Source organism: Pleurodeles waltl, chromosome 4_1 (assembly GCF_031143425.1).
Source record: "Pleurodeles waltl isolate 20211129_DDA chromosome 4_1, aPleWal1.hap1.20221129, whole genome shotgun sequence".
Classification (NCBI taxonomy): Eukaryota; Metazoa; Chordata; class Amphibia; order Caudata; family Salamandridae; genus Pleurodeles; species Pleurodeles waltl.
This window is the reverse complement of record NC_090442.1, coordinates 493,360,445-493,504,623: the sequence shown is the minus strand read 5'-3', so window position 1 is coordinate 493,504,623 and position 144,179 is coordinate 493,360,445. Positions and strand designations below refer to the sequence as shown.

General features: G+C 45.5%; 1 long non-coding RNA gene across 1 annotated transcript; it reads left to right on the top strand.

The window, feature by feature from the left end:
* Positions 1–76,750: 76,750 nt before the first annotated feature.
* Positions 76,751–131,010, top strand: LOC138288529 (uncharacterized). Its single transcript, XR_011202440.1, has 4 exons — positions 76,751–76,843; positions 77,969–78,064; positions 130,183–130,335; positions 130,865–131,010. It is a non-coding gene; the product is annotated as an uncharacterized lncRNA (long non-coding RNA).
* Positions 131,011–144,179: the final 13,169 nt, after the last annotated feature.

Genomic DNA, 144,179 nt, shown 5'->3' with positions numbered 1-144,179 from the left:
GTGCACCTAATTCTTCGGGATTTAAATTATTTGTGAACTGTCTATAATTGTTCTTTGCTAGATATTTATCATAGTCTTGACAAACCAACTCAAAAAACCTATCAAAGCAATTCAGACTCCAAGATCTCGGAATCCAACATGATTTCTTCTTTAATCCACTAGGAGTACTTTTGTTGGATTCAACTTCTAAGTCTTGTAGCACTCTTGATAGAATATCTGGGTCTTGGTCTTTTTCAGCTAAAGACAGAATCAGTGCTGTGTCATGTACTTCTTCAATGGACAAAGTACTTAATAAGATGTGGCCAGAACTGGTATGGAGCTCTCTACTTGGTGCTGGTGAAAATGATTTTTTAATTTAAGCTTACGAATAAATTTAAATAAATCAATATTAGATCTACAAGGGTCTCCAAAAGACCTAGGACAGAAATTAAGTCCTCTAGCCAGAGGACTCCTGGCTCCTGCAGTTAACTCAAATTGGGAAAGATTAATGACATTAATGGATGATGATTCATCCAAACTTATGTTCTCTTGTCCCGGGACCTCGTTGTGACTCCATCTCAATCTTTTGCTTTTACCTCCTGTTCCTCTGCTACCCCTCCTTGTTTTCTTGTGCCTTTGTTTTGGACAAATTTGCCTCGTTTCATCCTCATCAATTCTTGTAAAAAAGTATTGCCCCTTGTAGTATCCTGTCCTTGAGCAGACATACTTGCCACACCATCTGCCTCGCTATCACTCATAATTGGAGTACTAATAGAAGTTGAATCTGAAACATTAGACATGCTAGACCTTCTAGGAGTCAGATTAGTATGGACCAGATGGTCATATTTACTGGAGAAGGTAAACACCCTGCCTGTCAAGTAATCTTTTTCATCACGTTTTAGTTTTCGTGCTTTCCTTTGTGTCACTTCTTCCTGGAATTTCAAAAGGACACTTTCTAGAATTTTATAATTCTTGTCAGTTGCTTCCTTTAAATTCAAATCCACAATTTCTTTTTCCAATGCCTCAATCTCAGCCTGCAGTTTAGCTACTTTCCTTTCAGCGTTAGTGATTAATATTTCCATGAGTTTCATTGAGCTGGCTGTAAGCTCTTTGTCCCAAAGAGCTAGTAGGTCTGCGTCTAGGTCATCATACGTGGGGAAAATCTGGGATCTCAACCCACGAGGGATGCGGTTTAGTTTCAAATATTGTTTTAGTGTTGCCCCATCCCACCACTTGGATAGTTCACTTTTCTTCAATCTCTCTAATCTAATAAATTTGCTTCTTAGACCTTCATTTTGTACATACAAACTATTACGGAACGTGTTTTGGAATGTGACCCCTTTGGCTATGCTATCAAATAACTCTTCCGCTAGTTTTGTTCTATCCATGACAGTATCTAAAAATTAAGGTTCGGAGCCAAGCAGCCCTCCATGAAAAAACTATAATCTAACTAGTGGGGTGTAATGTTAGGGTTTGGATAGGCGCTCAGGATCCTATATCACACCAATTAAGATAAGAAATGAAGGGTGCCTACACAGGGTAAAACAACCATCTCCTCAAGGTTTGAAAAACCCAACAAACAGATAAAGCAATGTGTGGCACTCCAATCATAAAAATGTAAATACTTATAAGTAATATTGGAGAAACACAAAATCTGTTTTAATATAAGTTTAAATTGTCCAAGCTAGATCAAACATAAAATAAGAATCCACAGCAATTCGAAATCCATCCGTAGTAATATAATTTCAGCCTGGTAATACAATTTCAGCCGGTAATACAATTTCAGCCAACACATGTTTCGTCATGGGAAATTTCCTTTTTTAAATCCCGAACGACTTCTTCAGGGCTACAAATTGTAAACATATTAACAAAAATTAGGAACCAAAATGCTCCAACTGAATGGTTGAATAATGTAACAAAAGAACACAAATTCAGACCCATGTGGAGGTCTCATCTAAAAGAGACCATAATGTGATGACTCATGTAGCATTTGTAAAACCACAAGGTGAGAGAACCAGATAGGATTCAACTAGAGTGCTCCCCACAAACAAATTGAGATCTTATTTCCTATCAACCTCCATCAAACTATTTCAACAAGTGACATCATGCACCTCCAATTCTGTGCCAAAACACCCTTGTGCCAACACATTTCATTAAGAACCTCTTAAAAAGAACCTATTTAAATACCTCTTTATTTAGACAATTCTTGGATAATTCATTATTTTATATCCGTTATTGGATCTAATGGTGTGCATGCTTCTCATTACATGGCGGACTATCTTGATCTAATATAAGACCAAAAAAAAAAAAAAAAAAAAAAAAACAAAGGAAAGCATGATATAATTGGATTTCATCCATTATAATAAGAAATTGCCAACAAGCGATCAACACTCGTTACCAAATGTGACTTTCACCGTGCCTCCGTGTAAGGTACCTGACGTCCAGCATCCAGAAGTGGTAATGTATGTTCAATTTAGTTGTACACTCATCCTCTATATTAGACTGTGAAAAAATTCAGAAAGTGCGCTCTAAATAACAAATATACACAGAAACAGAGCTCTGATTCATGCTCCTGGGTGCACATAATTTTCGAAAGCACCCGAATCGAACCCCCAATGCTCACCTCATACTTGTAATATCTTTGCAAACCGGCGTTGCCCAGCACGCGAAAACGCCGTAACGCGAGTACGCGTCTCTGCTCTGTCCCGCGACCTGACCCGGAAGTTAAATACACATCCGGGGCAGCCGTCAAAACGCAACTAAACACAATAGAGAAAGGACTCTTCTCTATGCGAGTGCGCGTCTACTTTGTCACGTGATCCAACAGGATTATGAAACGCTCCCGGGGCCAACATACAGAGCTCCCTATTAGAAAAAGAAAAATGAAAACAGACTACTCTCCATTGCTATTAGATCGAACTATATCGTGCTAAATTTCATTCCATGTGAATATCCGTGTACTTGAATACGGACCCAATTGAAAAAACAGATAGGCTTCAATCGACAGTGTAAGGGAGAAACCTCACACATCAAACACTCACAAAAAACCATGTAACTATATCGCAAGACAACAGTACAATCGGAAAGACACCACCCGAGACCAACGAGTGGAAAACGTTAGTCTAAATTAGTATGGGTTTGAGTTGACACCAAAACCAACGGTTTGATATACATCTGTCCCTTGTGATCACATGTTGGAGAATTTTGGTTCATAATTATGTAGCAAAGCTTCACATAAATGAAGATGATTTTACATACAATCAAAGTATATAAAAAACAATACAACAGTATTGACAGACAGGTAATGATTAGAGAAAATTACAGATATTAATCACCCAAAAAGAACTCCAATTCCCTATCGGAATTGAGGCCTGCTTCAACAGCCCTCAATCTCATGATCCAAAGAGCCTCTTTTACAAATGCTACATGAGTCATCACATTATGGTCTCTTTTAGATGAGACCTCCACATGGGTCTGAATTTGGGTTCTTTTGTTTCATTATTCAACCATTCAGTTGGAGCATTTTGGTTCCTAATTTTTGTTAATATGTTTACAATTTGTAGCCCTGAAGAAGTCGTTCGGGATTTAAAAAAGGAAATTTTCCACGACAAAACACGTGTTGGCTGAAATTGTATTACCGGCTGAAATTGTATTACCAGGCTGAAATTATATTACTACGGATGGATTTCGAATTTCTGTGGATTCTTATTTTATGTTTGATCTAGCTTGGACAATTTAAACTTATATTAAAATTGATTTTGTGTTTCTCCAATATTACTTATAAGTATTTAAATTTTTATGAGTGGAGTGCCACACATTGCTTTATCTAGTATTAGATACAGATAGGAGTTAGCCAGCTTTAGTAACAACATGGTTGAATTGTTTATATTGTTTACCATTCTAATAATGCTGATAACATGGTTTATCTTGCTAATAATTACAGCTTATGCTTTTAGTGCAAGATTGCAATGATTTGAATAAATGTTTTGGAAATGCATTTTGGTATCTTTCTTGAGTTCACCTTGGGCATTTAAGAGTGACCAAATGAAACGGTTGGATCTGTTTCCACAGATTCCTTGGGAATCAGAGTGCCATAATCGAGGTGGCCGATAAAATATGTTTAACCTGGTCAGTTTGGGGTTGCCTGTGGTACTTTGAACTAGCGAAAAACAAACCAACAGTTATTGATTACATGGATAGTCTAAGTCTGTATATTCAGAAGTTCTTGTTATTATATCCACAGTCCTACTAAGCTCGTAGAAACCGTATAACAAATCTTTTTAACAATCTAAATCATGCCCTAAATCAAGTAAATGGATCCAATTGAACCTAATCTTCAATTTATTTGGGAAAAGAACAAAAGGATGCCCCAACAACCACCTTCTATGATAGTTAATTACACAGAGAGAAACTGCTCCTCCATTCTTCGAAGCTAAAATTGAGAAGAAACTGAAATCCATCCAGAAACTGCACTTTGTTCCCCATACGGTTATTCAAGTAAATTATAATGCCTATCAATGGGTAAACGTAGCACAACCACCTGTAATATATCATTTTCTCAACTGATCATATTGACCTTCTCAAGCATGCACCCGAGAGGAGTTGTTCCCTAGATCTGCTACTTCACAAACATGCTGAATGCATTACTTCAAAAGGAAGTTGTGCCTAAAGCCTATAATTGACAACATTCACACAGTTGCACAAAAAGTAACACAGGCACGCTCAGTCCAAATGCCGGGGTGCTGGGCAATGCAGAATCAGACTCCCTCTGGTTTGGATGGTCTGCACTGCTTGGATGCCAGATTTCTGGAATAACTACAAATAAAGGAAACACTGTGTCTTTTTTGTGTTCATTCCACTGTTTCTTCTCAAATAAAATAGTCAAATGAACGACATTCAAGCTTTCTCTGATATATAAAATGTTACAACGTTTGCAAGCAGTAATATACTCTAATTGACAGGAGCACCTTTAATGCTGGGAGAACAGTCCACTCCAAACATGCCCTTAACACAAGTTCAGTGCACTTTGCCCCTTGCATAATGCTAATTGGAAAAAAGGTTCTCCTGGCTCACCCACGTAACTATCTTTGCATTATGTATCACAGAGACCTGTGACCACCAAAGGTGTACCGACTATGTCAATTAAAGATCAAATGGTAAAAGCACATGGTGGGTCCCTTGAGGAACAAGGCTCAGTTCATTGAACTACAAGACCTTTGCAAATCGTATTGCACTAATTGGCTCAGGAAGACTTTAAATAATGGGGCTTGTTAGACCTAAAATCCTTGGTGTGGTCTTTACCTTCACCCCTCCTGAGTTCTGAAATTGTTTTTATTAGAAGTAGGACTCTGCACTTTACCACTGCTATCCAGTGCTAAAGTGCCCTCTCCTTTAAAAATTGTTAAATTGGTCTACAACTGATTGCCCTTCACTAAAGTAGCACTTTAAAACATGCCCCAGTCTTGACATTTCAGCCTGTAGTACAGTTTCAAACGTCAAAATCGACCAAAATACAAATTTTGCCAGACCTAAGCCTTCCTTTTTATTACATATGTCACCCCTAAAGTAGGCCCTAAAGGCCCAAGGGGCATGCTGCATTGAAAGTAGGGAATGGTGTCAGAGTCACCAGATGCTCGGGGTCTGTGCACGTTCCCAACACGTCCACCACTGAACATCTCCAAGACTCTGATAGATAAATCACAGAGACTGAGAGAGTTCAAGAGGGGAAGAGGTGGTTAGGAAGGGAACAGCTGGGAAGGAGACCTGTAGTGAGAAAAAGGTTAGAACACACGATATGAAAATTATATCACCTGAAATCAATACTCAAACCTTTATGAAACAAATTGCGTGACATGCCTATTTGTAAACTACCATATAAATGTCAAGAAATGGTAGCGTGCAAGTAATCTGTTACTCATTTAAGAATTTAACCAAGAATATGAAAATTCTCAATAACGGTGTCAGAACAGTCCAACTACGGTCTTACCGCCTAGAACAATGATCACCAATGAAGGATGAAGGGCAGAAGACTGGAAGATCGAAATAGGCAGCCGGGACAGGAGCTCAGGAAGAAGCTGCTGCTCTGCACCGGGACCTCTGAATAGTGAGCACTGGGAGTTGGGCTGGCTCTCTTTTATAGAGTCTTGGCCCAGCCCAGAACCACGCCCAGGTATGCTGCAGGGAAAGTCTCTGGAAAGGCCCTGGAAAGGGGCCACACCCTAACACACTCTGAAAACCTGCAATAATATATTGCAAAGGAACAGTATTTGTAAGCATGTTAAAAATAAGTTTTCAGGATTGAACTCTGCAATGCAAAAGGTTAAACCACAACATATCAGCACAATGCATAAATTACGTTGTTTTGAGAGTGCTGGGTTTTTGCAGTTTTATCGCCAGTAGAGCGCTTACTGCTCTGGTGTTGACAAATGGGGCTTAAGTTTTACATGTCCTGCTAGTGAAAAACTCCTAAATTTGTTTTCCACTATTGTAACGTCTATCTCTCTCATTGAATAACATTGGGGTACCTTTGACACTTAATAGACCCCACCTTTCCATTAGGCATAGGTAGAAATACCATGTTTGTACTTCTATAAATTGTATTTTTAAAACCCCTTTATTGGTGAAGTTGGATTTTAAGTCAAGTTTTCAAGTTTATTTTTATTTCATACATTGGAAATCCTGAGAAGTCCACATGCATACCTGATACAAAAGTGACATAAAACATAAAGATACATTTTTCTAAAATAAAATTAAATACTATTAATTATACAATCACATTAAAATCCCTAAAAAAAAAACCTATCAGAATTTATCACAGTGAGCGATTTAAAACATATACCAATACAGCAATATATCCCAATTTAAAATATATACCAATACAGCAGATTTAGGCATGGAATTTACTTCTGTATGTAAAACACTAAGACTCAACCCCTTATCTTCTTTAACAAATAACATAAAAAACATCAAGCAGTGCAAATCAGTACCCTAAAAGAAACCACACTTGAAGAAAACCCTAAGAGACATTATTATTTTCTTCAGTAAGGACAATTTGTGCAGAGTATGCATCTATTGTAAAATGGAAGGTGATTGTTTAGATCCAAAAAGCCAAGCCGCCACACATCAGGGAGGCATTATAGGACATGTTCTGCTACACAATAAAAAAAAAACACTCCCTTGGTGCACAAAATAACAACTAATAGTAATTCTCAAAGCTGCCTTGATCGATCACTTACAATCATCTTGAGTTACCACCATTACACGAAGACTCAAAAAAGGTTTAAAAAAGACTGGCAAAAATAAAAAATCCGAAAACAAAATAATTCACTTGGAGGATTACATGAGGCATCCAAGGCCTCTCTGGCAGAACAAATATTAAAATGTAGGAAGAGAGGTTTCAACCATTTTTTCCTAAGTGTGGCTAGAGCCGAACAAACAAATAATACATGCTTAAAGTTCTGTACACCCAATTGACACAGATCACAATTATTATTGGATCCATCCCATTTAGGAGTTAGTTCTCTGAGTGGTAATTTATCAAATCTCATAAAAATAAATATACGCCTCACCCCATGTTGGAGATTCCAGGACAGGTACGGCTGAGACTGTTTAAAGGTTTCTGTTTTAGTAAGCGTGGCTAGTCGCCTCTTTAGATGACAAGATCCTAAGTCTAAAGAGAAGCTTTTGGACCAAGTTGCTTCTTTCAGAATTTTTTTAAGAACAGGCGGAGGTAATTATGTGATCAGGCCCAGATCAAGCTCCAGCAATTGTATAGCCAGATTGTAATTTCTAAAAAAACGTAGATATTTATTTTAATCTGCCGAAGATTTCTATATAAGATAAGTTTCTTAGAGTGAATTCCCTGCTACGAGCAAGGCTTTAAGCCGTACGGACCACCACCGCTAGACCCATAACAAAAGTGTTCTTAATACCAAATTCAAGCCTGAGAGCAGCCACTGAGGCTGAGTTGTTACAAAAGGCTAGACGTCTTAGAATCTGCCCCTCCATCCTATCAAGGAAATTCCATTTAGAAATCTCGGTACACTCCACAGCCTACAAGAGAGTGGCAGGGATCTTTGTTTGATAAGCAATTAATAAATGGATGAAATAACGCCGGCCGACTGCATTAAAAAAGGCCACTAAACCCTGTGCTTGAGACAGGGCCTTAGTAGCATTATTACACCTATGATCTTGGTCATTAAGTGAAGAGGATAACATTTTCCCCAAAAAGCAGTAAGATTTTACCCGCTCTAATTTTTGTTGACCCAGGAAAATTTTATTTTCTTTCCCAATCTTTTCCATAGGAAACATACTACTTGGAACTTCGATCTATTCATCTGCAAATGGTGTTGTGTGGAGTAGTGATTTAACGCAGTGAGATGCCGATTTAAACCTTTCAGAGTGAGGTCAATCACTACTATGTCATCAGCATATAAAAGGCAGAAGAGTAAATGACCTCCATTTCTGGGAGCAAACTCATCTGCATTCTGCAAGGAACAGGACAGATCAGAGATGTATAAAGAGAATAATAGGGGTGCCAATAAGCAGCCTTGTTTCGAACCATTATTTGTGGGGAATTTAGATGACAGGCCCTGTTCCCCTTGTAACAAAACTTTGCACCAGGTAGAAGAGACCAAAGCTATAACCAAACGTAACAAGTTTGGGAGTACTCCCAACTTATATACATTTTTTCAGCAACATTTTCCTGTCTACCCTATCAAAAGCTGTGGAGAAGTCTATAAAAGCAGCATATAATGTTCCACCTCTAATCTGAACATATTTTTGATATATAATATGCACCAATAAAATATTGTCCAATGTACTATGTTCCTTACTAAAGCCTGCTTGTTCCAGAGGGAGTATCTCAGTCTCCTCGACCCATGAGGTTAAATACGTTAATATACTTTTCGCAAATATCTTGCCAGTTGCATCCAGCAATGCAATTTGGCAATAGTTTATGGGTAAAGATTTATCTCTCTTTTTATACAGTGGTACTATGACATTTTGAGTCCAGGATTCAGGGACTTTACTGTGTGAATAGCAGGTGCTGAAAACCGGGTGGAACATTTTTGCCCAGAGCAGCGGTTTCTGTTTAATTAATGACATCGGAGCCTCGTCAGGCCCCATTGCTCCTGATGCCCGCATCGACCCAATAAGCCCCTTGATCTCCAACACAGACGGGGGACCCCAGCAATCCACTTCAGTTCTAGCCCTTGTGTTCAAAACCAATTTCCCGGGCTCCCTCTCCAAGTTTTCTGCATGCAGGTTGAGTATGTACTTTCTCCAGTCGACCTCGGATATTGGAGGGGTGCTAGACGACTTACGCTTTCCACAACCTAATAGCCCAGAATTTGCGGGAGTTTTTTGTCACTGTGGCTTCCCTCAGTGCCACCCACATCTGCTCTGCCTCTTCCTTCCTTATGCCTAACTTAACCCGTGCTCTTCTTTTTAATAAAGCTATTCTCCTACTCCTATCCTTGGCCTCCCATTTATACTGGCTCCTTACCAATTGATTAATTTCTCTATTCAACCATAGGATGGATTTCTTTACTTTCTTTTGTAGAGGCTTGCACCATGGATGTGGAACCCTTTGGGTTATAGATTCAATGACTTTGGCAAAGTAGTTTATGGGATCCACATTCCATCCATCATCATCTCTCACTGAGCAGTCAAGTGTTTTTGTTTACAGCTGACATTTTGGCAGGGGTCCAAAAACTTCAGCCCATTTTCCCACAGAAACTAATGTCCTTGCCCCTAAAATTCTAGGGTTCTATAGAGAAAAGCTGCATTTTTAATGAGAGGATCAGCATCTTATGGTCACTTAAAGATGTATCCTTAACTATAATATACTCTACTGATTGAGCAATAACATAGGAACCCAAAATATAATCAATAATGGAACTGCTCAGTGGGGATTTGTGTGTAAAAGCTGCAGGAGAGTCGGAGCGAAAACGTACATTTAAGATGATGCAACAAAGGTCCCTCAGACCTTTCAAAGGGGTGAGGCCCATTTTTTCTGACCTGATTCTCAGGGGAAATAGGATGGAAGAGATATTTAGAGCCATTTCCCTCTCTAGTTCTCAAAAGGTGGAAAGAGATAAATTCAAAACTTTACAGTTTAAATCCCCCATTATCAATAACAAATCTGCTCTTTTGTGTGGATTGGAACAGATTGCAGAAATATGACTACACATGCAAAAGAGCTCCATCACAGTCCTTATCTGGTGGAATATACACATTTACTATTAGCATGGGGTTTTTCATGCCATTCCCAATTATTGGATACAATCTCACTATCTGAAAAAGATTTGAGGAGATTGGCAGGCTAACATATTCCTATTTATGTTTGTTACTTAATAGCCTAGCCATACCCCCTTTTGCATGCCCTTTCTTTGAGGGCTGTGCCTTTATACTGAGGACAGAATACCCGGGACAAGTGAAATCAGATACACTCCAGGTCTCTTGGATGCAAAGTAAGTCCGCTTGAAGAGAGCAAATAAGATCTAATTTTTCAGAATGATTCCCAATTCCTGCAGCATTCCAAGAGACCATGAAGAGACTCTGGTTAATGACTGGGTTGTGAGTATACTCCCTTCCCCCGAGTGCTATTTAGAGCCCCGCTAACCAGCTCTATTTTCCCTCATTGGGACCCGAGAGATGTGAGGGGCCAGCCTCCATGAGCTTCACCACTCTTTCACCATGGAGAAGGGAAACTTTTACATTTCCCAAGGGGGACGTAATATGAATGGGCGTTTGGTGGGAGTTAGTACCATTTAAAAAGAAAACGCGGGAACTGCTGCTGATTTAGCGATTCTTCCTTACCCCGTATTGGGGACACATCTATACCTCTATACTGTAATTGTTCACAGTTAAGTAAAATCAGGTTTATAAGAGTTTTGGAGAAAAAACAAACTTTTGTCTTTAACACTCCTGTACTCTGATCAAGAAAAACCTGAGCAGTATCAATACTATCATTACAGGTAAAAAAAGCATGAGGATTTGGATCAGATAGCATGCTCACAGAGACTGGTGGAACACACTGTTGCACATCCCGATAAGGTGTTGAGTCTTGTTCTCCCCAAAAGGTAGGGAATCCAACCGATCTCACACCCTTGTGCCCCTCCTTCCTCAGCACCAATCCATGTTCATGTTCTTCCCGCTGAGGAGAGGTTCCACTAGGGTCCTTGTCCTTGAACTTAACCTTTCTTGGATTTTTTGGGGAAATTCTCAGTTTTCTCTGTTTCTCCATTTTTTCTCAATTTTCTTCTCTTTGAAAGTTTTTATAACTAAAATCCCCTTATGCTCTGCCATCAGTAAGTCATTGTATACTTTGGGTAGAAAAATGGGAAAGGGGGCAACTGGATGATTTGACTCATTTTTTGGAAAAGCAATTTTGGGAACAATAGGGGCCGTATTACTCAAAGAGAGTGAGCGGGAGAAAAGATTTTCTAGGGAATAGACAGCACTCTCTTGATTAGAAGGATCCTGTGTGTTTGAAGAATCCCACTGAACTTGAGGCTTTCCTGTCCGGGTACCCTGGTCAGAATGACATGGCAGAGAAGATGGAATCATGGGCATGAGGGTGAATAATGTCAGTTAAATCACACTAGAATCTTGGTGCCCCCCCTTCTGGGAAGCTGCCTTAGTGACCTCAGTGGCCCTAAGAGATTTCCCATCACAGCTTAATTTGGCGTCCCTTCCTCTAACAAAGGCTTTCAATATAGAAAATAATATGTCTTGAATATGATCAGAATTGTTAACTGATTTTTCTAGGCGAACCAGGATTGAAGATGGACTTCTCTCAAGACATATAAAGGACTCTAAAAATACTAGATTTTGATCTGGAGGGACACTCGGGAGATTCGGAGATCACATGAATTCTGGCATCAAGGAAGTTATTGAAGGAAAGAGAGAGAGAGAGAGAGTGGTCAGTAGGCGTACTGCTGAACAGCCTTAGACTGGGGGTACTGAGTTTAAGATTACTTCCTACCAGAGATTTTGAACAATCAATAGAGAGGTTCCTTGCTCCATATACACAGTTCAGGTCAATGTCAGGAAGGGTAAAATCCTCTACTCCAACACCAATGCCAGCACCCCTTCCAGAGATATCATCCCTGTTTGCCAAGGGAGGGATTTGGTTCCCCAGGACACCCCTACCAGGGATTAAATCAGCCATACACTCTGGGATGACAAAATGGCAGGATACAAAATCGTTGTCACCCTTAAGGACTGGTTCTCCAGAGTACTCATTTTGGACAAAAGGAAGAATTTAATGTATATTTTTTATGTTCAAGTGGGGGATTCCCTTATTTTATATGGGATTAGACTTGGGACCTCATTACAACCCTGGCGGTCGGTGTTAAAGCGCCGGTAAGGCCGGCAACAGGGCAGTGGTAAAAAAAATAGAATCACAACCATGGCGGAAACCGACAACATAGACAGCCAATTTAACACTCCGACCGCCACGGCGGTACAAACAAACACAGCGGCGGTCACCACCAACAGACAGGCGGAACACAATGTACCGCCCACACTATTATGACAGGCCAATCCGCCACCTTTTCCGGGGTGGATTGAACGCGAATAAAAACACGGCGGAAACAGGACTTGAAAGGGAAAACACTCACATCTACACAACCCACGAGGAACCAGGACGCCATGGAGCCTGAACTCCAAATACTCCCTGCGGTAGTATTCCTGCTTCTCTACCAGGAGCACGAAAGATGGTGGCGATGACCACGGTGAGTACTGCACCTACAACACAGGGGGGGGGAGGGAAAAGAGAGTGACACACTCACGCAACACGCAACACCCCCACCCTCACCCAGATCAACATACACACCAATACATGCTGCAATATTACATTAACAGCCCCCACCCCCCTTTCAAGAACGCAAGGACAAAAGGAAATGAGTTGAACGATTGTGATCAATAAAAAAACATTGGTCAGAACTTTATATACAGTATAAACAATTATGTACACCAACCAATCAAGTCCGGATAGTGCACCATTCATACTCCGTGGACCACTGTGGCCCAAAATGCATGGGCGAGGCCCACACTCAATACCAGACTCAAAAGAGAGGGAACACTGCTGGGGCATCAGATCGAAATGAAACAGGCACCTCAGGGGAAAGGGAAGGGGGGCACCTCAGTCAGATGAGTGCACGACACCAGCTCCACAATGGGGCTCCATGCCCATTGATGTATCCTGGGGAGTGCAAAGCCACAGTCTCTCAAGTCTCTCCAGTGGGTGGGTTGCCAACTGCTTTATCCTGGGAAGTGCGAAGCCACAGTCACTCAAGTCTCTCCAGTGGGTGGGTTGCCCACTGCTTTATCCTGGGGAGTGCAAAGCCACAGTCTCTCAAGTGGATAACAGTCTCCACTGGGCCTGGAGGGGGCTTTGTGCCCAGAGTGCTTCATCCTGCCAAGGACAGAGGTGGTGGATGCCTTTCTCAACTGGTTCTGGAGGGGGCTTTGTGCCCAGAGTGCTTCATCCTGCCAAGTATTAAGGTAGTGGATGTGAATTTCCACTGACGGTGGTGCAACATGCAAGCTGCCCAGGCCCCTGGAACTGACCACCAGACTCGTACGAATGACCACTGGGGATGGCAGCCATGTCTGCGGTGGTGCCACTGGCTCAGGATGTTGCGGGGCCGCTGCGGTGCTGGCGGCGGGGTCAGTAGTGGCGGTGCTTGCGGCGGGTTCTGTGGCATCGGTGCTGCCAGCGGTCATTGTGGCGGCGGTGCTGGTGGCGGGCTCACTGACTGCGGTGCTGGCGGCGGTGTCAGTAGCGGCGGTGCTGGTGGTGGGCTCACTGACTGCGGTGCTGACGGCGGTGTCAGTAGCGTTTGTGCTGGTGGCGGGCTCACTGACTGCGGTGCTGGCGGCAGTGTCAGTAGCAGCGGTGCTGGTGGCGGGCTCACTGACTGCAGTGCTGGTGAAAATCACAGTGTCTGCGGTGCTGGTGAAGGGCTCAGTGTCTGGAGTGCTGGCAGCAGTGCAGGTGGTGGTGCCAGTGGTGGTCTTGTCCGCCGTGCAGGTTGGCGTCAACGTGGACTTGCCTTTCATTTTCAGGCCCTTCCAAACCTTGGATCGTGGCGCAGCTGTCTTGCCACTTTCAACTTTTGTCTCTCCTGCGCCCTTGGTGGCAGGTGTTTTCACCTTCTCCCTCTGGGATGTGGGCAACTTTTTCTGTTTTGGTGGTGGCGGAATGTCCTTGCCCTTGCTCCTTGGGACACTGGCAGCCCTGTTGCTTGGCGCACTCCAAAATCCTGCTATTGCTGGCACCACTGTGCCCTGTGATGTGGTGGCTGAGGTGCTGGGTTGGGACCTGGAAAGGCAGACCCTAGGGGAAGGACGGGGGAAGGTGTAGTGAAAAGGTCAAAATTTAAAAGGAAAAGCTTTTTAGACACACTGGGACGGGTAGATAGAGAGGGTTTAGGAGTGGAGGAAGAGGTAGTGGTTGTAGGAGGTGTTCGTTTGGTGAATTTAAGTGAAGGTGCATGGGCTGTAGGCTGTCGTGAGGTGGATAGCTGTTGGGTGGGTGTGTGAATGTGTTTGTGTAGTTTGGGAGGAGGGCTCACAGACACATTGGGAGAGGACACAGAGGATGTGTGAATGGCAGTGGGGTGGTGATTGCACGTGAGCGGTGTGTGGTGATGGGCGTGCTGGTGATGGAGGTAGTGGCTGAGGATGTAGTGCATGCAGGTGTGAGTGGAGACATGACAGGGAGGGAGGAGGGAGACGTGGAGGAGGGGGACAGAGTGGAGGAAGTGGATGTTGGTATGTGTTAATGGATATGTGTGAGTGCCTGTGGGATGTGTGGTGCTTATGTTTGCCAGAGCTACCCTTGTGTGTTGAGGTGTGTGCATGCTGGTCTGATGGTGTGCTTGGGATAGGATGAGGTACTGGGGATTGGGTCTGGGTGGAGGAAGTTGGAGGGGGGAGGCTGAACAAAGGGACAATGGCTGCCATCAGTGCTGAGGCCAGAGCCTGAAATGCTCACCTCCAGATATGCATTTGTTTGTTGCAACTGCCTCTCTACACCCTGGATGGCATTCAGAATGGTAGATTGCCCAACAGTGAGGGATCTCAGGAGGTCAATGGCCTCCTCACTGAGGGCAGCACGGCTGACTGGGGCAGGGCCTGAGGTGCCTGGGGCGAAGGAAATGCCAACCCTCCTGGGTGAGCCGCCATGGGACATACGCTGAGGGGCTGCTGGGAGGGCGGTGCTGGTGGGGGGGTGGCGGCTGTACCTGTAGATGCGGTGGGCACAGAGGGGCCTGCTACCGCAAGGGAGCTCCCATCAGAGGAGGAGTCGGTGTCGCTGGTCTCAGCTCCTGTTCCTGCCGTGGAGCTCCCCTCGCCCTCCGTCCCACTGGTGACTTCAGACTCCGTTGTCTCGCCCTCCATGGCCATGTGGGCTGCAGCTCCCTCCTGCTCCGGTGGCAATGCTCCTCCGCCTGATGATGCTAATGCACACAAGAACAGGAAGACCACAAAAAGGGGGGGGAAGAAAGAATAAAGACATGTTCAGTGCATGCAATACCGCTACCATTGGCGGACACTACAGACACAGCAGCCCTCTGCACTACGCCATGCACTTAGAGTTCCCTAATTAATCACAGGGTCATGGGGTACATGGCCTATGCCTGATTGCTGCACACATGGAAGTCACAGGAGCCTGACTAGGTGTAGATGGCTCTTACCACTGGTGGGGTTTGGGCCTGCCTCACAAAGGGTCCTTGCCTACAAAGCTCGCCCTAGCCTAGGGGAACCCACTGCCCACCTCCCCCAACCAGACACCTCCTAATGCGCGCAGAGTCAGATGGATGTGATGGTACTCACCCCCTTGTGGCTGCTGTGATGCCCTCAAGCGCCCATCCAACTCCGGATATGCAACCGCCAGGATCCGGAACATCAGGGGGACATGGTGCAATGGGAACCCCTCCCACATTGGGAGGCCATCCCCAGCTGGGCCTTCGCCGTCTTCTTGCTTCAGCGGCGAATGTCCTCCCACCTTTTACGGCAGTGGGTGCTCCGTCTGTGGTGGACCCCCAGGGTCTGGACGTCCTTGGCGAAGGCACGCCAAATATCCTTCTTCTGGTGGGCGCTGACCTACAGGAATAGTACAGAGGAAATGGAAAAACTTTAACCGTCCGGACTGTCACAGTAATTGTCCCACGTTCACACCCTTGCCCTGATGCACATACACTCAGCGTCCGCTCATGCAGGCCTCACCCCCCGTATCTTCCATCCACAGCACTCCAAACAGGCATTGCCCATACAGCATGCTCACAGTGTACTCACCTGTTTGTCTAGAGGACCGTAGAGTAGCGTGTACTGGGGGAGGACCCCATCCACTAGTTTCTCCAACTCCTCCGATGTGAAGGCAGGGGCCCTTTCCCCAGACACATGAGCCATCATCGCTTCCAGACTGAGGTCACAGTAGCACTTGCAGTGTAGGTCCTCTCCTGTTGAAGGTCAGGTATCAAGTGAGTGAACAGACAGAAAATGATGGTCACGTCCGCGGCGGTGTGTACCATCACCGCTGGCGTACATCGTCATTGGCTCATGGGACCCATAGGGCCCAATGTTAACCAATGCAGGATTGCGCCACGGTCTTCAACCGCCTACTGCAACAGTGTACAACGCCAGCGCCGTTACCTCATATTCCCTTGTCCCACATTACAGATCAGGCAGCCGCCATTTCAGTGGGCCACATGGCATTATTTTTCAATGCGTCACACATATCTAGGCCTTGTATACACACAAAGACAGGCACATAGCGAATTGACAAATGTGTGCAATAAATTATTTTTTCACAACATCAGTGTTGGCTGACTCTGTGCTCGCTGTTCTTGTCCATAGGGCATGTCCTGCCATAGGGCAGGTGAGGAGATGGCAGCATCCTCCGTTGTACAGACCGCTGGTGGACATGTCGACAATGGAAGAGAGACATGTAATAGTCACCTACAGACTTGATCCTGCCACAATCCATGAACTGTGTGCCCTGTGGCAGCTGTGGAGCCTGTGGACAGTGAAGAAGAGGAGGCACAAGAAGAGGATATCGACAACAGAAACAAGGTGATCCAGCAATACTTCCAGTGAGACACAGGTAAGAAGACATCACTGCCTCCTACATCTCATACAATTGTTAGACCTATCATATGTCTGTCACTTTCACCCAGTGTATGGACCTTGACCTGTCACTTTGCCTTTCCATTTCACAGATGTGGGTCCCACTGTGTGACCTTTGCTATATTACCTCATGGACTAGAGCTGTGTGACATAGGTATGTTGACAATACAATGGACATTTGTCAACACCAGGGCAGTGCGCGCTCTATTGGAGACTAGAATGCAAAAACCCAGCACTCTCAAAACAACATAATTTATGCAATGTGCTGATATGTTGTTGTTTAACCTTTTGCATTGCAGAGTTCAATCCTGAAGACTTATTTGTAATGTGCTTACAAATGCTGTTCATTTGCACAGAAGATCAGAGTGTCTAGATGCAATATTGTATGGTCCTAGTATGCATTCTCAAAAAAGGATTTATATGACTGGTTTAAAATTTAGTCAGAATGTGTTTTTGATTCTCATGTAAAGGAAAATACTTGAATAAGAAAGTTTTCATTTAATCCATCTTGATTCCCTTACAGGTATCTGGCCATCTTGAAACTTAGTCATTTTAAACTTAATTATTAGATTGTTCATGTTTTCAGAATGACTATGCTTAGAGTCATAGGGCCTCATTCCGACCCGGACGGGCGGCGGATGCCGCCCGCCGGGCGGAAACCGCCCAAACACCGCCCCGCGGTCAGAAGACCGCGGGGGGCATTTCAACTTTCCCGCTGGGCCGGCGGGCGATCTGCAAAAGATCGCCCGCCGGCCCAGCGGGAAAGCGCCTTCCACGAGGATGCCGGCTCCGAATGGAGCTGGCGGAGTGGAAGGTGTGCGATGGGTGCTGTGGCACCCGTCGCGCTTTTCAGTGTCTGCTAAGCAGACACTGAAAAGCAATGTGGGGCCCTGTTAGGGGGCCCCTGCAGTGCCCATGCCATTGGCATGGGCACTGCAGGGGCCCCCAGGGGCCCCACGACACCTGTTCCCGCCAGCCAGGTTCTGGCGGTGTAAACCGCCAGAACCAGGCTGGCGGGAAGGGGGTCGGAATCCCCATGGCGGCGCAGCTTGCTGCGCCGCCATGGAGGATTCCCATGGGCAGCGGGAAACCGGCGGGAGACCGCTGGTTTCCCGTTTCTGACCGCGGCGTTACCGCCGCGGTCAGAATGCCCATGAATGCACCGCCAGCCTGTTGGCGGTGCATTCGCTGCCCTCGGCCCTCAGAATGAGGGCCATAGTCTAGTATTGATTTCAGGAGATATAATTTTCATATTGTGTGTTCTAACCTTTTTCTTACTACAGGTCTCCTTCCCAGCTGTTTCCCTTCCTAATCCCCTCTTCCCCTCTTGAACTCTCTTAGCCTCTGTGATTTATCTATCAGAGTCTTGGTGCTGTTCACTGGTGGACGTGTTGGGAACATGTGCAGACCCTGAGGATCAGGTGACTCTGAAAGAATAGTGAGCCCACAAATTATTATCCTCCTGGTTTGTGTATGTTCTCAGAATGGCCACGCTGGACGAGTTAGTCAAGGCTATCACCCAGCTCCAGGCAGAGGTGGTATCATCCAAAGAATTGACAACTAGCTTAGCTGAGAGAGTGAGTCAGTTGCAAGATAAGGTAGAGAAGAAGGAACAAAGTCCCACAGGTGTGTCCTGGCCAGGTACTTCTTCTCAGGCTTCTGGAAGTAATCCAACAAACATTTCCCTAAATGCTCCTTCCGCAATTCCTTTAGCTCCCCCAGAACGTTTCTCAGATCACCCTTTGAAAGCGCAATCTTTCCTGGTTCAAGTGGGACTACACTTCACCTGCAGACCACATACTTTCCCCGCGATGCCCAGTCCAAAGTAGCTTTCTTGTTATCATATTTGGCTGAAGATGCAGCTACTTGGGCAATTCCTCTTGTGCGTAAAAATAGTCCCTTGTTGTACAACTGGAGAAATTTTGTTCGTGAGTTTGAGAGAGTTTTTGATCGTAGAACTGTAACACAGTCAGCAGATCGTGAATTATTAGATTTACGCCAAGGGAATCAAGACCTAGTTTCGTATTTAGCCAACTTTAACCGGCTGGTTGCCGAGACATCCTGGCCTGAAGAAAAACAAGCGGTCTTGTTTTACAAGGGACCCAAAGAGGAACTAAAAGATATCTTAGCGCAAATCGACCCACAACCTACAGACTGTCAAGAATTAATAAACCTTGTCTTGAGGCTTGATCATTGTTTAGCAGAACGTAAAGGAACATGCAACAAGATTGAAAAATATTCATGGCGTGTTCATGATAACAGAGACTCAAGAACTCCGAAAGAGAGAACGCCGGAACCAATGGAAATTGGAACCATCAGAAGACCTTTGACCAAAGATGAAAAGGACCTACGCAGAAAAAATGGGCAATGTCTTTATTGTGGGCGGAAGGGTCATTTTGCCAAAGATTGTCCAATCAAACCAAAGAACAAGCAAGGTCCAGTTCAGAAAGTAGCAGCCAATGCACCAGTCGAGTTGGAAAACTAAAAAACCCAAGATGCAGAGAAGGGTTGCTCTTATGTGTCACAGTGGACCCTTCACAATCTAGACATCTTAAACTATAAATAAGAGTTCAGGTCAAGAAAAAGATCTATTTCAAAAAAGCTCTAGTCGATTCTGGGGCTACTGGGAACTTTGTTGATGTCCAATTGGTTCGTGCATGGGGGATCCCATGTATTGAAAAGAAGACCCCAGAAATCATCCATGCAGTCGATGGAAAACTCTTGACTGGAGGTCCAGTAACTCTTCAGACTATCCCCTTGTCGATTATTTGTGAAGATAAGAATCAAAGAAATAAACATAAAGAGAAAATCATTCTTGACGTGATCCATACTCCCCAATATGGGATTATCCTCGGCTTGCCATGGTTAACTCATCACAATCCAGAGATCAATTGGGCAGAACGAAAAATCGTGTTCTCATCTGTGCTATGTAACGAACAATGGGGGTCATTACGACCCTGGCTGCCGGCGGGAAGGTGGCGGTAACACCGCCAACAGGCTGGCGGTGTTCCACCAGCAATTATGACCATGGCGCAATAGCCACGGCCATACCACCGGCCCCTCCAATTTACCGCCAGGTTTCCGCCTGGCGGTCATAATCCCCAGGGCAGCGGTGCAAGCACCGCTGCCCTGGGGATTATGAGTCCCCGACCACCAGCCTGTCCATGGCGGTAAACACCGCCATGGAAAGACTGGCGGTAATAGGACTTGGGGTGCCCCTGGGGGCCCCTGCACTGACCATGCACTTGGCATGGGCAGTGCAGGGGCCCCCAGGCATAGCCCCGTCGCGCATTTCACTGCCCGAATTTCGGGCAGTGAAATGCACGACAGGTGCTACTGCACCCGCTGCACATCAGCATTGCCGCCGGCTCTATTACGAGCCGGCAGCAATGTTCATGTGACATTTCCGCTGGGCCAGTGGATGGTAACACTGTTACCGTCCGCTGGCCCAGTGGAAATGTCATAATAGGGAGCCAGGAATACCGCCGGCAATGGCGATATTCTGTCTCCCGCGGCCTCAGCGGTCTTCTTGCAAGACCGCCGAGGTCGTAATGACCCCTAATGTCTCCAAAAGATTCAAGTACCAAAAGTTTGTAACTCTTACATAGCTACTGCTGCGGAGAAAGAAATTCAGCTGCCCAAACAGTATTCATCTTACAAAGATGTATTTGATGAGAAAGGAGCAGAGACTCTACCTCCTCATAGATCTTATGACTGTCAAATTGATTTAGCCCCAGGTGCGATACTTCCCAACTGTCATGTATATGCCCTGTCAGAACATGAAAATCAACATTTACGAAAATACCTAGATCAATTTTGGGAGAATGGCTTCATTCGCCCCTCTAAGTCTCCTGCAGCTTTGCCTTTGTTTTTTGTTCCAAAAGCTAATGGAGAACTTCGAACTTGCATCGACTATAGGGATTTGAACAAAGTCACCATCAAGAATAAATATCCTTTAGCCCTAATTCCGGTATTATTGGAACAAGTAAAGAGAGCAAAAATCTACAGGAAGCTTGACCTTCGAGGTGCTTATCATTTGGTCAGAATGAGAGAGGGGGACGAATGGAAAACAGCGTTCAAGACAAGAGATGGCCTTTTGAATACACCGTCATGCATTTTGGTCTGTGTAATGCTCCAGCAGCATTTCAAATTTTCTTGAATGACGTTCTTAGAGAGTACCTCAACATATTTTCCATAGTCTACATCAATGACATTTTGATCTACTCTGACAATGAAAACGAACATGTGCTACATGTCAAGAAAATTCTTGCAGCCCTTCGAAAGCACCATTTATATTGCAAACTAACCAAGTGTGAGTTTCATGTTACCACAGTTGAGTTTTTAGGGGTTATTCTTACCCCTCAAGGAATGGTAATGGCAGAAAAGAAAGTAAAAGCCGTATCTGATTGGCCCACCCCAAAGACTGTTCGTGATGTACAATGTTTCCTGGGGTTTGCAAATTTTTACCGGAGATTCCTTAATCATTTCTCCCAGACAGTGGCTCCAATCACTAAGCCACTAAGAAAGAAAGAAAAGTTTGTATAGTCCCCAGAAGCTAATCAAGCCTACTCGACTTTGAAGAAAGCTTTCTCCACTGCCCCAGTCTTGACTCATCCTGATGTGAATCGACCTTTCATAGTGGAAGCTGATGCTTCAGATGTAGCAATAGGAGCCGTCTTATCACAACGAAATAAAGACACTGGTCAACTTCATCCTGTAGCTATATGTCTCGGAAGTTGAACGAAGCCGAACAGAACTATGTCATTGCTGAAAAAGAGCTTCTGGCGATTCGTGACGCCTTTAAAGAATGGAGACATCATTTGTTGGTGCCAAATACACTGTCACAGTATATACTGATCATCGTAATCTTCAATTCATGCGTTCCGCCAGACTTTTGACCCCTCGACAATTACGCTGGATGCTGTTTTTTGCTAAATTTGATTTTGTAGTAACCTTCAGGCCTGGTAAAGATAATCGCAAAGCTGACGCCTTGTCCCATCAAGAGTCTACCACGTTGCCTGCATTTCAAGCCTCCAGAGGTATCATTGCTCCTGACAAGGTTCTATGTATCATAAAAACTGAAGATTTCTTTGAAGAAATTTGCAACACTTTTACTGTTGAAAAATGGCAAACATGGGCCCAAGCAGATCCCAAAAGGTCAATCAAGCAAGGACTACCCTTACATGACGCTCGTTTGTTCGTACCCACTACCAAACTTCTCAAGATAGTGTTTCATTGGTTGCATGTTATACCGACGGCAGGTCACCCAGGTACTCCTAAAACTCTTGAACTGATCAACGCTATTTTTGGTGGCCTACCCTAACAAAAGATGTAAAAGCAATGGTAAACAACTGCGAAGTTTGTGCTCGCATTAAAACAGGTCATTCAAAACCAAAAGTGTTGTTACATCCACTTCCAACCCCAAGTCGTCCATGGGAGCACATTTCTTTAGACTTTATTACAGATCTGCCAGTGGTTCAACAACATTCAGTAATTCTGGTGGTAGTAGATAGTCTCACAAAATATGAACATTTCATTGCCTGTAAAAAATTGCCCACTTCTAGTGAACTGGCAACTATTTTACTGAACAGAGTGGTTCATTATCATGGACTGCCAAAAGTTATCCTCTCCGATCGGGGGTCGCAATTTGCCTCCAATTTCTGGAAGACATGGTGTAAAACACTCCAAGTGACATCTACGCTATCTACTAGTCACCATCCTCAAACAGATGGTCAAACGGAGAGACTAAATCAGACTTTGAAACAATATCTACGTACCTACGCTGAAAAGGCACTTCATTCTTGGACATCTATGTTCTGGTTAGCTGAGTTAGCTTACAATAACTCATTCCACACTTCTAGTGGCGTTACACCCTTTTTTGGTTTATTTGACTATCATCCTGACACCCTGCCCATCACAATTCCTCAAGAAAGTTATCTTACTCCAGCTGTGTCAGAAACCATTTAGCATTTGCATCAAACCCAGAAACTGATTTAACAGCATTTAGAAAAAGCCAAACAAAAATACAAAAGGCATTATGACAAGAAACATTGTGAGGGACCGCAATATCAACCAGGTGACAAAGTGTGGCTTTCCACAAAATATATAGACTTCAAGAAGAAGCACATGTTTAATCCCAAATTTATAGGTCCTTACACAGTCCTTCAGCAAATCAATCCGGAACCTATAAACTACAATTGCCCAGATCCTTACGGATTCATCCAGTGTTCCACACTTCCCTATTGAAAAGGGCAGTTCAAAAGGTCCGCCCTCATCCAGCTCCTGTTCTAGTACAGGGAGAAGAAGAATATGAAGTTAAGAAAGTGTTGGATTCTAAACTATGAGGGCGTAATCTATGGTACTTAATCTCATGGAAAGGTTATGGTCCTGAAAGTAACTCATGGGTTTCCGCTTCTGATGTTCATGCTCTAGTACTTGTGAGACGCTTTCATCGTCTTAATCCAGGCAAACCAGGCCCTAAAGCACGTCTGGGAGAAGGGAGTACTGTCAACACGAGGGCAGTGTGCGCTCTATTGGCGACTAGAATGCAAAAACCCAGCACTCTCAAAACAACGTAATTCATGCATTGTGCTGATATGTTGTTGTTTAACCTTTTGCGTTGCAGAGTTCAATCCTGAAGACTTATTTTTTATGTGCTTACCAATACTGTTCATTTGCAATGTATTGCTGCAGGCTTTCAGAGTGTATTAGAGTGTGTCCCTTTCCAGGGCCTCTAGAGACTTTCCCTGCAACATGCCTGGGTGCGGGTTGTGGGCTGGGCCAAGACTCTATAAAAAGCAACCAGCCCAGCTCCAAGTGCTCACTATTCAGAGGTCCTGGTGCAGAGCAGCAGCTACTTCCTGAGCTCCTGTCCCGGTGGCCTATTTGATCTTCCAGCCATCTGACTTTCATTCTTCATTTGGAGATCCTTGTCATGGCGGTAAGATGGTGGTGGGGCTGGCCTCCCGACGCCGTTATCGAGAACTCTCATGTTCTTGGGCCTAATTCTTTTATGATTTGACAGAGTACTTTGCGCGTGTGAAATATGCGTTTGAGTGTTTGTGACATTTGCAGGGTGACTTGCGAATCGGCAAGACGCGCGATTCGTTTCATGATAATTTAATCTTGTTATTCATTGCACGCTACCATTTCTTGACAGTTGCATGGTGGCTTAAAAATCGGCAAGACGCGCAATTTGTTTTATGGTGTTTTAACTTTGTTGTTCATGGCGCGCTACCATTTCTTGACATTTACATGGTGGCTTAAGAATCGGCAAGACACGCGATTCATTTCATTGTACTTTGATCTTGTTATTCATTGTGAGCTGTTATTTCTTGGCATTTACATTGTGGTTTACGAATAGGCAAGATGCCCAATAGTTTAATGATGATTTGACTTTATATATTCATTGCGTACTACCATTTCTTGGCTTTTTACATGGTGACACTCGAATCGGCAAGACGCACGATTCTCTCCTCGAGTTTAATTCATGTTGTTTATTGTATGCCACTATTCTAAGATATTTATCATGTAATATTCGAGTTGACAAGTTATGTGATTTGTTTTTCCTGAATCCATATTGTGTTATTCATGGTGCACAATCCTTTTATGGTGTTTACTATATATATATATATATATATATATATATAAAAATCTACAATATGTGCAATTTGTGTTGAAACATTTTAAGAGTACACAGAAGATCAGAGTGTCTAGATGCAATATTGTATGGTCCTAGTAAGCATTCTCAAAAAAAGGATTTATATGACTGGAATGCAAAAAACCAGCACTCTCAAAACAACATCATTTATGCAATGTGCTGATATGTTGTTGTTTAACCTTTTGCATTGCAGAGTTCAATCCTGAACACTTATTTTTAATGTGCTTACAAATGCTGTTAATTTGCACAGAAGATCAGAGTGTCTAGATGCAATATTGTATGGTCCTAGTATGCATTCTCAAAAAAGGATTTATATCACTGGTTTAAAATTTTGTCAGAATGTTTTTTCTGATTCTCATGTAAAGGAAAGTACTTGAATAAGAAAGTTTTCATTTAATTCATCTTGATTCCCTTACAGGTATCCGGCCAGCTTGAAACTTAGTCATTTTAAACTTAACTCTTAGATTGTTCATGTTTTCAGAGTGACTAGGCTTAGAATCATAGTCTAGTATTGATTTCAGGAGATATGATTTTCATATTGTGTGTTCTAACCTTTTTCTTACTACAGGTCTCCTTCCCAGCTGTGCCCTTCCTAATCCCCTCTTCCCCTCTTGAACTCTCTCAGCCTCTGTGATTTATCTATCAGAGTCTTGGAGCTGTTCAGTGGTGGACGTGTTGGGAACGTGCGCAGACCCCGAGGATCTGGTGACTCTGACAACATTGCTATTTTCCTCAGTTATTGGAAATACACATTTGTGAAAGCACAGACTGACTCCAGATTGTTTTGTGATTCAAGGGTGTTTATTTAAGTGCAAAATAGTGGAGGGGGTTGTAGAATGGTCAGGGGTGATGGTGGAGGAATGTCCATGGCAGAGTCCAGTTATTTGTCTCACAAGTGCATTGTTCAAAGGGGCATAGGGAGTGGAGCTAGGGCAGTTTAAGGATGGACAGGGTGATGAAGTGGGACAGAAGGATGACATTTAGGGTGGTCTCATTTCTTAGCGGGGGTCTTGGCACTGTTCTCTGTCATTGTCCTGGATCTCAGGGACCGCTTGTGGGGTGGTTCTCCATCTGCAGGGGGTGGGGTGCTGGTGTTGTGGTCCTGTGGCGGTGCCTCCTGTCCACTAGCGCCGGCCCAGGTGGTGGGCAGTTCATTGTCCAGGCTAGTGTCAGGTGCCCCTTGTTGTGCCACAGTGTCCCTCCTGGTGTGCACAAGGTCCTTCAGCACCCCTACAATGTTGACCAGGGTGGTGTTGATGGACTTGAGTTCCTCCCTGATCCCCAAATACTGTTCCTCCTGCTGCCGCTGGGTCTCCTGAAACTTGGCCAGTACCGTTGCCATCGTCTCCTGGTAATGATGGCACGCTCCCATGATGATGGAGAGCGCCTCGTGGAGACTGGGTTCCCTGGGCCTGTCCTCCCCCTGTCGCACAGCAGTCCTCCCAGTTCCCTGGTTTTCCTGTTCCTCTGTCCCCTGAACCGTGTGCCCACTGCCACTGCCCCCAGGTCCCTGCTGTTCTTGGGTTTGAGGGTTTGCCTGGGTTCCTTGTAGTGGTGGACACACTGCTGCTTGACGTGTCCTGGGGACAGAGGGATGGGCCCGCTGGGTGGGTGCTGTGCTGGTGTTTCCTGAGGGGGAGGCTCTGTGGTGGCATGTGCCAGTGTGTGGGGAACCGACTGTCCCGAGGTCCCAGATGGGCCGTGCTGGTCATCTTGATCCTGTTGGACAGAGCTGCTGTCATCACTGTGGGCCTCTTCTGTGGGGGGGGGTGGACATGTCTGGAACCTCCTGTCCGGTGACGTTGGGTAGGGGTCCTGCAGGGGTGTAAAGGCTTGATTATTGCATCTGTGTGTGCCATTGTGTGCAATGGGTGGGTGACCCTGTACCCCAGTACTTACATTCTTGTGTAGGACCTTGTGTGATAATTGTTTTGGGGTCTGTGTGGGTATCTGTAGTGGAAATGCTTTTGTGATGGGTGTCCATGCTTTGTTGTTGCATGCAGGGCTTGGTGTTGGGATTGATGGTTTGTGATAGTGGGACATATGTGAGGTATTGGAGTGATGGGGTGAGGGTGAGGGTGGGGGTATGTGATAGCATGCAGGTAGGGTGGGGGATATGGTAGTAAAGAGTTGACTTACCAGAGTCCATTCCTCCTGCTACTCCAGCGAGGCCCTCAGGATGCAGTATAGCCAATACCTGCTCCTCCAATGTTGTTAGTTGTGGGGAGGAGGTGGGGGTCTGCCGCCAGTCCTCTGAACTGCAATCTGGTGTCTTGAGACCATGGAACACACCTTCCCCCGTAGGTCGTTCCACCTCTTCCTGATGTCATCCCTAGTTCTTGGGTGCTGTCCCACTCTGTTGACCCTGTCAACGATTTTGTGCCACAGCTCCATCTTCCTAGCTATGGAGGTGTGCTGCACCTGTGAACCGAATAGCTGTGGGTCTACCCAGATGATTTCCTCCACCATGACCCTGAGCTCCTCCTCAGAGAACCTGGGGTGTCTTTGCGGTGCCATGGGCTGGTGTGGGTAATGTGTGAGGTGGTGTGTGTTGTGATGTGTGAGGGCATGTGTTTGTGTGTGTTGTGTGAGGTGCGTGGATGTTGTGTGAGTAATGGTGTTGTGTGCATGTGGATGCTATTTTGTTGATGATGGTGTCTCTCTCTGGCCTTCTTTAGCAATTCTAGTCGTAAGGGTTTGTGGGTGATGTGGGTGTGTATTTTATATTGGATTGGGTGTGTGGGAGTGGTGTGTGTATGTGTATCAGGTGTGTGTATTTGGAATTGTCCAATGTGGTAGTGTTTTGTAAATGTGTGTGTATTTACCACCAATGTTGTAATGAGGGCCTTTGTCTTTTTACATGCACTACTACGAAAAGTCCTACACCTCCTGGGGCATTTAGTGGTCATCCTTGCACGGAAGTTTTTTTTTTGCCCGCTACCAAAACCAGTACCACTGGTGCTGCTACTTTGGAGCTACTTCTGAGCTACTGATTGACAAATATAAATGCCTTCACTGCCTTATGCGCAGACTTGGCCACAACTCTGTGTCACCTCTGTGATGCCCGGTACTGGCCTGCGCTGTCCTGTACTCGATGAGTTGTCCTGCACCCTACCTCCACCTCAAGCTGTCAGTGGGGGGCGGTCTGCATGCAGTGGCCAGGCTCCTAGATTCGCTCCTTTGTAGGAGCAGTGCAGAAAGTGTCCAAGAGGCTGGTGGGGCCAAAAATAGCAGTCAGGCAGCCTTTGCTATGCGGGAATGGCACGAAGGAGCAGACGGGTGGCCAACAACCAAGCCTCCCAGCCTCTTGGATTGAATTACCATGACACCGACCGGCTCTGCTTCAGGCTGCTTCGGGTGCAGTGTAGATGTCGAGTGAGCCGTGAGGCTGGTGATTCCGATGAAGCCAACGGACGGCCGCATCTGAGCCTCCTCCTCAGCCACTCAGGTCAGGATTACTGCGGCTCCGTCCGGCTCTCCTTCTGGCCGGCAATGCTTCAGGCCAGCAGCTCCCGGCAGGTCCCGTCTTCACTGCGGCTCCCCCCGGTTCTTGCGGCTCTCTCGTGACTTCCACTGCCAGAGGTCAGCCTCCTGCTCAGCCGCAAGGGTCATGATTATTGCGGCTCCGGACGGCTCTCCTTCCGGCTGGCAATACTCAAGCTCCCGGCATCACAGTGGCTCTTGCGGTTCTCGAGGCCCTCTTGCGGCCCACGGCTGTGTGTGACGCCAAATCTTGCTGCGGCGGTGCAGCATAACTGCGTGGCATTGCGTTATGATGTCGTCGTCTCATGCACAGATATCAGCTACAATGACCGATTTCCCCAAACTCCTAGCACCTACAGATATGCTTTCAATTGAATACCTGTTTCCAAAAGTTAAGTCACAATTCTAAACATATCACTTTTAGAAAGTCAGCAGTTTCTTGTCCTAACCGTTGGTGCCTGCTGCCAATGTCCTGGGCCACATGACTGTGAATGGCTCTGCTTTTGGGATTTGTGTATCCTTTCCAGACAGGGGAAAAAAAAGGGCAGGGAGTAGGTAGGGTAGGCCATCCTGCCAGGATTGCTGGGTGCAGAAATGTTGCCTGCACACTTACATTTTAAACAGGCTTGCCTCAAGCACACACAAAGGAACCTGGCACTAGTCTTTTGACACCCCATACTTCTTGGAGGCTTGACACAGTAAGAGAAGTGCTTTCAAGAACCTAATGTGGGGGTAGTATAGGGAAACACACCACTTCAAAGGCTGGCACTAAGCATAAATATTGAACCTTCAGAACAGATTTTCAGTATACTCCTGGACCTGTGAAAGGCTTCAGAAGGACTGCCTAGACACCAGAGGACTGACTTGCTGCTACCAAAGTTCTGCCCTGCTGCTTGAAAGCCTGCCTTGTTGCTTGAAGGAGAATTGGACCATCTCCTGGAACCTAGGACCACCAAAAGTGACTCCAAGGGCTAGTTGGACGGCCCCTTGTGTGAACTACTGAGATGTAACAAGCTCCTGAGACCTTCATATCTGAACTTGGGAACAGACAGAATACCATGACCTACCTGCTAGTTGATCTCATAGTCAGTCAGCCTGAGTTTGTGGTAGCTCCTGTGACCTTCATCTCCACAATAAAAAATTCTGCTCAACGATACATCTCAGTGAAAGTATCCAAACTTGTAGGGCTCTTGTTGGGTACAGCCTGCTGCTTGGCCCCGCTGGAGATTTTCAACTATTAAAAACATGACAAAGTCTGAATGCAAAACTCTTCACCAAGCTTAACAATCTCCTTGTGATGGAAATCCAGCTTTTCCCACTTCAAGCTTTTTCCCACCATCATTGACAGCTTTAAAGAGATTTCATCCAGCGGCCTCCATGATGACTTCTCCTCCTCAGACACAGCCTGCTGCCTTCTCAGGAAGTTTTCATCAGACTTTTGTCTAGGTCTTTAAATAAGCCAAGTCCAGGCCTGATCTACCTTATTTATCTCACCTACACTCCACCAAAGTCAGCCTTAACCTTTGACTTTGACCTGATTTTCCTGCCCACAGTGGGCACTTTCATCTTTTAGGCTCTATTATACACTAAAAAATTTACAAATTCAGAACTCTGGATCTACTGATTGGATTTATTTTGGTGTCATTGTATTAATTAAATTATACACTACTTTTGAGATTTTTCTTGTGTTCTTGTTTTTTACTTTATTACTGTTTGTGTGCTGCAAGAATACTTCACACACTGTCACTAAGTAAAGCCTGACTGCTTTTGTGCCAATCTATCAGAGGGTTAAGCACAGGTTAATTTACTTTTGTGGTTCACTCTCACAAGGATTGTGGTTTTGTCTAAGTGAGGTTTCAACCTCCTCAATCAATCCCCCAACTTCTTACAGGGTTCAAGAGTACACCCACCCTCATTCAGCTCATCTGAATACTTTTGCAGAGAAGTACAACAGACTCACTCCCTGAACAGTTATCTCCAAATGCTCTCTGCCACCCCCAAACTTCCCAATAAATATAAAGAGACATCGATCAGCCAATGAGTAATGGCTAAAATAGTAGGGAGCTAGACACTCCCAGCTAGGTATATAGATTTAGGAAGGACCACCTTCTATTAGATCCATGCACACGCATTTAACATCTAACAGTACCCATATCTGAGGCAACTAAAATAATAACCATCTCTAATTAGCATATTTAACTTTATAAATAAACAGTAATTTCTAATATGTTGCACAGACTTGTATTATAACTAAACGAGATAACTAGGTCTGCATGGTGTTGCTATGAACATTTCTGGAAAATAATAAAATTTCTTGCTCTCATTTCACTGCCCTCAAAATAGCTTTGAGATACAAATTTGTAAATGTGTGTCTTCTCGATAAGGGCTGGAAACAAAAAGCAATCCTCACAACAAAATGAGGGAGACATCATATGGCCGCAGTAACTTGTTAAGTGAAACTGCACAAACCTTGTCAAATTTGTTTTTTTATTTTACTTATTGCTTCAGGCCAAACTCATGTGAGCTAGAAAAAATACATCTAAATGTGTTTACTTTTATCCAGAGGCTACACGTTTTACCAAACATTTGCATACAGCTACCTTGTTAGGCCTGCTTCATTGTCATTCTTATATGCATGCAGAGACAAATAAAAAATCTGCCAGTAGTACTGAGAATAGACTGCCTGCTATTTCTAGGAGACAATAATGAAACAACCTCTTTCCTCTGCAGGACTTCACTAAAAAATCCAAAGGTTAAAGGGATATTATAATTAGATAAAAATGTATGTTAAAACACACGATTTTAAAGGAACAAAACCACTGAAATTCATGAGTTATAGTTTCTCAAGTGACCATAACTTGCTCCAAACCATGCACAATGTAGTCATCAATTATTTCATTCTAGATATTGCAGTGATGTTTTAAATGATGTCTTCAAACATGTCACGAGTGATGTAATATAATAGATAATTAGTAGCGCATGACTAAAAAGATATTTATGTATACAACATTTTAAGAAATAAAACAAGGTTTAGACTGAATAGAAATAGAGAATGCAGAAATGTAATATACATATAAAAGCTTAAATGAGCTTTAATGACTCTTGCAATTTGATAATACTGCTACTCAAAGAGTCTCACTGCAGTGACTCCTGATTCAGCAACTGTTAATGTGTCACAACATTGAAAAACAAAAGTTGTTCTTCATGGTTCTAAAGGGGAAAGCTTGCTTCCAAAGTCTTTCTGAACTCTGTCCGTATCCCCAAAGCTGTGAGCCAAGCCCCAGAAAGCCGATGACAGTGGATCTTCTCTTGTGCTGCCAACAGGTTTCTACTGTCAGCCATGGGTCTGTGTTGCCCCATACCCATGGCTGATAAGACAACATCAATCCTTGTCGGTATGAATACTTACTCCCCACTCAACACTCTGTAATTGACATCAGAGACTATAGAAGTCATGTGGTAAGTTTTGGTCTAAAGACTAGAGGGTAATGTTGGGAAGAGTACCAGGGGTGGACACCATGTCAATCCAGGTACTGTGAGTGAGAGGAGATAACTTAAGGTTGCAGTTGACACCTCAAGTGCTGCAGGCATGCTTACTGTTAGCAAGTCTTGTTTAGTCATGATGTTATAATCATTAGCCTAACCTCTTTTTTATATTAAATGGACTTCTCTTATTTTGTACTTGTTTTAACTTTTTTGTTAACTTGGTCTTTAATCTACGTAGATGCTTGTTAACCATGTTTACCACTTTCTTTCTTTGTGACGCTCTCTGCCCTTCTGCTCTATTAGCTTTCTTCTCACCTATTGCCTTAGTCATTATTTTCCTGATTGTTTTTTCCTAGCTGTTTTCCCCATTTTCCAATATTTATTGCTTTGCATTTGTGACCATTATAGTGTTTAAAATATAGAAATGAATCCTTCAAAGGTTGGCCATAATGAAAAATTCTTTAGATCTTACTTTTTTTCAAATGCAGTTAATGCAGTTTGTAGAGATATTTCTAATCAAATGTTTTTTTCCTATAGCTAGATGGAGAACCTGGAGAGACAGGAAATGGCTGCAGGGGCAAATGGTAAGTCAAGTTAATTACTTAACAACAACTTTTGTGTTTGTTGATGATAAGAAGCTGTTTATTCCTTGCCCCTAGGCCCCGAACCCAACCTTTGTTAACAACCTTACTATATTTGTATTTCTGACCCTTGACCAGTTAATGTGTAGAAAAGCGTGTGTTGTCTGCTAATTCCTACCACCTTCCATGACGGCATGCACCACACTTCTCCAATATCTTCTTCCTAAGGTTCTTCTTAGGCTACCATCCTCCCTGTTTGAAGAGAAGGGTCGTTCTGAATTGCATCATTGAACCAATTCAAAATTGGAGCAGAGCGCAATATTAATTAGTTAGAACAGATTGTTTAGACATCCCTTGCCCTAGTCCATATTCTACTTTCCAACATCCTAACACATCATGCCCAAACCTAAACTGAGTCCAAATTCCACCCTAAAGTCAATCTTATCTAACACATATCTGCTCTCTAGCCCAGGAACAATATTTGTTTTATCTGATAATAAATAAGGGGGAGGTTGTGGTGTGGGCTACAGTCAGTAAAGGAAGGACAAGGCCATAGAGATTATTTTCATGTGTTAATAGTTGACTAAATATCATGTGGCACATTTAGCTCAATTAATTATGTTGACTGAAATGTCAAATACACTGTGTTGCATAAATGTATGTGCCCCATTTTCTGTGGCTGTAGAACTCTTCAGTTTGGTAATTTTTAAAAACATATTGAAGTTGTCTGGTAGACGTGTCATAATTTTGTAGACATATTTTCATCCATTTTACCTAAAAATATTTTTAATGAGCATCATCCTTGAGTTTCCTTGACAGACTACTACTAATGCATGTTTATACCCTCCTACAATCTGTGTCAGAAATGTACTGATGATTTGTCACTTGAGTCCTATTTGGAATAACTATGTACTGCTCTACCCTCTGAAGTAACCTGTACGTAGCAGTAAATAGTAGCAGTAGGTGTACCCTTTTGTTAGACCTGTGAGCCTAAGGGTGGAATTCCCTCAAACTTTTTGCCTTCTCTCCTCCTGTTTTGCTGAATTAAATTTAGTGTCCTTAGGACTCCATGTATTTTACCACTGCCAACCAGTGCTAAAGAGGTAATGGCCACAGCCTAAGACATGGTCAAATTGTCTTAGAGCTGATTGGTATATTTAGTTTACTTACGGTCCCTCCTTGAGTGATATAGCATATACCGAGGGACGGTAAAACACATGCTGGTAGTGGGCCTGCAGCATTTATTGTGCTACTTATTCAAGTAGCCCCTTAAAACATGTCTCAGGCCATTCATTGCAGCCTGTGCGCAGTATTAAACTGCCAATTCAACTTGGCAAAATAAAACTTATGCCAGATCTAAAACGCCCTTTTTAATACATATGTCTAAAACTCCCTCTTCAATATATACCCCTAGGACAGGTCCTAAACAGCCCATAGGGTGGGGTGCATTGTATTTAAAGTTGGACATGTACCTTTAAATTTTACATGTCCTAGCAGTGACAAGCTCACAAATTTATTTTTTATTACTGTAAGGCCTGCCTCTCCCATATGATAACAGTGGGTTTCTTTATTATATTTAATAAGTGATGGATTCTGGTTGAAAATAGGTAGAAATGTCATGCTTGGTGTTTAACAAATTGTAATTTAAAAACACTTTTTAATGGCAAAGTCATATTTTAAGCCACAATTCTGAAAATACCACTTTTAGAAAGTTGACACTTCTTGTCCTAACCATTTAGGCCCTCATTACAACATTGGCGGTAAATGTCACTTACAACCGTGCAGAAGACCGCCAACACACCGCCGCGGAATTCAGCCACAGCTATTACGACCCACAGCTCAGAACCCATCAAAATCTAGACACCCACACAAGTCCGCCACACCAAAGGTCAGTGATAAACTGGCGATAACAAAACCTCCACTGTCACGCCAACAGGAATACGCCCACACTATCACAACCCACGGATCCACGCAGCGGTCTTTCAACCGCGGTATTCCATTGGCTGTACACACCGCCGCGCTCAAAATACACACACATTTACAAAACACTACCACATTGGACAAATCGAAATACACACACCTGATACACATACACACACCACTCCCACACACCCAATACAATATAAAACACACACCCACATTACCCACAAACCCTTACAACCCAAAGAATTGAAGAAGGCCAAAGGCAAAGCAAAGACAACACCAGCATACAGAGGCACACAACTCCATCACACATACACATCCACGCACAAAACACCACACACCCCTAAACATCACCCCACACATCACAACACACACCACCTCACACATCACCCACACCGCCCCATGGCACTGCAAAGACACCCCAGGTTTTCTGAGGAGGAGCTCAGGGTCATGGTGGAGGAAATCATCCGGGTAGAGCCACAGCTATTCGGATCACAGGTGCAGCACACCACCTTAGCTAGGAAGATAGAGCTATGGCGCAGAATCGTCGACAGGGTCAATGCAGTGGGACAGCACCCAACAACACAGGATGACATCAGGAAGAGGTGGAACGACCTACGGGGGAAGGTACGTTCCGTGGTCTCAAGACACCACATTGCGGTTCAGAGGACTGGCGGTGGACCCCCACCTCCTCCCCCACAACTAACAACATGGGAGGAGCAGGTCTTGGCTATACTGCATCCTGACGGCCTCACAGGAGTAGCTGGAGGAATGGAATCAGGTAAGTTAAATCTTTAACTACTTCATCCACCACCCTACCTGCATGCTATCACATACCCCCACCCTCGCCCTCGCCCTCAGCCCCATCACTCCAACTCCTCACATGTATCCCACTATCACAAACCACACATCCCAACACCAAGCCCTGCATGCAAAAACAAAGCATGGACACCCATCACCAATGCATGTCCACTACACATACCCACACAGACCCATAAATAATTATCACACATAGTCCTACATAGGAATGGAAGCACTGGGGTACAGGGTTACCCACCCATTGCACACCATAGCACACACAGATGCAATATTCATGCCTTTACACCCCTGCAGGACCCCTACCCAACGTCACCAGACAGAAGGTTCTAGACATGTCCACTCCCCCCACAGAAGAGGCCCATAGTGATGACAGCAGCTCTGTCCAACTGGATCTAGATGACCAGCCCGGCCCATCTGGGACCTCAGGACAATTGGTTCCCCTCACACAGTCACAGGCCACCACAGAGCCTCCCCCCTCAGGAAACACCAGAACAGCACCCACCCAGCGGGCCCATACCTCTGTACCCAGGACACATCAAGCAGCAGTGTGTCCACCACTACAGGGAACCCAGGCTAACCCACCACCCCAAGAACAGCAAGGACCTGGGGGCAGTGGTAGTGGGCACATGGTTCTAGGGACAGAGGCCCAGGAAAACCGGGGAAATGGGAGGGCTGCTGTACGACAGGGGGAGGACAGGCCCAGGGAACCCACTCTCCACGAGGCCCTCCCCAACATCATGGGAGCCTACCATCATTCCCAGGAGACGATGACAACGGTACTGGCCAAGTTTCAGGAGACCCAGCGGCTGCAGGAGGAACAGTATTTGGGGTTCAGGGAGGAACTCAAATCGATCAATACCACCCGGGGCACCAGTGTACGGTGCTGAAGGACCTCGTGAACACCCGGAGGGACACTGTGGAACCACAAGGGGCCCTTGACACTAGCCTGGATGATGAACTGCCCACCACCTCCGTCGCGCTAGTGGACAGAAGGCACTGCCACAGGACAGTACCCCACCCCCTGCAGATGGAGAACCACCCCACAAGCAATCCCTGAGATCCAGGACAAAGACAGGGAACAATGCCAAGACCCCCGCCAAGAAATGAGACCACCCTGATTGTCATCCTTCTGTCCCACTTTGTCACCCTGTCCATCCTTAAACTGCCCTAGCTCCACTTCCTATGCCCCTCTGGACAATGCACCTGTAAGACAAATAGACTGGACTCTGCCATGGACATTCCTCCACCATCACCCCTGACCATTTTACAACCCCCTCCACTATTTAGCACCTAAATAAACACCCCTAAATCACAAAACAATCTGGAGTCAGTCTGTGCTTTCACAATTGTGTATTTGCAATAACTGAGGGGAAATAGCAATGTCCATTGTATTGTCAACATACCTATATCACACAGCTCTAGTCCATGAGGTAACATAGCAGAGGTCACGCAGTGGGACCCACATCTGTGAAATCAAAAGGGAAAGTGACAAATCAGGGTCCATACACTTGGTGAAAGTGACAGACAGATGAGAGGTCGAACAATTTTATCAGATGTAGGAGGCAGTGAGGTCTTCTTACCGGTGTCTCACTGGAAGTATTGATGGATCACGGTGTTTCTGTTGTCTATGTCCTCTTCTTCTGCCTCCTCTTCTTCACTGTCCACAGGCTCCACAGCTGCCACAACACCTCCTTCAGGACCATCCTCCTGCAGAAAAGGCACCTCTCGTCGTAAAGCCAAGTTGTGCAGCATACAGCAGGCCACGATGATCTGGCACACCTTCTTTGGTGAGTAGAATAGGGAACCACCTGTCATATGGAGGCACCTGAACCTGGCCTTCAGGAGGCCAAAGGTTCTCGCTATAACCCTCCTAGTTTGCCCATGTGCCTCATTGTAGCGTTCCTCTGCCCTTGTCCTGGGATTCCTCACTGGGGTCAGTCGCCATGACAGGTTGGGGTAGCCAGAGTCACCTGCAAATGTCAAGGGACAACTGTTAGACACACACTAACCCTTAGGGACAACCCCATACGCAGAAAACTATTCACACTGTATAGGGTCCATGTCCTCACCTAATAGCCACACACAGTGCCTCTGGAGTTGCCCCATCACATAAGGGATGCTGCTGTTCCTTAGAATGTAAGCGTCATGCACTGAGCCAGGAAACTTGGCGTTCACATGGGAGATGTACTGGTCGGCCAAACACACCATCTGCACATTCATTGAATGGTAACTCTTCCGGTTTCTGTACACCTGTTCACTCCTGCGGGGGGGACCAAACCCACATGTGTCCCATCAATGACACCTATGATGTTGGGGATATGTCCCAGGGCATAGAAGTCACCTTTCACTGTAGGCAAATGCTCCACCTGAGGGAACACGATGTAGTTGTGCATGTGTTTCAGCAGGGCAGACAACACTCTGGACAACAAGTTAGAGAACATTGGCTGGGACATCCCTGATGCAATGGCCACTGTTGATTGAAAGGAACCACTTGCCAGGAAATGGAGTACTGACAAGACCTGCACTAGAGGGGGGATTCCTGTGGGATGGCGGATGGCTGACATCAGGTCTGGCTCCAACTGGGCACACAGTTCATGGATTGTGGCACGATCAAGTCTGTAGGTGACTATTACATGTCTCTCTTCCATTGTCGACAGGTCCACCAGTGGTCTGTACACTGGAGAATGCCGCCATCTCCTCACCTGCCCCAGCGGACGTGCTCTATGGATGAGAACAGCGATCAGAGGGTCAGCCAACACTGAGGTACGAAATAAACAACTTTATTGCACACATTTGTCAATCTGCTATGTGCCTGTCTTAGTGTGTATGCAAGGCCTAGATATGTGTGACGCGTTGAAAATTAATGCCAGGTGGCCCCCTGAAATGGCGGCTGCCTGACCTGTAATGTGGGACAAGGGGATATGAGGTAACTGTGCTGGCGTTGTACACGGTTGCGGTAGGTGGTCGAAGACCGCGGCGCAATCCTGCATTGGTTAACATTGGACCCTATGGGTCCCAGGAGCCAATGACGATGTACTCCGGCGGTGACGGTACGCCCGCCACGGACGTGACCGCCATTTTCTCTCTGTTAACTCACTTGATACCTGATCTTCGACAGGGAGGACCTACACTACAAGTGCTGCTGTGACCTCAGTCTGGAAGCGACCATGGCTCAAGTGTCTGGGGAAAGGGCCCCTGCCTTCACATCGGAGGAGTTGGACAAACTAGTGGATGGGGTCCTCCCACAGTACATGCTACTCTACGGTCCTCCAGACAAACAGGTGAGTACACTGTGAGCATGCTGTGTGGGCAATGCCTGTATGGAGTGGTGTGGATGGGAATGAGGCGTGCATGAAACTACGGTGAGTGGATGTGCGTCAGGGCAAGGGTGGGAACGTGGGCAATTGACTGTGATGGTCCGGACGGTTATAGTTTTTTCTTTTCCCCTGTACTATTCCTGTAGGTCAGGCCCACCAGAAGAAGGATATTTGGCATACCATCGCCAAGGACGTCCGGGCCCTGGGAGTCCACCACAGACGGAGCACCCATTGCCGTAAAAGATGGGAGGACATTCGCCGCTGGAGCAAGAAGACGGCGGAGGCCCAGCTGGGGATGGCCTCCCAAAGTGGGAGGGGTGCCTGTCGCACCATGACCCCCCTGATGTTCCGGATCCTGGCGGTGGCGTATCCAGAGTTGGATGGGCGCTTGAGGGCATCACAGCAGCCACAGGGGGGTGAGTACCGTCACATCCATCTGATTCAGCGCGCATTGGAGGTGTCTGGGTGGGGGAGTTGGGGGAGGTGGGCTGTGGGTTCCCCTAGGCCAGGGTGAGTTTTGTAGGCAAGGTCCCTTCATGAGGCATGCTATGTGGCACCCCACCCCACCAGTGTTAAGAGCCATCTACACCTAGTCAGGCTCCTGTCCAACGGTAGCGGTATTGCATGCACTGAACATGTCTTTCTACTTTCTTTCCCCCCCTTTTTGTGGTCTCCCTCTTCTTGTGTGCAATAGCATCATCAGGCGGAGGAGCTGTGCCACCGGAGTAGGAGGGAGCTGCATCCGACATGGCCCTGGAGGGCGAGACTACGGACTCAGAACTCAACAGTGGGACAGAGGGCGAGGGGGGCTCCACGACGGGGACAGGAGCTGAGACCAGCAACACCAACTCCTCCTCTGATGGGAGCTCCCTTGCGGTGGCGGGCCCCTCTGTGCCCACTACATCTACAGGTACAGCCGCCAACCCCCACCAGCACCACCCTCCCAGCAGCCCCTCAGCGTGTGCCCCGTGGCGGCTCACCCAGGAGGGTGGGCATCTCCTTTGCCTCAGGCACCTCATTCAACCTGCCCCAGTCAGCCCTGCTGCCCTCAGTGAGGAGGCCATTGACCTCCTCATATCCTTCACTGTTGGGCAGTCTACCATTCTGAATGCTATCCAGGGTGTAGAGAGGCAGTTGCAACAGACAAATGCACACCTGGATGGCATTCATTTTGGTCAGGTAGCCCAACAGCGAGCATTTCAGACTCTGGCCTCAGCACTGATGGTAGCCATTGTCCCTGTGTACAGCCTCCCCCCTCCAACTTCTTCCTCCCAGAACCAATCCCCAGTACCTTAGCCTATCCCAAGCACACCATCAGACCAGCATGCACCCACCTCAATGCACACGGGTAGCTCTGGCAAACATAAGCACCACACATCCCACAGGCACTCACACAAGCATCATACACATGCAGACATACCAACAGCCACTGCCTCCACTGTGTCCCCCTCCTCCACGTCTCCCTCCTCCCTCCCTGTCACGTCTCCACTCACACCTGCATGCACTACATCTTCCGCCACTACGTCCATCACCAGCACGCCCATCACCACACACCGCTCACGTGCAATCACCACCCCACTACCATTCACACATCCCCTGTGTCCTCTCCCAGTGTGTCTGTGAGCCCTCCTCCCAAACTACACAAACACAGTCACACACCCACCCAAAAGCCATACACCTCACGACAGCCTACAGCCCATGCACCTTCACCCAAAGTCACCAAATGAACACCTCCTACAACCACTACCTCTTCCTCCACTCCTAAACCCTCTCTATCTACCCGTTCCAGATTGTCTAAAAAGCTTTTCCTTTTACATTTTGACCTCTTCCCTACACCTCCCCACTGTCCTTCCCCTAGGGTCTGCCTTTCTAGGTCCCAACCCAGCACCACAGCCACCACAGCCACCACAGCCACCACATCACCGGGCACAGTGGTGCCAGCAATAGCGGGATTTTGGAGTGCACCAAGCAACAGGGCTGGCAGTGTCCCAAGGAGCGAGGGCAAGGACATTCCGCCACCACTAAAACAGAAAAAGTTGCCCACATCCCGGAGGGAGAAGGCGAAAACACCTGCCACCAAGGGCGCAGGCAAGACAAAAGTTGAAAGTGGCAAGACAGCTGCGCCACCATCCAAGGTTTGGAAGGGCCTGAAAATGAAAGGCAAGTCCACGTCGACGCCAACCTGCACGGTGGACAAGACCGCCACCGGCACCACCATCTGCACTGCCGCCAGCACCCCAGACACTGAGCCCTTCACCAGCACCGCAGACACTGTGATCTTCACCAGCACCGCAGTCAGTGAGCCCACCACCAGCACCGCCGCTACTGACACTGCCACCAGCACCGCAGTCAGTGAGCCCGCCACCAGCACCGCAGTCAGTGAGCCCGCCACCAGCACCACCGCCGAATGAGCACCGCAAGCACCGCTGCTACTGAGGCCACCACCAGCACCGCCAGCGCCATGCCACATCCTGTGCCAGTGGCACCACCGCAGACATGGCTGCCATCCCCAGTGGTAATTCGTACGAGGCTGGTGGTCAGTTCCAGGGGCCTGGACAGCTTCCATGTTGCCCCACCGTCAGTGGAGTGTCAGATCCACTACCTCGGTCCTTGGCAGGATGAAGCACTCTGGGCACAAAGCCCCCTCCAGAACCAGTGTAGAATGACATCCACTACCTCTGTCCTTGGCAGGATAAAGCACTCTGGACCCAAAGCCCCCTCAAGAACCAGTGGAGAATGACATCCACTACCTCTGTCCTTGGCAGGATGAAGCACTCTGGGCACAAAGCCCCCTCCAGAACCAGTGGAGACTGTTACCCACTTGAGAGACTGTGGCTTTGCACTCCCCAGGATAAAGCAGTGGGCAAACCACCCACTGGAGAGACTTAAGAGACTGTGGCTTTGCACTCCCCAGGATAAAGCAGTGGGCTCACCACCCACTGGAGAGACTTGAGAGACTGTGGCTTTGCACTCCCCAAGATAAAGCAGTGGGCAACCCACGCACTGGAGAGAATTGAGAGACTGTGGCTTTGCACTCCCCAGGATAAAGCAGTGGGCATGGAGCCCCCTCGTGGAGCTGGCGTCGTGCACTCATCCGGCTGAGGTGCCCCCCCTTCCCATCCCCCTGAGGTGCCTGTTTTATTTCAATCTGATTCCCCTGCAGTGTTCTCTCCGTTTGGATCGGGTATCTTGTTTGGGCCTCGCCCATGCATTTTGGGCCCAGTGGTCCACAGACTTTGTAGGTGCAGTACATGGACTTGAATTCTTGGTGTACATATTTGTTAATAGTGCATATATATTTTTGACTAATGGATTTTTCCTGATTACAATCGTTCACCTCATTTCGTCCTTGCGTTCTTCCAGGGGGGTTTAGGGGGTGTAAATGTAATGTTTCAGCATGTATTGGTGTGTGTGTTGTTGTGTGTGAGGGTGGGGGTGGGGGTGTTGCATGTGTGTGTCACTCTCTTTTCCATTCCCCCTCCCCTGTGTCGTAGGTACAGTACTCACTGTGGTCATTGCCACTGCCGTCGGTCGTGCTCCTCGTAGAGGAGCAGGAAGACAATCGCAGGTAGAATTTGGAGTCCCGGATCCATGGCGCCCTGGTTCCTCATGGGGTGTGTAGAGGTGAGAGTTTTCCCTTCCAAGTCCTGTTTCCGACGTATTTTTGTTCACGTTGAATCCGCCCCGGAAAAGGTGGCAGATTGGCCTCTCATAATAGTGTGGGTGGTAAATTGTCTTCTGCCTGTCTGTTGGCGGTGACCACCATGCTGTTTGTTTGCACCGCTGTGGCAGTTGGAGTGTTAAAGTGGCTGTCTATGTTGGCGGTTTCCGCCGCGGTCATAATTGCATTTTTTTTACCGCCGGCCTGTTGGCGGTCTTACCGCCGCTTTAACCCCGACCGCCAGGGTTGTAATGAGGGCCTTAGTGTCTGCATCCTGTTTCCGGGGGTCACATGATTAGGTGTAGTTGACTTTGTGTATTCCTCCCAGGCAGTAACACAAAATGGGACTTGGTGTTGTGAAGATGTGCCATCCTGACATGATGGCCGGGGTGGAGCTCTGCACATCCCCACTTACATTTTAAAGTAGCTGCTTCAACACATAGACAAAGAACTAGCCTTTTGTGACCCCACAGTGGAGTCTGGGTAGGGAGGCAGAGAATTCCAGGACCATTTGTTGGTGGTGGAACTCTTGATGTTTCTTTGACTTCAAAGCTGACACCAGGTATAAAAATACATCCCTCAGACCCACCCTTCAGTTCTCTTCTAGATTAGTGGAGGACTCTCAGAAGACTGCCCAGCTGCCTCTGGACTGCTGTGTACTTCAAAGGACTGCCTTCCACCCCAGAAAGACTGCTCTGTTGTTTGAAGCCTGCCCTGTGCCCTCAGAAGACTGCCCTGCTTCTTGAGACCTGTGTTTCTGCTTGAACCAAGGACTACCAGAGTGACTTCAACGGCTAGTTTGCTGTCCTCTTGTTCAGAGCTACAGGGACACAAAAAGCTCCAACAACTTTCAGAGTGAACATTGAACCAGCACGAATCGAGTCCTGACCCTCCAAGTGGTTTCTTCCCAGTCCTGTACCATTTGAAGTGGTGCTAAAGGTGCCTAACCAGCTAAATTCCAAAATTTAGGACATTTCTGCCAAAACGTTATCTGAGAACTGAGAAGAGACGGGTACCTACCTGCTCCCCAGTGTATCCAACGTGCATTACTGGTTGGTCTGATGTCCTGGTAGCTTCCTGTTGGAAAGTGGGTTATTGGTAGTGGTACATATGCACCTACCACTGGCAAAAAGGCCAATTACACAATACATGGTCAGTAAAGGTCTCAGTAAATTAGCCCCTTGCTCAACCTGTGGTAGCTATAACCGAGCAGACAGGTCTAACTTAGGACACAAGAGTATAAAACATTCAAAAACACCAATCCAGTAAATAAGTAACACACATCCCACAAAACAAATCCCACACCAATTTATAAAAATAGGTTATACATTTACGAGTAAACAGACATCAAAATGACAAACATCCAATATAGGGAACCGGAGATATTAACTTTTAAACAATAAACACATTCTAGTGCTTACAAACACAAAGATCCAAAGTGGGACATCTGGTTGCGGTAGACCAGGCCAATGTCAAAGTGTGTGGCCAACCAAGATGGAGCCCTGGTTGGATACACTAAGCAGGAGGACTTGGTCAAAAGTTTACCTTCACGATTAGAAACTTTTCTGGAGCTTTTACTTCCGAGGGCCCTTGATGCTCTTCACTAGGCCAGAGAGTTTGAAAGCTTGATTTTCAGGAAGCTCCTGGTGAAATACTGTACATTAGATCTTTGGAGCTTGTCAGTGGGACAAACTTATAATCCAGGCCGGGTCACAAAGAGGGTTGGCTGGCCTGCCTTCCCGGGTCGAGTTGTTCACCTCCTGGAGCGTCAGGATGGGAGGCACCCCTGGCTAATAGAATTCAGGGTGACACCCAGGTGCATGACCACTTCCTCCAAATCATAGCATATTCCTGTCCCAGAAAGCACCATTCTTCCATGATCCGTGATGGCTGAAATTTCGTCATACCAGTCAGAGCTAATTGAACTCCCAGTGCGGCTCATTTCCATAGCCCTCCTCCTCTTAACATCTGCAAATTCCTTCCTTAAGCCTACTATCTGGCTATTGGGTATAAGATGTAGGGGTTGCTGGACTCGCATTCCGTGCCTGTCCTGCTCTCCTTTGAGGCTGGATGTTTTATTACCCCTCCTCCTGCTCTGGCATTCATGTGCAGTTGCAGATCTCACTTCCACAGATAGCCTCTCCCCTGGATAGCAAATTATCACCTATTCAAAGGAGCCTTGCTAATACTGTTAGTGCTGAGCAATCAAGGGGGACCTCCAGAAAAGTTGGATTTTGGCCTACTGAAAAAAAAGACTTATCCCTTCTTTTCTGTACACGTTATGATAAATTCACCAATGTCAAATTGCTGGATTTATCAAAACAAATCTTTTAAATCCTGGAATGACATTTCCTAACAATATTTACAATCAAATCCAATATTGCAATGTTAACCCACTATGGCCATCATTATGACATTAGAGGTAAATCCAACTTACTGCCATGAGCAGTGTTCTCTCATGTGGGCTTACAAAACACATTTTATAGGGATGCTGCTTATAGTTACATGACCCCCCGCCTCTGGGACAACTAATGTAACCCCTTTGGCTACCTAATATGTGAAAGTAATGCAGGTTATTGCTTTTAAAGTACCCTTAGCACCAAGGTCGAAGTGGGCCACCATTTCAATTTAAATGCAGTCTGCATAGTCAGGCTGCATTTAAAAATAACTGAAAAATTATCTACTAGGGTCTTATAGGTAGTTGGCATTCTCTTGCCCTATTATCTTCTAGGGACTTGTAGGGGCTGTAATGCAAGTGTAAAGGTACACCAATACATAGTGTCAGAGTCAGTTACCATCGGTATCACTCGCGAACAAACAAATAGGGGTGAACAAGGCAAAAGGATGACCTTGCAACACTCCTGCTAAATTCTTCTCTGCTGCAGCAAATTGTACTCAGTTGCTCATCCTTAGAAGGCCATTTGACCTCCTGGAGCCCTCCAATGGAGATCTTCGACTTCCAAAAAAGACAAAGTTTAAACTAAGAAACCTTCACTGTGACTTCATCCCAACAATGACGTCCCTTCTGCATGTGGTTGTTTGCTGTTAAATAACTTATTACATTTTACTATTTTTCTAAATTGATGTGAGATTTGTCTTGTGCTGTATGTTCACTTTATTTCTGTTTAGATGCTGAATAAATATTTTACACATTTACTCTAAGTTAAGCCTGCCTCCATAGGCTGATGTGCATCCTGGCCCCTGCAATTCCATACGGTATGACACTCACCTGTGAGACTGTGACCTTGCACTCCCCAGTATCAAGAACACAGGGCACAATGCCCCCTCCAGAACCAGTGGGTAAGACACCCACAAACCCCAGCCTCCCCAGGATCAAGAGCAGAGGACACAATGCCCCCTCCAGAACCAGTGGGTAAGACACCCACCAAAACCAGCGTCCCCAGGATCAAGAGCACAGGGCACAATGCCCCCTCCAGAGCCAGTGGGCAAGACACCTACTTGAGAGACTGTGGACTTCCAATCCCCAGGACAGAGCACAGGGCATGTTGCCCCCTCCAGAGCCAGTGGCAAAGTCACCCACTTGAGAGACTGTGGCCTTGCACTCCCCAAGACTAAGCACAGGGCATGTGCCCCCCTCCAGAGCCAGTGGGCAAGTCACCCACTTGAGAGACTATGGCCTTGTACTCCCCAGGATAGAGTGCAGGGCATGCTGTCCCCTCCAGAGCCAGTGGGCAAGTCACCCACTTGAAAGACTGTGGCCTTGCACTCCCCAGGACCAAGCACAGGGCATGTTGCCCCCTCGAGAACCAGTGGTGTTGTTCCATCTGCCAGCAGAGGTGCCCCCCCATTCCCAATCCTCCTGAGGTACCTGGCTATTTTCCAAATGATGCCCCGGCAGTGTTCTCTCTGTGTTGGTGCAGGTGACAAGTGGGGCCTTAGACTTAGGCCTGTGGTTCTGTGGCCCACGCACAATGAGAACTGGGCAGTGTCCCTTGAACTGTACATATGTATGTATCAGTTACAATGCATTTTTGTATTTCTACTGTGTTGATCTTATTACACTCACTTTAGCAAAATCATGTTGTCCTTGCATTATTCCTCAAGGGTATGAGGCATATATGTTTTATTACTGCAGCTGATTGTGTGTATGGTGCTGGGTGTATGTGTGTGTGTGTTGCGTATGTGCGTCACTCTCTTTTTCCTCCCCCTCTCCCCTGTGTCCTAGGCAGCTACACTCACCATGCTCGTCTTTGCCGTCGTTGGTGTTCGTGGTGGAACAGGACGTAGAAGATCATTGGAAATATTTGTTGTTTGGGCTCCATGGCAGCGAGGTTCTTCCCTGTGTCACCAAAGGTGAGTCCTTTGACTTCTGTGCTCTGTTTCCAGCTAGGCTTTTGATTTCATTGGTACCGCCCCAGAAAAGGTGGTGGTTTCCAGGGTCTTAATATGGTGGGCTGAAGATTGACTTCCGCCTGGCTGTAGGCGGCCACCACCGTGGTGGCTGTTGTTTCCGTCCTGGCGGTCGGTGTGGTAAAGTGTCTGTCTTTCTGACTTGTCACCGCCGTGGTCATAATTAGGCAGTAGTTACCGCCAGCCTGTTGGCTGTATTACCGCCACTTTATCACTGACCACCAGGGTTGTAATGAGGGCCTATATATCTACAATGGAGGAAAAATGAAATGAGCAGTTTTCCCTCATGTGGGCTTATAAAACATATTTTATAGGGATGCTGCTTATAGTTACATGACCCCCCCCCCCCACCTCTGGGACAACTAAGGGAACCCCTTTGTCTACCTAATATGTGAAAGTAATGCAGGTTATCACTTTTAAAGTGCCCATAGCACCAAAGTCGAAGTGGAACACCATTTCCATTTAACTGCAGTCTGCAGAGTCAGGCTGCATTTAAAAATGACTGAAAATCTCCAGCAGTGCCCACATGCAAAAGACAGCAAATCTGCTGGGCCTGTAATTTCCATGCCCCATTATCTACTAGAGCCTTATGGGTAGTTGGCACTCTCTTGCCCTATTATATACTAGGACTTGTAGGGGTTGTCATGCAAGTGTAAAGGTACCCTAATACATAGTGTACCCTATTACATCTTTGTGTATCAACATAGCACTGACCTAGGTCAGGCTAGTAGAGCCCAGAGCACAGTCAGAGTCAGTTACCATTGGTACCAGTCAGCAACAAACAAATAGGGGTGAACAAGGCAAAAGGATGACTTTGCAGCACTCCTGCTAAATTCTTCTCTGCTGCAGCAAATTGTGCTCAGTTGCTCATCCTTAGATGGGCATTTGACCTCCTGGAGCCCTCCACTGGAGATCTTCGACTTCCTAAAAAGACACAAATTTTAAACTAAAAAACCTTCACTGTGACTTCATCCCAACAATGACGTCCTTTCTGCAGACACCACCGGCTGCCCTTCACCACTGAATTTTCCCTGCTCTGACATTTTTCTGTGAAATTTCTTTTACATCTGAAGGTAAGTGGGGACCAGGCTCAATCCACCATGTGCATCCAATTCACACTCCATTACAGTTGGCCACAACTTTAGACTTTGCCCTGGTCTCACATGGTCAGACGTCCGTGGTTGGCACTTTGATCTGTTAGTTTCTGGTCTGCAGTGAAATATAAAAAGAAACATTCCTTTCGGTTCTACTGGTTGGATTTTTAGTGGTTTGCTGTTAAATAACTTATTACATTTTACTATTTTTCTAAATTGATGTGGGATTTTCTTGTGCTCTATGTTCACTTTATTTCTGTTTAGATGCTTAACAAATATTTACACATTTACTCTAAGTTAAGCCTGGCTACTTTTGTGCCAAGCTATCAGCAGAAAAGAAAAATGGGTATGCTTTCATCACTGTATTCCAAGCTGCAGGAGTGCTACTAGTAGAGACACATGAATGGGGTTGCCAAGTGTCCCAAGAGGGTATATCCGCCAATCCCCAGCTTGAAAATCAAAGGATTGCCAGTGTAGAGCTTGCGACAGACATTGGCCCTGTTAGTGTGGGGGTAAAGCAGAGGTTACCCTAGTGTGCCTGGGTGACAAACAAGTGTAGCCCAAAGCCCACATGCCTTCCAATACTTCTAGGTACAGGCAGTGGGTCATCATTCTATAGGCAGAGGGTGGAGGCTCTGAGGGACACATAAGCCAGTATGACTATTGTAAGGTGCCATCTGGTGTCCTCAAAGCAGGTAATCTCAAAAGATGGAACCACCAGGTTGTAGTGGCGGACAACCAAGAGAGTCACAACCCAGTGATGTTGGTTCTCTTTGAGTGGGGTAAGGGGTCTCAGGTTCTCTAAAGATAGCTTTGAGTCCTGCTATGCGTATAGCTTGTATGTAGGCAATGATTTGAGCACACTATTTGGAAGGAAGTGGAGCTCAGGTCACACCTGGAGATGTTAGGTTTGCCTGAGTGTACTTGAGTGCAAATTCCATCACTGCCCAAGACGGGAGTCAAGGAACCCTAGAGCCTGGAAAAATGGCCGAGGCAGCTGCCAAGAAAGGGAAGAACAACTGACATGGGAAACTAGTATCTGAAACTTCCACAGTCCAAGTTGAAGGGGCGCTTGAGGAGGCGGTCCTATCACTTACCGGGGGGACATTGCTGCCCTTGGTAGACCTGCTCGACCTTGCTGGGTGGCAAGCTGAGGGTGGGCCCACCAGGGAGGAGTTATGTAAGAATAGAAGGTGTGCTCAATTCTGGAGGGCTTGAGATGGCAAACTGAGGCTCAGGCAGCTGGTGACACCTCTGGAGGGCACCTTATCTTTGGGAGAATGACCTCCAATATTGTAAGTCTAAGGTGCCTGACTCTGGGATAACCCATGCAGTGGTGATCCCACAGTGCAACAGAGCCTTCCTACTGGGACTGGCTCATACATACACCTGGCAGTAAATCTGAGCAGGACAAGACCTACGCCAGGCTTGTCACTCACTTTTATTGGCCCCGGATAAAGACACCTTCAGATGCATTCTTTAGGTCCTATTCCACCTGCCAGGCCAGTGGGAAAATAAGGAAAAAGCTCAAGGGTCCTGTGGTTCCCTTACCTGTCATTGACACCCCCTTTGAAAGGTACAGCATTTACATAGTGGGCCCCTTGGACCCTAAAACTGCCTTAAGCAACCGGTTTATACTGGCTGTGGTGTACCATGCCACCAGGTAGCCAGAGGCAGTTCCTCTGAGTTCTGTGACTGCACCTCCATTAGTCAAGTATCTGATGGGGATTTTAACCTGAGAAGGGCACCCCAAGGAAGTGGTGTCTGACATGGACAGCAACTTCCTCTGCTTACGTGATGTTGATGCATGATGAGTGTGGGTTAACCTACAAGTTCTCCACACCCATTCACCCTGAGACAAATGGGCTTGTTGAAAGGGTGAGCAAGACCCTGAAATGCATTATTATGGGCCTACCTGAGCCCAGGAGTCAGAAATCGGATGCCCTTTTACCATGCCAGCTTTGGTCTACAGGGAGGTGTCACAACAAGGAGTTACATTTGGACACTTTGCACCCCACTTCTGGTGAATGAGCTATGGGAGCAAGCTCCCAGAAAGCTCCCCCAAAATGTAGTCAGCAACATGCTGGCTCTTAGGAACCAGATGCAAATGTTTTATAGGAAGGCTTCTGGAAACCTAGAAGCCAGCTAGGAAATAATGAAACTTTGGTACAACCAGAAAGTCACTCTGGTAGAGATTCAGCCTGGACCAAAAGTGTGTTTAATGGAGCTAGTGGAGCCCAGTGCCATCAATTACTGTTGGTCAGGGCATAATGAGATAAAAGAGAGTGTACTTCAAGCACCCTAGCAACCCCTTGAGGATAACCCATGAAAGTCACCTCAAGCCATACTATGAGAGGTCTGAAGTCACCATCCTCCTGGTGACAGATGGGGTAGAAGAGGAGACTGAACCTTTTCCCAACTACTTATCCTCCAAGGAGCAAGATGGATGAGTGTAGGGTGTTAACCTCTCTCCTACCCTGACCCCAGAGCAACATAGGAACTGTCACCCTCACCTCTGGGCTTACACACTTGTGTGTCCATAACATTGATACTGGAGACTGGTTACTGGTATTCCTAAGTAAAATTAAATTTACAGGTTCTCAGGCAAGGGGAGGACTAGTGTTAAGTAGGAAGTCTCCAAAATGCTTGAATTAGGGCGTTTGAGCATTCCAGTAGTCTCTGGTGTAGATCTTTGGTGCGGGTTCCATGGCCACGCCTCCAGGCACTGCCTCAAAACTCAGGTTCTGTGTGAAGTACAAGGATCTTAGCTCAGTCACCAAGAATAATATACATCCCATCCCCCAAGCTGAGCCTATTGACAGATAGGAGTTGACGGGTACCTGACTACTTTTTATCTTCTATGAGGATATTGGCAGATTACCCTGACTTTGGGAAAGGGGGCAGAAGAGAAGTCGGCATTCTCCGCCCCAAAGGCCTACTTCCAATTCAAGGTGCTTCCTTTTGGGCTGAAGAATACCCCTGTCACCTTCCATAGATTGTTAAACAGGTTCCTGGCGGTGAAGAAGTCTTTCAAAGCTGCCTACCTAGATGACATAGCTGCCTAGCGTAGCAGCTGAGAATACCACCACTTCCACCTTCAAGAGATACTTCAGGCCTTCACCAAGTGGGCCTGACTATCAAGGCCAGCAAGTGCTAGACAGGCAGGGGTCTGTGGTGTAGCTGGGACACCTGGTGGGTAGGGATAAGATATATCTCTTCCAGGCCAAGATTCAGACTATCTTGGCATGGGAGCCTCCGAAACGCAGACTGAAGTCCTGGGGTATAGCACCCATGTTGCAACCCTTAACTAGGGTGACTTACAAGAAGCAGTCTGAAGGTTATCTGGAGAGAGGTCTTTTACACTCTCATGAAAGCCATGTGCACTACACCTGTACTCAAGGGCCCTGGCTTCTCCCAGCATTTATAGTATAGATAGATACTTCAGAGCTTGGCATAGGGGCTGTACTATCCCAGTTAAGTGAGAAGGGCCTTGACCAACCTGTAGCCTTAATCAGTACAAGATTACTTCCCAGGGAACAGAGGTGGAGTGCTATTGGAAGAGAAGCCTATGCTGCGGTCTGGGCACTGAAGAAGCTGAGAAAACATTTGAAAGTTAAGGAAAGCAGGATGTGCGAGATTTTAAAGTGAGGAGCATAATAAGCCATAAGTACCATTACCTAAAGGGCAATGTAGTGCCACTTCAGAGAGCTACCATTGTGTATCATGAATGATTGATCATCTAACTGTTATAAAAAAGTTGTGATATGCTTACTATAGCAAATGGGTTCCACCAGTTAAATCGCCTTGGATTTTTTGAATTTCACTCACAGATTTTGAACTCTTACTGTAAGTAAAACTCTCTACCTTAGTCTCAATAATGGTAAATTCATGGTAATTGTACTCAGAGTGCTAAAATCCAGTGTCCACCTTTTATGTTAATGCCACTGTGGCATGATACTTTAATGATAAAAGACAATTGACACTGAAGGAACTCATTAAATTTTAGCATCCAGGGCCAGGAATGCCCTATATGTCTTTGTACCAGAACTCTCAATTGTCACAAATGCTTATACACAATGTTGTAGGGTCTGCAGAAAGCGCAGCAGACCCTCTTGCAAGAAAGGTTTTCAAAAACTCAAATTACGCCTCCAAGGGGGATTGACTCTCTGATCCTGAGAGAACTTTGCCTTGATTTTGAAGCATTTCTGGAGTGAAATTCAAAGATATTTACACTTCTAGCAAAATAATCTCTTACAAGAAATGATATACACATAATTGCATTGAAGATCCTTTTCCGACAAATCACAATTCATAAATATAACTTGTTGCTGATCATCTGCCTTGATTTTGAAGCATTTCTGGAGTGGGGGGGGACCTTTGTAGGTGGTCTTAGAACTGCAGCAGCAGTTTAATAGAAGTATGAGAGAGATTATGAGATATATACCATTGAATATAATGATTTATTGACAATGGTAATGGTTGAAAATGCAAGGGTTTACAGTGTAATGAATGCTATTGACTGTTTGTACTATCCCCATTGAAATCAATAGTATGACATTGGTGAAATATAAGATTTGGCTGCTTTTATTGATGCGGTGACACCCTGTCAAAGCCAGTGTGCCTTCCTTATTGGTAGTGACACTTCCATATATTGTGATGTTGCATCTAGTATAAGTGATGTATTGTGGCTAAATGGTTCAGGGCCCACTAGGGATGTAACATGATAAGAGTGTGTCACCAAACATGTTTCCATCCCTCCAATTGCATATATTTAAAAGTTTGTGTGTAGCATTTAGTAGTTTAATAAGATCACTTTCACCTTTTAAAAGAAAAACACTGTCCACTCATTTATGTATTAATTGTTGTATACCAGCGATCTGGTGTTACTAGGCCACACCATTTCCCCTGAGTAGGCCTTCGACTGGTATACTTCACTACAATGAGAGTCAAGTGCTACAATGGAAAACTTATTTCCCAGTAAAATAAGAATTTTGATTTATTGCTTGTGAAGGACTTTGCACCTAATAACCCTTTTTCTTTCACTCATCATGTCCTCCAATTTAATCACTTTGTATTTGCCTCTTGCCTCTTAAGCCACTGGTCAGGTGTATTTAAAATAAATCACATTGTCCAGTCCATAGGAAGCTTCTTCCAGTACTAATTGATGGATAGCGACATATGGTCCTTGTCCGGTTGTTGTAGATAATCCAACATACAGCTTCTCTCTTCTCCCGATAAGGGACAGATAAGGGACAGACCCATAGGTCAAAGTAAACTGCGAGGTATCAGATAAAACTAAGGAATACGAGCATATGGTTACCTCTCCCAAACATATTGACACATGCATTCAGAATGGTCATCCAAACATTAAAAACACAAAGTGAAGGTAAGTCCCACCTGTGCATCACATTACTCATTTGTCGTTCATTAATAATTCTAAGTCACCTTCTCCCAAACCTGTGTGAACTCTATGTGACCCTTTACTTAAGGGATCCACAACTTTAAGCAGTGCAGTCTTTTCATTGATAGACAATCATACCAATTAAAGGTTAGACAAGGGCGGATTCTAGCTTTTGCTGGAAATTGCAGACCTAAAGACAGTTGCTTTTTCAAATTCTATGTTTGACCTTAATGTTGATTAGGACTCTCCTTTTTATCAGCAGGCCAAAATGACTGTTGCCTTGATAATCTCTCTGTACCTTGCACACAAGCCCACTTTTGTGTCTTTATATCTGTTGGCACTCAATATACAATGCAATTAGTTTTGTCCTTTTCTTACACCAGGTGTCCTGTTACTTTGTACTTTTAATTATTAGTTGAGTATCATCATTTTTAGAGATGATCACTCACCACAACAGATATGTCTGAGAAATTAACCTAATCCACTATTGTCAAGCCTTATTATTAGAAAATGAATGTTTACTTGTTTTTAATCTCTCTACATTTTGAGGAAACCCATCAGGCATTCTGATCATGAAATCACCCTAACTGCACTAAAAACCAAATACAAGCCTAAAGTAATTACAGTACATTCTAGACTTTTTATTGTAAATCTTCTTGGTTGTGGCCAGTTTTCCTTTTTCCCCTGCCAATATATCAATGTTTTTTATCTACTGGGAATCCTATTTGGTCAATAAAACACTCCTGTAACATTGCTTGTGTTGTAGATATTTGCGGCCAGGTGTAGGTAGGAAAAAATGTGCGAGTCGGAAATTGCGAGTCAATGCGAATCGCAATTTCTGACTGGCAAAATGGGATCCAAGAAAAAAAAGCGACAACAAATTGCGACTCGCAAATGATGTTGCACCGCAGTTTGCGAGTCCACTTTTAGCGAGGTCGCATTTTGCGACCTCGGTAAAAGCGAACTCGCAATTTGCGAGTCGGGTGTCGCAATTTGCGACTGGCCCGCAAATTGCTTGCAGGTGCAGCATAACAGTTGGAAAAACACTTCCTGGCTCTTGCTGATGACATCAGAACCAGGAAGTCATCAAATACACCTGGGAGGAGGGAGGACCATACCCTTTTCAAACTGCTGTGCAACAACCAGGAGATTAGAGCTGCTGCTACCATGGAAGACACAGGCAGTGCAGGAAGGAAAAGGAAACTTAAGTTTTCTTAAAAAGAACCTGAGGTGCTAACAGAAGAAAGCTGCCAGCACCATGACGAACCTTTTGGCAAGGCAGCCCTGAGTGTCCCAGACACTGAGAAGAGGAAGATCTGGCTGCAAATCCAGGAGAGGATCAATGTCATTGGGGTGAGCCACCGAACCCTGGATGAAATCAAAAAAAGGTGGTACGACCTGCGCTCCAGAACAAAGGAGAGGGTGGCAGAGCGCCTCAGGGAAATGAGGGGCACAGGAGGAGGCCCATCCACCATCCTACCCCCCACAGCCATGGAGGAATTGGTGGAGCAGACACTGGAGTCTGAGGCTGTTACAGGAATGGGAGCATTGGACACTTCTGCGCAAGGGACATCCAAAAGTGAGTACCATGAAATATGCATGTACACCTACAAATGCACTATCCACACTCTCCCAGTACACAGCAGCAGGCACAACCAGACTAGCTCCATTTCAGACTAGCAACCACCAGAATGGTGCATTATGGGCAATGTAGTACAGTAGTCAGCATATAGGCAAATGTTTATTATGAAGCATACAACAGATGTGAGAGACTGACAGTGTGTTCCCCATGTCCCACAGGTCTCCCACACGACACCCACACCATCCAGGGAGAAGACAGCAGGCCACATGCAGTGCAGGAGGCTGCAGCAGCTATTCCAGGGCCCAGCACGACACCACCGCAGTCCCCCCAGAAGAAGTGCAGGACATGGAGGAAGCAAACACGACCCCTGGCCCCAGCCACCCAGTGAGACGTCCAGAGCCAGCAGCACAACCACGTTGCATACGCAGATGCCATGTCCAGGCGGTGCCCCAGGAGGAGATGGGGGAGGCAGCAATGTCTGCAGTCGAGGCATCCCTCCTTACCGGTCAGCGCCTGCAAAAAAGGCAATTACGGTTAATATCAGGTACTTTGCACAGACTGGAAAATAATATGACACATGGCCTGGCTGATGTGAACACACAGTTCACAAGACTCAATGACAATGTGAGCGAACTTACCCAGTCAATCCGCCAATTAGTGACGGAACTGGTGGCTGATAGACACAGCGCAAGGTGCCGGGAGCACCACCTAGTTACAAGATTTGACCGCATGGCAGCGTCCATTGGCCATCTTGCCACGAACACAACAGGCCTGTCAAGACGGACCGTGAGTCTGCAGGTCGAACTTGGCCACTTTGCAGTGGATGTGGCATGGGAGCTGGGCTGCATTAGCCACGCAGTGGACATGTTGGAGGCCAGGCAGGTGGCAAGGGGCACAGGTGAGACCCCTCACGACAGTGAGGAGGGGTCCACTATTAGCAGTGTGTCAGCCACTGACTCACGTGTGCTAAGGAGTGGAAGTGCACGGCAGGGGTCAGCAGACCCAGTTGGGATGAGCCATGCTGGGCGAACCAGGAGGAGGGTGTAGGCCAGAACACAGCAGGACTCATGAGGCACATGCAGTTAATGTGTCCTCATAAAGGGTGGACATGTGCAGCCCCTTACGGACAGTTATGTTCTTTTGACATTTGGTTCACAAATTAAAAAGTTTTGTTTGTTCCACTACACAACTGGGCTCTTTTTTGTGTGACATTAGTGAGTGTGGTGACAGTTCCAACGTACCTTCCAAAGTATTGGGTTGCAATGTAGTCCCATCTCTGTCTGCCTTGATTTGCAATGCTTCTATCTCCAGGCTGGTGATGTGGTAGCTCTTGCTCCTTATCCTCCGAATCTGGGTCTTCAGGGGTGAGATGTAGCCCACGTCTGGTGGCAATGTTGTGTAGTATTGCGCATGCGTCAACTACCTTGAATGCTGATATTGGGGCATACTGGAGTGCACCTCCACTTCTGTGGAGGCATCTGAATCTTGCCTTTAACAGTCCAAAGGTCCTCTCAATTATATTTCTGGTCCGCTGATGTGCACTGTTATATCGCCTCTCATTCTCATTGGCAGGTGTTAGGTACGGGGTAAGTATCCAAGGTCTTAGCGCATATGCACTGTCACCTGTTTGGCAAAAATAAGCAATGTTAGCAGGGCATGGATGGTTTTACAGTGACCTGTGTGTATGGCTTCAGGGTGTATTCAGCAATACCTAATATATATCCGTCTCCAAACTCCCCACGTTCTAGGCGTTGGTGTATCCCACTGTGCCTGAATATGTATGAGTCATGTGTACTCCCTGGAAATTTGGCTTCAATGTCAGTGATGACATTATGGGCATCACATACCACCTGGATGTTCAGTGAATGGGTAAATTTCCTATTGCGGAACAGATATTCCAGATTTGCTGGAGGGCAAATTTGTATATGTGTCCCGTCCACACACCCTATAACATGGGGGAAGTTGGCAATTCTGTAGAAGTCCAACTTGGTGCTGTTAACTTCTGCCTCATTCCTGGGTAGGTATATGTATCTGGACATGTGTGTGAGTATGGCATCTAGGACACATCTGAGGAATCGTGAGAGTGCACTTTGGGATACCCCACCTGCCTCAGCAATCACCCCCTGATAGCTACCCGAGGCCAAGAGGTGCAGTGAGCATAGCCCTTGCACATGTGTGGGGATGGCGCTGCCGCGCATAGTCTGGCGTTGAAGCTGCGGATTGAATAGTTCAATTAATTCTAATATTGCTGCACTGCTGAGTCTGTATTTGTCATACATCTCCTCCTCAGTTTGTTGGAAAAGTGTCTACCTGGTTCTGTATATCCTCTCCTGTCTCTGGCTCCTCCTCCTCCTCTGCTGGGAAGTGTGGACTCTCCTCCACCTTGCTATGACATATATTTCAGCCATGTTGAGTAACCCAGATGCCTTCTGGGTCTCCTTTTATACTTTGGTTCTGGTTACCACCTGCTCTGATTCAGTGGTAATTTGGGTGTGCAAAATGGGCTTTTTGCGACTTCCTATTTGCGGGTCGCTAAATCACGTCGCTATTTTTGAGAGTCGGTAATGGCTCGCATCGCAGTTTGCATTTCGGAAATGGGATTTTTGCATCCCATTTCCGATTTTGCGGTATCGCTAATTGCGAATCGGGCCATTTGCAACTTGCAAAATTTAGCTACTTCTGGCCCTTGCTGCTTTTAGGTTCTTGTGATGTAATTTCAGCAGCTCCTTAAAATCCACCCTGCACAGAGGATGCCTTTCACTAAAAGAAAATTAAAATAAGCATCTGCATAGTGGAGAACCTAACCTAAAAGGGTGTTTTAAGGGGCGAGGGCAAATGACAGAGAGCCAAATACCTCTTCAAGGGACACAGCATTCAAGTGTGCCTTCCTTATTGGTAGTGACACTTCCATATATTGTGATGTTGCATCTAGTATAAGTGATGTATTGTGGCTAAATGGTTCAGGGCCCACTAGGGATGTAACATGATAAGAGTGTGTCACCAAACATGTTTCCATCCCTCCAATTGCATATATTTAAAAGTTTGTGTGTAGCATTTAGTAGTTTAATAAGATCACTTTCACCTTTTAAAAGAAAAACACTGTCCACTCATTTATGTATTAATTGTTGTATACCAGCGATCTGGTGTTACTAGGCCACACCATTTCCCCTGAGTAGGCCTTCGACTGGTATACTTCACTACAATGAGAGTCAAGTGCTACAATGGAAAACTTATTTCCCAGTAAAATAAGAATTTTGATTTATTACTTGTGAAGGACTTTGCACCTAATAACCCTTTTTCTTTCACTCGTCATGTCCTCCAATTTAATCACTTTGTATTTGCCTCTTGCCTCTTAAGCCACTGGTCAGGTGTATTTAAAATAAATCACATTGTCCAGTCCATAGGAAGCTTCTTCCAGTACTAATTGATGGATAGCGACATATGGTCCTTGTCCGGTTGTTGTAGATAATCCAACATACAGCTTCTCTCTTCTCCCGATAAGGGACAGATAAGGGACATACCCATAGGTCAAAGTAAACTGCGAGGTATCAGATAAAACTAAGGAATACTAGCATATGGTTACCTCTCCCAAACATATTGACACATGCATTCAGAATGGTCATCCAAACATTAAAAACACAAAGTGAAGGTAAGTCCCACCTGTGCATCACATTACTCATTTGTCGTTCATTAAAAATTCTAAGTCACCTTCTCCCAAACCTGTGTGAACTCTATGTGACCCTTTACTTAAGGGATCCACAACTTTAAGCAGTGCAGTCTTTTCATTGATAGACAATCATACCAATTAAAGGTTAGACAAGGGCGGATTCTAGCTTTTGCTGGAAATTGCAGACCTAAAGACAGTTGCTTTTTCAAATTCTATGTTTGACCTTAATGTTGATTAGGACTCTCCTTTTTATCAGCAGGCCAAAATGACTGTTGCCTTGATAATCTCTCTGTACCTTGCACACAAGCCCACTTTTGTGTCTTTATATCTGTTGGCACTCAATATACAATGCAATTAGTTTTGTCCTTTTCTTACACCAGGTGTCCTGTTACTTTGTACTTTTAATTATTAGTTGAGTATCATCATTTTTAGAGATGATCACTCACCACAACAGATATGTCTGAGAAATTAACCTAATCCACTATTGTCAAGCCTTATTATTAGAAAATGAATGTTTACTTGTTTTTAATCTCTCTACATTTTGAGGAAACCCATCAGGCATTCTGATCATGAAATCACCCTAACTGCACTAAAAACCAAATACAAGCCTAAAGTAATTACAGTACATTCTAGACTTTTTATTGTACATCTTCTTGGTTGTGGCCAGTTTTCCTTTTTCCCCTGCCAATATATCAATGTTTTTTATCTACTGGGAATCCTATTTGGTCAATAAAACACTCCTGTAACATTGCTTGTGTTGTAGATATTTGCGGCCAGGTGTAGGTAGGAAAAAATGTGCGAGTCGGAAATTGCGAGTCAATGCGAATCGCAATTTCTGACTCGCAAAATGGGATCCAAGAAAAAAAAGCGACAACAAATTGCGACTCGCAAATGATGTTGCACCGCAGTTTGCGAGTCCACTTTTAGCGAGGTCGCTTTTTGCGACCTCGGTAAAAGCGAACTCGCAATTTGCGAGTCGGGTGTCGCAATTTGCGACTGGCCCGCAAATTGCTTGCAGGTGCAGCATAACAGTTGGAAAAACACTTCCTGGCTCTTGCTGATGACATCAGAACCAGGAAGTCATCAAATACACCTGGGAGGAGGGAGGACCATACCCTTTTCAAACTGCTGTGCAACAACCAGGAGATTAGAGCTGCTGCTACCATGGAAGACACAGGCAGTGCAGGAAGGAAAAGGAAACTTAAGTTTTCTTAAAAAGAACCTGAGGTGCTAACAGAAGAAAGCTGCCAGCACCATGACAAACCTTTTGGCAAGGCAGCCCTGAGTGTCCCAGACATTGAGAAGAGGAAGATCTGGCTGCAAATCCAGGAGAGGATCAATGTCATTGGGGTGAGCCACCGAACCCTGGATGAAATCAAAAAAAGGTGGTACGACCTGCGCTCCAGAACAAAGGAGAGGGTGGCAGAGCGCCTCAGGGAAATGAGGGGCACAGGAGGAGGCCCATCCACCATCCTACCCCCCACAGCCATGGAGGAATTGGTGGAGCAGACACTGGAGTCTGAGGCTGTTACAGGAATGGGAGCATTGGACACTTCTGCGCAAGGGACATCCAAAAGTGAGTACCATGAAATATGCATGTACACCTACAAATGCACTATCCACACTCTCCCAGTACACAGCAGCAGGCACAACCAGACTAGCTCCATTTCAGACTAGCAACCACCAGAATGGTGCATTATGGGCAATGTAGTACAGTAGTCAGCATATAGGCAAATGTTTATTATGAAGCATACAACAGATGTGAGAGACTGACAGTGTGTTCCCCATGTCCCACAGGTCTCCCACACGACACCCACACCATCCAGGGAGAAGACAGCAGGCCACAGGCAGTGCAGGAGGCTGCAGCAGCTATTCCAGGGCCCAGCACGACACCACCACAGTCCCCCCAGAAGAAGTGCAGGACATGGAGGAAGCAAACACGACCCCTGGCCCCAGCCACCCAGTGAGACGTCCAGAGCCAGCAGCACAACCACGTTGCATACGCAGATGCCATGTCCAGGCAGTGCCCCAGGAGGAGATGGGGGAGGCAGCAATGTCTGCAGTCGAGGCATCCCTCCTTACCGGTCAGCGCCTGCAAAAAAGGCAATTACGGTTAATATCAGGTACTTTGCACAGACTGGAAAATAATATGACACATGGCCTGGCTGATGTGAACACACAGTTCACAAGACTCAATGACAATGTGAGCGAACTTACCCAGTCAATCCGCCAACTAGTGATGGAACTGGTGGCTGATAGACACAGCGCAAGGTGCCGGGAGCACCACCTAGTTACAAGATTTGACCGCATGGCAGCGTCCATTGGCCGTCTTGCCACGAACACAACAGGCCTGTCAAGACGGACCGTGAGTCTGCAGGTCGAACTTGGCCACTTTGCAGTGGATGTGGCATGGGAGCTGGGCTGCATTAGCCACGCAGTGGACATGTTGGAGGCCAGGCAGGTGGCAAGGGGCACAGGTGAGACCCCTCACGACAGTGAGGAGGGGTCCACTATTAGCAGTGTGTCAGCCACTGACTCACGTGTGCTAAGGAGTGGAAGTGCACGGCAGGGGTCAGCAGACCCAGTTGGGATGAGCCATGCTGGGCGAACCAGGAGGAGGGTGTAGGCCAGAACACAGCAGGATTCATGAGGCACATGCAGTTAATGTGTCCTCATAAAGGGTGGACATGTGCAGCCCCTTACGGACAGTTATGTTCTTTTGACATTTGGTTCACAAATTAAAAAGTTTTGTTTGTTCCACTACACAACTGGGCTCTTTTTGTGTGACATTAGTGAGTGTGGTGACAGTTCCAACGTACCTTCCAAAGTATTGGGTTGCAATGTAGTCCCATCTCTGTCTGCCTTGATTTGCAATGCTTCTATCTCCAGGCTGGTGATGTGGTAGCTCTTGCTCCTTATCCTCCGAATCTGGGTCTTCAGGGGTGAGATGTAGCCCACGTCTGGTGGCAATGTTGTGTAGTATTGCGCATGCGTCAACTACCTTGAATGCTGATATTGGGGCATACTGGAGTGCACCTCCACTTCTGTGGAGGCATCTGAATCTTGCCTTTAACAGTCCAAAGGTCCTCTCAATTATATTTCTGGTCCGCTGATGTGCACTGTTATATCGCCTCTCATTCTCATTGGCAGGTGTTAGGTACGGGGTAAGTATCCAAGGTCTTAGCGCATATGCACTGTCACCTGTTTGGCAAAAATAAGCAATGTTAGCAGGGCATGGATGGTTTTACAGTGACCTGTGTGTATGGCTTCAGGGTGTATTCAGCAATACCTAATATATATCTGTCTCCAAACTCCCCACGTTCTAGGCGTTGGTGTATCCCACTGTGCCTGAATATGTATGAGTCATGTGTACTCCCTGGAAATTTGGCTTCAATGTCAGTGATGACATTATGGGCATCACATACCACCTGGATGTTCAGTGAGTGGGTACATTTCCTATTGCGGAACAGATATTCCAGATTTGCTGGAGGGCAAATTTGTATATGTGTCCCGTCCACACACCCTATAACATGGGGGAAGTTGGCAATTCTGTAGAAGTCCAACTTGGTGCTGTTAACTTCTGCCTCATTCCTGGGTAGGTATATGTATCTGGACATGTGTGTGAGTATGGCATCTAGGACACATCTGAGGAATCGTGAGAGTGCACTTTGGGATACCCCACCTGCCTCAGCAATCACCCCCTGATAGCTACCCGAGGCCAAGAGGTGCAGTGAGCATAGCCCTTGCACATGTGTGGGGATGGCGCTGCCGCGCATAGTCTGGCGTTGAAGCTGCGGATTGAATAGTTCAATTAATTCTAATATTGCTGCACTGCTGAGTCTGTATTTGTCATACATCTCCTCCTCAGTTTGTTGGAAAAGTGTCTACCTGGTTCTGTATATCCTCTCCTGTCTCTGGCTCCTCCTCCTCCTCTGCTGGGAAGTGTGGACTCTCCTCCACCTTGCTATGACATATATTTCAGCCATGTTGATTAACCCAGATGCCTTCTGGGTCTCCTTTTATACTTTGGTTCTGGTTACCACCTGCTCTGATTCAGTGGTAATTTGGGTGTGCAAAATGGGCTTTTTGCGACTTCCTATTTGCGGGTCGCTAAATCACGTCGCTATTTTTGAGAGTCGGTAATGGCTCGCATCGCAGTTTGCATTTCGGAAATGGGATTTTTGCATCCCATTTCCGATTTTGCGGTATCGCTAATTGCGAATCGGGCCATTTGCAACTTGCAAAATGTAGCTACTTCTGGCCCTTGCTGCTTTTAGGTTCTTGTGATGTAATTTCAGCAGCTCCTTAAAATCCACCCTGCACAGAGGATGCCTTTCACTAAAAGAAAATTAAAATAAGCATCTGCATAGTGGAGAACCTAACCTAAAAGGGTGTTTTAAGGGGCGAGGGCAAATGACAGAGAGCCAAATACCTCTTCAAGGGACACAGCATTCACAGAATCTTCATCAGCAATGCATCTGGTCCGCATCAGGGAAGTGTCTGTCTATTACCTAGGCATGACAAGGGCTGCTTCTGCTCTCGGGGTCTCTGCATCTGAGCAAAGTTCAATCATTCAACAATAGATCAATCCACATTAAATGTTACAATTGGTTACCTAGATAGATTCATGTTACAAAAAATGAGCATCATCCAATTAGGATTTATCATCGGAGTTCAGTTTGCGAAAGTTCAACATTTTTTCCAGGTCTTTCATGAGAACATCTTTTCTGTGTGGCTGATGAATTGTAACAAATGTGTTTGAATTCAGTCCATGTCCATGCATTATATTTATTTCAAGGCCATCTGGGTATAATTCTTCTACGGTCAAACAATAGACTTTTTACAAGCGGAGCTTTGTTTCTCATGTTAAAGAAATCTGGAGGAAGTCTTAACATTATGAAAAAGCAATTCAGCAGGTTAACATCACTGAGAAATGCAAGCTCTGTAGGCCTTGGTTATGCTAACACAAGAAAGAACAAAATGCAGTTGAATAATGCTTCAACATAAAAGACATATAATATAAACTTATAACGTCATCATTAATAATATTTCATCAGTATAAGCAAAACATTTCATTATAAATTGTAAAACCTTGTTTTTGCATTACATTAAGTATAACAGTGAAGTGCATTGTTCTCATTTGCACGATTTCAGTCATTAATCTTTTACTAAACATTAGAGATGCAAATTCTTCTTGACATAAGCTATTAGGTGAGAGTCGAAATTACATTTTACCATCAACTTTATCCTTCTAGCATGTAAATTTGAAATACAAACAAATGTCACATTTAAAATGTGTTTCAGTGCAGCTATCTATGTTAGTTTTTCACTCACTTATGTTCATAAGCTTAAACCAGTCACATTCGGCTGACTTTAGTAACACAAGGAACAGAGCTAATATGTATGCTGTATCACATATAACAGCGTTAATACCAAAACTATTTGTCAGACCATGCTCTAGTTAGAAATTTGTTCATAGTACTTTGTTGATGCAAAGAGTCTGATGTAACACCAATTCAGCACCAGAAAGGCCTAAATTACAGAGAAAGAGATAATAAATATCTCACATCCCTCTAAAGCCTGTGGGGCCCACATGAGAGCTAAAGAGAGGCTACAATAAAAAAGCAAAATTAAAACTGATAGCTATGGCCCAGCAGACTCAGTCACACTGACAGTCAATGTTGAAAAAATAGGAAACATCTTGTCCATTCAGAGCCCTTGAAATCCCAAAGAGAGCTGACGAGGTCAGGGACACCTGCAAAAAAGTATTACATTTATTTAAAAAACATAACAATAGTGAAATAAAGGCTAAAAAAAAAGCCCAGACGTACAAAAATAGGATATATATATATAAAAAGGGCTCATAATTCTCTCAGCCAATCTTTTTTTTAAAATGGCAGAAAATGCTTAATACAAATCCATCAAAAGCACACAGTGGATTGACAAAATGAATGCGCACATGGCTTGGCAAGGTAGAATACATAGGGGACAAAAATAAAATGACAGTGTAACAGACACACATTAATTTCACAAGAAGGTAGAGAGGTATGGGGTTGGTAAGGAAGAAGCATAAAGGGTAAGGAGAAACTGTTTACTCAATAGACACACACTGGTTTCCCAAAATGGTATACAAGATTATAGCTTGGGAAAGAAGAAAGGATGAAATACAAAAGAAAATGCTTGCCTGTCTTGGAGCAACTCTCTTTTCCCTTTACCAACAAACCCATGCAGTATTGCACGACACAGATTTCACAAATATATTATTTTCTTAGCCCATACTCCACCAGTGAAACACCAATCAAAATATAAAAAAAAATCTATAAAAATGAAAAATAATAGCACAGCAACATGGAAACCAGACCTAAACTGTTTTTTGTTTGTGAACAGCAGTGTAGTTTCAACTTGTGCTTAATGTTGTGCTATATTTTCACATTTCATATTCACTGTAGTGCGCATATTTTTTACATTTCCTACACCATTCCCCCTGCTTTTGGTATCAGGTGATACATGTTGTCTTGGGAATCCACTACAGATCCCCCAAAAGTCCTGACATCCAGGATGGTAGTGATGAAAACCAATCGCTGAACCGACTATTTGGGACACCTCCTTCATCTATCACTTTAGTTTGTAAATTATGCAGTGTCTGTATTGCTCCTGGCAAAGGTTCGCTCTGTGTCGTTTGCTGGAAAAAATGTGCAGCACGCACTACCTATCTTATTACAAACACCCCATTGTATGGCTGTCATAAGGTCTAGTACATAAAGGTGTAGCAGCAGGATTATCCAAAGGGCATGCAGTTCTTCCTCTATGGCATTAAAGCCCTCTTTCTTGCTGTTAATGACCTTAAAGAGTTCCCACCCTGTGATCTGGAGTCAACAAGCTGTTGCCTTAGCTTTGACAAATGGGAAGATGCTCCCAAAGAAAAGTTTAGAGTCATTGAACAAGCAGTACTCTTGAGGGATTTAATACCAGGTGCTTGTGCCATAGTATTCTGCAGTTCTGTTCCTTCATCTGTGGTGCTGTTTTAAGGTAGCAATCTTTGTCACCCCTCTTGTTCCATTTGAACTGTCCATTATGTTTTTTGGTGAGCAGCTGGGTCGAGTCGTGTCGTAGTTTAACTCTTGCTCTAGGCAAAACTGCTGGTTTGAGGATGACAGTACTTATGTTTGTAGGCGACTATGCCAGTTCTACAACAATTTGCAACTGTCATCCCAACCCTCCCCGCTCACAAGCAGCATCTCACCAAAATCCCCAAACAGTAAAAGTTGATTTGAGGCAGCCTTTACGCATGGACTCAAGAGTGTGACATCTCAGGGGGTGTTGTGATTAAACAGAGATTACCTCTTTCTCACATGAACAACATGTGATAGGTTTTATTTACGAAAACTGCATTCTACGATCAGTTACATGGGCTGCAATGATTAGGTTAATGAATAATACAAGAAACAGAATAGTGAAGACATGAGTAATTAATACAAAGACCCCCACCATCTTGCAATAACATAAAATGACATGAAAAATGAAATATGTCCCAATAAGCTGATATGATGAACCTAATCCCTAACCTAAAGAGAGCTAGGTGTGTTAAACCTAATCTGCCAATGCCATGTCCATGGGAAGAGCCCCCCAACCCTTGTTACCTTTGAATGAGGTCTCTAGCTCAGACTCCGTAGGGACACGAAGACTAGGTCAGCGTCAAGGCGAAGTGCAGCATCGATAGCAGCGATAGCATCTGGTCGGAATCCCTCTGACTATCTGTCTAAGTGAGGTGCATTTATACAGATCTGCTCAGACCCCTGACATAGGTCTGTTCCCAAACAATAGATAATAAGACATGCTTGGGACAGCAAATTATGTAAACAATTCCTTCAAAGGCATGAAGAGGGAAAGTACCTAATGTGAATACCTACAGTTTGTTTATCTTTGTCGCTTGATATTGACGTCTTAGCGCAGTGGCACTGATAACGTGAAACTAAAACATTGGCCTAACCAGAAACAATGCAGCCATCTTGGAAACATATAATTAAATTATTGAGCTAAAACAGAGAAAGCTAAGTAGGGTAACAGTCACTAGGTGATGGGGCACAGGTCCGTAAGCCAGAAGGCTGAGCTAACTCTTGTTCCCCATTAGAACAAGATAGGATTCACTACAGAGGCACATGGCTGTGATCAATCCAGGGTTTCCTGGCAACCACTTTGAGAGCTGTTGGTGTAACCATGGTGTCTGGGAAGGGGCCCTTGAAACATTTCTCTTTCCATTTGCGAACAAAATTGTGCATGAACACTTGGGGGGTCATTACAACCCTGGTGGTCGGTGTTAAAGTGGCGGTAAAACCGCCAACAGGCCGGCTGTAAAAAAATTGCAATTACGACCGTAGCGGAAACCACCAACAAAGACAGCCACTTTAACACTCCGACCGTCACGGCGGTACAAACAACCAGTTTGGCGGTCACCGACAACAGACAGGCAGAGGACAATGTACCGTCCACAGTATCACAACCTACCAATCTGCCACCTTTTCCGGGGCGGATTCACCGCAGACAATAACACGGCGGAAACAGGTCTCCGAAGGGAAAACGCTCACCTCTAAACACCCCACGAGGAATCCAGACGCCATGGAACCAGAGCTCCAGATCATGCCAGCCCTCATCTTCTTGCTCCTCTATCAGGAGCACGAACGCCGGCGGCGAAGACAACGGTGAGTACTGCACCTACAACACAGGGGAGGGGGGAGGGAAAAAACTGGGACACACACACGCAACACCCCCACCCTCACCCTCACCCACTACAACACACACAGTAATACAGCATGATACATTACAGTTACACCCCCCAATCCCCCGAAGAATGCAAAGACAAAAGCAAATGAGTGTAACCAATGTAATCTATTAAAATCCAGGACGCAAAAATATATATACACTATAAACAAATATATACACCAAGAATAGTAGTCCAGGTAGTGCTCCATTGAAGTCCGTGGAACACTGGGCCCACATGGCATGGGCGAGGCCCACACTCAATCCCCGAACATGACGGAGAGAACACTGCAGGGGCATCAGATAGCAATAAAACAGGCACCTCAGGGGGAAGGGAAAAGGGGGGCACCTCAGGCGGTTGAGTGCACGACGCCAAATCCACGAGGGGGCCACATGCCCACTGTTCAATCCTGGGGGGTGCAAAGCCACAGTCTCTCAAGTCTCTACAGTGCGTGGGTTGCCCACTGCTGTATCCTGGGGAGTGCAAAGCCACAGTCTCTCAAGTCTCTACAGTGGGTGGGTTGCCCACTGCATTATCCTGGGGAGTGCAAAGCCACAGTCTATCAAGTCTCTACAGTGGGTGGGTTGCCCACTGCTTAATCCTGGGGAGTGCAAAGCCACAGTCTCTCAAGTCTCTACAGTGGGTGGGTTAACCGCTGCATTATCCTGGGGAGTGCAAAGCCACAGTCTCTCAAGTCTCTACAGTGGGTGGGTTGCCCACTGCTTCATCCTGGGAGTGCAAAGCCACAGTCTCTCAAGTCTCTACAGTGGGTGGGTTGCCCACTGCCACATCCTGGGGAGTGCAAAGCCATGGTCTCTCAGGTGGATGCCGTTCTCCACTGGTTCTGGAGGGGGCCTTGTGCCCAGAGTGCTTCACCCTGCCAAGGACAGAGGTAGTGGGTGTATCTCTCCACTGGTTCTGGAGGGGGCCTTGTGCTCAGAGTGCTTCTTCCTGCCAAGGACAGAGGTAGTGGATGTGATTCTCCACTGGTTCTGGAGGGGGCCTTGTGCCCAGAGTGCTTCATCCTGCCAAGGACTGAGGTAGTGGATGTATCTCTCCACTGGTTCTGGAGGGGGCCTTATGCCCAGAGTGCTTCTTCCTGGCAAGGACTGAGGTAGTGGATGTGATTCTCCACTGATTCTGGAGGGGGCTTGTGCCGAGAGTGCTTCATCCTGCCAAGGACTGAGGTAGTGGATGTATCTCTCCACTGGTTCTGGAGGGGGCCTTGTGCCCACAGTGCTTCATCCTGCCAAGGACAGAGGTATTGGATGTGATCATCCACTGGTTCTGGAGGGGGCCTTGTGCCCAGAGTGCTTCATCCTGCTTGTGACGGACTCAGTAGCGTCAGTGCCCTTGGCGCTCATGGGCCAGCGGTGCATGTTGCGGCTGTGTCCTTGGCAGCGGTACATGTGGCGGCGGTGTCCTGTTCAGCGGTGCTTGTGGCGGCGGTGTCCTTGGTAGAGGTGCTTGTTCGGCTGGGTTCTTGGCAGTGACTCAGCTGCTGGCGGTCCTTCATGGCCCAGCGGGGCTGGTGCTGGCGGTCCTGTCTGGCCCAGCGGGGCTGGTGCTGGCAGTCCTGTCTGGCCCAGCGGGGCTGGTGCTGGCGGTCCTATCTGGCCCAGCGGGGCTGGTGCTGGCGGTCCTGTCTCCTGGGCAGCAGGGCTGGTGCTGGCCTCCTGGGCAGTGGGGATGATGGCGTGGCCTCCTGGGCAGCAGGATGATGGTGGTGGCCTCCTGAGCAGCGGGGATGATGGTGGTGGACTCCTGGGCAGCTGTGCTGGTGCTGGTGATGGCCTCCTGGGCAGCAGGACTGGTGCTGGCGGTGGCCTCCTGGGCAGCGGGGATGATGTCGGTGGCCTCCTGGGAAGCGGGGATTATGGCGGTGGCCTCCTGGGCAGCGGGGATGATGGCGGTGGCCTCCTGGGCAGCTGGGCTGGTGCTGGCGGTGGCCTCCTGGGCAGCGGGGATTATGGCGGTCTTCTCCGCCATGCTGTTCTTCCCAGACTTGCTGACTTTCTTGTGGCCCTTCCCCACCTTTGAAGGTGTCGCAGCCGACTCCACACTCCCACCTTTACCCCTGGGAGCGGCTTTGGTGGCTGGAGTTTTCCCCCTCTCCCGCCGGGCACTGGCCAACTTTTGATGTTTGACAGATGGGGGACTGTCCGTGCTGTGGCTCAGTGCCACACTGGCTGCCCTGGTGGCCGGTGCACTCCAGATTCCGGTGACTACAGGCACCCCTGGTCCCGGAGATGTTGTGGCTGAGGTGCTAGGTTGGGACCTGGAGAGTCAGGCCCTAGGAGACTAACGGGGTAGGGGAGGTGAGGGAAAGAGGTCAACGTTGGACAGGAAAAGTTTCTTGGGTACACTGGGAAGGTAGCTGGAGGGGGATTGGGAGTGGAGGAAGAGGTTGTGGTTGTAGGAGGTGTTCGTTTGGTGACTTTGGGTGAAGGTGCATGCGCTGGAGGCTGTCGTGAGGTGGATGGCTGTTGGGTGGGTGTGTGCCTGCGTTTGTGTATCTTGGGAGGTGGCGTCACAGGCACACTGGGAGAGGACACTGGGGACGTGTGAATGGCAGTGGGGTGGTGACTGCACGTGAGCGGGGTGTGGTGGTGTGTGTGCTGGTGATGGAAGTAGTGGCTGTAGTTGTAGTGCATGGAGGAGTGAGTGTAGACGAAACTGGGAGGGAGGAGGGAGACGAGGAGGAGGGGGACACAGTGGAGGCAGTGGATGTTGGTGTGTCTGCATGTGTGTGATGCTTGCGTGAGTGCCTGTGGGATGTGTGGTGCTTATGTTTGCCAGAGCTTCCCTTGTGTGTTGACGTGTGTGCATGCTGGTCTGAAGGTGTGCTTGGGATAGGCTGAGGTACAGGGGATTGGGTCTGGGTGGAGGAAGTTGGAGGGGGGAAGCTAGAGACCGGGACAATGGCTGCCATCAGTGCTGAGGCCAGAGTCTGAAAAACTTGCTGAAGGGCCGCCTGACCAGAATGAATGCCCTCCAGGAATGCACTTGTTTGTTGCAACTGCCTCTCTACACCCTAGATGGCATTCAAAATGGTAGACTGCCCAACAGTGAGGGACCTGAGGAGGTCAATGGCCTCCTCACTGAGGGCAGCAGGGGTGACTGGGGCAGGGGCTGAGGTGCCTGTGGCGAATGTGATGCCCACCCTCCTGGGTGAGCGGGCACGGGGCAAAGGCTGAGGGACTGCTGGGAGGGCGGTGCCAGCTCCTGTGTCCGCTGTGGAGATCTCCTCACCCTACGTCCCACTGGTGAACTCCGAGTCTGCTGTCTCGCCCTCCAGGGCCATGTGGGATGCAGCTCCCTCCTGCTCTGGTGCTCTGGTGCCACTGCTCCTCCGCCTGATTAGGCTAATGCACACAAGAACAGGGAGACCACAAAAAGGGGATGACAACAGAAGAAAGACATGTTGAGTGCATGCATTACCGCTACCGTTGGCGGACAGAACAGACACAGAAGCCCCCTGCACTCAGCTGCGCACTTGGAGTCCACTGTTCAATCCCTGGGACATGGCCTACAAGGCTATGGCCGACATCTGCACACATGGATGACACAGGAGACTGACTAGGTGTATTTGGCACTGTACACAGGTGGGGTGGGGTGCCGCAGGTTCTGCCAGAAGAAGGAGACCTAACTGGCACACTCGCCTGGCCTAGGGAAACCCACAGCCCACCTCCCCCACCCAGACACCTCCACTGTGCGCAAAATCAGCAGAATGAGAGTGTACTCACCCCCTTGTGGCTGCTGTGATGCCCTCAAGCGCCCATCCAACTCCGGGTACACCACCGCCGGGATCCTGAACATCAGGGGGGTCATGGTGTGACGGGCACACCTCCCACTTTGGGAGGCCATCCCCAGCCGCCGTCTTCTTGCTCCAGCGGCGAATGTCCTCCCATCTCTTACGGCAGTGGGTACTCCGTCTGTGGTAGACCCCCAGGGTCCGGACGTCCTTGGCGATGGCACGCCAAATATCCTTTTTCTGGTGGGCGCTGACCTACATGAATTGTACAGAAAAGTTATTACCAACTGCACCGTCACAGTCATTGGCCCCCATCCCTAACCTTGCCATGTGGCACATGCACTCACCGTCGTTTCATGCACGCCTCAATCTCCCCCCATCTTTCATCCACCACACTCCACACAGACATAGCCCATACAGCATGCTCCCAGTGTACTTACCTGTTTGTCTGGAGGACCGTAGAGTAGCGTGTACTGTGGGAGGACCCCATCCACGAGTTTCTCCAACTCCTCCGATGTGAAGGCAGGGGCCCTTTCCCAAGACGCACGAGCCATTGTTTCTTCCAGACTGAGGTCACAGCGGCACTTGCAGTGTAGGTCCTCTCCTGTCGAAGATAAGGTATCGAGTGATTGAACAGATAGCGCCACGTCCGCGGCGGTGCGTACCGTCACCACCGGCATACATCATCATTGGCTCCTGGGACCCATAGGGTCCAATGTTAACCAATGCAGAATTGCGCTGCGGTCTTCGACCGCCTACCGCAACGGTGTACAATGCCAGTGCAGTTACTTCACATCCGATTGTCCCACTTTACAGGTCAGGCAGCCGCCATTTCAGGGGCACACATGGCTTAATGTTTAACTGCGTCACAGATACCTAGGCCTTGCCTCAACACTCATACAGGCCAAATTTTGGATTATGAATCGTGTTCTGTGTAAGCTGTGGGTACGTACCTCTGAGTTGGTTGACTCTGTGCTCACTGTTGTCCTTCATAGGCACCGTCCGCTGGGACATGTGAGGAGATGGCGGCATCCTCCGGTGTACAGACCACTGGTGGACCTGTCGACAATGGAGGAAAGACATGTGATCATCACCTACAGGCTTGATTGTACCACAATCCTCGAACTGTGTGCCCAGCTGGAGCCAGAACTGATGTCAGCTATCTGCCATCCCACAGGAATCCCCCCTCAAGTGCAGGTGCTGTCAGTTCTCCATTTCCTTGCAAGTGGGTCATTTCAAACAACAGTGGCCATAGCATCATGGATGTCCCAGCCTATGTTTTCCAAAGTATTGTCCAGAGTGTTGTCTGCCCTGCTGAAACACATGGGGAGCTACATCGTTTTTCCTCAGGTGGAGGATTTGCCTACAGTGAAAGGTGACTTCTATGCCCTGGGACATATCCCCAACATCATAGGTGTCATTGATGGGACACATGTGGGTTTGGTTCCCCCCCCCGCAGGAGTGAACAGATGTACAGAAACCGGAAGAGTTATCATTCCATGGATGTGCAGATGGTGTTTTCAGCAGACCAGTACACCTCCCATGTGAATGCCAAATTTCCTGGCTCAGTCCATGACGCTTACATCCTGCGGAATAGCAGCATCTCTTATGTGATGGGTCAACTCCAGAGGCACCGTATGTGGCTATTAGGTGAGCACCTGGAAGCAAGTCAGTGGGAATGGTTGTCTGGGTCTGGGGATATCCCTACAGGTTAGTGTGTGTCTAACAGTTGTCCCTCGCCATTTGCAGGTGATTCTGGTTACCCCAACCTGTCATGGCTACTGACCCCAGTGAGGAATCCCAGGACAAGGGCAGAGGAACGCTACAATGAGGCCCATGGGCGAACTCAGTGGATTATAGAGCGGACCTTCGGCCTCCTGAAGGCCAGGTTCAGGTGCCTCCATATGACAGGTGGATCCCTATTGTACTCACCAAAGAAGGTGTGCCAGATCATCTTGGCCTGCTGTATGCTTCACAACTTAGCTTTGCGATGACAGGTGTCTTTTCTGCAGGAGGATGGTCCAGATGGCGGTGTTGCTGCAGCTAGATATAGATTTAGAGTAGGAAGCGCCTTTTTACTCATTATTCACCCTCTGCTTCTGATATATGACACGGGAGTGGGCTGCTCTATACTCTAAAAAAGTATTAATAGTGATTATCATCTTATAATGGAAGAGAGACTAAAAGAAGCGGAAGAATTATTTAGAAGTTTAGATAAAGGGGCCACAGTACGACAAGCTGTTGGCAGTGGGAATCATAGGATGAAAGAAGGACTCAGAGATAAATTCATTAGGTTGGAAAAACTAAAGAAAAATGAAATGTCTAGATGGTGGGATGCAATAACATTAAAACAATATAGAAAGCTGGACAGAATACCAAGGGGCCTACGTTTCACATATTTTTCCTACATACGATGATTTAGACATTGATTTACTAAAAAGATGGCAAGAAGAACTTAAGATGAACTCAATGAAGCTGATGGACATTCTGATAGAGAATGCAGAAAGAAAAGTTGTGAAATTACAATCAGAGATTGTAGCATTAGAAAAGGACATAAGGGAAATGGGGCTGAAAGAAGCTACGGATAAGAATTATACGATTTTGAATGATGTGGTCATGAAATTTCAAGACGAGATAAAACAGAGGAAGGCTAGGAAACTTAAGAGAGATGAATTGGATTATTTAAATGGGAGGGTCTTTACTTTCTCGCGGAAATATGATCACTTGATAAAAAATGGGAAAGCTATAGGGGACTCCAGTATTACAATGGAATCTCCATCGACATCTCGTAGCAGTTCAGCTACAAGTTTGAGTGATACAGGATTGAGTGAGTTACGTGTAGAATCAAGTTCACAGAAAGTAGGTTTTTTACAGGAATTAAAGAGAATAAAACAGGGGAATTGGGAGCTCAATCAAAAAAGGAATCGAGTAGGAGGACTAGAAGAGGGAAAAGAAGTGGAAAAAAGTGAGGGATACTCGGGAATGAAAACAAGATCACGGGACAGAAAGATATGAAAATGTGTATTGAGGCTGAAAACAATGTAGTGAACTTGTCAAATAAAATATTGTCTCCAGATATGATATCGTTATTGAACAGAGGTCTTGGTTTCTGCCCATCATCAAAGGGGGATATTTGTAATTCCAAAAGAGATTTGTACAAATTTGTAAGGAAGTTGAAACTTAAAAAATACTTTCACTTAAGAGTGAGAGATGAGGATGCAACCCAACAAGAGGAACTGTTATATGGAAGTTTATCCATTCAGGACATTTATGATACAGCTACAATAATGTAAATTACGGACTATGAGGAATACCCAACTACAGTTGCGAATGTCTTACGAGATCTAGATATAGCATCAAATAGACATGTCACAAGTGGTCTTAAACAGAGATCCACCTGGGTGCCTAGATCCCTGGGGGACGAAAATGTAGAAACATTTTTTAAAATGGTATGGACTGACCTTAATAAAGAGGTGAAGAGGAAAATGATTTTGAGAAAACCAAATCTTACTAGTCGAGAATACTCTGCATTGAAAGCCCTAAGAACAGACAAAGATATAGTTATAAAAAGAGCGGATAAAGGTGGGAATATAGTGGTCATGAATCGCAATGATTATGAGCAGGAAATTTACACACAACTAAATGATCCTAATTGTTATGAGAAGGTGGCACGAAATCCCATTATGGCTCTAACTAGGGCAATCAATGATATGCTGAAGAATTATAGGGATAGAGAGTTATTGGATGAAGATGAATATTTCTATCTACGGGTATATAGTCCAAAGTTTCCATGTTTATATACTGTACCGAAAATCCATAAACAATCACTCTTCCCTCCCGGAAGACCGATTGTTTCGGGTATGGGGGGTCCTACTGAGAGACTCTCAGAGTTTGTAGATATATTTTTACAACCATTTGTCTGTAATTTACCATCTTTTATTAAAGACACTAAACACATACTTAGTACATTATCAGACATACAGTGGGAATCAGGAATGATTATGGTTACTCTAGATGTAGTAGCATTATACACATCCATACAACATGACTTTGGAATGAGACCGATAGAACACTTTCTGAACAGAAGAGCAGCACACTATTTGGAACATACCAAGATGATTATCAATCTGATAGATTTTATTTTGAATAATAATTATTTTCTATTTAAGAACGAATGGTTTAAACAAAAACAGGGAGTTGCAATGGGATCTAAATTTCCCCCCTCATACGCCAACTTATTTATGGGATGGCTAGAAGAAACATGGTTATGGGGCCCGGGTGCAGCAAGGTAGCATACACATATCTTATATTGGGGGCAGTACATTGATGACTGCTTCATGCTTTGGACAGGCGAAGAATCAATGTTACAAGAGTTTTGTAGATATTTGAACACAAATGAAGCAAATATTAAATTCACATGTAAATACAGTGTAACTCATTTGGAATTCCTCGATGTGGAACTTTACATAGAGGGTGATAAAATTGAAAGCAGGTTATATCGAAAACCAACTGCGTGTAACACTTTGCTGCATGCCACCAGTGCCCATCCTCGACATCAAATCGAGGCAATACCGTTAGGAGAGATGATAAGAGCGAGGATAAACTATAGCAAGAATGAAGAATTTTAAAAAGAAATCGGAAACATGGGACTAAGATTTATAGCCAGGGGCTATTCTGAGACACTTATAAAAAGATCCATAAATAAGGTGCGTAATATACCCCGTAGGCAGACACTAGATCTAGGTATATGCCGTAAGAAGGAGACTGCACGAAATAGAGAACAGAGAATTAAAATGATATTAGACTATACAGAAAATTCTCAAAAATTAATACAAATTATGAATAAGCATTGGTCTCTACTAAGTCGAGATGAGAGACTTCAGAAATATATAGGTAAAAAAACAGAAGTGATATACAGAAGAGGTAATACCCTCAACAATATGCTCAGTCCCAGTTATCTGGCAGATAAAATTACAAAAGACTGGCTTATGAAGCGTAATTAGGGTTTCTTTAAATGTGAGTCATGCACAGTATGCAAATGGGCATGGCAACCAAAAAAGGATTTGGAGGGCATCAAAGGTGAAAAAATAGTTATAACATCGCATATTGATTGTAATACGAAATTCGTTGTATACATGCTGATGTGTGTATGTGACAGAATATACATTGGCAGTACGATTCTGCCTTTGAAAGTCAGAATTTTGGAACATTGGAGGGCAATCAACTTAGGGGATGAACGTTACCCTATAGCATCCCATATGAAAGTTTGCACAGCACAAGGTGTTCATAGAATGTTCAAATTTATAGGTTTTGATCATTGTGAAAGTAACCCACGTGGTGGGAATAGAGAATTGGAGTTACAGAGGAGGGAATCAAAATGGATCATGAGACTAGGAGTAGTAGAAAGGGGACTAAATACAGATCATGAAATGGAATATTTTTTAGGGGACAAATAGTCCAGGGAAAGTGTGATTTGTATTCTATCTCATGAATCATTTAGGAATTATTTGCGACATGTTGTGTAGAATATAATATACGGATATATTATATCTGTCTTATAAGAACACAGTATAGTGGATCACAGGGAATACATAGGTATTGGTTTATATAATTGACTACACTACATGGATACTGATAAGATTATATATGTATGTTGATGCAAGGCGTATAATATATTCATTATTTGACAATATTATACATAGTAATTATGTGAGACGAAAGCTGCAGGATACAACTTGCAACTTCGAGAGTAACTATTATAAATATGTACTCTTATTTGTATGGTGGGGTCGGAGATTGTGGCATTCTATACTGTACCTGTTAGATCTGTTTTGGGATGTAGTGCACACAGGTAACTTGAGTTTTGTGGTTGTTCCAATAGAAAAACGCTAAGCTGGATCATAACGCTAACGCTAATGTTACAGCTCTGGTTAATTCTTACCAGGTAACAATACCGAGCGCTATAGGAAGTTTAAAAAAGAAATGGAGTCCGTTTTTGATGTTTACGACTCCGAAAACGGAGAGAGTTATGTTTAGTCCGTCCTTTATTTTTATTTTAGAGGGAGACGCATAAATAGTTGGAAGCTACGTTGCTTCGGTTTGAAATATCGGAGCTGAATAGAACGCTAATACTGCAGCGTACTCGCGTTTAAAGATATTTGTCAGGTAAGCGTATGATATAGGGGTCAGAAATAATTGCAGCATAATAAATTATGTAGGAGTTATAGATACAAACAGAAAGATTCCTAAACAGTATATTTCTCACATGATTCCTATAGGAGTATTCAGAACATCAGAGTAACGTATAGAGACACAAGGGAGATATATATGCATTAGGTGAGTGTAAGATATACATTTATCTATTTAAAGATTACACTATGTAAGGATGTTTTGTATAAATAAATATTTCACCTGTGTCCAAGTAGGACATAAGGAGTAAACAGAATAGCTTGAAAGAAAATATGGAACATATATGTCGATCAAGGATTTTGTGAAGGTACGATCAGTTGTAATTTGGTGTATGCAATATGTATTTGTGGGTGGGCATCCACTAAGACATACACTGTATAAAGGAATGAGGTGGTTTCTTTTTATATATGGGATGTGCACTTTTTATAATTTGAACTTATTCTGGAAGAGAATTGCATGTATGCTTCGAATCACGAGTCACTGCTTTTTATATAAGGTGTATGGATTTACAAATATTGACAGATAATTACACATTTTGTCACATTTATGGATATGGGACTGATAAGGATTCTCACTGCATAATGAGAAATCACTTTGTCACAATTTAAATTGGGAGATGCTTAGACTACATAATAAATGTTCTATATAATATTATGTATACAATACCATTATAGGAAGTCCTGAAGAAGTCCAGGGATACTCCCCGGATGAAACACGTGTTGACAAAGGGACAAGGACAATGGGATTAAATAAAAGGATAAAGGAGAGAATTGCTGGACGAATTTGAAAACCTTTGGATTTACTCACAGAAATCTAATTTTAATTGACAAAAACTATTTTGGACTGTGAAATTGGGGTACACAATTGGAATTGGTGACTATTGTTTGTCGACTGTGGAGAGGATATTATAAAATAATTTTTGGACTGTTCTTTGTGGAATCTACATTTGGGATAGAAATTGTGACTGATGATTGATTTGTATTGTTTTTTTTCTTTGTCTACACTGTATATATAATAGAATCTATATGCACTATTGAAACTATATTGGCTATTTACGGTACTGTTACGTGTGCAAATGTATTTATTTTCTTCTTGCTGCAGCTATGGAGCCTGTGGACAGTGAAGACAAGGAGGCAGAAAAAGAGGACATCGACAACAGGAACTGGGTGATCCTGCAATATTTCCAGTGAGACACAGGTAAGAATACAAACCTGCTTACTACATGTACTTTAACACTACTACCTCTCAACTGCCTGTCGTTTTCACCCAGTGTATGGTCACTGAGTTGTCACTTATCCTTACGATTTCACAGATGTGGGTCCCACTGTGTGACATCTGCTTTGTTTCCTCATGGACTAGAGGTGTGTGACATAGGCATGTTGACATTAAATTTGAAAGAGCATTTTGACACTGTAATTGCTAATACACTCGAAATCACAGACAGACTCCGGATTATTTTGTGCTTCAAGGGTGTTTATTTAAGTGCTCAATAGTGGAGGGGGTTGTAAAATGGTGAGGGGTGATGGTGGAGGAATGTCCATGACAGAGTCCAGTCTATTAGTCTCACAGGTGCATTGCCCAAATGGGCATAGGAAGTGGAGCTGGGGCAGTTTGAGGATGGACAGGGTGACAAAGTGGGACAGAAGGATGACATTCAGGATGGTCTCATTTCTTGGCGGGGTTCTTGGCATCATTCTCTGTCTTTGTCCTGGATCTCAGGGACCGTTTGCGAGGTGGTTCACCCTCTGCAGGGGGTGGGGTGCTGGTGTGGTGGTCCTGTGGCGGTGCCTCCTGTCCACTAGCGCCGGCGGAGGTGGTGGGCAGTTCATCGTCCAGGCTAGTGTCAGGGGCCCCTTGTTGTGCCACAGTGTCCCTCCTGGTGTTGAGGACTTCCTTCAGCGCCCCTACGATGGTGCCCAGGGTGGAATTGATGGATCTGAGTTCCTCCCAGAATCCCAAATACTGTTCCTCCTGCAGGCACTGCGTCTCCTGAAACTTGGCCAGTACCGTTGCCATCGTCTCCTGGGAATGGTGGTAGGCTCCCATGATGTTGGAGAGGGCCTCGTGGAGAGTGGGTTCCCTTGGCCTGTCCTCTCCCTTTCGCACAGCAGCCCTCCCAGTTTCCCTGGATTCCTGGGCCTCCGTCCCCTGGACCCTGTGCCCACTGTCACTGCCCCCAGGTCCCTGTTGTTGTTGGGGTGGTGGGTTAGCCTGGGTTCCCTGTAGTGGTGGACACACTGCTGATTGACGTGTCCTGGGGACAGAGGTATGGGCCCGCTGGGTGGGTGCTGTGCTGGTGTTTCCGGAGGGGGGAAGCTCTGTGGTGGCCTGTGACTGTGTCAGGGGAACCGACTGTCCAGAGGTCCCCGATGGGCTGGGCTGGTCATCTAGATCCAGTTGGACAGGGCTGCTGTCATCACTGTGGGCTGCTTTTGTTGGTGGTGTGGACATGTGTGGACCCTCCTGTCCGGTGACATTGGGTAGGGATCCTGCAGGGATTTAAAAGGATTTTTTTTACATCTGTGTGTGGCATGGTGTGCAATGGGTGTAGGACCTTGTGTGATAATTGTTTAGGGGTGTGTGTGGGTATGTGCAGTGGCCATGCATTGGTGATGGGTGTCCATGCTTTGTAGTTGCATGCAGGGATTGGTGTTGGAATGGGTGGGTTGTGTTAGTGGGACATTTGTGAGGAGTTGGAGTGATGGGGGTGGGGGTGAGGGTGGAGGTATGTGATAGCATGCAAGCAGGGTAGGGGATGTAATAGTTAAGATTTGACTTACCAGAGTCCATTCCTCCATCTACTCCTGAGAGGTCCTCAGGATGCAGCATCGCCAAGACCTGCTCCTCCCATGTTGTTAGCTGTGGTGGAGGAGGTGGGGGTCTGCCGCCAGTCTGCTGAAACGCAAGGTGGTGCCTTGAGACTACGGAATGCACCTTCCCCCGTAGGTCGTTCCACTTCTTCCTGATGTCATCCCTATTTCTTGGGTGCTGTCCCACTGCGTTGACCCTGTCCACTATTCTTCGCCATAGCTCCATCTTCCTAGCTATGGAGGTGTGCTGCACCTGTGATCTGAATAGCAGTGGCTCTACCCAGACGATTTCCTCCACCATGACCCTGAGCTCCTCCTCCGAGAACCTGGGGTGTCTTTGCCGTGCCATAGGGTGGTGTGGGTGATGTGTGGGGTGGTGTGTGCAGTGATAAGTGCGGTCATAGGTAGTGGTGTGTTGTGTGAGGTGCGTGGAAGTTATGTGGGTGATGGTATTGTGTGCCTGTGGATGCTTGGTAGTTGTTTGTAGTGTCTCTCTCTGGCCTTCTCTCTGTAATTTTTTCGTGGGGGTTTGTGGGTGATGTAGGTGTGTGTTTTATATTGTATTGGGTGTGTGGGAGTGGTGTGCGTATGTGTATCAGGTGTGTGTATTTAGAATTGTCCAATGTGGCTGTGTTTTGTACGAGTGTGTGTATTTTGAGCGTGGCGGTGTGTACCGCCAATGGAATAACGCGGTTGAAAGACCGCCGTGTGGATTCGTGTGTAGTGATAGTGTGGGCGTATTTCTGTTGGCGTGACGGTGGAGGTTTTGTTTTCGTCAGTTTATCACTAACATTTGGTGTGGTGGACTTGTGTGGGTGTCTGAATTTTGGCGGGTTCCAAGCAGTGGTTCAAAATGACCGTGGTGGAATTCCACTGCCACCACGGTGTGTTGGCGGTCTTCTGCATGGCGGTAAGTGGCTTTTAACACTAATGTTTTAATGAGGGCCTTGATCTCATACTTTCACTTCTGGGAGGTTTCCCTGTTTGAAGATGAACCATGGACATTTGGTTAATTTGCACAAGTAAATTTCATCATTCTGTGCTTGTGATGAACTTTCTCCCTGAACTTTACTTCAAGTGGCAGGGGCTTGAACATTGATGGATCTCCGTGTCACTATTTGGTGAGGAGTCAAGTGATGGTCTGAGCTCAGGGATTCCTTTGGGAAAATAGTGCTACTGGCAAGCAGTGTATCAATTTTTTATTCAGGGTGGCACACAACTTGCTGACCTTGCTCTTCAGGAGGTCATTTAGGCTCTCTACTATTCCATTACTTTGCGGGTGGTACACAGAGGACAGTTTGTGCTTATCTCTAACAGTGCTGTTAGGTGTTCAAATATTGTGTTAGAAAAATGAGTGCTATTGTCAGATCTCATGGCTTTTTGGATCCCCCATCAGGGGAATCACTTCCCAAACTAGGAATGTGGCTGCTAACTTGGCATCGCAATGAATGTATTGTCCTGCCTCAATGCAATGGATGCATTGTCCTGCCTCAATCCATCTACAGGAGGGGCAGACCACCACTATGAGATACCTGTAGTTGTTGCACCTGTCTGTCAATTCACATTGTCCAAATGAAGAGCTTTAAAAGGACCTTGTGGTCATGGAGTGGTGGAGCTTATCACTTTTAGAGTGAGATTAGGGGAATACTGATGAAAAATCATGCAGCTATGTAGATACATGGAGATTGTGTCATGCACATTGGGGCCAAACCAGTCTTGCTATATTTGCGTTGCCAAATAATTCCTGAAAGAGTGATCTGGTGAATGAATCTGATCCAGGGCGATCACAAGCAAAGTTTGTGGTATTACTGGCTTTCCGGTAGATGGCTGTCTATACATTAGGTCATCCCCTGGCTGGATGCACCCTCTATTTTCTCATATCTGTTTTTCTTGTAAGAGGCAGCTTCCTGTACTTCCCTCAGGTTCAACCTTGCTGACTAAGTGTAATGAGGTGTGTCCTTGTCTATGGTAGTCTTTGCTTTTGGCTCCTTTGATGAGGCAGTCTGAGCCACCAGGACAGAGGCAGTTTGTGAATCTTATGGTACCTTTGGGGTGTACATCTGGCTGTATCCATAGCTGCTTGATCTGCAAGTGCATTACCCTGGGGCATGAAATCCTGTCCATATGTGGGAGCTGCATATTTCACAACCACCCCTGCATGTGGTAGTGCAAGTGTCTCAATTAGTGCCTCTAAGAGCTTTCTATGCAACACAGGCTACCATCTGATTTAAGGAACTCTCCATTGAACTACTCCATCTCATGATACTGGAGTGTACAGTGATTGTTACGTGTGCTGAATCTGAATATATTGTAATTATCTCTCCTGCTGCTGACTTGAGGGCTGCTGTTAATGATGTCAGTTCTGCTGCCTGTGCCAAATAATGTGTGAGCAATATCAATTTTTCTATGACCTGTAGTGTATCCAAGGAACCCTAATAAATTTGCTGGGGCAGCTGGTGAGAACAGTAAGCAGCCATCAATATGTTTCCCCTCAACTTCCATCTCTACTGGCTTGGTAAAAGGAACCCTTTACATTTCCCCAGAGAATCCCTGCATGTCCATGGATCTGTTGGAAATTGGAAGGCCTCCCTCTTTAATACAGGATTTTGTGGCTCCTGTATCTATGAGGAATACATGTTTCTTGTCATTGTTGGTCACTATCACAGTGGGTTCCTCATCTGACCTCTGCGTCACTGACAAGATTGGACACATACTAGAAATACTCTGTGGGCACCTTCATTGTGTGTATCCTCCTGCAGGGTTGACCAGGAAAAGATTCCCCAGACCTCTCACAGCTACCTCCCTTTGTCCATTTTAGAATGGGATTTCTGTAGAGGGTACTTGATAGTTCTATTGAATTTCAGTCCAGGGCTTGGCGTCCAGTGCCACTATATTATCTAATCTGTCCTGTACGTCAGGAGGCAATCCTTTCTTAACTGTATTTTAAAACAATACAGCATTACCTCCTGTCACTTCCCAGATCTCACCCACTTCCTAGGTCCATTTTTCTTTAATTTTATTGATGTATTGTGCGAGATCCTCATTTGCCTGTATGAACTGAATCATGAGAGATCCGATGACTAGTCTATTGGGGTACATTTTCCTCAGCTGCTCCGACACTACACCTCTGACCAGATCAAATGACGATCCAACACACCTGGTCTCAGTGAGGGTCACATTTCTAACTCCAACCTTTTGAAATACTGTGTGTTTTGTCCCATAAGAGGGAACTAAGCAGCTTTTTACATCCCCTACTGCCAGGATGATAGCTGCAGTTTGCTTGTCAAATGCTCTGATCCATTTCCCTGCTCCCTCTGTTACAATGGCAACTGTTTTCTGAGGTTTCCCTTGTCCATTTGTGGCCAAACAATATAGTGTAGTGACCCAGGGCTCTTACGTATCAGGAGAATCTGATGCAAAGGGGTTGTGGCATACTGGGGATGGTGCTGTCTGATTTACTTCTGCCATATGCACAGACATTTCCTCATGTAAGGGAATTTACAATCTGGATCACTCTCATCATACAGAATGCAGTCTTCAGCATTTGCCATGTTGTGTGGGTCAAAGGACCCCTCTCATGGCCAGGGGCTCATTTGTGGAGCTAACTGCTCAGTCCAGTCTGCTAAGTGTTCTACAAATGGTACAATGAAACGACAGCTATCCTCTCCTTCAGCGATAGTCTTACTGGGGGTGATGCCTGTGCTGCTTGAATTTGCTTGGGCACTCATTTGGTGTGTTGTGAAGAGGCACATGTCCCCTAACCTTGTTTGATCCCATTCTGAGGTCTGGCTGGCCATCAATGATTTGGAATTGTAACTGCTCAAGCTCTGTAGCTTGAATCTTCCTTCTTCTAGGGGGCACACCTTGCTCTCTTTCCCTTGCATCATTTGGGTTAGGCAGTCTCCATGTGCCCCTCGAGCAGTTTAAGTCAATGAATGGTCTTTCTTGGAGACCATAAGTATAGTGACTTACTTCTTGAGTTTGAAGGAGTTCACCCATGCTCTCAACATGCTGGTGTATGGATTCTATCCTGTCCGTGAATTTCCCAAAACTCTTCTGAGTTTGCCCAGTACAGCCTTCTCTTCTTACTTCATCTGTCTCTCCTCCTATCCCCATTGCATGATAGCCAGTCCTGCATATTCTTTGGTGAGACTTCTATGCCCCCTTCTCCTTCTGCCAAGGGAGAGGACTACTTTTAGTCCTTCTTTGTTCCCTTCCTCAAGATACAGGTTGTCCCATCATCTCTACGGTCGCATGCACATAGTGGCTCCACCCGCATTCCCTGCATCCCTTTGCTGTGGGGTGGACACTTGTTTCCTAATTTCTCTACATGAAGTGTCTGTTTTCTAAAGCAACCACAATGTTGCTGATGAAATATGTGATTGGCCATCACTATCCCTCAACTCTGCTCTTTTCTTTTCTCTTCTTGGAGTAGGGTCTAGATGCAATGCAACCTGTTCCTCTAATTGTCCTGAAAATTGTGGATCCCCTATTTTAGTTTGCTGTCTAGGAGTGCTTGCACTCTTTGGATTTGGTATTCATAGGGTTACCTTGGGATTCATTGTAGGGGACTGTGAAGGGGTTTCAATTTCAGGATTTTCCTATCCTACTGCGGCTTCTTGTGGGTGCACTGCTTGTGGGGTCATATGAGTGTGGGGGAAAAGATGGGGTACTCAAGGAATCTTCCTGTGAGGAATCTTTAAATCTTCATAAAATATTCTTCATAACGCTGTGGTGGCTTCTCATTTCTTTAATTTGGCTCCTGCATATTTACTTTGGAGGTATGTGACAACATGCTCAATTGCTCTATCATTGAATGTTCCTTCTTTTCATCAAGGATATGTATGTTTTTGGGTGGCTTTAAATCACTCCTGGCTATACTTTTGTAATTTCTTTCTGTGACTGAGTAAACACCTTCTGCATGTATTCTAAGGGGGTCTCCATGTTTAGATGATCTCAATCCTTTACCTTTTACCTTTTGTGCTACCAAATTTCAATAATTTTAAAACAGACCCACACGACTCGTTTAGTGGTAAATAATGTTATCTACTTTTTCTACTTTACCATTTTACAATAGGCCTTCAGCTTTTAGTTCTGTTTACCATGTCTACTGGGCAATTACAATATAAAGTTTTGTTACATGCAATGCATGTTCAAAATGACAGTTTGCATACTTATTCTCACAACAACATCACACTGTGACCACATTTCATTCAACTGCTCGCATTCAGTCATTCAACAAATCAAAATTCTACTAGTGATGTAAGTGACTTTTTGAATGTGCAACGGATGCACACAGTCCATCCAAAGAAAATAAAAAAAACAGCAAATCACATGTGGTGACCTTCTGGCCTTCTCTGACAAATTTATAAATACATATATTTTTGTTGATTGTGCAACGCACGTACACAATCCTTCAGCAAAAAGACAAATTGCATGTGGTGCCCTTCTATCCTTCTGTGACAAATTCAAAAATACATATATTTCAGTTGATTGTGTAAGGCACGTACACAATCTTCCAACCAAAAAACAGATTAAATTCACAAAGACATACATTTCCGTTGATTGTATAATGCACGTACACAATCCTTCAACAATAAAACACAAATCGCAAGTGGTACCCTTCTGGCCTTCTCCATTGGTTGTGCAACGCACATACGCAATCCTTCTCTGACAAATTCATAAATACATATATTTCCATTGATTGTGCAATGTACGCACATAATCCATCAACAATAAAAAACCAATTGCCTGTAGTGTCCGTCTGTCCTTTTCTTACAAATTCACAAATACATATATTTTCATCGATTGCGCGTCACACATAGACCATTCCTTCAACAAAATCAAACAAATCGCCTGCAGCGTCCTTCTGGCTTTCTCTGACAAGTTCACATATATATATTTTTATGTTGATTGTGCAAGGCACGTACACTATCCATCAACGATAAAAAACAAATCGCATGCTGTGCCCCTCCATCCTTCGCTGACAAGTTCACAAATACATATATTTCCGTTGATTGTTCAATGCATGTACACAATCCTTCAACAATGAACAAAACAAATCACATGGGGTGGCCTTCTGGCCTTCTCTCACACATTCACAAATACATGTATTTCAGTTGGTTGTGCAATGCACATACTCAATCCTTCAATAATAAAAACAAATTGCATATGTTGCCCTTTTGTCCTTCTCTGACAAATTCACAAATACAAATATTTCTGTTGATTGTGCAACACATGTACACAATCCTTCCACACAAAAGAAAAATCCCATACAGTGACCTTCTGGACTTTTCTAACAAATTCACAAATACATGTATATCCATTGGTTGTGCAACGCACATACGCAATCCTTCAACAAAAAAACAAATTGCACGCAGTGCCCTTCTGGCCTTTCTCTGACATATTCATAAATACACATATTACAGTTGATTGTGCAATGCACGGACACAATCCTTCAGCAAAAAGGCAAAATGCATGTGGTGCCCTTCTTGCCTTCTCTGGCAAATTCACAAATACATATATTTCAGTTGATTGTGTAAGGCACGTACACAATCCTCCATCAAAAAAACACAAATTGCAAGCGGTTCCCTTCTGGCCTTCTCCATTGGTTGTGCAACGCACATACGCAATCCTTCTCTGACAAATTCATAAATACATATATTTCCATTGATTGTGCAATGTACACTCACAATCCATCAACAATAAAAAAACAAATTGCCTCTGGTGTCCTTCTGTCCTTTTCTTACAAATTCACAAATACATTTATTTTCATTGATTGTGCATCACACATAGACCGTTCCTTCAACAAAATCAAACAAATCGCCTGCAGCGTCCTTCTGGCTTTCTCTGACAAGTTCACATATATATATATATTTCTGTTGATTGTGCAAGGCACGTACACAATCCATCAACGATAAAAAACAAATCGCATGCTGTGCCCCTCCGTTCTTCACTGACAAATTCACAAATACATATATTTCCGTTGATTGTTCAATGCATGTACACAATCCTTCAACAATGAACAGAACAAATCACATGGGGTGGCCTTCTGGCCTTCTCTCACACATTCACAAATACATGTATTTCTGTTGGTTGTGCAATGCACATACTCAATCCTTCAATAATAAAAACAAATCGCATATGTTGCCTTTTTGTCCTTCTCTGACAAATTCACAAATACGAATATTTCTGTTGATTGTGCAACACATGTACACAATCCTTCCACACAAAAAAAAAATCCCATGCAGTGCCCTTCTGGACTTTTCTAACAAATTCACAAATACATGTATATCCATTTGTTGTGCAACGCACATACGCAATCCTTCAACAACAAAAAACAAATTGCATGCAGTGCCCTTCTGGCCTTTCTCTGATAAATTCATAAATACACCTATTTCAGTTGATTGTACAATGCATGTACATAATCCTTTAACAAAAAAAAACTAATTGCACACAGTGCCCTTGTGGCCTTCTCTGACATATTCACAAATACATATATTTTAGTTGATTGTGCAAGGTACGACTCAATCTTCCAACAAAAAAAAATAGATCACATTCACACAGACATATATTTCCGTTGATTGTATAATGCACAATCCTTCAACAATAAAAAAGAAATTGCATGCAGACCCTTCTGGTCTTTACTGACAAATTCAAAAATTAATATATTTCTGTTGATTGTGCAACACTCATACACAATCAACAATAAAAATCAAATCTTCATGTGGTGCCCTTCTGGCTTTCTGACAAATTCATAAATACATATATTTCCATTTATGGTACTATGTACGTACACATTCCATCAACAATAAAAAAACAGGTTGCCTGTGGTGCCCATCTGTCTTTTTCTTACAAATTCACAAATACATATCTTTCCATTGATTATGCATCGCACATAGACAATTCCTTCAAAGAAAAAAGAAACAAATTGCATGCAGAGTCCTTCTGGCCTTCTCAGACAAGTTCACAAATACATATACTTCTGTTGACAGTGCAACACATGTAGGCAATCCTTCAACAACAACAAAACAAATCACATGCAGCTCCCTTCTAGCCTTCTCTGACAAATTCACAAATACAAATATTTCCACTGATTGTGCAACTCACTTACACAATCCTTCAGCAATAAAAAAATCAAATCACATGCAGTACACTTCTGGTCTCCTCTGACAAATTTGTAAATACATATATTTCTACTGATTGTGCAACTCATGTACACCATCCTTCAACAATAAAAAAAACACGTCACATACGGTGCCCTTCTGGCCTTCTATGACAAATTCACAAATACATAGGTTTCATTTAATTGTGCAGCACACGCACACAATCCTTCAACAAAAATAAACAAATGGAATGCACTGCCCTTCTGGCCTTCTCTGACAAATTTACAGATACATGTATTGTTGATTGCACAACAAACATACCGAATCCTTCAACAATAAATATCAAATCACATGGGGTTCCCGTCTGGCCTTCGCTGACAAATTCACAAATGCATATATTTCTGTTTCTTGGGCAACACACATATACAATCCTTCAACAATAAAAACCAAGACTCATGCAGTGCCCTTCTGGCCTTCTCTGACAAATTCATAACTACGTATATTTCCATTGACTGGGCAATGCACATACACAATCCATCAACAATAAAAAAAACACTCATGTGGGGCACCCTTCTGACCGTCTCTGACAAATTCACAAATTTCACACATGCATATAATTTTTATTGATTGTTCAATGCATGTACACAATCCTTCAGCAATAAAAAACAAATCACCTGCAGTGCCCTTATGGCCTTTTCTTAGAAATTAACAAATAGATATATTTCCATTGATTGTGTTTCACACATACACAATTCTTCAACAATAAAAAACAAATCACATGCAGCGTCCTCCTGGTCTTCTCTGACAAATTCACAAATACATGTATTTCTATTGGTTGTGCAACACATAGACGCAATCCTTCCACAATAAAAAACAAATTGCATGTGGTGCCCTTCTGGCCTTCTCGGGCAAATTCACAAATACATACTGTACATTTTATTTGATTGTGCAACCCATGTACACAATCATTCACCTAAAAAAAATAAAAAAACGCATACGATTCCGCTCTGGCCTTCTTTAAATTCACAAATACATATATTGCCATTGTTTGTGCAATGCACGTACACAATCCTTCAGCAATGAAAACAAATCGCATGTTGTGCCCCTCTAACCTTCTCTGACAAATTCATAAATACATAGATGTCCGTTTATTGTGCCACACACGTACACTTTCCTTCAACAATAATTAACTAATAGCATGTGGCACCCTTCTGGCCTTCTCTTACACATTCACAAATTTCACAAATACATATATTTCCGTTGATTGTGCAATGCAGGTACACAAGCCTTCAACAATAAAAAAAAATGCATGTGGGTTACATTACACCTACATCTGCGTTTAGTACTGACAAGAGAAGCACTAATGTAGAACGAGGATCACAATACGCTTTGTCCTCACCTTTAAGGGGTCAGCGGTCCCCAGAGCCTTCCCGAACCCCTGTGCACAGGCAGAGCTTCAGCTAACCTGGCTTCTGCTCTCCTCATCAAATTTGTGCACACTGGTCTCTCTGCAGTGGGGGAAGACAGTCGTGCTGAAGTGTATTTAAAATCCCTACACATCACAATAAATTTTTCTGTTCATTTTCACCAGGTAAGTTAGATTGTCTCAACTCAGCTGTTATTACAGTAGCATTCTCGGTTCAATAGCACCGTCTAAAACCTTTGAAGAGAAGTCGCAGTAGTGTCCTTGTCATAAATCCAGTGCCCCGGACAGTGCATAGACATCTGCACATTTTGTAAATGCCCATTGGTAGTCAAGAGGCCCTGCACTTACTCTTACATAAAGTCAATTTCATCACTTAACGTTTGTTGTTGGTCTTGTACATTACATCAGCATTATTGAGTGATGAATATTTTGGACAACGAGTGGTGCTGGAGTACAAGGTGTAGTGCTTGGGGCCCTAGGCCCTTATGCTACTAAAATGATAGACGCAGACACAGTGGCATGGTGCTAGTAACTGGCCCTGGGCACGTGCGTCTGGCCCTTTTTATTGGCAGGGTCACCTGACCGGTGACGCCTTTGTTGGGTGGGTGTGGGCTGTAGATGGAAGGCCAGCCCTCAGCCGAGTGGCTGGCAAAACACTAGAACATGTCCAGCAGGACACTACATTCCTCCAAAACTTTATTGTGGAACAAAACAAAATCCAACCTGTAAAATAAAACACAGTAACAAAAACACCACCATCAGTCTCTCGGGCTCAAGAGGGCAGGCCGCAGTGTTGCAGGGGACAGGTGCAGCTGGGAGCACTTGGACGATTCCACACAAGTCCATGATTTAACCAGGTACAACTGGGCATGAACACTGTGTGGATAGAGTCCGGACTCTGACAGTCAGATGGTTGGTTAAGTGTCCACTGATGCACTGTGGTTCAGCCCTGTGAGCACTCGTGGCGAGGCTGGTGGTGTTTACAGTTCATTTTGTTCAAATTGGACGTATCATTCGAATTGGGTGCGTCATTCGAATTGAGAAGGTTGGTGGAGTCTGCTGTGAATATGCTTGTTGAGAAATCCTGGCTTCATGAAGGCCAATCCGTAGAAGACGGATGACATCTGTCATGGTGTGAAGTCCTCCTCTGAAGCCTTTGTACATCCTGGCACTTTGTTGGCAGAGCTGCTTTCAGACCACCTCTCGTTTGTGGGTTCTTCACTCTGGAACTTCCTTGAGGCCTTTTCAATGGGTTTGCCACAGGATTGGTGTGGACTTTTCTGGGCTGCGTGTGGGCCATCTGCGGGCCGCTGCAGGCTTTCCAACAGGAGCCACGGTCAAGTCATTTGTGCAACCACAAGGGTGGATGTTTCGTAGTCAGGGCACTTGCCAACATGGACCAGGTGTAGGTGGGCTCTCAGATGGTCTCAGGGAAATTGTCTCTCATGTTGCAAGGAGGGTGTCTTGTTGGTGCATTAATTCACTGAAGACAGTCTTGGTGTGCTGTGACCTGTTGGAGTCTCCATTGCACAGCCCTGCTGTCTCCTTGACTTCATCGGTGGGGCAATGTCAAGTCCTCTCACGCTTGGGAGGGCCCTTGTCAGGGTTGCCATGGGACTGCTTGTGTTCTGCGCTGGAGCTTCTTGTGTGCCACGTCAGGGCAGCTGCAAGACCTCCTAGGAGCCACTGCCTAGTCGCTCGTGCAATCACAGAGGTAGATGGGTCTGGGTCACAACTTGCTCTTTCCACTGATAGTAGGATACAGGCAGGGTGAGCAGGTGATCATTGGTTGACTGGTTCTTTAGAGCATCAAAGCAACGGTGTGGGACTCCAGTCTGGTTATTTAACTGCCCCTTTGATGGATACCGTGATGCACATGGCAATGATGGTGCTTACCATTCGGAGACCTGGACGACGAGTGATGTTGCTGGAGTGAGGGTGACTGGAGGGACTTCGCCATAGCTAGTGCAGTCTTTCTTTTCCTCATGTGCAGATGCTAGCTGTGAAGCCATCTGCTTTAAGCAGCCGGTGACAGGTGGCTTGGACGGTCAAACTGTGAAGTTTGGGGCAAGTACGCGGTTCGCGCATGGCGTCTTACAGGTACTCCCGCTGAGCTGTCTCCAGTGACGTCACCGCACCCCGGTGTCTGTCTTGTCTGTGGGTGCACTCTTCCTTTGTGGCAGGAGTCCTCCATACCTCCACCCTGTTGATCTTCCACTCTTGTTCTTCTGTGGTCATCAGGTGTTGCAGTGTGACAGGTGATGTCACACAATCTCCTTTCTTCCTTCTTAACAGTGTGGTGCTGTGCCATGCTTTCTTCTCCTTTGTTGTGGTGTCTGGCCACCTGCCTTCCTTTTGTGTGGAACTTTTGAAGGTCCTGTCCTGTCCAAGGACTAGGGGCTCTTCCCTGAGTTGCAGTGGTGGCGTTGTGCCACTCAGGGTGTGCGACTCTCCTCTTGCCTGTTGTGAATTGCTGCTGACTCCGTCTTGAGGCAGTGTGGGGTTGGACACTCCTTGGTTAGTCTCTGGCCCGTTTCAGGGCAGTGACGGTGGGTCACTTTCTTTTCCGCCTCCTCTTCACTTGAAGGCGCAGTGCTTGCGCCTTAAGGCAGTGCCTTCTCGGCACTGGGTTCTTCTTGAACCTGGGTGTGCTTTGCAGGGGTTGGTCGCTTCTCTCGACCTGCTGTGTGATGGGCCAACGGTGGCCATCTTGTGTTGCAGAAAGGCCGGCTGGCACAGCCTCTTGTCCCGTGCGTTACGCCATGCTCTTGGGTGCTCTCTCCATCTTCGCAGACATTGCCCGTGTCATCACATTTCGGTGGTGCAGCTCTCTGCGCACCTGTGACGTAGTCTCTTTTTCTTCTTCCGGGCGTCCTTTGTTAACGCCTGGCATGTCCCTTTCTTTTCCTGCGGTGATGTCTATCACTGCTGGGGCATGTGGCGTTCTTTCGGCGGTGGCGGCGGATGGCCGCCAGGGGCTGCGCAGGCCATGCGTGCTCTCCTCGTGCCTCACGTGGCACTTAAGTCCATTCCTCACTTTTGCAGCTTGGCTGGGACAGCTGCAGTCTTCTTCTTCCCTGTGCAGCGTCATCCGCATTGCTTCCATCTTCTGCGCCGTTTCCGTCTTCTGCGCCCTTTTCCTCTGCGGGCTCGCTGCTGGTCATGTGCAGTCACTCTCTGGGGTGTTACTGTAAACTTTACTTTAACAGAGCTTGTTTCCCTGTTAAAGTAGAAACAAGGGTGCAGTACCAACTTTGGCCACTGGATGCCACTAGTGCATTTCTTTTCAGGTTGAAGAGAGTGTTTCTCCCCACCAGGCCTTGTTTGTTTGAAGCAGACACCGGTGAGGAGGGCATGCTGCCGGAGGAGTTGTCAGGCTGGTGGGGCGGCAGGTAAGTGCCATTTTCTTCTTTTTTTGCTATTTTTCTCCTTTGCACTGTTCTTTTTCAAACAAAAGACACAGCCTCGTGGTAGGAGGCAGGCACTTGCTGTGTGGAGACCCCCTGGGCAGTTCAAGTTAATTTTCGAGCCTCGCGGTGTGGAGGCAGGAATACCATGGTGGGGGTCAGCTGCATTGGTGCAGGCCGTCGCAGGCCTGTGCTGCCAGCACTCACTTGGCATCCGACGGAGGCGGCTCCCGGGAACTCTTCTTTTATTCAGTGCGGTGCGTGTCTGCACTCTCGCACTTTCCTGGTTTCTTGTGGGCGCGGCAGTCTTTGCCTTTGTCACATTACTGTCGGGAAGGGGGGGCGGCCCTGGGCAGTTTTCTTTTACTCCCATGCCTGTCTGCACCTTTCGCCATTCGCCCACGCGGCCGGAGTCCATTTTGGTGCGAGGCAGCACCTCTGCACCTCCCACGACGGCCGCAGCATGCCTTCCCTTGCGCTGCGGGCTGTTTGCGGCCTTCCAAGGCCATTCCTGGAATATTGCTTGGGGCAGGGGACATATCTGTACCACCGGCGTTTCTCTCCTTCGCGGCCGAAGCATTCCTTTCTTAGTGCTGCGGGCCACCATGCTCTTTACTGTTCCTTGTGGTGTGTGACTGCGCCATAGGCTTCAGAGGCCCTGGTCAGTTTTCTTTTCTTTTCGTGGTGCATGGAAGCACCATCGCGACTCCCTCTTTGTGGCCGCAGCAGCCGTCCTTTGCGCTGCAGGCTGTGTCACGGCCTTTCCAGGCCGTTCCCAAAGTATTGTTTGGGGGTACGGGTGGTTCACTTGTTTCTCGATGCTTTGCTGGACTTTCACGCACCTGCAGCCCTCCTGGCAGTGCTGCGGACCGTGTTTTATGGGCGATGGGGGGGGGGCACACAGTGTCGGAAGGGATGCCGGACCCTTCCGATTCAGCTCAGGTTGGAGCGCTGAGCTTTTATCACGCTTGGCTCCTTTTCCTCCACACCTCGCGGGGCTCTTGCTGCCTGCATGCTCACCTCCTCCCTGGCGGGGTGTTGGGCAGTTTGTTCGCCATTCGGGGTAATAGCAGGCAGGTAGCTGCTGTTTTTTTTTTTTTTACCAGGATGGCAGGGCATGCAACCCGGGCACCGCACCGTCATCTAGTGGGCAGCGTAAAGGCGTGACATTGGTCGTATCTGCTTGCTATGCCTCATCACCCCTTTTCCTCTCGGCAGTCAGTCTCATGGCAGGCAGCTGCTGCAGCCGGCTCACACGTGGGGCAGATCTCCTCATCGCCAATGTAGTGTTGGGGGCCCTAGGCCCTCATGCTACTAAAATGATAGACGCAGACACAGTGGCATGGTGCTAGTAACTGGCCCTTGGCACGTGCGCCTGGCCTTTTTTATTGGCAGGGTCACCTGACCGGTGACGCCTGTGTTGGGTGGGTGTGGGGTGTAGATGGAAGGCCAGCCCTCAGCCGAGTGGCTGGCAAAACACTAGAACGTGTCCAGCAGGACACTACACAAGGGACTGATTTTTGGGACTGTTTGTGTGTGCACATACGCTCTCTGGGATCTGTCATTCGTTAAGGTAAAGAGGGTGGTTTTCAATTAGCTTTCGTCGATGAGCATAACGCTAAATAGTGCAGTGTCTAGCTTAGCCTTGAGTCTTCGGTTTCTTTTTTGGATTCTCAGTGTTTGTTCTATCATGTTCCGCTTTTGCAGTGTTACCACACTGGTTCCATTGTGTTTCATCTTGATCTCCATGGACACCCGGTCATCATTTATCATGTCTTTTCAGACACAGCGTCTGTGGATAAATTGGGGTACAATTTTAGATTATAGGGCCTTGGCCAGGAGAAAGTGGAGGCACCACCTTCTGTAGATGGCTGAGTGCATTTTCTCAGAAGGTCCAGATCAGACACATTTTATGGGGTTGCTTGTTTACTGAAGAAAATACATACATAATTTTCATCCTACATAGCAAATAAAGTGGAGTCCTTTGAGTTCAAAGTAATTTCTAGCTCTTTTAGATGTCACTACAGTCTGCAGTGAGGGTACCCAAGTGCAGAGATGATAGACTGAGCAGTCACTTCAAAGGCAAACAGGCTTATAATGCTTTCAGGAAGGGTTCAGGGAATCAAGACATAAGCGCTTGTTTTGTCAGTCACATTTATTGGCCACAGGGCAGACAAGGGCTGCTGAGCCCCAGCTGTGTTGCTTGTGCACATTTGACACTTTCACGGAGGTATTGTGGGGGAGGGGGAGAGGTGGTATTGGCTCAGCACTCATCAGTCAAATAACAGGCACAATAGGGAACTGAACAGCCCAGTTTGTTTCTTTATGAAAAAAGAAAGGTCTTTTAATCTAAATATTACACAGTTCAATTAATGGTCCATCCTGGCAGGATGACAGTGGCAGAGTTATGCCTTCCTCAACTTATACTTCAAAGGGCTAGTCTCCAGCACACACAAGAGAACCTGACACTAGTCTTTTGTCACCCCAGACTTCCTGGAGTATTGAAAGGGAAAGGGAAGAACTTTCCAGACACAGATGAAGAGGTAGTGTATGGAATCCTCACTTCAAAGGCTGGCACCAGGTATAAATATTGGACCTCCAGAGTCACTCTTCACTACACTTCTGGACCTGTGGACATTACAGAAGAAGAACAGCCTTGCTTCCCAGAGGGCTGACCTGCTGCTTGATTCTTGTTTTGCTCCCTAGGGGACTGCTCACCTGCTACCAGAGTACTGCTCTGCTGTCTGAGAAGGAAGGACAGACCTGTTTCCTTTATCCAAAGTTAATCTGAGTGACTCAAAGGGTCTGTTGTTTGACCTCCAATCTGAGCTAGTGGGACGCAACAAGCTCCAAAGGCCTCCTTGCACCTGCTTAGCTGACCTGCTGCACTGAACCTGCCTGGACCTGCATCTGGAACTGCCTCAACCCTGCTAACCTCTGCTAGAGTGACCTTCTGACCCACAAAAGGTGCCTTCCCAGGCCCTGGACCCTTAGCTGGCTTCAGTTGAGCTCTTTCTGTAAAGAAAGGAAAATTGGTTTTGGGTTGGTCGCAATTGTGAGCGCTGAATTTTTACTAATAAAATATTCATGTATTTTGATTATAATTATGCATAGAAATTGATTAACACAGAAAAATAATGTGTGACTTGAAAATGTGCCCAATTGAGGGGCCACCTTTAATCACGAAGTATCTTTATGAAAAGGCGTGATTAAATTAATTGAAGTATTTATGCTAAGAAAAAGGAGTAGTAGTATGTAATAATAAATTTGCAGTATGTATTCACTTTATAAATTGTAGGCCTTAAGTTAGCAAGGTTTGGGCCTAGTTGCACTGCCTCATGTTAAACTGTACTGTTCTAATAAATTGTGAGAAATATGTCACAGAAATAATTTGTGTATTGTTTTCCACTTAGTTCACCAAATGTTAGCGGATATCTTTCTCATGAGAACTGCTTGTTAGAAGATCGTGTAATAGGTATTTCAACAAATGTATAAGTAGAAACGTGAGACAGTAATGTTCCCAGGAGCTAACAATGGACGAACTGACCTGAGTACAGATGGATACTAAAATGTTACTGACGAGCCTAACGATGGAAGCAAGAGAAGAGGAGCCAGTCATCGACGTGTGAAAAACTGTTTAGTTGTATCTTAGATTTAATATTTTCCTTCTATTGGGCTAATTGCAAATGTACAATTATTTGACCAATGGCAAACATGGGAAGTTCTATAGACAAATTTAACTTATACTGACCGCAGAGCTAGAAATTCATTCATTCTATCCTACCGGCGGAGCCGAACGGTTCCTGAAGATTTATTGCTTAGACTTTGATGCTGTATGCCTGATCCCTTAGACATTACTTTCTAGTTGTTTGGAGAGTTCAGAGCCTCATTTCCAAACTATTCCCTTTTATGGCCTGTTGCTGATGCTGACCGAGCTGATGTCCAACTGACGAAGATTATCACTGCTTGCAGATCCATATGTGGAGAGGTATAACAAATACTAATGTTCTTTTTGCAAATTTTGTCTTTTGTTTCTAGGTACTAACTGCTGCTTTGACAGAGCCATAGCTAGATGTGTTCCAAATTTATGTTTACTAAAATATTTTGCATGAAGCCCAAACATGCTTTTCTAATCTGAGGTTAGCGAGGGATACCCTAACTAGCTAAGAATTGCTGTTAAATGTTACTCAGTTGCTGAACTCAAATGTATGCTATTCCATTGTGCAGTTACTTTTATTGCTAATTCGTACTGTGGCGTTAGAAGAGTTAGTTATCAATGTTTTAATTAAATTGAGATTCTTTAGAAGATTTGTCAACCAGTGTTGTTTTTATTTGTGGTTGATGATTTTGCGACTAATTTAGGTGAAATTAGCATCGTTAGGGAAGGGAAATAAATTTTCTTACTTTTACTAAAAGGTGTGGTTATTCATGACCAAATGGGTCATGGTGTGTGACAAGCTACTGACTCCAAAGATATTAACTGTTTGTTTGATGATGAATTATGCTGTATTGGGTTTAGGGTGGGAATTTCTCTAAGCGCAGTCAAAACGTCAATCGAACCTCTAACACGTCCCCTGATAGCTAAATAATAACAAATCAAGAAGGTCAGACATGCTAACACAACCATCCACAGGCCCATTCATGCCAAGACTCTGCTGCTCACGATGACCACCAATGTGAAGCTCCGGTGAACCTGACTCTACACAACACAGCCACCACCAGCGATGACCGACAACACAAGACCTACACTTCACCATATAGCAACAGCCTGCATTTTCAGGCAACTCGAAGCTCCAGCAACCACTAACTGCGACATGCAACCAGCACTTCATACTACAGCGACAACAGCCCATGCTGCCTGGCTGCTCTCCTTGCTCCAGTCATCCTGCTCCACAAAGAACTGGACTCTTCACACCGGACTTTAAGAATGTAACTTTTTCAACAGGACTAACCTGGTCCTTGTATCAAGCTTGTGCTTCATCGCAGTCAGCTTAAACTTGTGACTTTCCCCTGGTCTAGCATGACCAGATGACGCAAGTGGCACTTTGTGCTTTTATGCATTCAATTTACCTGAAACTTTAAAATTACATAACTCCAGTTCTATTGTTTGGATTTGTTTTTACATTCTGGTCTTATTTTATCAATCATAATTTTTCCTACATTGGTTTAGGATTTGTCTTGTGTTGTTTTTTCACTTTATTACTGTTTGTGTGCTGAATAAATATTTTAGATGTTGCCTCTAAGCAAAGCTTGGCTGTTTTGATACCAAGCTACTAGAGCGTTAAGCACAAGTTAATTTAGTGACTTTTGTGTTTCCCCATGACAAGTATTGTGGTTGTTGCTTGAAATGGGTTCTCAACCAATAAACCAACTTCATGCCATAATTAACAATTTCTTTCCACTTCTCTTGTCTTTATTGAATCAGTAACAGTTTTTAAACATGGAGTTTGAGTGATGGACAATACATTTGAAGAATGATTCAGATATTTTGTCAAAAAGCTTCAGACTTTGCTGGGGGTCAAATAATAACATGAATGATTAAGTAAAGCATTGGCTATTGTTTACTTGACATTTAATTCAAACAGTGCTTGTTACTGCTTTATGCTTCTTCTGTTGCTTCATATAAGCATTTCAGTAGTATAACTGGGACCTGCTGGCAGTGGCCATTTTTTCTGCTAGGGCAGATGAGCATCTCCTCTCTGCCTAAAATGCACTCTAGGGATGAAAAATAAATTAGTAATAAAGTTTATTTATTGCCAATTTATGATCCATCCTCCCATCCTGAACCGAGTTTCGGGACTGGGTGGGGCCACTGCTGCTCAGTGCCAGTTTAAGTTTAAAGTTTACACGTCTTTTTTGCCGGCTGTCTTGTGATAGCCAGCCTGACATACACACTTTAAACTTCCCTAACCCAGCTGTCTTAAGACTGCTAGGTTAGGGAAAGCACAGGCCTCCACTGCTCTTGTGAGTGCTGGGAGAGGCCGCTAACTCCAATCCTGACACCTCTTTATGCTGGTTACCAGCATGAAAGCAGTACCTGGATTGCTTCAGGGAATTTGCTGGAGTCAGAGAGGAGGCCAGAGTGTGGAGGACATTGGACGTCATACAGCAACCAAGGTAAGTGTTTTTCTTTTTCTTTTTATTTACACCACTCACCTTGCATGCATACATGCATGCTTGCACCAACATCACATGTTCCCGCCCCAGCACTCTGCCTACATGCCAGCTGCCACTGCCTGCAGGTCTCCCAATCAGTAAAATAAAGCACTGGGATAACAACAGGAGAGCATAGAGATGATGGTGACTTTCTAATCGCTCTATCACCATCATGTCGAAAACAACGTTCCAACTGTTGAGATCAACTATTATTTCATCAATAATACCCTTGTGCAAATCAAGATGAAGCAATGTCTGGAAGAGTCTGAATTAGTTCTCTCATTACATGCCTGCAGGCTATGTGTGAGGGTGAAAGTAGCTAGGTGATGCCCTCTTTGTATGCACTATTTGATCATTCCGTTCCTGCACCCTATGGACACCCCATGTCTTGTTCTCTTCTTCTGTGAATTGTATCACTTATACATTTTAACTGCAATAATAATGGCCAGCTGTGTCCAAACCTTTGATCTTATAACAGCCAGAATTCTGTAAATTGATCTAAACCATCCACAATCCTCTGCTTTGCCAATGGCTAAAACAAGGCACAGGGAGATAAGCTGTTCACAATCACCTGCTCTGGACAATGGCTGTTTACTGGAATAAAGAGCTAAACTACTCAGAATCTTCCACTCTGCCAGTGGATAGTGCCTGTTGTAGGGAACTAAGCTGCACACAATCCCCTGATCTGTCAATGGCTGGTGTCTGGTACATAGAGCTAATCTGTTCAACATTCTCTGCTCTGGAGATGACCCTTGATGGATGGGAAGCAACTGGAGACAATTGTCTGCTCTGGAAATGTCTGCTTATGCTAGTAAAAGAGCAGTACCCACACTCATACCTTCACAATGACCTATGCCAAGTGTACAGAGATCAGCTTCCCCAACATCCTGCCCTGACAACAACTTGTGTCTTGTATACAGAGATAACAGTCCCTAATACTGTTCTGTAAATTGCCTACGTCCAGGGTCAGACTGGCCTGTAGGGCAATCAGGCAGTGTCAAATGAGCTGGTCTGACAGCTGAGTGAGTGGGGCCATATTTTGGCCTGTTTTATGAGCTGCTGGGCTGGTTTTTACTGTTGGGTGTCCCAGATGTGAAAATAAGCATTGTGTGCAGGAAGCTCAAATCCATGCAGTCTTCCATACTTTGCAAAACGCTGTAACAGGGAGTCTTTACAAATTCAAAACAGTTTACAAACATGAGCCACTTTTTTAGCTGTCTAGTTTACTTTCTGGACCAGGCCAACCCTGCCTATGTCTGGGATGAGCTTGTCCCAGCAGCCCTTTGCACAGGCCATTACCTGTGTCTGATCAGTTGTGTTCAAACCCCTCTTTGGACCCCTGTCCTGTGCATGGAGGACTCAGCTTCTACTTACCTGACTTTTCCCCCCACTGGTCTAAGGCCCTTTCAGACATGACCTTGTGCCTTGAGGTCCCTCCTCATTTGTTGAACTCATCTATTTAGTTGTCACTCCTTTATGCACCTTACTTCACTTGTTCTACTTTTACTCTCTTTCTCACTCTTCATTGCCTGCTGGCTCACTTTTCCTTTCTTACTCTTTTTTGCCTACTTGCCTGTCTTGCTTTTACTCTCTCTCATTCTTTGTTACCTGTTTGCCCGTTTGTGCTTTAACTCTCACTCGTACTTTGTGTTGGCTGTCTGCCTATTTTTTCTTTTACTCTCCTGTTGCAAGTTTTTCCTTTCACTCTCTCTCATTCAATTGTATGTTTCCCATTTCTCCTTTTATACTCTCTATCACCCCTTGTTGTGTGTTTGCTCATCTTTCCGTTCTTGTTTTTCCTTTGACTCTCTCCATCATTGCCTGTTTGCCACTGTTCCTGCTTGGTATCACCCCTCTCTCCTGGCCTCCTTCTCATCCACCTCCCACCTCACCCTGTTTTTTACCTGTTCTCCTGTGTCAACTTCATGTGCCTTCTCCCACTTATGTGGCCTGTCAATCCCTTGCCCGCAGTGTGCCACTGCACTACTCCCCCCTCCTAGGTCCCACCTAATGGTGGGCACATGCAGCCAGAGTGCAAAAGACAAACCAGAGGCAAACCTGTCTATGCCTCGACCGTGCAAGTGCCCCGGACCCTGGTCTGTCCAGACACACCTCTACATATCCTCCCACCTGCAACCACTCAACACAGGACACTGCCATGACAGATGCCTCCACATCACACCTCACCCAACAGTAGGACTGCTCACTGCCACTTCTCCTGCATCAGCATTTATACTCAGCCTCCACTGAACATCAGAGCCCGAACCCAAGAGCTTCATCTGCAGAGTCCCTCAAGGGTCATCAATGAACTCTATCCTCTTCAACGTCTACATAACAGCACTTGCCATATCATAGGATCTCACAGACTCAACATTGTCTCCTACACAGACACCACTCAGCTCACCCTCTCCCTCATAGACAACGACCACACTACTAGGACCAACTTCACAACCTACATGTCAAGCTAGACGAAACAGAACTGTCTAAAACCCACCAAGGACAAAATGAAAGTCCTGATTTTCAGGAACAAGAGATCTACATGGGACTACTCTTTGTGGCCATTCTAACTTGGACCCATGCCCACCACCAAAGATGACATCAGAAACCTCAGAATCATCTTGGATGACAAACTCACAATGACCAAACAGGTGAATCCCATAACCTCTTCCTTCTTTTTTATCCGACCTATGCCCTCATATATTCAAATGGGTCACCACAAACACCAGATGCATGGTCACTCAGACCCTCATCACCAGCAGACTGAACTACATCAGTGCACCTTATCTTGAACCAAATAATATAAAGACTTTAGAATACTTAGAAAACTGTAGCCAGGCTCATCCTCAACACTCTCCACAGCGCACACACCACACCCCACCTCAGAGAGCTGCACTGACTGCTCATCCAGAAGAGTTACCAATCCAAACTGCTCATCCACACCTACACAACCATCCTGAACGCTGCATCTGCCTGCTTCAACCACCACCTTAATTTCCACCAACCAACTACCCAACTATGGGCAGTCACGCAGATATCATGCATCTGATGAAGCAAAACAGGAGGTCACTCTTTTACCTACATTGCTGGAAAAACATGGGACAGCTTTCCCCTTCACATCAGGACCTCCACATCTCTACTCGAATTGCACAAGAAACTGAATACCTGGCTGTTCACCTAGGAGCTCAGATCTGCTCTAGCATCTTGATATTTCCTTTGATGATATGTGTGCTATGCAAACACTCATAATAAGATAATATAACATAACAACTGCTCTAACTTTGAATAACCCGTATCTAGGACATGGTGGTCAGTTCCTTCTATAGACAACCACCTTACTTTTGCTTGTGTCTGCTTCTTTTTTAGATCCAGGAAATCAATGACAGCAGCATCATCAGTAAATGCTCAGTAGCAGCCTTTGGATACATTTGCGATGCCTTTCTGAGTTGTTTAGTGACAAAGAAAAGCACTGGCTCTGATCATCAGAGCTGTAATTAAGTTATCTGACACAGAACTTCCTTCCAAAATGTGTTCTTTAATTTTGCCTGTGCTGAAAGATGTTTTTTTTTGCTCATATTTCAGCCTCTGTTTCTTCAGGATTACTATTGCTTCTGGATGTGATCTTATGTTTCCCAAGCCACATCACAAATTTTCTCTGTTTACGGCAAAAGGCTGTTATAATACATAGAGAGACCTTTGTTTGCAGACCCCTAGAGGCTCACAGTTATGTAAGTATGACCTCTCTCTGCTCTTGGTGCCTACAATAACATACAAAGAGCCCTCTGTTGCTGGCAGGGAAGTGTTTGTTTACAATTTATCAATTACTTCTTCCTCACAAGATACATTGTAACATTATTGATTTTGAGCAGTGCGTCTTGTTTGGAGAGTATGACTGTCTACTTATGGCAAGTAAAAGTTCATGGTCTGATTGGAAAGGTTTGTCTCCACCAGTGCTTAATTTGTAAATAAAAACATGCTGGTGCCAAAAGCTCTGCACTTAAACACGCGGCTGCTGCAATTAAATTTGCAAACACAGAATACTGAGGTTGCGTAATCCTGAAGTCACCTCAGGCCTCTTCGATCCATTTAAAGCCACACCCTGCTCCTTCAGGTCACTCTTGCAGCTTTATGCTTTTTCCCATTGTGATGCTTTTTCGATTTTTCTCTTCCTCCGACTTTCCCATATGTATTTTTTGTTAGCAGTAAATGCTTGAGGCAGTAAAATAAGTGCAGGCCTCAAAAATAAGTCCCAGTGCTCTGCACCAGAAACAACAAGCACAAGTTAAGCGCTTGTCTCCACACAATTCACCTCTGTTGTTAATAGAAACATTAATTCATAAGAAAATGTGTTTGTGATGGTAGACAGCAAGTGCTTAGTCAAAGTGTTATTTCATCAAGTGTTGGCATGATGCTAGTCCTCTTCTGTGGGACGTGGGGTTTGTCACCGTTTGCTTTTAAGATACTAATGTCCGCATCAAACTCAATTTACATTAACGTTGAGTATCTCCTCAGGTTGTGCCTTACTTTTTGAGTCCAGTGCAACAGTGTACCTGAGTAGTTCGGATTGTTTAGGTTTGGAATTGGTGTCATTGGAGCTCATGCTTGTGCTTCAACAGCTCATCACATCACTAGTCTGTTTCATACTTCTAGGGGCTATGAGCTGTAGATCACTGCATGAAGAACTTGGCTGCATACCAAGGACACCAGCTGGAGGCTGGGAGAAAATTAAACACCTTGGATATTATTGTTCAACCCAGGCCAGAGACTGACTCCGTGCTCTGTCAGTTCGTGGGAGAAGCAACATCATGGACATCATTTAGGGGTCGCCGCTGTGACCTCTGGCTTGCACTTTCAAACCCTGGCACTGCCTTTGCCACCCCTGGCTTCAGAGGTGTCAAATTCAGTACCAGCAACACAGTGGCAGCTCCTCCTCATGGAGGTCGGGTGGTGTTCCAATCTTCTCCTTTCTGATCAATTCGTATTAATCTAGTAGTGAATAATAAAATATTATTCACTATTAGTGTAATGAAAATGGAGTACAATTAGCTGGAATATGCCATTCTGTGGCAGCTAAGTAAAAAATGCTTTTAAATGTATGCTTTATGCGTCCTTGTGGGTGAGAGTGTGTTTATGCATGAGTGTGATTTTGTGTGCACGTGTAAGTATGTATGTGTGTGTGTGAGTGAGTGAGTATAAGTGGAGGTCAAAGGGCGCATGATGTCACTTGCGCGACCCCTGGCATTTTGGTGAAGTGACTACAAGAACATCACAAGTTTGGTTTGCAGGTCACACAATAAGTAGAATTCTAAAACAGTGGATGATTTGCACCAACGCTATTTTTTATGATATTTCACATGAAAGATCATAAATTAGTTCTATATTTTGTTTCTGGGAAGCATTCCAGGAAAGAGAGGAAGCTAAAAGGATTTCTTATGCGGTTTTTAATACTGAATTTTCAGGATGCACAATGGGAGACTACAATGTGCCTCCCTGTACAGATGATTTAATTGTTGGTCACGTTTTGAAGCAATTCTAAGACTCATTGCCTTGCACTCCACGACCCAGCACATGAAATTTATAACGTATTTCACCCTATTGGGTTTTGAAGACCGGGTAAATATGTCTAAACCGTGAGGCTCGAGGATCACTACATATTAGATCAATTTGCTTTTCCACTGATTGTTTTATTTTGTATTCAACACTCTTTGGAAGTACATATGATTCTTTGCTTGCTCTGCGATCTTTTTCCACAGCTTCCACAATGTGTTCTCTTCACACTCCACTAGTTGTTTGCTCCCCATTCTAATCCCGCTCCCAACGTGATTTTTAATAAACGTTATCATGTATTTATCTATTATTTCAGGAGGGCTTGGCAAGCAACAAAGTGCTATGGGGCCGCTACCTTCCTTTTCTATACTTCACATGCACGCCTTTTTAACTTTTTTACATTTTAATTTACCCATCTAACATGGCAATTTGCTGACATGCATCACAAAGTATGCACACCCAGGCTTCATGGCACACATGTATGCATATGTTATGATGCATGCATGCACAATTAAAGTCAATTTAGAATGTGTTTTAATTTAATAGAAAATCCATTAAAATATTGCGGGCCTTTCAGGCATGTGGGTATTGATATTTGCTTTTAAATGGTATTTACAAAGCCAATAACTCAGCCTTTTAGAGCCGAGGGAAGCCCTTACATGGATGATCCTTTTACAAAGGCAGAGAGTTGAGAATTAAATAATTAAAAATGAAAGAAATGAAAACGTAATTAAAATTAAAAAATGTGTGCTGTTCCTAGCCCGTAATTGCTGAAGTGGCATTGGGAGTATACCGGAGGTGTTACTCAAAAGTGTAAAAATTGGCAGTTCTACTGCACAGTTGTAAAAATTGGATAGGACACATTATTGCTCTTTAATGTTGGCAATGACAACAAGAGTAGAAATTTCAACATTTTTTACACTTGTTTCTTACTTTATTCTTACCATTGGATGCCAAAGCAAGCACATTTTTATCGAAAGGTCTAAGTCAGGAAACATTTACTTGATATGAGAGGGAGGCAATCACTTAGGGACGGATTTAGAGTTTGGCTCAAAATCACAAACGTGACAGATATCACATTCACTGTATTACGATTCCCATTATAGCCTATGGAGATCGTAATATGGTGGAGGTGATATTCGTCACATTTGTAACGAGTAACCCGTCTGGCAAACTCTAAATCAGGCTCTTAGTGTTAATTGGTCTTCATGTTTCTCATCCTTTTAGACTCGCATAATTAAAGTCTTTTGCTCCAGAGCTCATGTTCTCGCACCCATTCATGCAAAATAAATGAGTGCATATCACACATTATAAAGCCTCATATCTCTGGTTCTGGAGCCTATACTTATCCTCCTTGAACTGCATGAATTACTTCTACCAAGAAATCAAGTTTTAAGTATATTAGAAACCAATGTTTTTCTGAACATTGGGCTAGATGGACAAAACCATTTTGCATACTCAAGGCATGGGATTTGCAAAATCACAGAGTTTGCGAGATCAAAAGGGTTTTTTAATGTACAAAACCAATTTTTAAATTCAGTAACATGTTATGGAATCACAAGTGCGTTTCAAAAGGCATATTTAATCATTGTTTGCAAAGAGCCTGTTAAGTAGTCCCTCCCAACTAGTGATTCGTGATAGTATGTTTCAGTGTTTTGCAACCAAAATTTCCAAGTTGGGGTGGAAACACAGTCATATAATGAAAGGAGTACTTCAGAGACCCATTCCTCTTTGTGAATGTAAAATAAATATTGGGGAGTAGGCAATGATCCAGTGGACCACTGTCAACTCTCAAAGAAACTTAAAATAATAATACATTTTTCTTTTTAAATGTACCTAAAAATTTATTTTAAACAAGTTTACAGTGTATAAATGCAATCACCGACATGGTGGTCTATTAACCCCAGCAAGCCACCATCCTTGTGGTAATATCCAATTAAGTTGAAGTTTACAACTTACTTCATAACTATTGATGAGATAGGTCGGATTGCTAATCAACACAGTTCGGAATTTTGTGAACTGACCCATTAGTACATAGATACATTCACAAAATTATTTTCCATTTGAAAAAATATGTTTTTAAATTTGTTTGTTCATAGTCCAAGTAAGAAATTGGGTTACTGGTTGAGGGGGGTGAAACAATACTCAAACAGCAACCACAGTCCTTGTCAGTTTGAGGTCATAAGCAATTCCCAAAAGAACCTGTGCTCAACCCTCTAGTAGCTTAGCACAGAACAGAGGCGAAGTGTAAACTATTTATGCAGCACTTCAAACAGCAATAAAGTGAAAACACAATTCAAGAAAAATCTCACACCAATTTAGAAGAATAGAGCACAATCTAATAAGTTATACAGAACCAAAATGACAACAATTCAGTCAGTAGAATCAGAGATTTGCATATAGCTCCAAAAAGTGCAAAGTGCCAAATGTGCTTATCTGGTTGGTTTGGACCGGGACAATGTCACAAATTCAGGCCTACCATGATGGATTAAGGCCGGTTACAGGGACCCAGTTAGGCCTGCTGATCAAAGTACCTTAAATCCTGGTGCACTTTCTGCACGGCGTTGCTTTGCAGGCTTCACTTCATCTGGCTTTGGTTCCAATGAAGCTGTGTGGCAAAGCTTTGTGGGACTTTATGTCAGTTCTGGTAAGCTGTGCAGTGAACCTTGGTGTGGCCCTGTGTCAAATTACATCAGCTCTGTTGTATTTGACAGCTGTGCAGTGAGGCATTGTGGGGTTTTTCATTGCTGGGCATCAATCCCAATGAGACTGTGGGGCAAGTCTTTGCAGGGCTTCACATCACTTAGCGTGGTTCTGATGGGGTCCACAGCTGGGCTGGTAGAGCACCTTCAGCCCACTTCCAAGAGTCCAAGACTGAGGGGCAGGACCCACTGCAGACAGAGTCCAGGTGCTGGGTTCAAGGTGGTTAGAGCCTTCTGTCCCTGAGGCTCTGGTAAGGAGTGCAGCCAACTCAGTCAGTCTGGTGGTCCTGGATTTAAGAAGCTGGCTCAGTCCTTCAATCAGGCAGCAAGGCAGCACAGTAGCAGTTGTGTTAGAGCAGTACTGCAGTCCTTCTGAGTATATCACAGGTCCGGAGGTGTGTTGAAGAGTTGTTATCTGAAGTGCAATATTTATACCTGATATCCACTTTGAAGTAGGAGATGCTTTCAGAGGTTCCACCCCTCACCCAAGAGATGCTTGGATTTTCCTGCCTCCCTGCCTTGGTCCCAGCTTGTCTGATGTCACAGTAGAGCAGTATTAAATCCTTTGTGAGAGTGCTCAGACAGAGCCTTTGTGATTTTCAAGTGTGGTAAGTGATGGCTCCTCTCCCTTCTTAACTTAGAGTGGCCCATCCTGCCACCACAAAGATTCCTTTTGTCCAACCAGCAGGGAGTAATCCCCAAGGATCAAGTGGCATCTACACCTTGTCATGTGACTCAGGGACAGTCTGCAGGCACCAAACGGTTAGGACCCAAAAAAACAACTTTCTAAAAGTAGTATTTTTAGAAATGTGAATACAAATCAGTTTTTACCTTAAAAAGGGCTTTTTATTACAAATCTTTAGACACTAAACTTGCTCTGTCTACCTGTTCTCAATTACAATTTATCACCAATTAAATGTATTAAGGCAACTCAATGTTCTCGCATAGGAGAGGTAGCCCTTGCAGTAGTGAAAAATTAATTTAGAATTTTTTACTCCAGGACATGTAATACTTAAAAGTACATGTCCCACTTTTTGAACACACTGCACCCTTTCCTCTGGGCTCTTAAGGCCTACCTAGGAAAGATTAGTATATATTAAAAAGGAGGGTTTAGGCCTGGCAAAAGGTTTATTTTGCAAGGTTAAAATTATAGTTCAAAATTGCACACACAGGCTGCAATGGCAGGCTTGAAACATATTTGCAGAGCTACTTAAGTGGGTGGCACTGTAAGTGCTGCGGGCCCACTTAATGTCTGAGTTCAATAATATCCAAAACCAAGAGTGAGAAACCCAGCATCTCTAACCAATATTATTCCTCTTATTCAAGGAAACACTGCAATGTGATAAAACCATTGGAACATATCCCAAATATCCCTGTTCACAGAGAACACACAAACCATTTTTATACACACATGAACACAAGTGAGGACTTTAAATTATCTGAATGTGAACCACATATCCCAGAAGTTTTATAATCATGCTGAAATAGGTATAATGTGACCTGTTGGGCATCAAGTGAGGATTGCAATGTTGGTGAGAGATGGATTTGATAAGGGCTGGGAATGTTTAATCTTCTTGCAAGAGATTAGATTACATGCTGAAATTGCACATCATTTAAGAAGATTTCCTGTGCATGCAGAACATTAAAACTATATTTCCCACAGGTGCCTATATTCATGTTTTTTTTTTAATCCAGTTATGTTGGACGTCATGAGGGTACTACCTCATCAATAGTTATGCAGTAAGTTGTAAACTTCAACCAAATTGACTTTTGGCAGAGAGACAGCGGTAAGGAAGGCAGACAATAGACATAAATGCATCCAGACGATAAAGCAGAGTTGTGTGGAATGCTAAGGGGACAAAATCAGGGGCATATGAAAGCTGAGTCATTCGGAACACAAAGCAAACAAAAGCGTTCACACACAAGCGTCCAGATGAAAGCAAAGTCACTTGGAACATTCCACCAAGTCCCAGGTCAAACTATTCCATCGAACATAAAGGAAGTCAAAATTGGAGAGAAATTAATAAAGACGTATGAGACTGCCGGCCTTTTCACCCTAAATGGACGGAATCCGGCTGCTATTCCCCCTGCATGGACAAGATCTTCTTGAAAGGTGCTATCAGACCTAGATTACACGCTGGTTAATCCCTCACTGTATAAGCAGGTGAGTGATTTTAGAATCCTGGACCATGCAGAAAGTGACCATAACCCACAGATAATTAATTAATGCCATGCGCAGTGCGCATAAGGAAAGCACTGCATGTAGGAAATCTCCCAAGGATGGAACATTATCAAGCACACTCCGGGAGCAAAGGAAGCTCCTAAAAAAGGAAATATGGTCTTTCAAAATTCTCCAGCAAGAAACACTATGGAACAAAGTGTACTATGCATCAGGGTTACCAGATCCAAAATGCTTTTATAAATTGATTAAAACTATCAAAAAAAGGCCCAAAAGCAGCCCATAACGCTAATACAACCGGAGAAGCCTGGGTTAGTCACTTGAAATCACATTATTAGGGAAAGCCCCACCAGAATAGTTGTGCCAGCTCAATTGATGAATGACACCCAGGAATCTCTCGATTTGAACACCTTGGTGATTACAGCATCAGAGGTAACAAAGATCATCGGGAGATCACAAACTGACTGTGCACCTGGCCCCAATAGACTACCACAAGCACTGTTTAAAGAGTCAGCAAAAGGATGGGTGGATTTCTTGGCTGCAATGTTTAATTATGTTTTGTCAACTGGAATCATCCTTGCTAGTTGGAAGCGCTCAATAATCCACCCTATATTTAAGGGGGCAATGGCTGCCTCTCCAAGCAATTACAGATTATTTGCCCTCCTAGATGTGGACCTCAAATACTTTTCTGTATGCCTGTTACAGCAATTAGAGTCCTGGGCGGTATATAAGGGCAGACTACCAATAAATCAAACAGGTTTTATGTAAAAACCAGGGTACAATAACAAACCTCGTGGTGCTGGGTCTGACCATCAATAGAGCAAAAGGTACCAGGGATCCCATTATATTTGTGCTCCATTGACTTTAAAAAGTGGCCTTCAACTGTGTACCTCATAGCAATCTGTGGGCAAAAGTACAGCAATGGGGGCTTCCCTCAACCATTTTAAACACTATTAGATTACTGTACTCTGATACATGGGTGAAGGTTAAACTTGGGGATGGTTCCTATTTATCCAGGGATGTCAAAACAACAGTTGGTTTTAAACAGTTGGTTTTAAACACAGCTGCGTTTTAGCACCAATTCTCTTTAATCTTTAAATCGCAGACCTCACCACAAGGCTAAACAGCCTGTCTGCTCATCCACCCACCCATGGGGTTATCAATTATCCAACCTGCTATACGCAGATGACCGGCTGTTGCTTAGCAATTCCAGAATAGGTATAAAAAATGAATAATCTAGAAGGGTATACAAAAACAAATGAGCTGGATATAAAGCAGAATAAAACAAAAATTATTGTACTCAACTGCAGACCCTCTAATCAACATAAGTGACATTTAAACGGAAAGATAATAGAGGAAATGGCCACGTATAGGTATTTAGGGCTCAGGATAGACTCAAGAGGGAATTATTCATGTCACAGGGAAAGGATTAAGAACAAAGCACAAGCACTTAATTCCTTTGGGATCCTAGTTAAGATCATCCGCGGGCATACCCTTAAACTGCTAACAGCAGTAATGAGAGAAAAATTATTGCCTAACGTTCACTTATGATACTGAAATAAATCATATAAGCAAGTTTAAGTGAAAGTCAGGTTTCCACACGAAAAAACAGACAGTTAATTGGCAATGTTGCTTAGTGAGACTGGCAGCAGTCATCCAACAATAAGCCATGAGTTAGTTCAATTGGAAGAATGTAATCAACCAAGTTGACAAACTTTATATTGATCCCATGTAGAACTTGAACCAAAGGCGCCAGTTGCGCAAAATGGATCTATGGGGTTTGTACTTTAATCAATCAGGTTCAGGTTGGGGGTGCGGTCCCTCCCCCGACCCCACACGCAAACACCTAAAGGGAGTCCACATAGCACACTCATGGTCAGTGGCGTGTCGTAGTAGGATCTGCAAAAGAAAAAAGTATGACTTTTCTTGCATATAACATTTGTCACCTGAAATGTGCCCTCCTTTCTTTTTTCCTTGTTTCATAATCAGCAGGACGTTATTGGGGCCCTTTGTTTTAATTTCCGCAGGTTCTGGAGGGTCAATTGGGGATTCAACCCACACCTTAGCTCTGAGGTTTTCAGCTGCTGCACCACAGCTTCCCTTTCCTTGCACTGTCAGAAGGGCTGGGACAGACTCCTTCCTTACCAAGCCTCCATTCACTGCACTTATGACAAGTTATGCAATTCTGTCTCCAATCTGTATGAATAAATCACATTCTTCTAGTTATCCGAATAACTTTGATTTCTCCTTAGTAATCTGCAGCAATCACTCCCCCTAAAACCTGATCAATTTGCCATATCTGTCCTGGTAGATTTCCTTTCCCCAACTGATCTTTGACTGTTTGTGGGACAGATCTCTGTTGTGTGTGCTGACAAATATGACATTGCAAAATCACAGTTTTTATCAAATCTAGGGAAATGTGCTTCTCTCTAATCTCTTCCCACCTGTAAGTGGCTTTTTCTCACAGATGTCCACATTTCTGGTGCACCCACTTATTCATCCCCACCAAGTCAGAATTCTGAGTTGACACTTCTGTCTTTGCACTTTTCTCTTTAACCTCTGCAATGGAATTGCACCAGCATTCTAATGAGTCAATGGGACAATGAGCATCCATGACTATGCTCTGTTTTAACATTTCCCAAATTTCCTGCCACAACTCTTTGCTCCTCACCTCCTTTGAATTACTTAACCAGTTATATACAAGCCAGGTGGAAAACCAAACGGCTAATCCATTAACAGTGAACCAAGCATCAGTGTACAAATGACACATCTCAAGCAGCTCTTGCTTTAAAGTCTGACACACATAGTACAACTCTGCATATTGGTTACTTTTTCCTTCTCCTGTGGTAGACAACAACTTTTCAGTAACTGGATTGTATAACACTGCTTTCCATTGTCTTTTAATACCCATGCATTTCAATGAATCATTAGTCAAACAAACACGCTTTCTATCCTCAGGGGACATGAATTCAAATGGTGCACTCAATTTCACTAGTGACTCTTTTAGCTGTGGTACTCCCTGCACCCTCTTCTCATCCTGTAAAGGGGCTTGTGACACATGTTCATGTAGGGCTGTAGTGCCTGTAGGTCCTACTCAAGCCCTGTTTTGTATGTACCAGATCCAAAGTATGACACTAGCCTCTTGTGCCTGTCCCATACTGTGAGATTTAGGTGAACTCATCACCCACTGCATGATTGATATTTCAGATTTCAGAATTACGTTATCATTTAATGTCATTTGCTCAATATTCACTAGAGCCCAATAACAACTCAAAAGCTGTTTTTCAAAAGGAGTACAGCGCTCCACAAAGTCAGATAGTTTTCTAATCCAAAACCCCAGGGGCACCCTTGTCCTCCCCTGTTTCTGCCACATACTCAAGGTGGCAAATTGTTCCTGATTTACAAGTAAATCAGTGTTTCCCTCTTGCACTGTGCACAAATCTAAAGTCTGTTGAATTATTTCATTTGCCAAATCAAAAACACGCAGCTGCTTCTCACTCCCTTCAAACTCATGTTTTTTCCTAGTTACTTTGTACCAAAGTGTTAAGATTTTACTCAGATGAGGGCTATACTGTTTCCAAAAATCAACAAGCTTCTGAAACTCGGTGTCTCTTGCTTAGTGCAAATAATAAGAATCTCTCAAATCTTTTTTTTTACCTGTGACAACATCTGTCTATTTTTTGGATTCCACTGAGTTCCCATAATCTGCACATTTTGTGACAGTACCTCTGCCTTGTCTGAATTAATTTTACACATCGTACTTTGCAAAAGCAGTCTGAATATAACATTGTCAACTTCGTGCTCAGTGTAATTTTTTAAAGAATGCACTTCAACTCCGGCCAAAAACTGTGGGCTGCCCATGCTAACGGAGATCTACGCTCAGCTCATGAGACTCACACTGGCTCCCACCTTTTTTAACCTCCTCATTACTGGAATGGGAAAAGCCAGATTCTCCTGCAACAGCTTTATAGATTTCAGTTTTATCTTGCAATAATTTGTTCTGGCTAATTTGCTCACGTAAATTCTTATTTTCATGTTCTAACTGCTTACATCTCTCAGGCATTTTTCTGTAAGCAGACAAAAGTATCTAAACCCTTCTGTCAAGAACAAAAGCACTCATCCCAAGACTTAGAAAGTCCTGATAAACAAGAAAACATGTTTCTCACAGCACCATAAGGCAGTTTAACTTCACATGCATTTCCAAACATGGTCTGCCGTGCTTCCTTTAAATCCCTAAACAACAAAAAACAATTACACCTTTAAATCATGCACCTCCAATCTCCAATTCCACTCCCAGACTGCCGACTGGACAAAATGTTTTGCTTTCATTAATGACCGAGCTGAAAACAATCTCTGGAATTCACTTCTTAGTTTGAAGAAGACATTTATTATTACTTCACCACGAGGTTCCTGAGAAAGGAGATTAGTAGGTTGGAGGCACACAATTAAATGTAGTCACAGCAATGAAAGGAAAATATATCAGTGATTCTCAATTGCAATGTACATAGCAAATATATGTGATTATATTATAGCATAACTTCAAAGCAAAGAATAAAAGTCAAAATTAATCACCGTAGGGCCTATCACTGTTCTTCATCTTTCTCATGCCTGCAAGTTGATGACTCCAGTTCAACTGTGTGAAAGAGATTTTCCACCCATACGGGAGGTCAGGCAGCTAACGTCCGCTCCTGGCTGAAGTCTCGGACAATTCCCCCTCGCTGCTGCCCAGGGACACCTTTTATAATGAAAAAGCCTGCTAACAGGTCCTTTCCTCTAATAGTCAAAACATGCTGGTTACTGTAGATCAGAGTTGGAAAAGAACAAGCTTGGGAGGGTGGCCAAGTCTCTAAAGCTCGTTCCTTCCCAAGGCTGGGTAGAGGGGAAAAAACACAAAATATATGCTCCCTTATCACACTAGGGTTCGGTGAGAACAAAATACGAAAAACACAGCTTGGTCTACCATGTGGAAAAACACAGCTCATCTGCAATGTCTCAACTGCAATGTCTAACGCCACTATACAGCCCATAGGCAGCTAAACTGAATACAGAATGTAATGTCTAATGCCAATTTAAAGCCAATAGGCAGCTAACCTAAATACAAGATGTAATGTACTACTGGTGAACATTGAACAACTAATATGCGCAGTGGCGAAACACAAAGTCAGTGGTCAAACACAATTAATGGCATAACACTATTCAAAGAAGAAAAACGTTGAAGAAAGAATTCAATAATTTAGGGATTATAACATGCAGACAATCCCTGATCGAAGTACTTGATTCTAGATGTGAAATATTGAATTTTAGGCTGGTCCTATTTTTGGAAATCTTTACTTCTCTTACTGCCCCTTCAACAATCTATGGGATTACGGCAACTGAATTACTAATAGAGCAATTTGGGTCAGGATGCATATACCAGGGATTATGATGTGCATATTGCTGTCAAGTTTTGATTATTTACCATCTAATCAGTACTCAGTCACCTGGCTGTAGGACAGTAATGCACTTTTCTTGGCCAACTTTGTAACTGAATTAAGCTAGCAACTCTTAAATATCAAAAGACTTTTTGATACTCTGTTACTAGGAATCTACAGTTGCCACCCAAAAAACACCTAAAAACTTGATCTAAGGTCTGGCTCCTCCCATTATTATAGCAGATGTGAATAATGTTGGATGAGTTAACTCATGTTTTATAGCCATTTCACTACCCTTTACATGCTCGGAAACAGCTTCATTGGAGGATAATAGGTATAAAGGATGTATGAGGGCAGGTATGTAACTATGGTGGTCATTATGACAATGGCGGGGACTCTTAAAGTAGCAGTAACACTGCCAACAGGCTGGCGGTAATCACAGGCAAAAGTATGACCATGGTGGTGAAACCTCCCATAGACAGCCAATGTACCACACCAACCGCCAGGGTGTTAAAACCACTGACCACGGTGGCAGCCATTAACAGCCAGGCAGAATACAAGGTACAACCCACCATATCATGAAATAGCAAACCTCCATGATTTCTGGGGCGGTACCAACGCCATCAAAACATCAAAATGCTGTTGGAAACAGAAAAAAGAAAACAAATGACTCACCATCAGAAACACAGAGAAGATTAACGCCACCATGAAACCGGAACTTCAAGTCTTCCCAATGCTCCTCTACGCCATGCTCCACCTGGAACATCAACGCCAATGAAGACGACGACGGTGAGTTCAGCCGCCTAGCACATAAGGGAGGGAGGGAGGAAAAGGAGAGTGACACAAACACGCATAACACACACCAGACACACACACGCCATACACACAACCATCTGCAGAGGAAAACCAATCTCACAGGACACATGTCATAATAATGCAAGGACAACATTTAGCCAGAACTGATAGTGTAATTTGTCCACGAGATATGAGAAATTTGAGTAAATGTAAAGAAAGGGCCCAGGGCCAGTCCAAAGTACAAAAGGCCCACATGGCTACAGGGCACAGTCAAGGCCACAACTTGTTCCCTGATGAAACCTGCACTACACAGTGCAGGGGCATCATGTTGGAAATGGGCAGGCACCTCAAGGTGAAGGGGGGTTGGTGGCACCTCAGCTGAAGTGGGGAACTTGCCTACTGATTATGGAGGGGGCTCCATGCCCATTTCCCTTTGCTGGGGAGTGCAAGGCCACAGTCTCTGAGGTGGGAAACTTGCGCACTGGTTCTGGAGGGGGATTCTTGTACAACAGTCCCTGGAGGGTGGCCTACATGCCCTCTGTTGGAGGTGAGGGCTGCTGTGTCCCAGCTGGAAGTGAGGGCTGCTGTGTCCCAGTTGGAGGTGATGGCTGCTGTGTCCCAGCTGGAGGTGAGGGCTCCTTGTCCACTTTTGTTGGAGGGGAGACCCTGCCAGCCTCTGCTGGAGGTGAGGGCTCCTTGCCCACTGCTGTTGGAGGGTGACTCTTGCCTCTCTTAGTTGGTGGAGTGGGAACTTTCCCTTTCTTGGGTGGTGGAGTGGGATCCTTCCCTTTCTTAGGTGGTGGAGTGGGATCCTTCCCTTTCTTGCCCCCATGACTAGGAGGTGCCTCCACTGTCCCCGTGGACTGTTTTGCTGAGGTGCTGGGCTAGGTCATTGTGACCCTGTTCTTATGGGCAGGATGGGGGGGAGGTCAAGCAGGGCGAGGAAAACCTTTGGGATGGTGAGGCGGGATGAGGGAGGATGGATGGGAGTGGAGGTTGAGGGAGTGGTTGTTGAAGGTGTATGTCTACTGGACTTGGGTGCCGGTGTATGGGCAGTGTGCTGATATGAGATGGATGGCTTTTGGGAGTCTGAGTGCGTGCATTTATGTCTCTTAGGAGGAGGGGCAGACAGAGTGAGAGAGGACACAGGGGACTAGTGGATGGATGTTGTGGAGGTGTCTGCAAGTGGGGTGTGTGTGCTGCTTGATGTGGTGATGGTGGTGGTGGCTGTTGATAAAGTGCATGAAGGTGTGAGTGCGGATGTGACAGTGAAGGAGGGGGAGGCAGTGGATGTTGTTGTGTGTGCAACTGTCTGTATGAGTGCTTGTGGCCTGAAGTGTGCTGCCTGTGTTTGTCTGTTCCTCACTTGTCTGATGTTTTGTGTGCATGCTTGTCTGTATGTGTGCATGAGATGGGTTGGGGTTGAAGATATTGGAACTGGTAAGTGGTATTTGGAGGGGGGACGGTAGGGACAGGATCAATGGCTGCCATCAGAGAGGAGGAAAGAGCTTAGAACGATCTCTGTTGGGCCACCAATACTCTGTGAATGCCCTCCAGGAATTGCACTGCTGCATCTGGGATGCCACTGCTTGATGGCATTCACAATGGTTGACTGCCCCACAGAGATGGATCTCAGGAGGTCAATAGCCTCCTCACTAAGGGCTGCAGGGCTGACTGGGGTAGGGCCTGAGGTGCCTAGGGCAAAGGAGATGCCCACCCTCCTGGGTGAGCGGGCACAGGCAACTTGGTGAGGGGCTACTGGGAGGGCGGTGCTGGTACTGGGGTGGCGGCTGTACCTGTAGCTGGGTGGTCTCAGAGGTTTTCACCACCACGAGGGAACTTCCATCAGAGGAGGAATCAGAGTCAGTGTTGTCACCTCCTGTCCCCGCCAGGGTGCTCCACTCACCCTCCATCCCACTGGTTCTCTTGACGTCAGTTGACTCTGATCCCTGGGTCTTGTGGGATGCACCTCCCTCTGTCACCGGTACCCCTGCTCCTCTGTCAGATGGTGCTAATGCACACATGGACAGGATGACAGAAGAAAAAAAGGGGGAGAGAAAATGGTAGCAACGGGTCAATAACAGCACTAACACCACAGACGGCGTACAAATTATCGTCACACCCAGGGATCAGTATTGAGCACCATGCATCCAGTGGCATTCCATTGGCTAGGTACCACAGCAAAATGTGAGCCGCCCCCCTGCCAACTGCACCCCTCTTGGGAGTCACTAAGCCCTGTCTGAGATGGAATGCAACCTAGCTAGGTTACCAAATTTTGCAATACAACCATAACCCTTGAGCTGGATCACGCTGCAATGTCTGACCTGGCAATAAGAGGCATCCACTAACTGACACCCACCACCAGGATCCCATGCCACCTACCAATTATAGTTGTAACTCCCACTATACTCACCCCTTGTAACTGCTGCTGTGCTACTCTCAAGCTCCCATCCAGCTCTGGGTAGACCACCACCAGTATGCAGGCCATCAGGGGGGTCAGGTTCTGTCGGGCACCTCACTCTTATTGGGAGGCCATCCCTAGCCGGGCCTCCGCGGTCTTCGGGGCCCAGCGTCTCAGGTGCTCACACCTTTACCTACAGTGGGTGCTCTGCCTGCTTTGGACCCCCAGGGTCCACACATCCTTGGCGATGGCACGCCACAGTCCCTTCTTCTGATTGATGCTGACCTGCAGAAGAAACACAGACAGGAGGACACCATTACACATGCAATCCATCTTGTGACACATATGGCCCATACCCGCCCACAAATGACACGATGCTTGCACACACATCTCCATGCAACCTTCTCTCATGCATTATGCCCAAAGTATACTCATCTGTTGGTCTGGGGGCCCATACAGCTGTCCATACTGGGGTAGGACCCCATGCACCAAGTGCTCCAACTCCACTGAAGTAAAGGCACAGGCCTTTTCCTGGTCACATGGGCCATGGCAGGGTCCAGACACAGGTCACAGCAGCACACGCAGTGTAGGTGTTGTCCTGTGCAAAGTCAGGAATCAAGTGAGGATTTAGATAGAAAATGACGGTCATGTCCGCGGGAGTGTACACCATCACCGCCGCAGCTGATCCCCATTGGCCACTGTACTCCATAGAGTCCCATATTAGCCAATTAGGAATTGCACGGCGGTGCAAGACCGCCTTCTGCCATGACGCCCAACGTCGGTGGAGTTACCTCACTTCCACCTGTCCCTAGATACAGGACAGATGGTTGCCGTTTCATGGTGGTGGACTACATCAGATAATCCATAACTGCATCATAGCTACCATTTGCACATACATTGACATTCCCATTGTCCCATCACATCAATGTTCAATGTACACTGAGGAGGTGGTTCCATTGTTCAAATTGTGACACCCTGCTCACTCTTGTGTCCCTTAGATACCTACCACTGCAGATGAATAGGAGGAGGAGACAAGACACCGTGTAAAGACCCCTTGTGGACTTGGCTACACTGGAGGACAGGCACATAATACTGACCTGTAGACTGGACAGGGCCACAATCGCAGAGCTGTATGCTCAATTGGAGCCTGATCTGGTATCAGCTATACATCATCTGATAGGTTCTATCAGTGCTCCATTTCCTGCCAACTGGTTCTTTCCAAGTGACAGTGGACTTGGCAGCAGGAATGTCACACCAATGTTCTCAATTGTACTAGCAAGGGTTTTGTCTGCCTTGGTCAAACACATGTGCACCTACATTGCTTTCGCCCAGGTGGATAATTAGGCCACTGTGAAGGCAGGATTGTATGCAATGGGCATATACCCAATATTATTGGGGTACACATGTTGCGTTTGTACCCCCCCACCCGAATGAACAGGTGTTCAGGAATCGGAAGAGTTTCCACTCAATCAATGTGCAAATGGTGTGCCTGGCGGACCAGTACATCACCCATGTCACTGCCAAGTATCCTGGGTCAGTGCATGACAACTTCTTCCTGAGTAATAGCAGCATCCCAAATGTGATGGCACAACTACAAAGGCACAGGGTGTGGCTAATTGGTGAGCCTGACTCCCCACCCAATGTATGTCAGTGTATGCCTTCTGGTGTTAACCCCATACAATTGTATAAGGCTAATGTTTGTCCCTCAATACTTGCAGGTGAATCTGGCTACCCAAACCTATCATGGCTCCTGATCCCTGTGAGCAACGCAAGGACAAGGGCTGAGAATCGTTATAATGATGCACATGGGCGAACCAGGAGAGTTATTGAAAGGACCTTTGGCCTCCTGAAGGGCAGGATCCAATGCCTCCATCTAACAGGTGGATCCCTGTGCTTTCCACATGAGAAGGTCTGCCAGATAGTAGGGGCATGCTGTATATTGCACAACCTGACCCTTAGACAACATGTGCCTTATCTGCAGGAGGAGGAGACTGGAAATGCCCTTGTGGCGGCTTTGGACCCTGAGGACAGTAAGGATGAGGAGGCAGATGATGAGGATGTAGACAATAGAACATCAGTAATACGTCAATACTTCCAATGACACACAGGTGAGACAATGGGAATGACCATTCCTCTGAATATTTATGTTTTCTGTGTGACTGTAGCAGGATGGCATTCGCTTCCTTTTCATCTCTACTTACTGTCACCTATGGCTTCTCATTTTGCAGATGTTGGTGACATAACAACTGTGAACTGATGTGATGACTTCAGACAGCTACGGGCCATCAGTTGTATGCTATCACAGTGTTCAGATAATTTGCACATGAAGTGACTGTTTCCATAAATGCCCATTTTCATCGCATAAAACATTATCACTCAAGTTGTGTTCAAGGGTGTTTATTGTAGTGCAAATAATTGATGAAAAAGTGCAATGGAATGGAGTGATGGTTGAGGAAAGTCCAGTGTTCTGTTCCAGTCTGTTTGTAGCACAGGTCTAGTGTCCAAGGGGCCACAGGAAGAGGCGCAAAGGCAGTTCAAAGTGGTCAAGGTGACAGGGTGGGACAGAAGGGGGGCATTCAGGAGGGTCTTATTTACTGGTGGTGGTGTTTGTCTTTGCAAGTGTCTCTGGCTTCTCTCTGGGTCACGGGGAACGTTTGTGGGTTGGTTCACCTTCTGCAGAGGGAGTGGTACTGGTGGCCTATGGGTCATGTAGCAGGGCCTACTGCCCACTAGCTGCAGCGGAAGTGGTGGGCTGGTTAGTATACTAGCTAGTGGTAGGGGCCCGCTGGTGTGCTGTCCATTCCCTCATGATGTTGGCCATATCTGGCAGTACCCCTACTATGGAGACCATGGTGGTGTTGAGGGCCTCCAAATCCTCCCTGATCTCCTGATGGTGTTCCTCCTGCAGCTGCTTGTTCTCTTGCATGTTGGTAAGGATCTGGCCCATCTTGTCCTGGGATTGTTAGTAAGCCCCCAGGACATTAGTGAATGCCTCCTGGAGAGTCTGTTCCCTGGGCCTGTCCTCCCCCTGGCGCACAGTGGTCCTCCCAATGTCCATGTTCCCCTGTGCCTCTGTCCTCTGAACGGTGTGCCCACTGCCACTGACCCCAGGTCCCTGATCGCCTTGGGGGTGATGTGTGGACTGGGGTCCCTGTACAGGTGGGTACACTGCTGATTGACGTGTCCTGGCAAGAGAGGTGTGGGGATGTTGGCTGGGTCCTGTTGTGTTGGATACTGATGGGGGTGGCTCTGCGGTGGCCGACTGACCAGTGGTCCCTGATGGGTTAGGTAGTTCATCCTGAACCTGAAGTCCAGAGTTACTGTCATCACTGGGGGCATCTTCTGTTGGGGGACTTTATAGTTGTGGCACCTCCTTACTGCTGAGATTGGCTGGGGCACCTGTATGGATGTAGGTGATGTATTATTCTTCATATCTGTGACATATTCTACATCCCTAGCTTCCCCTCTATTGTTGCTGTTGCCCTGCCACCTTTGTCTGTCTATGGTGATGTATTGTGAGATTGTTAGTTCTCCATGCTGTGCATGCATAGGTGATGGGTGTACATGCAGGGCTGGGAGGTCTATCCACGTGTTGGTATAGCATGCAGGGCTTGGCATTGGGGTTAGTCAGATGTGTAGGTGCAGTGTGTGGGATGGAGTGGACTGATAAAAGTGAGGGTGAGGGGGTGTGATGGCATGCAGGTCTGGGGTGACTCACCAGTGCCAGTTTTCCAGCTACTCCAGTGAGTCCTTCAGGATGCAGTGTTGACAAGAATTACTCCTCCCATGCTGTGAGCTGTGGGGGAGGAGGTAGGGGTCTACCGCCAGTCCTCTGGATGGCGAGCTGGTACCTTGCTGCTATGGAACGTACCTTCCCCCGTAGGTTGTTCCACCTCTTCCTAATATCAACCCTTGTTCTTGGATGCTGTCCCACGGCATTCACCCTGTCCACGATTCTCCGCCATAGCTCCATCTTTCTGGCAATGGGTATTTGCTGGACCTGTGCTCCAAACAGCTATGGCTCTACCCTGACTATTTCCTGCACCATGACCCACAAATCTTCATCAGTGAAACGGGGGTGCCTCAGTGGGGACATGTGTGTTGTGTGTTGTGAAGAGGGTGTTGAGTGATTTTTCATTTTTGTGTCTGCACTAAATGTGGAACTGAGTGATTTGGTGTGTGTGTGTGTGTGTGTGTAGTTGTCTCAGTGGTCTTCGTGTTAGTCTTGTGGCAATTACTGGTGTTCATGAAGGGTTGTATGTAATGTGGGTTTGTGTTTTATAGTGCTACGGGTGGGTGAGTGTGGTGCGTGTATCGGTATCAGGTGTGTGATTTTTGTTTAGGCCAATATTGTGTTATTTTGTATTGGGGTGACCATTCTGGGCACGCCGTGGGTACCGCCAATGGTTTACGGCCATTGAATATCCACTGTGGTGATTAGTGGGTCATAATGTGGTGGGCATTGTTTTGTTGGCGTAACGGTATGGGTGCTCGTACCGACCCTTTACCACTGACTTTTGGGCTGGCGGATTTGTGTATGTGGCAATATTCTGTTGGTTTAGTGTGTGTGTGTGTCATAGTATAGACAAACAGATATTCGCCAACGTGGCGGTATGTTGGCGGCCGTCACCCTGGCGGAAAGCGGTATTTACCGCCAATGTCATAATGAGGGCCTATGTGTTTTGTCTCATTTTTTTTAATCATATTTATATTCGCAAACAGTCTTATGAGGAGTTCACATGTTTTTTGCACTGATTATGTCCTTCGTTATTTATTGTACTTATGTCTTGTGCTATTTTATGGGTGTGAAATATTTTATGGCTTTTGTTAACTGATAAATTAATAAATACACACACATATTAAAATTAAGAAGTGTGGCTCAGAAGGTGCAGACATTGGTGAGTGCAATATTAGGCACTACAATGTTTTGAAAAAGTATCTAGTCTTAAAAATCTCTTTGTCATTTCTCTGTATCATCTTCTTCCACAGCGAGAATTGGCTCATCAATTGGGTGAGAGTCCCTAAGCGTTATCCCCATTGGATGTATGACGAACGGAATAAACACTCTTTTTTAATGAGTGTGAAGTGACTCAAGCCCTGTTACGTGTGCTTTTTCTGTGTTTACTGTACACCAAGTCCCACAATGAGAGGATCTGGTAGGTGCACTTTGTTGAAAAAGCTACACCTAAGTGAAGTTTTATTTAAAAACATCCCCATTGATGCCTTTATATTGACCTTTTTCAGGCATACACAACTTATTTTTTAATTTTGAAATGTACCAACCCTGATGAAGATCTCACAAATTAATTGTCCCCCACAGAGATCAAAACACATTTGCTTAGCTCAAGGAGTGCTTGGGTGCCTTTTCTTCAAAAGAATGAACCATAACATGCTTAAGAACACACCATATGGCACCAAAGCAGGGTACCCCCTTAATGAACTGCCTTACATTAAGCGAGGACACTAGCTCAGTACCATGAGGAATGGGTCAGAGAAGGCCCACAGATGAAATGTGTTAAATATTTTGAAAAATGCTACCAACATGTGACAAGATTGTTTTGAAAAATGATATTAATATGTGATAATAATTGTTAGTTTCATATGCACATAACACTACTTTTTGTTATTTTGTGATTTTGTTCAGTGCTAAATTTATTTAAAGTGATAAACACATAAATATTCTATAGCACAGTTTGGTATTTGCTGAATAATATTGAGCTGTGGCAAGTTGAGTTGTCCCTTGAAATCTTCAAATGATTGTTTTATTAATATGCATATTGACATGGTGAAAATGGTCTGCATGTGTTATCTTTCTTTTCTTATGCTGGCCCACTAGTAGCATTAAATTTACATGATGTAAATACATGTAGTACCACTTTACTAGAGACTTACAAGTAAATTAAATGTGCCAGTTGGGGTATAAGCCAATGTTATCATGTTTAAAGGAGAGAGCACAAGCACTTTTGCACTAAGTAGCAGTGATAAAGTGTGCAGCGTCCCAAAGGTAAAAAAACACAGGGCTCAGAAAACAACAAGGTGAAGTCAAAACACTTGGGATGACCCTACAGAAAGGGCCTAGTACAACAATTACACAAAAGAGAAAAAGGAAATCAATTAATGCTGATATCAGATGGAATACATTCATTCAAATTGATAGCAGCCCCAATTTAGTTTTGTACTTTAGTAGTATCTATATTGTTTTATTACCTGTTTTTTCAACCAGGCTTAATCTGCTCATTAAAAAAAATATATAACAATGGCATATCCTTGCCTTTCCATGATCCTGTAATTTGGCAACAAGCTTCTAGCATAGCAATGAACTATTAGTTTGCTTACAAAAGCAAATATGCAATTAGGATAAACTTATTTTCTTGTGCACACCATTGTCTTATGGCTCCATGTCCCTTCTCCTGAGCAACTAGGGCATTGGGAATTTGCTGATGCAAGAAATCGGGTTTATAATATACTAGCCATTGTGCAAGTATTTTTTTAATCAGTATTTCACAAAGCATTAAAACTGTAATCTGAGGCTTCCTTCCAAAATTTCCAAACTTATACAGGGTCCTTCTGAGCTTTCTATTTATTTTGAATTTGCTTATCATTCCATCTTTTATAATATTTACATAAAAAATATCATACCCATTGACCAATGCCCTGTTACCTAGGTTTTTCTATGAACACTGGTTCAGCAAAAGATTAGGAATTTTAAATTTCATTGAAGGGTGACATTTGCAACTGGGAAAAACTGTGTCATCTGACTTCAATAATTTTACATCTTTGTTCCCTTCAAATAAGACTCCTTTTTGTTCTCCAACTGCCTATTTACCCTTTACTTGATTTACCCAATAATATATTTCTGTAGGTGTTAGGTTTCCTCAAACTACTTATTTTGGGGTCTCTACATAGGAATAAGAGATATGTAACCTTCTAATTAACTATTTGTAGCATGTGACACTAATTTGGGGTTATGTGGATTTTGTTTAAGAAAAAACAATTGTGTACTTTTTTCTGCTTGCACTTAAGTGAAGAAATACTTATCCAAAAACCTTGTTTCTATAAAAAATGTATTACATGTCATGCTGTATGATGATCTCTAAAATCAGAGTGAACCAATTATGACTTTGGCAGTCCCTTAACAGGACCGCCAAAGGCCCGGGGAGGACACCACTGCCATGGTGGTAATGTCCTCCCTGAGCATATTACAATGTTCCTACTAGGCTGACAAGCAGGAACATTGTAATACCCATTTCTGCAAGGCTGACCGGTGAGTGCAGTACTAGGATATTGGCCTCGGCTCCTTTAAGGAAGCCAATGCCCTAGCACTCCAGCACCCTCAGAATGCCCACAGTCTGCAAAGCAGGCAGATGCCTATGCCGATGGTGCTTGGCAGGAGGGCCCCTGCACTGCCCGTGCAGTGGGCATGGGCAGGGCCGGTGCCCCACGGTGGCCCCCAGCACTGGCTTCCCACCAGCCTTTTTGTGGTGGGGTTCCCGCCATGAAAAGGCTGTCAGAATGTGGGTTTGTAATCAGCCAGGTGGTGTTGAGTTCAGGCCCCGCCCTGGGTGAGTATAACTCAGGCCACCATCACCAAGTCGGGAACCATGTTCCCATTGGAGATGGTGGTAACCTGGCGAGTCCGCCTGACAGGGTTGTAATGTGGTGGTCAGACCGCCACGTTTGTGACAGTGTGTCCATCCACGCAAGTCTGGCAGTCCTCGGACCCCAGACTCGTAATCAGGTTCATACTTTTTTTATACCAATCCTTGGCTGTTTTTGTCCCCACGAGAAAAACCTTATTGCCTTCTCCTTTTTTCAAAAAAATATGTTCATATAAACTGCGTGAAACTGATCTAAATAAAAATAAACACAATGGAAGTATGTTAATTATGTCTGGCATTAGCCACAACCTTTTGCTTTTACTAAAGAAATATGTATGATATACTCACTTAAAGGGGTTTCCAGCCATCTCAGTTCATCCTTTGATCTGTTGTGTCATTCACATTCTAGTTCCACCCACTACAGCATACAGCATGTTGCAGTGTCTCAACCTACTTCAGTCACTAGCTAACTTCATTTTGAGTGGCTGCATTTTGCTCTATCACGAGGAGCACATCGGCAAACAATGTAGTTCCCTTCAGTGCCAGTTTTTTGTTTTTGTTAGATTATTGTTGCCTTTGTTTTTAGATCCTGCTGCGTTTGTTGTGAGCACAGGACACATTCCAGCTTTACTCAAATTTATGTCATAGCATATAAAACAATAATAATAGTACAGTAATAAATACACAGGCATTAAAACAGACATTTCATGGGCTTTAATTAAAAACAAACGACAACAGTTCCAACAGTTTAAACTGACTGTGATCATGTTTGCAGTAAAGATTTAACTAAAATAATTTAAATTAGCTTTAAAACAAAATAAAGAAACATGCCGCATAGAGATCAGTGTAGGGTGTACTGTCATAAAGCCAAAACAATCAGACATTAAAACATACATCCTGGAGCTGACCTGGTAATACTGTATCATATTGAATTTAAATTTTTTAAAAAAACACTGGTGCATATACAGGAAAATGTACTAATATAATTCTTTGAAGGTATCAGAGAGGGCTTCTGGTTGCCTTCTCGTTACAATCCAGGCGTTCATCATATAACTTGCTATAGACTTATTGTTACCACTCTGTCATCCCATTTCTAGGGGATGCTGTAAAGGGACTATTTATAGTCCCTTGCTGACTCCTGTTTGTTTCTCTTTTCGCTATGGTATGCTTTTGAAGAATTACATTTGCTTCCTAGGACTGCAAATCCCATAATGCACAGCCTGGTAGTCAGGAAAACCTGGATTCTGTTATATATTGTTTTCTATGGGAGAAGTCCAGTTGCTTCTTTTCACCGGATCCTCTCCTCCAGGACTTATAAGTGTCTGAAACTACGCACACCTGAGACCTCTCCTGTGCAGTCCAGTCATGTGATTCCACCTGGGGGTTGCTGCAGCCTGGAACTGCTTATAAGCAGCTATTTTCTGAAGACCCTCGTTGTGCATTGGAGTTCAATTAATTTATGTTACAGATCCCTTATCGGATGGTATTCCAGTCTTGTTCGTGTTTTGTTTCAGCTTGAACCTGTTACCTGTTTCTCTGCCCTGTTCCTGATTGTTCTAGCCAGAGTCTGCTCCCTATCTCTTAGCCTTGTACCTGTTTGTTTCTTCCAGAGCCTACTCCCTGTTTCTCAGTTCTGTTCTTGCCTTGTTTCATCCTGAACCTGCTCTCTATTTTCTAGTCCTCTTTATTGCTTATTCCTTCTCCCTGTATTCCAGGCCTGTCCTTGCTTGTTCCAGTCAGTGCCTTCTTCCTGTTTCCCATTCTTGTTTCTGTTTGTTCCAGCCAGAAGCTTGCGCTCTGTTTTCCAGTCCTATTCCTGCCTTTGCTTCAGCCTGAGCCTGTTCCCATTTCCTGCCCCTGCCTCCTAGTTTGTTCTTTCTGTTTACGTTTCATCTTGAGTATTTGTGTCTTCACCTGTGTATGAGTGTTTTCATTTGTACTGGGGTTGGCTCCTGGTTTCCAGGAGGCAATTCCAGCCCCCATCCTTTGTCTAGTGTTGTACATAGTCTTTAGTGCTGAACAGTGACAGTGTGCTATTGCTGTTTTTCCAGTAATTGCCACCGTGTTTCCAGGTGGACCCACAAGGGCTTGTCTTGTGTATGTAACTACAATCCTTGTTTGTGCTCTAAGGGTCCAGAGACAGAATCACTTCTGCTGCCTCCTTTCTATGGGGCTTGCAGGGTGACTATCTGTAAGAGCAATCTGCACAGAGGCATTGACATTTCCTTTTCTTGTGGGAAGTTCTGAGCCCTACCCTGTGTACAACCTTAGTGGTAACCCCAGTGTGTTTGTCCATTAGTAATCCGTTTCCTGTTTGTTCACACTAAGGTTGCTCTCCTTTTACTTTCCTGTTTGCTGTGCCTGTCCATAGCTGCCCTTTCCCATGTATGCCTTTAGCTGATCTTCTGCCCCAGTACACTATCTCTTTGGGAAATTCTGTGACCTCAAGGGGTGCCCCAACCAGAGTCCTGATCGGACCCGCCCAAACCATTGCACTTATATATTACCAGGTTAATCTTTCTGAATCAGTGTGCTAGTGCTTTTGAACAGGTTACAATTGAGAACTGCTAGAACAACAATACGAGCTATTTAGAATGTAAGTGCTGGACTTTGGTGGAAAAATAGCATGAAATGTGTTACTGTCTCCCAACCTCAAAATAGCATGAAATGTGTAACTGTCTCCTGACATCCAAACTCACAGAGGTTGGAAACAGAGTGGTTTGCAGCAAATTTAGGCAGGTAGGATCTGGTAGGTAAAGTGCCTAATCAAATTTTAAATAGGCCTGGGCAGAGTTCATAGAGTGCCAGGACTTCTACCCATTCTGAAAAATCAGAGTGAGTAGCATCATACTGAGTGCCTGAGGGTGCTAACTTCTTTCTGCTGCTCGAGTAGATTTTCTACTCGAACTGCAGCTCCCTCAACACGAACGTCAGCTTTTTCAACGTGAGTGGGCGTGACTTGCTGCTAATGCCCACAATCAGAAATCTTACTTGTGCTTGCCAACTTACTGACTTTTCTTGCTCGTGCTCACAAATGAAGCATTAGAGAGCCACGCAAGAGAAAAAACTCCAATCTGCTGAGTTTTTCAGAACTGTACATGGAGTAAGGAAAACTCCGCCAGCAGAGCAGAATTCTTTGCTAACCCTACTTTTAAACATAAAGGCGGTCATTCCAAGTCTGGACGGGAGGCAGGCGGGAACCGCCATTTGGCTGCTACGCGGCCAAAAGACCGCTGCCGCAATTACAACCTTCCCGCTGGGCCGGAGGGCGCTAACCATGTTAGCGCCGGCCGGCACAGCGGGAAGGAGGCCTGCAACACAGAAGCCGGCTCCGAATGGAGCCGGCGGTGTAGCGGCCGTGCGACGAGTGCAGTTGCACCCGTCGCGCTTTACACTGTCTGCTTGGCAGACAGTGAAAAGCCGACCGGGGCCCTATTCGGGGGCCCCTGCACTGCCCCAAGATACCCGTTACCGCCAGCCTCTTCCTGGCGGTGACAACCGCCAGAAACAGGCTGGCGGTAAGGGGGTCAGAATCCCCATGGCCAGATAGCCTTAGGATTTTTGTTTTTATTCTTTTGGAGTGTTAGTGAAAGTACCTCCTCTCGTCTAAGTTACATTATTTTTTATACCTTCCTAAATTGGTGAAATTTGATATCAAATTGAAAGCTGGATGAATATTTGACTGTTGACACTGTGGAAAAAAGACCATATTACCTTCATACAACTGTTAGTATATGTTGCCCTGAAGAGATTTTAGTTTTGGACTAGCTTGAAGGCAATTGTGAATGGTTTAATGGATAGAGCGAAAAAGCTTGGTGACATTGGATACCCATGATGAGTTTCCCTGATGATGAATATGTAATTCACCAGTTGATTGTTTATTACTAAACAGCCGAGGATTTAGCTTACAGTTCAGCTATCACCCTCATCAGCTGGGTGGCAAAGCCTATTGTTCGTAATACCTCAAAGAAGGATTCCCACCTGACAAGGCCAAATGCTTTCTCTGCAACTATAAAACAATAGACGATGAATTATGAGAAGTCAAAAGAGAGTCAATTTCTTCACTGCAATGTTGGTATTTGTATATAATTGTCAACAGAGCACAAACCCATTTTGATCTGTATACAGCAATAAAGAGGAATGAGCTATTATCTGTGTAGCTATTATTTCTGACAGCATTTCATAATTACTGTTAAGCAATATATTAGGTCAGTAGGAGCTAGGATCTAGGGGATTTTAAACTTTCTTCAGAAAACATATTAGTGTGCCCTTAGCAGGTGTTTGTCTAAACTTTAGAATTTGGTTCCAACTTTTCCTCAGCAAGCATTTTAGTGCATGTTCATAAAACCCTTGTAGATTTCAGCAAGGAATCTGACTAGTTTACAGTCAGGTAGACTGTTGCCTGCAGCCACTATTTCTTCCTGATTGAATGGGACAGTTAAAGTGTGTGCATCCTCTTCAGTAAATAAAGGGAATTCTAACTGCTCTAAAGAGTTCTTATTTTCATTAGGATAGTAGTTTGACAATGATATGTATTTTCAAAGTGTTATAAAAAATTTCAGTCCATTTCTTTAGGTTCTGAGATAATCTGACCATTTTTCATGTCTACAATGGAATTAATTATATGTTTAGCTTTAGACTTTCTAGTCCATAAAGCAAGAATTTTGCTTGCTGTCTCCCCTCGTCATAAAGTTCCTACCCCATTGTATATATATATATATATATATATATATATATATATATATTACACTTAAATCACTTTTACTTTTGGGCTGTGACAGGAGTCATGAGCTGAGACTGCCGGGATGGCCTTGGAGTGCCCCGGGGGTACGACCAACAGCATTCTTCCAGACACAGGAGACGAGTTCAACAGAGAGAGAGAAGGAGAAGAGCAGTGACACCACCACGCTCCAGGAGGAGCGTGGCTCATACAGGTACGGAGTTGCGTATGAGGTTCATTAGTACCTCCAAGTCAGAAGGTGGAGAAGGAACAGGGAATGTGTAAAAAGGGGGGGAGATAAGGACACATCGATTAATCCTGAATGTTTTGTTGCTAATAGTATGCACTTGGGTTGTGTGATTTTTTTTCCCTCTTTCTTTCTTCTCTTATTCTTTACTAACCCAGTGATACCAACTCCTGAACAGGAAAGCACTTCTGGGGAGCACTTTAACTAATAAAACCACCCCACTAACTAACCCTTAGGAATAGACATACAAATATAGGGAAGGAGAACCTATACTAAAACCGCTCACCAATCCCACGACAACCCTAAAAAAAGAAGTGAAAGAAAAATATCATAAATATCACAAACATGGTGTAAAACACAAATACCACACAAAGAAAGTGGAAAACAAGTGCAGAGAGGAAGAGTGATTAACCAAACAAAACAATTCACTTACCTGTGATAGCGGTTTTTATAATTTGTTTTCCTTTTTCTCCTTTCTCTCTCTCTGCCTTTGCAGGAGTTCTTCCGGGAGCCACAGCACCTTCCCTAAAGAGGATTAGAAACATAAGAAGACCCATGAACCAAAGGAGAAAGCCCTACGAGAATAACAATATTAACTTATACTTATTACTTGAAGGACTTTCTTGCCATAGACTTATATAATACTTGACCACTGTTGTATGGAAATAATTAAACTCATACATCACCAGAATCGGAGCAATCTATGTTTTACTTATCTGTTGCATGGCTGTTTCCCGATTTATGTATTAGTATTTAGAAGCAATCTCATTCAAAACATCTTCTGCTGCGTTTAACTTATTATATACTTGTATTAAATTATAAATTAGTGTTACTTTTCTTAAGCTCTTGGTTTTGAAAAGGTTGCAGCTACCTTGAAAGTGATAACGCGTCCCTCTATGATAATTTATTACACATCAGGACTCGTTTTAGGCCAATTAATCTTTTGACCCAGTTGAGAGACAACTTAGGACGAGGTAGCTAATCAATATATCAATCAATACATCAATAATATCATCAATATTTATCACAACAATGCATTTCACATTAGTCAAAGTCATTAACCAATTCAAAGACGCTACCATGACCTTTCAGCCATGAATAATAACACCTGGTTTAGTAGAATTTTATAAGTTTTATTCCCTATTAATTACATTCTAATAACAAATGCGTTAATTTCAACACCAAGAAACATAATAGCATAGTCACGATATGGCAACTTTGGTAAGCTTTCATTAAAGCAAGAATCACGAACATCAGAACATAACATGGAGTGAACATAGAGCAATTTAGCAGAGTGTCAATAACGCATCGGTTCAACAAAGCATAATGTCGTCGTTTGTCAATTTGCGTCCGTTTGGTGAACACCTGTCCTATCCACTGATTAGCATTCGCATGTTGGGCTTCATGCAAAACAATTTAGAACACCAATTTGGAAAACATCTAGCTAAGGTCTCTGTCAAAACAAGCAGTTGGTACCTAGAAAGGAAAATCAAACAGACAAATCACAATCGCATTGTCATAATTACCCTCAAAAGTTTAGGTCAGTGTACAGGTTTAGCTTCGTCCTCAGGACTTCAGTCAAATCGCCATCAGTCAGAACTGAGCTCCGGGGCAAAAGGGCACTTTCCTCATAAGGAGGTAAAGTGTAAAAATGAATAATTCTAAGGGCGAGGATGGTTTTAAGTAACCCACCAAGTCACCAAACAGAGTGACAGAGTTTCTGGATAAAATCAATAGCATTCCCTAACCCACCTAAATGACTCCCCGTGACATGGGTTTTGTATCCCTTTTTCGTTGTACATTCCCCCAAAATTCTATTGGACATTTGCTATACCCCACTATCTTTAACCTATCATAATACACATTAGGTAATCCTACTCTCCACCCCATAATATTTTACAAGTCTTTGATTGGTCTTCGTAATTGACGTCTTGAGAAGTGGTACGTCCGGTATGATTTCATCCTTCTGTAATTCTTTGCACATCTTTTGGTCAGCAGTTCCATTGTCTTCACCGGTTTGAATGACCTTGTACATTACATTAATCTACACTGTTTCAATTTACTTTAACATTTATTCTGTAAACGAGAGAAAATGATGAGAATGGATCTAACATGGTTACATTCATTTTCCAAGTTTGAAGAAAAAGAACAAGCAGGGTCATGGCCCCTTGTGAGTCAGCACACTGAAAAATAGAAAAATGCATTTAATATGAGAGCCAGGGCAGCTAAGCTTCGGCTCATGCTAAATTAAGGCCTATGAGGATTTCAATACAGATTTAATAACGCAAACATTAGTATAAACTTATTTAAACATAATATAAACATTTTGGTCCTTATTGTTAGTCTACATATACATTGATGGCCACTCCTCGTGGTCACTATTTAAGCGCATGTCTAAGCAAAATTACTATTATTATAGTTTCTATGCGGTATCATCACACATTGATTCATAAACATTTCATGTTAATATAGATTCTATAAGCTACGCTCTCTCAGTCCCTCCTCTGATGACGTTCGTCATCACAAACCTTTCCTTCATCCTTTCACTTTAATTTTTCACTTTACGCATAATGCACATTTCAACATCTTGTCCTTTGTGTGAGCTCGCCCAAATTTCATTAAACATGTTCTCCCTTTCATTTTCCTCATTCCTTCTGCTTCTCTTTGTCCAATTTCTTTTGATTTAATCATTAATGTTGCATGCTCCCCATAATCCTAATAGACAGGCCAGAACAATTAATAGACCCCCTAATATTTTTGCAAGTACCTCATTCCAAATATTGGTAAACCAGCTCCCTACTCTGGTAATTCCCTTTCCAAATTTCTCCCACACTCCAGGTTCCTTCAAATCCTTCAGATCTGTACTATCCTTAGTTAAGTTCGTAAGCATACCTCTAATCTTTTTACTATTATCTGGTATAAATGAGCAACAATGACGCTCGTTGAGCATCTTGCAGACCCCCCCACTCTCTGCTAAAAGAATGTCTAAAGCAAGCCGATTTTGAAGAGTCATAGCTCTTTCCACAGCAATTTCAGTATCCATCAGGAGTATAGCCCCTGTAAAAATTTGTCAGCATATTATCCACAATAGTAGACAACTTTAGAATCTTTATGGAGTTTAAGATAACCCCTACTGAAGGAATTATTGCTCCAAATATGTCTCCTACGACAGCAGCCGCTGTCTCTCGTTTTTGTCTAGCATGTTGTAATTCAGACGTTTCAGGTATTTGCTTTAAGTCATCAATCTGGTAAATCTTTGGGAAAACTATTCCCAAATAACATGTCCCATACCATCCTTTAGGAAGACGGTAATGAGCATTAAGTCCACAGATGTAATAGATCCCAGGGATTGCTGGATCTTGTCCATTTAACATGAATGTCCATTTACTCTGAAACAAAAACACATGTCTGCATTCACTCGTTCCCACAAATAAAGTGTCATATTCAGATTTCGGCCTATATATATACAAAGCCTTCCTACATGTAATGCATCTATAGCTAGTTTGCCTTGTGCCTTTATTGCAGTGTAAGCATAATCATTTGCATATGTGCATTTCTCTAGCCCCTTTTCTAATCTTTCTTTTAATGCTTCACGTCTATAATCAGTGTGATCTAAAAAGCTTTTCTCTACAGGTGTCAATAAGCAAGTCAGATTGTTCTGGTGTGCATAAGCTGTCCCAAATGTAAGCGTTGGTTCAAAGAAACCCCTGACTAATTTTGTACTATGCTCCTTAGCTAGCTTGTTCAGAAACTCAATCACAGGCACAAAAGAAAACACAACATCAAAATTTGAATAGAAATATTGCACTTGCTCTTGATTATAGAATCTTGTTAATAGCAAGCTACAACTTATCCCGTAGGTTAGTGGAAGGCTATGGTAAGTGACCCCGTCTTGCACTGATGAAGGAATCTTTGTACACACATAACAGTTTTTCGCATCCATAGTCTCAACATACTCATTCAGTAAGCGGTGGAAGACATTAGTGGAAAGTTTCCTCTTTGAGTTAGTTCCCTCATGCAAGTGTATTGCATCCTGCTCAAACTTTTCCCACGGTGTTAGTGTTGCAGTCTCAGGTTTTGAAGCATTGTTAGTCACTTTCTTATCCAACCACGGCATTCCCACAATCACTCCCACAATTATTATTGCACACACGATACCTAATATAAGACTCAACCAACCACACACCTTACCCTTCTTGTTACTACCTATATTATAGGCCATGTCTGTAAAGAATCAGATAGCAGAACAATAATTAACTTGAGGACGATATAAAACTCTCTTTTTTCTTTTTCTTGATGCAAAAGTCTCTTTCTTTCTGCGTGTATTTACAGCGTTTCACTCACTCCAGGACCCCTTTGTCAAATCAGGTTAGCAGCTTGTCATAATCAGGTTCTCAAAGTAAAACCATATTATCTGTGTCATATCTATTATATATACTATTTCACCTTCTTGTTCTTCTTGATCTGTAACAGGTTCAAGTTCTAACCCGTATCCGTCTGCTTCTGGGAGAACCTCTCCTTGAATTAGTTCTCCTGCTGCCTCTACTGAGGTAGGCACACTGTCACCTCTCTCGAACTCGTTTACTGTTTGAGGGACAAGGCTGTTCTCAGTGGGCTCTCCTGCAGTCTCAGTTCTCTCTTGGCTATTTTCATGCCCTGAGACTCCCCTTTCTGGAACTGTTGAGTCAGAAACTTCAAGTTCCTCATCAGTTGGACACGTTATCTTCTTTGTGTGACTGGCATGTATCCAATTTGGAACGCCTGCACATTTTACACTAGTGGTTGTTGTCAATATTACTTGATATGGCCTCTTCCAGCGTGGCTCCAAACACGACTTTCTCACGTGCTTCTTGACAACCACCCAGTCACCGGCTTGCAGGGTGTGACCTGGATCACTGATCGGTGGCAATGTGTTAGCTTCCACCTGGTGAGAAAAAGAGCGAGTCACATCAGCCAAACCTTTGCAGTAGTCCAACACCATATCATCCGTGATATTCACAAGAGCATTTGCAGGTACTCCAGGCAGCCTCATAGCTCTACCCATAAGGATCTCATGTGGTGATAGTCCTGTCTTCTTAACAGGGGTGTTCCTCATTGACATCAGCACTAAGGGCAATGCATCTGGCCATTTCATATTGGTAGCTGCGCACATCTTCGCCATTCTCGATTTTAAAGTACCATTAATTTGCTCTACTAATCCTGATGCTTCGGGACAGTAGCTACAATGCAGCTTCTGTTCAATGTCTAATGCAGCACACAAGAGCTTCATCACCTCATTGTCGAAGTGTCTGTCCCTATGTGATTCTATAGAGACCGGAAACCTGAATCTAGGTGTTAGTTCCCTAAGCAGCAGCTTTGCAACCGTGAGACTGTCATTTCTACGTGTGGGGTAAGCTTGAATCCAGTGGCTGAAAACACACACACAATCACCAACATGTACTTCAATCCTCCACAAACAGGCATTTCAATGAAATTCATTTGCATCTTGCTAAATGGACCACCAGCTCTCCCTATGTGGCTAAGAGTTACCACAGTCCCTTTTCCGTTGACAGATGATGCACCTGTGACAGGTAACCTCTGCGGCATGTCTGAACTTTGGGTTAAACCAATCGATTTTGAATGATCATTGCAGCTCTCCCAAGATGAGCCTGTCCATGATAGAGCCTCGCAAATTGTGACAGAAGACTGTTTGGCAAAACCAGTTTCCCCTCCTCTGAGACCCATAAGTCGTCTGCTCTTTGTACACATTGCATTCTCTGCCAGGAGCGTTTTTCCTCTTTGCTAGTACGAACCTGTAGTGTTTATAGCTCATCTACTGTATCGACCACCCTTAATGCAAGGTTCAAGCAGGTGTCATTTTCAGTTTGCGGTAACAATTCCCACTGATGCTTGAACGATATACAGTTCAATGCGCGAAACCTCGCAACTTGTTCTGCATAACCGTTTCCCATGGACACAATGGGGGTCATTACAACATTGGCGGTAAAAGCCTCTTACCGCCGTGCAGAAGACCACCAACACACCGCCGTGGCCGCGGAAATCCGCCACAGCTATTATGACCCACATCCCGAAATCCGACAAAATTCAGACACCCACACAAGTCCGCCACACCAAAGGTCAGTGATAAACTGGCGAAAACAAAACCGACACCGTCACGGCAACAGAAATATGCCCATGCTATCACGACCCATGAATTTACGCGGCGGTCTTTCAACCGCGGTATTCCATTGGCGGTACACACCGCCACGCTCAAAATACACACACATCTCCAAAACACCACCACATTGGACAATTCGAAAGACACACACCTGATACACATACACACACCACTCCCACACACTCAATACTATATAAAACACACACCCACATCACCCACAAACCCCTATGACACAAAAATCTGAAAGAAGGCCAGAGAGAGACACCACCATCCACAAACTAGCAGCCACAGGCACTCAACACCATCACCCACACTACTTCCACGCACAAAACACCACACACCACTACATATCACCACACTTATCACCACATACACCACTCCACACATCACCTACACCACCCCATGGCACGGCAAAGACACCCCAGGTTCTCGGAGGAGGAGCTCAGGGTCATGGTGGAGGAAATCGTACGGGTAGAGCCACAGCTATTTGGATCACAGGTGCAGCACACCTCATTAGCTAGGAAGATGGAGCTATGGCGAAGAATAGTCGACAGGGTCAACCCAGTGGGACAGCACCCAAGAAATAGGGACGACATCAGGATGAGGTGGAACGACCTACGGGGGAAGGTGCATTCCGTGGTCTCCAGACACAACATCGCAGTACAGCGGACTGGCGGCGGACCCCTACCTCCTCCCCCACAACTATCTTGACTGTCTTGACTATTCTGCATCATGAGGGCCTCGCAGGAGTTGGTGGAGGAATGGACTCTGGTCAAATCTTAACTATCATATCCCCCACCCTACCTGCATGCTATTACAGACCCCCACCCTCGGCCCCTCCCCTATCACTCCAACTCCTCACTAATGTACTAATAACACAAACCACCCATCCCAACACCAAGCCCTGCATGACACAACAAAGCATGGACACCCATCACTAAAGCATGCCCACTGCACATACCCATAACACCCCCCTCAACCATCATCACACAAGCCCCCACACAGGAGTGCTAGCACTGGGGTACACGCTCACCCACCCATTGCACACCATGACACACACAGATGCAATAATCATGCCTTTACACCCCTGCAGGACCATTACTCAATGTCACCAGACAGGAGGGTCCAGGCATGTCCACCCCACCCACAGAAGAGGCCCACAGTGATGACAGCAGCTCTGTCCAACTGGATCCAGATGACCAGCCCGGACCATCGTGGGCCTCGGGACAGTCGGTTCCCCACACCCAGTCACAGGCCACCACAGACCTTCCACCCTCTGGTAACACCAGCACAGCACCCACCCAGCGGGCCCATACCTCCGTACCCAGGACACGTCAATCAGCTGTGTGTCCACCACTACAGGGAACCCAGGATAACCCACCACCCCAACAACAACAGGGACCTGGGGGCAGTGGTAGTTGGCACACGGTCCAGGGGACGGAGGCCCAGGAACACAGGGGAACTGGGAGGGCTGCTGTGCGACAGGGGGCGGACAGGCATAGGGAACCCACTCTCCATGAGGCCCTCTCCTCCATCATGGGAGCATACCACCACTCCCAGGAGATGATGGCAACAGTACTGGCCAAGTTTCAGGAGACCCAGCGCCTGCAGGAGGAACAGTATTTGGGCTTCAGGGAGGAACTCAGAACCATCAGCACCGCCCTGGGCACCATAGTAGGGGTGCTGAAGGAGATACTTAACACCAGGAGGGACACTGTGGCACTCCAAGGGGCCCCTGACACTAGCATGGACGATGAAGTGCCCACCACCTCCGACGGCGCTAGTGGACAGGAGGCACCGCCACAGGACCACCCTGATTGTCATCCTACTATCCAACTTTGTAACCCTGTCCATATTGGAACTGCCCCAGCTCCACTTCCTATGCCCATATGGGCAATGCACCTGTGAGACTAATAGACTGGACTCTGCCATGGACATTCCTCCACCATCACCCCTCACCATTTTACAACCCCCCTCCAATATTTAGCACTGTAATAAACACCCTTGAAGCACAAAACAATCTGGAGTCAGTCTGTGATTTTGAAAATGTGTATTAGCAATGACAGTGACAAAATGTGTTCCCAAATGTAATGTCAACATACCTATGTCACACATCTCAAGTCCATGAGGAATCTAGCAGATAACACACGTTGGAAACCACACCTGTGAAATCGTAATGGAAATGTACAACTCAGTTACCATATACTGTTTGAAATCGACAGACAGGATAGAGGTAGAAGTGTGAAAGTACTTGTAGTAGGCAGGAATGTATTCTCACCTGTGTGTCACTGGAAATATTGCTGGATAACTGAGTCCCTGTTGTCAATGTCTTCTTCCTCTGCTTCCTCCTCATCACTGTCCACAGGCTCCACAGCTGCCACAACACCGTCATCTGGACCATCCTCCTGCAGAAAAGTCACCAGTCGTCACAAAGCCAAATTGTGAAGCATACAGCAGGCCACGATGATCTGGCACACCTTCCTTGTTGAGTAGAATAGGGAACCACCTGTCATATGGAGGCACCTGAACCTCGCCTTCAGGAGGCCGAAGTTCCGTTCGATCACCCTCCTAGTCTGCCCATGGGCCTCATGGTAGCGTTCCTCTGCCCTGGTCCTGGGATTCCTCACTGGGGTCAGTAGCCATGACAGGTTGGGGTAACCAGAGTCCCCTAATAGCCACACCCGGTGCCTCTGGAGTTGACCCATCACATAAGGGATGCTGCTATTCCGCAGGATGTAGGCGTCATGCACAGAGCCAGGGAACATAGCATTTACCTGGGAGTTGTACTGGTCTGCCAAACATACCATCTGTACATTCATGGAATGATAACTCTTCCTGTTCCTGTACACCTGTTCACTCCTGTGGGGGGGGACCAGAGCTACATGGGTCCCATTAATGGCACCTATGATGTTGGGGATATGTCCAAGGGCATAGAAGTCACCTTTCACTGTAGGCAAATCCTCCACCTGAGGGAAAACGATGTAGCTCCGCATGTGTTTCATCAGGGCAGACAACACTCTGGACAATACGTTGGAAAACATAGGCTGGGACATCCCTGATTCCATGGCCACTGTTGTTTGAAATGACCCACTTGCAAGGAAATGGAGCACGGATGGCACCTGCACTTGAGGGGGGATCCCTGTGGGATGGCGGATTGCTGACATCAGGTCTGGCTCCAACTGGGTACACAGTTCCTGGATTGTGGCACGGTCAAACCTGTAGGTGAAGATCAAATGTCGCTCCTCCATTGTCAACAGGTCCACCAGCGGTCGGTATACCGGAGGATTCCGCCATCTCCTCACATGTCTCAGCGGACGGTGCCTAGGAAGGACAACAGCGACCACAGAGTCAAACAACTCAGAGGTATGTACCCACAGTCTACACATAACACCATTCACATACAGAATCTGGCCTGTATTTGTGTTGTGAGACAAGGCCTAGGTCTGTGTGATGCAGTTGATAAATAGGCCATGTGGGCCCCTGAAATGGCGGCTGCCTGACCTCTAAAGTGGGACAATGGGATGTGAGGTAACTGCGCTGGCGTTGTACACTGTTGCGGTAGGCGGTCGAAGACCGCGGCGCAATGCTGCATTGGTTAACATTGGACCCCATGGGTCCCAGGAGCCAATGAAGATGTGCGCCAGCGGAGATGCTACGCACCACTGCGGATGTGACCGCCGTGGACGTGACCGCCATTTTCTAGCTGTTCAATCACTCGATACCTGATTTTCAACAGGAGAGGACCTACACTGCAAGTGCTGCTGTGACCTCGGTCTGGAAGAGACAATGGCTTGTGTGTCTGGGGAAAGGGCCCCTGCCTTCACTGCAGAGGAATTGGAGAAGCTCGTGGACAGGGTCCTCCCCCAGTACACGCTACTCTACGGTCCTCCAAACCAACAGGTAAGTACACAGTGAGCACGTTGTATGGGCTATGCCTTTGTGGAGATGGCTGGTTGTAAGAAGGAAGGGGGCACAGTTCTGCGTGCATGAAGGACTGTGAATGCATGTGCCACATGGCAAGGCTAGGGATGTGGGCCACTCACTTCGACGGTGCAGTTGCTAATGACTTCTCTTCTTCCCCTGTACATTTCATGTAGGTCAGCGCCCACCAGAAGAAGGATATTTGGCGTGCCATCGCCAAGGACGTCCGGACCCTGGGGGTCCACCACAGACGGAGCACCCACTGCCGTAAAAGATGAGAGGACTTTCGGCGCTAGAGCAAGAAGAAGGCGGAGGCTCAGCTGGGGATGGCCTCCCAACGCGGGAGGGGTGCCCGTCGAACCATGACCCCCCTGATGTTCTGGATCCTGGCGGTGGCCTACCCTGAGTTGGAGGGGCACTTGAGGGCATCACAGCAGACACAAGGGGGTGAGTACAACATCATTTAGCGGACCTTGCACGCAGTGAAGGTGTCTGGGTGGGGGAAGAGGGCTGTGGGTTTCCCTAGGCCAGGGCGAGTTCCGTAGGCTAGGCCCCTCCGTAATGCAGGCCAAGTGGCACCCCACCCCACCTCTGTAGATTGCCAAGCACAGGTATACATGCCCCTGTGTCATCTATGTGTGCAGATGTCGACCATAGCCATGTAGGACATATCCCAGGAATTGCATCTGTAGAGCCCAACAGCGCGGCGTAGTGCAGGGGGCTGCTGTTGTCTGTATTGTCCGCCAACGGTAGCGGTGAGCCATGCACTCAACCTGTCTTTCTTCTGTCGTTTCCCCCCCTTTTTGTGGTCTCCCTGTTCTTGTGTGCATCAGCATCATCAGGCGGAGGTACAGTGGCACCGGAGCACGAGGGAGCTGCATCCCACGTGGCGATGGAGGGCCACACCACTGACTTGGAATACACCAGTGGGATGGAGGGCGAGGGGAGCTTCACAGCGGTCACAGGATCTGCAACCAGCGACACTGACTCGTCCTCCGATGGGAGCTCCCTTGTGGTGGGGGCAAAATCTGTGCCCCCCACTTCTACAGGTACAGCCGCCACCCCTCCTACCAGCACCGCCCTCCCAGCAGCCCCTCAGCCTTTGCCCCGTGCCCGCTCACCCAGGAGGGTGGGCATCACCTTCGCCCCAGGTGTCTCAGCCCGTGCCCCTGTCACCTCTGCTGCCCTCAGTGAGGAGGCCATTGACCTCCTCAGGTCACTCACTGTTGGGCAGTCTACCATTGTGAATGCCATCCAGGATGTAGAAAGGGAATTGCAACACACAAATGCATTCCTGTAGGGCATTCATTCTGGTCAGGCTGCCCTTCATCGAACCCTGCAAACTCTGGCCTCACCACTGATGGCAGCCATTGTCCCTGTGTCTAGCCTCCCCCCTCCAACTTCCTCCACCCAGACCCAATCCCCTATACCCCAGCCTATCCCAAGCACACCATCAGACCAGCATGCACACACCTCACCACACAAGGGAAGCTCAGGCAAACATAAGCACCACACATCCCACAGGCACTCACGCAAGCATCACACACATACAGACACAGCAACATCCACTGCCTCCACTGTGTCCCCCTCCTCGTCATCTCCCTCCTCCCTCCCAGTCTCGTCTACACTCTCACCTGCATGCACTCACCACTACAGCCACTACGTCCCGCACCAGCACACCAGCACACCCACCACCACACCCCGCTCACATGCACTCACCACCCCCACTACCATTTACACATCCCCTGTGTCCTCTCCCAGTGTGTCTGTGATGCCCCCTCCCAAAGTACACACACGCAGGCACACACCCACCCAACAGCCATCCACCTTACGACAGCCTCCAGCGCATGCACCTTCACCCAAAGTCACCAAACTTACACCTCCTACAACTACTACCTCTTCCTCCACTCCCAAACCCCCTCCAGCTACCCGTCCCAGTGTTCCTAAGAAACTTTTCCTGACCAGGCTTGACCTCTTCCCCCCCCCCTCCAATTCATAGGTCCCATACTAGCACCTCAGCCAAAAAATCTCCGGGACCAGTAGTGCCTGTTGTTACAGGTATGTGGAGTGCACCGGGCACCAGGGCAGCCGGTGTGACACGGAGCCACAGTACAGCCAGTCGTCCCCCCCCTGTGAAGCACCAGAAGTTGGACAGTGCCCGGCGGGAGAGGGTGAAGACTCCAGCCAGCAAAGCCTCTCACAAGGGTCCCGGGGGGAGTGTCGACTCAGCTGTGACTCCTCCCAAGGTGGGGAAGGGGCAGAAGAAATCGCCAAAGTCTGGGAGGAGCAGCACGGCGGAGAAGACCGCCATCATCCCCGCTGCCCAGGAGGCCACTGCCAGCCCAATCGTCACTGGCCAGGAGGCCACCGCCAGAGTCAGTGCCCAGGAGGGCAGCCCGATCGTCACTGGCCAGGAGGCCACTGACACCGCCAGAGTCAGTGCCCAGGAGGGCAGCCCGATCGTCACTGGCCAGGATGCCACCACCAGAGTCAGTGCCCAGGAGGGCAGCCCGATCGTCAGTGGCCAGGAGGCCACCACCAGAGTCAGTGCCCAGGAGGGCAGCCCGATCGTCACTGTCCAGGAGGCCACCGCCAGAGTCAGTGCCCAGGAGGCCACCACCAGCCACAGCCCAGCAGCCCAGGAGGGCCCCGGCAGCCACAGCCCAGCTGCCCAATGAAGGACCGCTAGCCCCAGCCCAGCTGGGCAATGAAGGAACGCCATGGCAAGCTCCGCTGAACAGGGCAAGCACCGCTGAACAGGGCAAGCACTGCTGAACAGGTCAGAAACTGCAAACTCAAGCACCGCTGAACAGGGCAAAGACCGCCATGGCAAGCACCTCTGAACAGGGCAAGCACCGCTAAACAGGTCAGGAACTGCAAACTCAAGCACCGCTTAACAGGGCAAAGACCGCCATGGCAAGCTCCGCTGAACAGGGCAAGCACCGCTGAACAGGTCAGAAACTGCAAACTCAAGCACCGCTGAACAGGGTAAAGACCGCCATGGCAAGTACCGCTGAACAGGGCAAGCACCGCTAAGCAGGTCAGGAACTGCAAACTCAAGCACCGCTTAACAGGGTAAAGACCGCCATGGCAAGCTCCGCTGAACAGGGCAAAGACCGCCAACTCAAGCCCCGCTAGCCCATGGGCGGCAGGGGCAGTGATGCAACTGGGACCGTCACGGGGTGAGTGATGCACTCTGGGCACCAGTCCCCCTCCAGAACCAGTGGAGACATGCATCCACCACCTCTGACCTTCACAGGATGAAGCACTCTGGGCACCAGTCCCCCTCCAGAACCAGTGGAGACATGCATCTACTACCTCTGTCCTTCACAGGATGAAGTAATCTGGGCACCAGTCCCCCTCCAGAACCAGTGGAGACATGCATCCACTACGTCTGTCTTTCACAGGATGAAGCACTCTGGGCACCAGTCCCCCTCCAGAACCTGTGGAGACTGTTATCCACTTGCGAGACTGTGGCTTTGCACTCCCCAGGATGGTACAGTGGGCAAACCACCCACTGTAGAGACTTGAGAGACTGTGGCTTTGCACTCCCCAGGATGGTACAGTGGGCAAACCACCCACTGTAGAGACTTGAGAGACTGTGGCTTTGCACTCCCCAGGATGGTACAGTGGGCAACCCACCCACTGTAGAGACTTGAGAGACTGTGGCTTTGCACTCCCCAGGATTGATCAATGGGCATTGAGCCCCCTCGTGGATCTGGTGTCGTGCACT